We start from the raw sequence: 121,896 nt of genomic DNA, 5'->3' as shown, positions 1-121,896 counted from the left end.
AATCTTTAAGAGACCAAGGTTCATTAGTTCCAGTGCTCACTGGGTGATGTGATTTAATTGCAGCACTACCTAAAGCAATGCTAAGGCAGAACATAGTCTCTGGGCAATTGATGGTCAATAAAAATCCAAAGGGGGCTCAAAAAGCAAGTCAAAACCAGACATTCCTGCACAGCCATATTGTCTCATATATATAAGCAGAAGGGAAGAGGAGAATGAAAATTAGGTTAATTTTTTTTTTTACCTTTATTTTTACTAGTCTCCAAAAGAAGGCCATTGTGAGTACTTTGGCACAGTAAGCACAAGATGGCTTTTGAATTTGTTTCGCTTCCAGAGGTTAAGTGCTCCTTCAGTTGAAAAGGTTGAGAAATGTAGTAGTCTAGAGATCACAGTCAGAGAATCAAGGTTTTGGTTGTTGTAAGAAATCCTATGTCTTTTTTCCTTTATTGCCCTATTTAGGTTCCCTAACTGAAAACTATCAAGTAAATATAATTTGTGTTTGTCCTTTGTCAGAGCATGGCCTAAGTGAACCAGAGTCAGACATCAGTCTGAGCTGCAAATTGTTCTTGTCTTTTGTTAAACCTTCTCTAAGCATTAATCAGAAAATCAAAGAAATTGAAATCTTCATACTTTCTGAGACATAGCCATACATTCTTTCTCTTAACATTACAGTGATTCATATAGTGTTCATGATTTTTTAAGAGCTGAGAGCTCTTCTTTTAATATAGACTCTGTGCTTATTGAATTTCTGTACAGAACTCTTGCTATGACTTTCTTTTATTCTAAGGGAAAGCAAAGATCTTGAACCTCAGCTTTCTCCTCACCTGCCTCTCTGATCTTTCTTGGATTCTTACTTGAAGACCTTTTTTTGTTTCTCAAGCCTTAGTACTTCTTTTATTTCTGAAAATCCCCTCTTCTTTTCCTCAAGCCCTAGAACTCTTTTTGTCTCTGAAAAATCTCTTTTCTTTTTCTCAGCTGGACATAAGAATTAAACCACAGTATTGTATGCATATTAGTAATAAAATAGGCTTATAAATTCATGTATGTGTTTTAACAGCTTGGGAAAGTCCTTTTTTCTTTTTTTTGCCAAGTATTTACAGTACAGTACTGTTTGTTTCTTTATTAATAAATCCCAGTGTTTAATGCAGTTAAATGCATTTCAAGTTTAGGACAATGCCCCTCCTTGATAGAGCATGTCAATATTGGTAAACCATTCCTTCCATGACTTTTTAAACTGGTAATGGGAATAAACTGATAATGGGAAATATTTAACTTTGCCACTTTTGATTTCCCTATTATTCTCTCTCAGCTATGACACAATATCCCCATATTGCTATTAAAATTTCCCTAGCAATTTGTGTATGTGATGTGTTTTAAAATGAGATATAATATTTGTACTTATGTAAATGTAATTTGTTATTTAAAATCTTGTAGGCATAGATGGGAGTAATGTTATTTTTAAAAGGTTGTTTTTAGAACTTCATTTTTCCTATGACTTATACAGGAGAGTTTTAACCAATTAAATATTAATATAGAATGTTTCAATGCTTACTATAGAAATCAGTGTACTGCTGCTCTTAAAAAGCCTTTAAAAATGCATTGCATTTTTCTTCTACATCCTGCACATTCACACTTAAAATTGTTAGCACAAATCTGATGGAGTGACAAAAGACATGTTTGAAGTAGAGATGCTTTTGTGCGCTTTTTTGTCTACTGCCTTCAATTAGATGACATCTGTTGCTTTGGTAGACCACTTTGTAACATGGTCACTAAAATATTGGCAATAACACAAGTAATGCAGCTAAGTCTAAATCTGTTTTTCCTGCTCAGCTGTTTGAGGTATAGCAGAGGGAAATGAGCTTCTGCCATGAGTAAATTTTAGAATTTTAGTTTAGAAAACACAAGGTTTTCTATAGTTATTTATCTGACTGATGTAAGACCTTGAAGAGGCTTAGTTCTGAATTTCCACATGCAGAGATTCCTACAGGCATACGTTTGTGCAAGATATATGTGGGTATGTGGAAGGTATATGTGGGTATCTGCGAGATATATGTGGGTATGTGGAAGATGTATGTGGGAGGTATGCCCAAATAGATCAGTTGTGTTTTTAAAGGGTGAGTCCTATCTTGCACATCTCTCTGTGTGAACTGTAGGACCCTCCTTTGGTTTTGCACCAAGTACTGAGTGAATTACAGAACTGACTGTGCACAAAACATGAATAGGACCTCCAGAATGCTTCTTATTTTCAGAAAATAGTACTATACATAAGTTTTCTTACTTTCAGTGGATTGTAGGTGAGAGAAAAATGAAAGCAGGGTTGAAAGGAGAAAGATGATGGAGAACAGAATTTTTTGAATGACAGAAATCGGAGTATTAATGTATTATAAATTGTTATTGTTACAACCATTATATTTATAATTGTCGCTATTATTCCTGCTGACAATTCTAGCTATTCCTGAGGGAGAAACAATATGTAACATACAACAATGACATATACATCAGCATAGTTCTTTTTCAGGTGTGTTATTTTTCCTGTTGAGAATTTAAAGAAAATACTGCTTTGGTATTCAGGAATAAATTAACTAGATGGAGTAATATTTGCATGGAATTTATTAAATTTAAAAACAGCTTTACCTACAAAAAATAAAGCTTTTTGAACCCCAAAAACATGACTCATTTTCTTCCCCAAAAGAAATTACTGGGAAAGAAAGGTGTATTGACTGATGTAGTTCTTTTCACACAGTTGATTATTCTATTTAAGTCAGCACAATACTATAAAATGGGTTTCCAGCAATATCCAGTGAAGTTTCTGGATACTTACTTTAAGTAAAATAACAGTTTATTTGAAAGTGCTAAAACATTTTAACTTGCTCTAAATGTTTATAATAATATGAAAATGTGAGTTAGCAAGTTCCTAATGATAAAGATTTTATTATGAATTAAATTAAAAACTACATTTAGGAGGAGAGAGTTAACTTGAGAATGAACTCAAATAGTTAATTTTCTCCCCTCTTTCTCGAGATGTAGCACACTAATTTTGTTAAGGAACATGCTAGTCTTGCCATATTGAAGAATGTCACAGACTAATTTTGTAGATTTTTTTTGTTATACATGTTTATTTTCGTATTTATTTTATGAAAGAAAATGCAAAGAAAGTTAGCTAACAAAAGCCATCAAAAGTGGAACTCAATTAAATGGGAGGGATAAAATATTAATATAGCAACAAAGTGAGCACTCAAATGATTTTGGGTATGTAATTTTTTTAATAGTAAGTCACCTTGAATCTGACTGATTTTATACACTCCTGAAGGTTTGAGATCAGACACTATTTGAAAGAGAAATGGTAAAAGAAGCAGAAGAAAGTGTATATATTTCTGCATAAATAATATTTCTTTTGAGGCAGAGATAATTCAGAAATTATTCTGAAATAGTTCACTTATACCAAACAACTGTTTGGGCTTTCTGCAAAGATATGGAAATCTATCCTTGTTCCATTACATTACCCTCTGGGTAAGAACTGAGTTGGATTTTTTTTCCTAAAATGTTATGCATAAGAGCGATCCACATACTTAGCCTTTGCTGTTTCCAAGGTATTGCTTTTATTATTCAGCAGCTGCGCCTGCTGCACTGACAGTGGCCAAACAGCAAACACAAGACTTGGACAACAGCTAAGACTTTGTAATTACATTTTCAGTCAATCTGAATTACACTCTAACAGGAATGAGAAGGCATTTTCAAATGCTTTCTTTCAAAAAGCAAAGCTTGAGCATACAGGTCTAGCATAAATTTTATACATACATGTTTCACTGTCATTTTTAATATACTGAAATACTTGCAGACAAACAATTGGTAACAAAACTGGGTTGCAGCCAATGTGATTTATTTTTTTTTTTAATGGCAACAAACATAACTGACAAAGCTGGACAGGTTTCAATCAGAAAACTCAAGTCAAATGATCTTTGTGAAAGAGCTTAATTTTTTCATAATTAGATAGTGGAATTGACTCTTTGTCCCATGATGGTAATTTATTAAAATCTCTTCTGGCCTTTAGCATTGTCAGTATTTTGATTGTGAAAGGGCTGTTTCCCTGTGCTGCAAATAGAAATGTCTACTTGAGTTTAATATATTGTTTTTCTGTGTGGTTTAATGCAAAATCTGCCATATAAAATTATAAAATTGTTATTATTGTTTCTTTCCTCATAATTAAAAACAAAACAAAGCAAAACAAAACAAAATAAACCACCAACTTCTGAAAATTCCTGTTAGGAGATTGTAGTACAAGTATAAAGGGGACCAGGCAAAGTCAGTGTGTTGGGAGTTTTTCCACTGAGTTCAGTCCTTTACATATTGAGGAAAAAAACTGACTTAAACCTGGCCAGTAAAGTGACTGGTTGTAGTTTCACTGATGTATGTAATCCACTTGATGGCATGAAATGTTGACAATTTTATGAAGGCTTCTATAAGTAATTACCAAGATGTGCAGCAATAGTGTCTAGGGTTGTTTTTAATTATACTTTTAACAAAAAACAGTTTATTCCATTTCTTTTCTTTCTGTGCTTTTACCAGAGTGCTTTTTCTTGCTAATGTAGTTCTCTCTGACAAGGTAGTATAATTCCTGAGCATCTGGCTTTCAAAAGCCAGAAAGAGTAATTAAGTTTAAATACATCAAGTATTGTACCTTCCATGAGTTGCATACATTTTAAAGTTTACTTTTACCCAGTGCTCTCTTTGAGACAGAAAGGGCACAAATTATGATAAATTTAATTTTCCATTGCTTTTCCACTTACAGCTTGGAAACAGGTCATTAATTAACTTCATGTGGCTTACAGGCTGAAAGAAAGTGGGAACACATTATTGTATTAGTGTGACAAAAAACAACACCAATTGTATTTGTTCTTATTGGTAATGATAACTCAACTTTGTGTAGGCCATGGATATCTGAATATCTTATGTAGGGAGGAGGTAAACAATCTTTGCTATTGCTTAAAGAAGACAAATAGTGTCTTGGCTTTTGCTTCACAACTTAAGTTTCATCTTGACAGAAAATTGTATTTGCCACAGAACAGGGTATTTTTCAGCTTAGCAATAACTTTATTGATGTCTTGTCTTGTTTCTGAGATACAATCCCTTCAACAGTCAAAAAACTGTTGAGTTTTTTTTAATCTTAAGAATAGAAGACAGTGCCAGGCAAGAGTGCAACTGTATCCTGCACCATGAGCATGTAAATTTGTATACATGACCATTTCAAACTATCAAAATTTGCATTAACTTGGTGGATCCTATTAAAAGGGAACTGGTAGATTATTTTTCCTAAATTTTGGGGTTAGTTACATTAGGATTCCTAAACTACTATGTTAGAGATAGTCAGTCATTGGTCTGAGTGTGAGGATATTTTTTCTTAGCCAAGGACAAACTGCACCCAAATACATTTGGACAAAATATGACTCGGTCTGCACTACTCCTTATCTTGTAAAAATCGCCCTGTTGCAGCTAGCATTACCCTTGTATGTGGTAGCAGATTCCTCCTGAAAAACAGCTTCTTTTTTTTACTCAAATTACTCAAATACTTTACTTGAGATAAATACAATATTGTCTTCAAGCAATACTGGCATAAAGTTAGACATTTTAGAACTGGTGTCACAATACCATTAGATTAGGTAATTTTAATTTTTCAGGTTTAAGACAGGGCTCAGTATCAGTCTATATATTTCTGAATTTCTAATTCTGTAGAGACAAACTGTCTGATTTTCTATCAGTGGAATTAGATTGTTGTCCCCATTCTGGTTGCTGTGGGTCTTTGCCAAAATATGTCAGTTATTTGTTCTTTCTGTAACTTCAAATACTGAGTAATGATCTGACCTTGTTTACCAGCATCCTTGAGTAGGTGATAGAACTCTTTAGGGAGAATTAACGTTCCAAAAGGTTTTATTTATTTTTCCTTCTGCTTGTTTGTGTATGTTGTAAGTGCACAAACTGAAATGTTTTTAGAGAGTTTTTAATAATCATCATTCTCATTAATGTGCCTGGTGCTGTGCCCAAAACTGATCTTAATTGGTGCACTTCAGAAGATGTGTACTAATTGGAAAGAGTCCAGGGCAAACAAACAGATTTTATCAGATATCTAGAAAATGTGATCTACAAGGAGAGGCTCAGCTTGTTTAGGTAGTTGAGCACAACGAAAAAGAAAACAGAGTCTGTTCAGGGTAGTTATCTTTGATGGTAATTTGACCTACCCTCAGTGTGTAATTGAACTAAAAGAACCTTATGATGGAAATGCTGAGCTAAGACTTGAGAAATGTCCACTCAGTTCTTGTCTCTTCCAAAAGTAGCCTAGGGAAATCTGTCTGTTCTTTGATCCACCAGCACTAATGTGTTAATATTTTTCCACTCTGTTTTGTTTATAAGGCTTAAGCCAATTAGGAATTTGGCACTGAAAACATAGCTTTGTCATGCTTGCAGCGTCTGAATTTAAAGTTGCTCCAAACAAGCCTTGTTCTGCCTCTGACTCTTCAAAATACCCAAACTCACCTGTCATTTTCACTTTAAAATTTTCCAATTGGCTTGCAGGATTTCTGCCTGTCTTTTGCCTGTCTCAGTCTGAACAAATTAGTGAATCAGTTGCTTAAACTCACTTAAAAGCAGGAACTGGTGCAACTTTGAGTTGTTTCCTGTCATGCAGGGTCACTGTGTACATTTGCAAAAAGTCTGGAGACCTAAACTGAGTTGGTTTCAGGGCTCACTTTCATCTGGTTTCCAATGTCTCAGACTTGCAAGTTCATGCCTCTAAGTTATGCTGGTTAGGACATTTCATTGAGCTTGGGTTGTTCATCAGACTGCCAAAACTATTTCAGCTCTTTAGCTGTTGGCTATAGATTAATAAGTGCTTCTGGCAGCATAGACCAATCCCAAGATCTCCCTGCTGCGGGATGTAATTGATAAGTTAATGTAGTTGTTGGCATCTACACCTAGGAGCAGCCTTCTGTTCCAGGATTGGATAGCCCACTTATGCTCCTGAGATGTACAGTAACTGTGCTCTGAGATATGCTCTGCTGTTGATCAATGATATATCTCTTTGCTCAGCTGAGTGCAGGATACATTTTGATCTGCTTAAGCTGTCCAGACAGCACCTATTAATGTATTGGCACCCTGTGAAGTGTACCTGACAGTTTTTAGCTCTTAGTTTGCATGCTCTGACAGTGGGTGAAGGGACTTCATGTCTTGATTATGACCTATAGGCATTGTGATACAAATTAAAACATACCTACATACTTTCGTATCTCAACTATTTTGTAGGTGAAATAGAAGAATAGAACATATTTGAAAGTGTCTACATTCCAATTCCTATCACTTCATTTGAATACAGGTGAATATTATTTGGTAAATAACTTTTGTCTGCCGCATTTCAGAGGCTCATTGTTTATGAGGAGCTGGATTATAGCTTTTATTCCCTAAGAGCTCACAGCTAAGTAGAAGAAACAATCTTGCAATAGCTTAAACCTAAAAGAAGGCAGAGATCTGGGTCGGCTTTGTCCTCTATCATTCTGCTCAGATGGCTCATTCCCCATATTACCAATCTCAACATTTGAACAAAAGCAGCAGCCAGCTAAAGCTAATCTAACCATGATTAAGGTAATGCTGATTAAGATTGTACATATATTGATCCTGTACCTTTGTGGTTGCTATCACTACTTTAAACTTCTGTTCCCACCCTTTCCAGAGTGTACAGCCATAGTTACACCTAATTGCAGTAAACTCTTCAGCATTAGGCATTTGGCTCAGAAATACTTCGGGATATTAAACCAGATCTGCGTATTTCACTGAAAAATGAGGCAGCTGCATGGTTCTGAGCTGCCATTAAAAAAAAAGTAGTCTATTATTCTTCATAAAATGGCAATTCACTCCCTGCACTGCCATAGAACTATAGATTGCCAGGAGATGTGTGCTGTGTAAGTCCCCTGTAGGAACAAATAATCTCTGATTCCATTCTTTGGGTGATATTTAGGAACAATATGGAATTTCTCATAGCAGTGATTTTCTTTTGGAGTTGAAAGTCCTAGGGACTTCTAAAGGAGCTTCTGAGGTTAATCCTGTATGCAGTCCCTAAGAAGTTAGCAGACATATAACTATCCTACCCCTAAAAATGCATATGCCATCCATAAAGTAGTTCAGTGGATATGAAATACAGCAACTTGCATCCTAAGCAATAAGGATAAGAAAGAACTTTCTAGTTTCTTGATTTCCAGTTCACTCTCCTGTTTTTCCTGCCAGGTCTCAAATCTAATTCAGGGCTCCAGATTTCACGTTATTTGAACTGTGGAGTTTTTTTAGTAAATGTCTATGATCTGGTTTAGTAAATTTTTTTTATTATTATTTTTTTTTTTTAGTTAATTCCAAGAAATGTGGCACTGCCCACTTCAAGAATAAGACTGGACATCTAGATGGAATGTTTGTTCAAGGTCTGGCCCACACTTCTCAAAGCCTTGTGCAATGAAACACTTGATTTGCAAGATACTTAGATAAAATAACATGTAGGGCACATGGGATTAGAACAAGTAAGACTGATTGGAAAGGCTGGCATTTTGATTTGTGAGCTAATACTTTTGGCACGGGTTTGTTTTAATGCAAGACTTGGCTTCTGCTTTGGTGAGGGTAAAATCCTGAGAGATGAAATTACAAACTATATCATTTGTCATGATTCAATAGCAAGGACTGATCTAAAAACCATAAAAGAACAAAGTTATAGTGCTATGATGACATTCAGAGTGACAGCCTTGCTGCCATGGTGGAGGTTGTAAACTGTTACTGCTGATTTTAAGAGAAAAATATTAAAGCTTACACCTTTAAATGACAAGTTCTTTGCTTTGGAATGACAGAAATAAGACTTTGATATGGAAGTCATGACATTATTTAAGGCAGTCACTTTTAGTAGCACTTTAAAAGCAGTGGCTTTCCCTCCTTTCAGTGGCTTTTCCCATTTGGTTCTGCATGTTTGTTTGAGCAAATTGAGCTGGATCCCATATACTAAATTTAAAAACTCTGTTTAATTAGTCAGATGACCAAACCTCTGGATCTGAACTGAAGTGCACCCCCTCAGCTCTCTATTGTAGACCATGGACACCAGAGAGGCAAGTGATAATAATGTTTGCAAAACTTCTCAGCTATCATCTCCTGCCAAAGAGGAGTCATCAACATGACTCATCCAAGAGTTCTAAGAAAATGTTATCTTTTTCAGTCAGCTGTTCAGTCTGCTGTGACCTGTGCTGGGCACAGGGACCATGCTGGTTACTACCTGGCATAATATTTGTCACAATATCCCGGCTGCTGCAGGGCACTGGGCAGCACACGGCCACACTGAGCAGTTTGAAGGGCAGATTCAGGTTTTTCACATAAACCTTGTGAATGCAGCCAGCACAAACACAGCCGTTTACTCACCCAGAGGCTCTAACCCTGCTCCCACTGAATTCAGTTGGAGCATTGTCATTTATTCCCATAGGAATATTACCTACAGTAGCTTTTGCTGTATGTAGTTATAGGCTTTTGTTAAGTCCTTTAGGGGTTTTTTGAGGCATAGAAAAATTTATATATATTTTTTTTATATATGTTTTACAACATATTGTTTAGACTAATTTGGAATTTTTTATGGTTTTCCTACATCCATGAAAGTCCTAATATTTGCTATAAATAAGCTTCATCTGTTTTATTTTGGTTTCTTTGGCTTCTGCATATTTCCAACAGTGTTAGTACTCCCTCTTCATGAAACATATGATAGACAAAACACCCTGGTTTTGGTTTCGTAATAGTTATAATGGTTCCATCTTGTCTTTTGGTAAAATATATGTGTATATATACATATATATATATACACACACACATACATACACCATTAAGCCATTTCTGTCAAAGGTTTGGCTGAGGGGGAAGATTTTTTGAAGGATGATTTCACCTTTTTGAATTTTTTAATTTTCCTACTGAGGACAGAGAATATGTGACCTCCTTTTTTTGTTTCTTGGTTTGTCCAGATAAGAGACAGCTTTTGTCCTCAAATTCTGTCTTTCTCAAGCTTGTTTGGGTTTTTTGGCTAATAGTCAGCAGTTGTAAGCAACACTGTTATGGGATTCTATTGAACTTGGCTGAAGCATTGTTGTAGGTATAAAGAATTTTTATGATCCTAAATTCTTAGGTCTAGTAGGCTTGTAATTATTTGAGTGCTCTCATTTGCCTCTTGTGCTGTGTGATATGGAGAAAATGGGTTAAATCAGATTAGACGAAAATGCAAAAGGTTTGCTTTATATGACTTCAATGAATTTATAACAAATCCTCCAAATATTTTAGGTGTTTTTCATATTTTCACTGGTAAACAAAGGTGTTGTGAAGGAACAACTTTTAAATTGTTCTAGATTGATTTACCCAATAGTTGCTCTCTCAGTTTCCAGCAGGTATGTGACTCAATAAAAAATTATATAGTTGACACACACATGTATGTGTGTGCGTGTGTGTGGGTATGTGCATGGTTATATATCAAAGCAGAAGTTTCAGAAAGCAATGAGACACAACAAGAAAGGGTATATACATTTTCAATATAATATTAATTACATAAGAATGTGTACTTTTTTCTGGATTGGAAAAAAAATACAGCTATTATCTTATCAAGGACCTTGGAAGTTCTATCTGTTCCATTTCAGTCAGTCTGATTAGCTGTTACATGTTATAAGTAGCAAGTTAGAACATGCAATTAATTTCCAGAGAATACATTTTTCTTAAGTAATGCTTAAAATAAGTGTGGAATATGGATTCCAAATAGTCAAATATTTCTCACAGTGTGTCATCAACATATTTTTTTTTCCTTTGAGAGCTTTGTCTTTTTATTTCTTGAATCACATTTTTTAATTTTTTCTTTGTCATTTGGGAGACTTTCCAACATATTGAATGATTTTCTGTTTGAGAAGACTTTTTGTGTCATGTAAACTGTTTTAACTGCCTGGTAGATATTATTGCCATTTATCACTTATTTTTTTCCATGATTTATATTACAATTTTTCTCCACATTCCTCAGTAAATCAATCTAGCTGTCCAGCAAATCAATGGATTTTGTCTTATTTCTTGTTTAAACTATTATGGTAATATTCATCGTAACAGCTTTATAAATCTGATGCAAATCCAAACACTGGCCAGCTGTCTCTGGATTGGTTTTGGTATTTCCTGAAATTCATGCTGGAATTGACAGAACCAGAAGAAGAGATTCTACCATTGTCAGCTGACTGTGAGTCCAGAGAAAGTCTTATGACCACATGCTGATATGATTCATCCTATGAATCTTCAGTTCTTAACAAACTACTGCACCTAGTGCAGTAATTCATGCAGGAAAGAGGGTTTGGGCATGGGGAGTGCTTCAAACACTGCAGCCTGGTCCATCCACAATTCCCTGCTGCCTAGTGGTTTGTGAGCAGATGACAAGCACATCAAGATGGAAAAGAAAGATTCACAGCTCTCAAGGCCCACCAGGAACTCATTCCTGGTCCTGCTGACCATCTCTCATTAAAAATGCAGCCCAAGGGGCGTAGTCATCCTAATTATACTGGACAAATTTCTCTGGAAAGGCTTAGCCATTAAAGGGTGTGAACACAAGTTCTTACTGAGAGGTGAAAGGAAGAAGCTGAAAGCTGGCTGCTTCCTGTTCTGCTATGTTATAGGTTGACATTACCATCAAGAAGCTAATAATGCCCTTGGTGGTGATTCTGTGATCTGAACTTGCACTATAAGATCTTGTTAGAGATGATATATGGCCTTTATATCCCCTTTATACTGGGTTCCTTCCAACTCAGCAAACTCTATGATTCTACTTTATATATCTATATTTATAGGTTTATAGATCTATAGTTTATATTTATATATACACCACCTTGAAGACTATTGTACTAACAAGGGAGTAATATAAATTATATCATTTATAGAAAAAGATAGATTTTGAGGTGTTATAAGTTTAAAGTCCTAGCTTGCTTGTCCTTGAATTGAATATGATTGAGGTCTATTACATCCTGTTCTCATTTGGCAAATATCTACACATTTGTTTTGAAAAGAACTTCAGTCAAAACTGATGTTGTCCTTTCCATAGTCTAAAGACCAGTTCTGCTGACAACACAGTCATGAAAGCTGCAATTCCTGCTCACTTCTTTCTGAGCCAACATTATCCAGACTGTAGCAACAGCAGCTGCATATCTTCCCTGGCACAGAATGATTTAGGGTGGAGAGCAGATTCTTTCCCCTTCAAATCACTTCAGAAAATTCTTGGCAGAAAGTCAGCTCATTTGTTTTGTTCGAGTAAGGAGGCCTTATTTATCAGTACAGAAAAAGTATTCATGCACTGTGCTGAATTGTATTAATTAAGTTTCTGTGTCCCAGACCAGTTGACTTTGCTATTCTTCTGCTCCCAACATTTTTTAAATGCAAATATAGAATTTCGTGTAATTTTAATGCAAATGTAGAAAAATCTACATATTTGTGGCAATGTTTTTTATTGCTTTCTCCATTGCAGTTTGTGAAATAGTTTGTGATACAGTTTGTGGTATAGGAAAGCACTGATCACAGATTAGACTTGGAAATAGAGTATTTTTTGTTTCTTTTTATTTTTTCTGAATTGCTGGATCTGCTAAAGATATATATTCCTTGATAGAGAAATAAGACTTTTATTCTTGTCTTATACACTTATTAATTTTTAGTCATTTTTTCTAAATTCCTACTATATTATTTCTAAAATAAATTAGGATTTTTTTAAAGTAATAAGATAAGGTTGTCTGGCATTCACAATAAAGCAAAGTATTAAAATCATCTCAATTCTGCATTAAATAAGTATAGGATGTTCTGGTATACAGCCCTTTGGTGTTATTTGCTGTTCAAGAAGTGTGGTTTTATAAAAAACCCCAAAATTTTATTACTTTTTATGAATTATGAATTATGAATTCATGTTCACATTTACATATTATAGAGAGAGCTATATTATCTCTCAGTTTTTAAAAGCAGGATGCATGAATGTTTCCCATAATTCTGAGGTGTTGACATCAGATTTTTTTTTTTTTTTTTTGTCTACTCAGCAGGAAATGGATTGTATTTCTGTATCATATTTACTGGAGGAACAGTCAGCTGAAGGGTGAGATTTGCTGTTGTGCAGCCTGAAACTGAGAAGTCATGCAGAAAATCAAGGTATGACCCACTGAAAGATAAAAGGGCAAATTCTTTGAATAGAGTAGGAAGACAGAATGTTGATAAAGCTTTCAAAATCCCCCCATTTTCTTCAGCAGGATTAATCTTGTCCTGCTACAATCTGGCTTCAACTGTTCCCTCTATTTTTAGCTACTGATCCTAGCCAGGTCCTCAAATAGCTCAGAGCTGGTGTTGTTTGTGTCTGATGTAAAACTGATACAGACTTGGTTGGCATTTTCATTCATGTTTCATAATCTTCCCTAGTGCATACATAAAGACAATTCTTTGGTGTGCAGGGAGGGGATATTTTTTTTGCTGTGGACTAGATCAGACCCCCACTGTTTGACATGTAGGGAGCTCCTAATTTGACCATAAAAGAAGAAACAAAAACATTTTAGTGACATCGAAGTTACTCATTTACATTTAGTTGCAGAGAGGAGTCACAATTAAGTTCAGGAAGCTCCTCCTTCAGATATGTTAAGGGCAATCTCAGAGTTTCTCTCTTATTTTGTATTAAGTCCTTCATAAAATCTGTATGCCATGAGAAAGACCCTATGAGATAGAAGTAGTGGTTTAGTTGACCCTTGGAGAATAACATTAATTAAAAAAAAAAAAAAAAGCCATTAAAGAGCTTTTCAAATGTCATTGATACAAATCTTGGTTGCACAGAAGAGAAAGGATGTATTTGTAAGACCTTGCAGGAGGTTTTTATTGATCAATTAAATTAAAATAGGCACAGTGGGGAACAAATATACCAGTAAATTTGTGAATAAACCCATTAGTATTTCCTTATGAAGTACTCATATCTCTAATTGCATTACTTTTTTTTTCCTACACTGATATATGTAAGGAGGGACATTAATGCAATTTAAAACATCTGATAAGAGTTAGTTTTTGAAATAAGATTTTTCTTCTTTTCTATGAAATGATGCATCTTTTTAAGCATGATAGATTCTCAGATTTAGAAAATTGGGATGTAGTTGTTAATTTTGGTTCTGTGTCTCTGAGAAATGCATTCAGCAATCCATACAATATTCCTGCATTCTTGTTCCTTTAACTTCACGTAGGCATAAAATACTCCAAAATGAAACTGGTTGTTGAATGCAAGCACATTCAGCTTTACCTGTAGAAAAGATGAAACAAGGAAGGTGAATGGGATTTTTATGGTAGCTTTTATGTTTAAGATTTCTTGCAGCTTTGCAACCATGATTATATTTAGCAATCTCTTGAGGATCAATGTAATTGAAATGTCATCTGTGGATTAATTTTGGTAATAGACTACAGCAATATTACAGGAAATAAAGGACAGTGGTGAAATATCTTCTCTAGTAAATTACTCAAAAGAAATTTCATTAAGTGGTGTTTATGAGATGTCTTTTGGATAGGCTATCAGGACTGATAGCTCTGTAAAGAGTCTTCAGAAGAATGTTATAGGATTAATTTTACTTTAAAAGGTAAATCCTTCTATTTTAATTCAGCCAAATGTTGACAGCCATAGAAAATCCATGTTCTTGAATAGAAAGCAGTATAGTAGAATCAAAAGCCTGGTGCCTCATTCTTGTTTTAATTATTATTCCATGTGAATAACATTCATTTTTGCATTTTAAGGGTAGAAGTTTTACCTCATGTTCAAAAAATGCGTCTTCCAGTGTCTTTTCTCCAGTACCACTCCCTACACCTTCAAACACAGCCTTGTATTCCTGAAAGCACAGACAATCACTCCATGGAAATAAGATAGTTTTGCATTCTGTACAGCACAGACACTTTACATTACTTTATAAATTAATCTTTGTTAAGTAATCTTTCCGTATTGAAGACCTCCTGTATAGATTACACTTCTACTACATAAATCAAAAGTTAAAAGCATATCATCAGCAAAAGAAAGAAAAATCACATTTGTTCCTGTATTTCTTATCATCATTTCCAACAATTTAAAGTAATTTACTGAAGGCACTAACAGAGACTTATTGTAGAATGACATGTGACCTTTCACTCCTTGGGACAGAGAGCACTGAACTTCTTGTACAAATAGTATCCATCAGAGCCAGAGCTCTAAAGGGAGCCAAAACACTGAACTCTGATCATCACATGGCTGCTCCATTTATTTCCAGAAGTCAGCTGGATTTGCTTTACCTGCATTAATATTTTATCCAAATCCATTAGTCTGATTTGTCATCCTGGAATATTCTGTGCAGATACATTTGACTTGATTTCTTAGGTGTTAGTTTCTGTGTAATTTCCTTCTCTGTGTGTTTGGTTTGGTTTTCCCTTAAAGTGTAGTAAAGATCTACTACAATGGTCCCAAATTCATCCAAATAACCCACAACTCATGAACAGTCTTGCTCTATATCTCACTGACATGACTTATGACCAAAATGTTCTGCTTATGCATAGGAGCAGATGCACAGCTCCACCTTTGTGGGGTTTTTTTTTGTGGAAAAAGCAATAGACTAAACATTTTTTATATACCTATTTTGAGGTACTGTAAATATTATAGAGTACAACAATTAATTATAGAATATATCAACTGTTGCAGGTTAACTAATTAATAATAACACTGTTTGCATCAATATAAACATTTTCATCTACTTCTTTGAATAATTTAGTGATTTGGAGAAAACTTTTTTGAAGGGAATTTTTATGACATACTGGCAATAAATCAGGTTTGACTAATCTGTGACATTAATTGTTTGGTCAGCTCAGTTTCACATGCTCTATGGCTCCTCCCCAAAATCTTGGAGGGAGCAGCAATGAAGTGAAACTCAATTTGGGGAGAGTTAATGGAGTAAAAGAGTTTGATTTACTAGGATGTAATTTGGTCTTACTTTAACTTCCTTGTAGGAGGAACTTTGTACTGCACTAATGTAATAGTCTTATCTTATCTTATCTTATCTCTTCATATCAAGTCTTTGATCCCATACACATTTTTATGGGAACTTTAGTACTTCTGCTGATTTTTTCCCTCTCTCGAAAATTCTTTTAACTTATGTGTACACTCTTCAAAATTTTGCTGATATCAGGAGATATTAATTAAGTAAATGTATTTTGGCTTTTCTTGTTTTAATAAATTAGTTTACGTACTGCATAGTATTCTGCAACACACTTCACTTGCTCGTAGTCATCTGCATTGGCCAGCAGGTGTAAGCCTTCTGGATAAAGTTTTCCACAGGTTGGATACAGCTTCTCTCGGTCATCTTTACTCAGCTCGGTGCCAAATGAGTTAATGGTGATGATAAAGGCACGTCTATCTGCCTCAAACTTAACATGAAAAACAAAGAAGGTGTTATTAGACATCTCATTCTAAATTAGGGTGGGCATATTTTGTTTTTTTTTTTTTGTAAGTCAAACTATGGAAATTTAATAAAAAAAAAAAAAAAAGTCGACTTGAGAGCATTGGAAGCATACCTTGTTTTTGAAATTGTAAATCCTTTGCAAACATGCATGAAATTTTAACTAGAAAATAAAACAAGATTTTGCAACCACAGCTTTTATTCTGTGATTTTTGTTCTAAAAATTTCGTTTCTGCTGCTTCCTCATTTCCCTGCTTAGTTACCCAGATGTTGACAAGAAAAAATATCTTCACACCCTCACATGTGAGATTATGAAATAATGATCTTATAAATAAAACTAATAAAGGAAAGGACCAAGAACCAATAGTACTGCCAGTAAACAAAGTGCTGTTGATAGTAAAGGTTGAATGAAAATCCTAAAAAAAGTAGTTTCTCAATGTACATATTTAAAATGATAATTTGATAAGGAGGAGGGGACAGTTTACTTGCCAAGTTAAAGTTTTAAGTATTTCAAATAACAGTTAATTTTAATACATAGAATCATAGGCTATATTTCTTCTGTCAGGTTTAGATGCCTGTAGTATTTGTATTTTCACTGCAGCAGCAGACTGAAAGGCAATCCAATGTCTAGATCTTGGGTTCTTATTTTGTACAAGGCAAAATTTCATTTACCATCCTTACAGTATGAATTAAAAATGCAGTAGTAAATAAAAGCAATATTTTCTTCTGTCTTGAGATCTAAATTGACTATGGTTTAATTATTTTCTTTATTTCTTACTTTCATGTTTTAAGAACAGCAGAGCCCTGGCTAGTTGCAGGTATTATGCAGGGAAAATCTTCCCAAGTGAAGAATATACAGTATACACACATTTTAGGCAGCTTACAAAATTTCTTATGCTGTGAATATTTCAGTTGATTTAAGCAGAGAGGTGCTCTTTTCATTTGAATAATAAGGCTGCATTTGCAACACAAATCTGCTACTTTAGCCAGTAAACACATATTCACATCTACTCTTGTGTACAGGAACACACAATAACACAACAACAGGATCTTGCTAGCTGCTGGCACTGACTTCCAAGTGAGGAAAAGGAGTAAACAGTAAAGAAGTAATGAGAAGACAATAAACATGCTTGAAAAGATTTCTAGCTAATGAATAACAGGGCCAAATTTCACTTCCCTTATTAATAAAAATCGGCCTATTAGACCGACTGAAACTGTTTTTGAAGGACAAATGCTTTTTTTTTTCAACTTGTTACAGTTATGTAGAATTTAGCTGTTAGATGTTTAATATTTTGTTGGTAAAAAACATTAGAGGCAATTGCAACTAATGGCAGGTAGCAGGTGTGGGTTCTGCTTCTGGTGGCTTCCAGTTTTAGAAAATTTGCAGGATAATTCCCACCCATACAGACCTCTCAATTCATCAAATTATTGGCACATGAGGTTCTCTATAGAGAGCAAGATCATGAGGCAATTTCTTGGCAACAGTTCACCTGATTGCTGCAGGAAGAGGTGGAGTCAGAGGATGAGCATTCCCTTAGTGTGTGTTTCCATGTGGGAGACTGCTGGTTCAGAATTTAGCATGGGGCTGTGCTAACTGACGCAGCTCTGGCTGCAGTGCAGTGCAGTCCTGCAGTTTCTTGCCAGATTCAGGGCTAAACATGCAGTGTGTGCTGTCCACAGTGGAAAAGAGATCATCACTACCCTTAATATGGAAGTTTGGCACCACATGTGGTGGCCAAGGAGTTGGGGAGCTGAATATCTCAGCCTCATTCTGTAGGGTCAGGTTGGTAGTCTTACATATCAGATTACAAAATAAATAGCAAGTATTCTTTTGAATAATTAAACTTGGGTTTGGTGGGTTTTTTGTGAATCCAACCATTAGCAGTCGGTTCCATGTGTCTCTACAGGTTAATAAAATGTTATAGAAAAGGAAATCTTCTGTAGAAAAGTTTATCCTCCTGGCTGTTTGACATTAGATAGGGATTTTAGAGAAGCTTATCATAGGCTAAATTGTTACCACTAATATGAAGGGAGTTTTATAACGTGCTTAAACTAATGTTAGTAACTAATCTGCTCTGAGCATGAATTTCTATTTAAAAATGAACTTACTGAAAAATCTGAATCAACTATGGAAAATGTCTTTATCTCTGCCAGGCAATCTCCTGATTTTTATTTTTAAGAAAAGTCAAAATACTTAATTTCTATTCGATTTAACTTGATTAGGAGAATTTTATTTAGAGCATAAATTGAAACATTGTGACCTCCTTAATTAAAATAGGAAATTGCAATTCCTTTAAGACATTGTTTTGTAAAATGTAATTCAGACACATTCTTCCCTCAGGGATGAGCTCCCAGGGTCATTATCTCTCTTCTAAATGCACACTTTCAGTATGATGTCATCAGAACTCAGTGAATTTTTTTGGTTTCCAGGGTGTAAAATTGCTTATCCAGAAAAAAAAGACTCCTGGAGGCAAGTGGGGTGGTCTGGCTGTCAGCCTCTGCAAAGAATTGTGATAGACTAAGTGAGAAAAAAAGAAAAGGGGACCTGAATGTTGGGAATTAAATTTTAAAAATTTCTACATCTTTTATTAAAATAACAGAGACAAAAATATCATTTGCTAGAAGCATGTATGCTTTGAGGGGAAGGCATTAGGAACTTTGTATATCACAGAAAAAATATCAAACTTTTCTGAGTTGAGACAAAAATATAAACCAGAATGTTCTACTTTTTTATATGACACTAATTCCAAAGGTCACTCAACTCTAACCATAACCACTAATTTTAATAGGAGAGTAAACAAATGTAGCAGTGCCATGAAGCTTGAAGATTATTGATAAGACAGTAATGCCAGGCTTTAGCTATCCCAAACTCAGTAATCAACATTTTTGGTTTCTCTAGATAATGGAGAGAAATGTTAAAGGACAACAGGCTGAGATTAGTCAACCATTTATTCTGTTCTGCTCTCTGTTACAGAAAAATATTAACTGAGACTGGCTCCTCCCTAGCAATGTTCTAGCTGCTTCCCTAGTCAAAAAGTAAAAGTCATCCTTGAGTACAATATTCATTACATTTTAGAAAAACAGGTATATTTAGAGGAGAAGCAAACATTTGACTGATACCTTTGCAAATGGAGAGAGATTGAACAGGAAAAACAAAGTGAGATAATTATGACAACATTTTGGAGTAGTTTAATGTATACAGACTGAATGTTTCTTACCTCAAGAATAGGTCTCATTATTTCTGCTGTAGTACCACCTTGTTTTTCACAAAACTTATAAAATGCCTCAAGGTAAGACTACATGAAAAAAGTAGAGAAATATTTTAGATGTTGCTTAAGACCTGGACGAGGATTGCATGTAGTCATAAACCTAATTTTTAAATACTTCCATTAACTTTGATAATTTCACCTATGAATTTAAATTTAAGTATGTGCTTAATTACTTAGTTTAAATGGAAGCTGAAATATTTGAATGCAAATGTCTTATTATGACAATTTGGTATCAAATGTTTTCAGAAATAATAAGACAAATATTATGTTTTACTTGCTTTCTAAAGAAGGAACTTTTTGAGCTCCATTGAGCTTCCACTGCATAATAAGGAGATGGCTGAAGGAAACTCTTCATTTATAGTGTGTGGAGGAGGGGATTTGGGCATATGCCACGGCTGTTGGGCCAGCAGGATGAGGATACACAAACTAATCCCTGCTGCTCTACCCTAAACCCTGGATTAGAATAGAACAGCAGACAAAGCTTCTGTAATACTGGTCTGCAGAGCCCTCTGGTCTATTAAGGATTCTGGCATCTGCACCCATTTCAAAATACCTGTGCAGGAAGGATACTGAATATCTCAGAGGTGCTGTTCTCCCTGCCTCTCAATCTTCCAAAATACTGTGTTAGAGAAGATCTATGTTAAAATGCATTTGCTACAACGTCCCACAATCTTGTTAGGAGCTGTCACTAACTATGCAATTAAGTGAATTTTAAGTAGAGACATCTCAAGGGGGATCTACTACGTAGAATTATGCATTAGATTCTGTATACTGCTATCTGATAGTAGAGCAGAAGCAATTGATCACATTGACAGCTGGAGTAAAGGAGAAATTATCTGTTAATAATTTAATAGAATGATCCCCCAGTACTCAGATGAGCAAGAATTAAAAAAAAAATAGGTTTGATAAGTGTTAATATATGGTCATCCACACAGGATATAAGAATCAAATATGTATGTTATCAAATTGGAAAAAGTGCCTAGTATAGTAGTACCATGAAATAATTAAAATACATGAAAAAATTAAAATACATAGGCAAAATTGATGTTGTATTGAATGACAGAATTATTAAATGTTTTAAGAATTAAAACTTTGCTTTGAAATTTATAAATATCATTTGTGAGACAAGCAGAATTTTCTTTTCTTTCCCCCTACTGCAATCAGATTACTGTAAAAATGCTTCCTGCAACCTGGGGAACCCACTGTAAAAGAAAGATGATAAAGATTTTGAAGAGATTGTGCCAGGAGGAACTATTAGTGGATTGGAGTATGTATAGCCTTTAAAGAGACCATTGTAAGGGTAGTGACCTGCATGCAAGATTTGTAAAGTACTTTGAAAATACAAGGCACATATTAGATGCATATCTTTGCAGCGCTGTGTTGTAACAATGATAAAAAATATTTTAAAAGGAAGAAAATGTTACAAAATCCTTAAGTAAAAATCATGTTAACTAGACTCAAAACCATTGGACCTTTTCAAATCTCATCTTCTTTATATAAATAAAGATAAATGTTAGCCAAAAGCCTGCCTAGGCTCATCAGGAGCTAAGAGTTCTCTGGCATTTGGTGGATAACTGAGTTATTCATTAAAAAATCTGGATCTGGATATTAGCCTGACATCTAGAACATTCATTAATAAGATATTAAATTAGAATTTGGATGCAGACCTAAAATTTGAAAACTCCCCATAGAGTGGAGTAGAAATGGAAGCAGCTGGGTTTCATTCCTGGACTTGAAATCAACTAGATGACCTCAGACAGCTTGCTTTATCTCACCATACTTCTGTTTCCCCATCCATAAAACAGGGTTAATGATACTGACCTGCTTGGCTGAGACATTTGATAAACCCCAAATATTATCATTTTGTTGCAAAAACTTGCCTTGTACAGTTTGTTGCGCATTATTTCAATGTTCATTTCATCCAGGTCGTTTTCAGACAGGCAGTCTTGAAAAAAAGCAGCTGAAAGCAGAGGTTATAATATAGCAGTATAAATCTGCATGCTAATAATATGCATCTTCCTTTCTATTGCTCACCAGTGAGTGAACAAGAATCTGAGGGTTCTGTTGTACAAGAAAGGGTGACATAATAGAAAGGAAGAAAAATCCGCTTGATTTTCCCCTTATCCTCCTATCCCCTCCTTTTTAATGAGAAACTGCAGTGAGGGGAATCAATCAGTGCTGTAGCCACAGTCCATGTCTCCAGAGAGAATCAGATGGGAATGCTGATGAAAGCCCTAATCTTCTCTGATGTATATAGTTTGGTTATTATGGAGATTTTCTACTGAGGGACATGAAAAATAATTTTTGTCTGAAATCATGCAGCTATTCTGCAATTGTTAAGGAGAATCCTCTTTCCTATTTTCCCTTTTCTTCTCTGTGTATATCATGTGGGAAAGGCAACAGGTTGCAGCTGATCAAGGGCACATGCTTTGACCTTGACCATCTGTGCTTATGGGTCCTCTGCAGAACTGACTAAAGAGCAAGCATTTGAGCAGGGAGGCAGCAGATGAATTTCACTTGTGCAGCTGGACCATTTAAAATTATGATATTCATAATCAACATGTGCCTGAGCTATTCCCAGTGTGGCAGAGCAGTACTGTATGAGAGAGTGTTTTCCCAACCAGTGGAAATGGAAGATGATATTTACACAGAGGATGTGAGCCTGGCTATGTTTTGTGGTCTTATCCCTTCCCACTTTTCCAGCATCCAGGATTTTGAATGGAGAGTATCAGAAAGTGTAGCCCTGAGAATTCCCTTCAGTGTCTCCTTATAGATCTATTGCCCACAAATTTGTCCCATGACTTTAAAGAGTTGATACCACTCTTTTCTTTTACAAAGTAATTTAGGAAAAAAAAAATTCAGAAATTTACTAGCAGCTGTGTGAAAGCAGTGGTTTAGTTTACCTTTTGAAAACTAGTTTCTGCTGGGATTTGGTCTTCTGAAGGATTTGGTAGCAGCAGTTCATAAATCACTGTGAACAAACCACAGCTCTCAGGAATCTGTAAACAGTGTCCATACCTCCCATCAGCTTTGTTCACTCCAAACTGCAGTCTGGGCTTTGTAGTCTGTCTACATGGCAGCACTGTTCATTTTAGCTGTCCTGCTCTGTCCCTTCTCTGATTTCACTGCACAGTGTGTCAGTGCCCAGGAACTGGTGGGAGTGTCCTGCAGGGTGGCCTCTGTGAGGGACAGGCAGGACTTTTCTGTGCTGGACACAGCCAACTCCAGCTGGCACCCACCACAGGGCACAGCCAAGCCCCTCAGTTGAGCAGGTGTATCTGAAGGGGGCCTACCTGAAAACCAAACTGGGAATTGGGACTTTTTACCAGGGTGTGTAATGATAGGACAAGGACAAACTGAAAGAGGGTAAGTTTAGATTAGGTATTAGAAAGCAATTCATTACTGTGAGGGTGGTGAGGCACTGGAACAGGTTGCCCAGGGAAGTCATGGATGGCCCATCCCTGGAATTGTCCAAGGTCCAGTTGAATGGGGCTCTGAGCAACCTGGTCTAGTGGAAGGTATCCTTGCCCATGGCAGGAAGGTTGGAACTAGATGATCTTTTAGCTCACTTTCTACCCAAACCATTCTATGATTCTATGGCTCTAAACTCCCCCGGCTCCTTGTGACACACCCTGCCTGTCTGGAGGGATGCAAAATAATCTACAGGGATAACAGTGGGGCAGGGAAGAGGAGCCTGGTGTGAAGGAGCAGCAAAGGCTGGAGGAAAGGCTTTTCTCCCAAGTGTCTAAATGTTTCATTATTTTCTGTTTGTTTCCTTATGTCTGGATCAGTAATTTATTATGTCATACCTATATTAATCAGTAATAAATCAAGTTAATTTCTCCACAGATGGAGTCTGGTTTGCCTGCAATGGTAGCTTGTGTGTGATCTCAACCCACAATCTCTTTTTTTCCACCTTTTTTCTCCCTCTCATTGTGCTGAGAGTAAGTGACAAAGTGGCTGAGTGGGAATTATTTTTTTCTGTCTGGGGCCAATCTACAGCACCTTCTTGAGAAGCAGAACCCAGAACCTCTCACAGTACTGAAGATGAGGGCACATAATGGTTTCATATACATTCAAATCCATCCAGTTCTGTCTTATACTCAGTGCCCTTCACAGCCTATTAGGTTTTGCTTGTATTGGCTGCTGCACCACATTGAGCAGAATTTCATCTTAATTTCATAATGTGACATTACCAAACTTTACCCTGATTTTCTCTTAGATTTAATTCTTCAAAACAGGACTTTTCTTTATAATTGAACCATGCCTAAATCTCTCTAGGTTCTACCGTGGCATCTAATATTTATTAGTAGCTGTCTGCTTGATCTCTAGTGAAAATACATTTTTAATATATTATAGGTGTTGAAATAAAAATAGAGATGTTTTAAATCAGTGACTACTTTGAATATAAAAGATACATATTACACTTCTTGAGTAGCATGTTTTCTCTGTGTCTGCTACCCAAGGTGGATATTTAAGCTCTTAATAAATGTTAATAGAATATGTCCTGAACACCACTTCAGAAGTGCTTGATCCACACTTCAAGATTTGTGTTACCAAAACACAGCATATTCAGTGGGAAACATCCTGTTCTGAGGAATACAGGATTAGTAGTTTTGCGGAAAAAAATAAATTATTTAAAAATATTTTACCTAATGGTGTGTCAACCAAAATTGCATTGAAGAGTTCAGTGGGGTTTGAGGCAATGCTGACTGCTTCCATTTGCTCAAAGCTCCCCAGTGGATGGCACTTGGGAACAAGTTCAGCTATGGGTCGCTGATGTAATGTGCCAGTTATTAAAAGAATTATGTTGTCAATCATATAATTGTATCTGTATTGGAAAGAAAAAGTAAAAAGAAATTGTTTTTATAATCAAATTTCACTTGAAAAAACAACAGAAAAAAATTTTGAAAATTCGCCATAATGCCAAAGTATTATCAGAATGTATGTTAATTATGTATCAATAGCTCATCAAAAATAAACAGAGGCTTTAAAATAGCAAGTAGATAAACAGCACTAGTTTTAAACCACATGACTGATTTAGAAAATGTACACTTTTAAAGAAGATGTTTTTTTAAGTCATCTTGACATATGACTGTAATAAATATAACAGCTGAGAGATGTAGATTCACTGTAACAAGTGACAATGAGTGGTATCCAAAGCAAATCACCTGAGCTAGCAACTTTTCTAGTTTGGGACTTTTTTTTTATTTCATATACGCCTTCTGGACAAAGGAATACTTGGGAAACTCAGCGCTAAAGCTGCAGAGTTTGTGCAGATGGTCCAATCTTAGAGTTTTCTTCTCACTCAGCTTTAAACATCCTCCCATGACAGAGCTAAGAACAGGCTCTTAAATATTTCTTCTCTATTACTTAAAGGGTTTTTTTGAGTAGAAGTTTTCTATCAGCTTCGTATTAGTTTTAGTGTCAAAGAGGCTGATAAGGCTCTTGCCAGTGACTCGGAAATGGGAACACTATTCCCTTGAATGCCAGTCTTGAGTTTGCACTGTTGACTAAGAACGCAGCTAGAAACATACAGGGATATGTTCTCACCCAAAATCTGTGTAGAGGGCTTGAGGATCTGGTGGAATGTAGTTCAATGATTTGTGTGAAATATCTTTAACAGTGTATCCATTATTTTAAAAAACAACAGTGTGCAAAGGTTGTGCATAAACATCTATACATTTATGTCAATGAGTGCGAGAAAAGAGCTGCCATAACTTTCATGCTTTCGTTTTTATTTCCCTGAAACAAAATATAAACATTATATGCCTACAGGTCACAGGCATCCTAGGACAACTTTTGAGATCCTATTAGCATATTAGCCCTAAGAGCAGTCAGCTACACACAACCAGAAAAAAAACCACTGACGATACTTCCTTTTTTACTGTTATAATAAAAATGCTCCTTGTTAGTTGAACAGTTAACAGTCCTTGTTAAAGTATATTAAAAGTACAAGATCAAGGAGAGTAAATAGTTAGGTAAAATACATGCTGGTATTCTGCTTATCCATGTTGTTATAAAGCAGATCCCTGTTCTTAAAGTTGTTTAAGCCATTCATTTCAAGTTTCTTCTATTTATGATGGTGTTGAGTTCAGAGTTTTCTCTTCATCCAGCATCAAACAGCAGCTGAACTTTCAAAAAAAGCTACTCAGATCTAAGTACCTTGCAGTATACCATATAAAGTCGTCCTGGTTTTTATTTATTTGGTTCAAATAGTACAAAAATTATGGTGGGTGTAGGATGTGTTGTTTTTCCCCTATTAAAAAAGGTCTACAACTTGCCACATGCCTAGGAATTAAATTACTTCCCTGTACATCATGAAATTGTTCATCTTGCATGAATCACACCCCTCCCTCCACATGTAGGTTTTCAATTTCTTTGACTTAAACAGTGTTTGAACATTTTAACCATTTTTAATTAATTAATGTCTACCACTTCTTCGGCCACTGTTCACGTAAAAAAAATCTGCTTCTGTTCTTTAAAATAATCAGTTGCAAAGACAACAGCTCTTCATATACACATACAGTTTCAGAATTTATATTAGCAAATAAAGTGTGTAAATGTCACAGTATCAAAGTAATTTTGCTGGTTTTAACACTTAATAGAAATTCCAATATATTGCATTTATGCTATTTTAACTGCTTTTTCTACTACTGTGTGGTAAGCAATGTGGTAATATTACTTACGTGACAAAATTCAGAAAAGTGGCAAGTGGTTCAAAAGCATGGTTTCTAAAGTAATGAAATTCTGTGAGTAGTTTTGTTTTCAGTTTTTCGTCAATGGTGGAAACAGTGAGAGGGCCAGTTTCATTAGCCAAGAAGTTGCCGTAGTCTGTAGTCTGTAGATGTAACTTCAGATCTGGAATTAAATTCAGGAAAGATCATGAGAATAAACTGTCATATTATCTGCAACCAAGTTTTTTTAAGTTAACTTCTAATACATTTTTATCTTAAGAAACTGATCATACCCTATTGAAAAGTTTTTTGCATAGATTTAATGTAGCATAACAGCAAATTTGATGCAAATTCGTACTGCTTTCTATCAGTAATACTTTCTGCATGCTGTAGGAAAGAACAAATAATTTATGCCTTTGTCAGAAGTTTTACCATCATCTTTCAGTTTCAGACATACCAGATAAACAGTTGTTACTGTCTCTAGTCCCTCCCTCATCAAATTTGTTCAATGTTTCGATTTCACTGATTTGCACCCTTATAATATGTGTCAGTTGTTTTGTCTGGTGCACTCTCATGGACTGTTTTGCATTAATAGGAATCATCATTCAACTTTGGTAAGATCTTAAATACTCCCATGAAACATCTAAATCTCAAGTAAGATTATAATCTTCTGTTATCAGTCTGCCTGAAGAAGAGAACACATCTTGCTGGCACACATTCTGGACTCCAAATGGATTCTATAGTGGAGCACTTGAAAGGGGAGAGTTTACACTCTCTTAGCGTTTCTGGTTTGGCTTTCTCTGATTTATAGCTGCCAGTAGCAAATCCTAAGAAACTGTTCCAGAAACTTGGGTCATTGTGACATTTTCTGTTTGAGCTCTCAACCCTGGTGACTGAGGAAAATTAGTTATTTCAACCACAAAGTTAAAAGAAACTTTACAATAATGTACAATTTTCTCTGCTAGCCATTTTTTAGCATGAGGCATAAGCAAACATTTGAATCAGTTCTTGCTGTTCAAAGCAGTTTAACATTTTCTTTTAGAAAAGGCCCCACTGTAATGCATAATTGTGTTCAAATGCTATATTAAAACTATTTCAAATTATAGATTGGGATACTGTTATATGATTTGGGCATTTATATTAATTAGATTTCTATGTGAAATCTGTACTGATAATTAGGGAAAAGGACAGTAACACTCCCACTGACAGAAATTAGGATGTACCTGTAAGGAAGTTAATTTGCAGTTAGCAAGGCAAGCATTTATCAGTACAGTAGCTACTTTTGCCTATTTCCCTCTGTGTATACTTCCTTAGTATGCAATAAAGCTGCCTACACTGATACTAAAAGCAAAAGAACTAGTACAATGTGAATCAGACTCCTATGTTTAGCACTGTAGCTTACTGAGATAAACTTCATGGAGTTTTCTGTGCAATTTGGCTGCCACTCAAAGTTGCTCAGAGTCCTATCCCATCTGGCCATGAATGTTTCCAACCTCTCTAGGCAACCTCTTCCAGTGTTTTACCACTCTCCTTTTAAAAAAATTCTTCCTTATATTTAGTCTGAATCTATTCTCTTTTTGTTTAAAACCATTGCTCCTTGTCCTATTGCTACAGTATTGCTACTGGCCCTATTAAAAAGTTTGTCTTTATCTTTCTTGTAACTCCCCTCAGGTACTGAAAGTTGGCAATAAGGACTTCCTAGAATCTTCTCCAGGCTCAACAGTCCCAACTGTCTCAGTTTTTTCCCACAAGAGAGATGTCCCAGCCCTAGTTCCAGATCATCTCTGTGGCCCTACTCTGGACTCACTCCAAGAGGTCCAAATCCTTCCTAGCTGGAGACTCTAGAGCTGGACAAAATACTCCAGGTGGGGTCTCACGAGGGTAGAGTAGAGGGGGAGATCAATTTCTCTCCCTTGCTTTAGATGCAGCCCAGGCTAGGGTTGGTTTTCTGGGCTGTGAGCACGTATTTTCAGCTCGTGTCTGATTTTTGTCCAAGAGTAGTAGACATACAAGTCCTTTCTTCCACAGGTCTGCTCTCAATTCCTTCCTGCCCCAGCCTGTGTTGATACCAGGCATTTCCCAGCCCAGATGCAGGACTTTACACTTGGCCTCTCCTGAGATTCCCATGGGCTCATTTCTCCAGCTTTGCTGGGTCCCTCTAAATGACGTCCCGTCCCTCAGTTGTGTCAACTGCGCTACCCAGTTTGGTGTCACCTGCAAACTTGTTGACAGTGCACTCCATCCCACTGTCTGTGTCCCTGATGAGGATATCAAACAGTGCTGGGTCCAGTAAGGACCCTTCAGGGGCACCGCTCATCATTGAGCTCCCTCTAGACTTTGAAACATTACCCACAACCCTATGGATGCAAACAATCAGCCAGTTCCTTATCCACTAGATGTACTCGATTCATCAAATCCATATTCAAATCACAAAACGTCCTTAGAAGAATCATAGTTTCAGTACAGACTTCCATGTAGGAAAAGAAGAAAGAGAATCCAAATATGAAAAAAGAAACACAAATGAAGCGGGAAAGGTAAGGAAGACTAAGAGATAAATAAAATACAGTTATACCCAGAAATTAGTTGAACTATGTAAGACCAAGTTTTTAAAAATCACTAATATTTTGATTTTACACCTACCCTTTCTGTGAAAACTGTTCATTCCTACTTTTTCTCTTTTTTGTTGCAGAGTGCAAAAATACTTGGCATATGCTGAGATTAGATAATACTACTTTATTAGATGCAGAGCTGAATTCCAACTTTTCTCAATTCCTTTACAGATGAACCACAGATATTTACCTCTAGTCACACTCTGTAAATGCCTTTCAAACACAGTCGTTTTCAGGGGTTAGCAACTTAAAGCAGACTCTAAAACACAAATATCAGCCCCAGTATGGTATTGAGCATTCTGAACTGTGATTAAAATCATCATGAGATGATGAGCAGAAACAAAAACCTGCTGATTGAGAGCATTTTCACAGGACTTTGTTACTGTTTCTCAGTTCTCTGATTGATTGAGTGGCTTCATAAACCATGGCTTAATATAAGGCACAAAAATTATATTGCTATAATTCGTTAAATAGCCTTACCCATCTCCCAAAAACTATGGAGGAAATGTTATACTCAGGAATGTTGGGTTTATAACCCTGTCGATTACACAGCCAACAATCATCCACAAACTCCAATACTGTATAATATCAATCAGGAATGTCATAAACAGAGTTCACAGTCTCTGCAGCTCAGAGACTGAACTGGTGGTCCTAAATTACAGTTCTCTCCTTGCTGCTGGCATAATTATGGCCTGGGAACTGTTGCAGTGAAACACTTGCACTAGTGACATGACTTGGTGACTCAGGAGGAGTAGATGGCTGAGCATTACAGGGGCCTCAGACATTCCTGTTCACCAAAACTTTTTATTGATGGTAGCTGGAAACCTACACAAGACTCTGGCCTTTGTCCTAAAGATCCCTAGGAAATAAAATTCCTCTATTTCAGCTGTCATCCATTAATTTCAATTGTCATCCATCTGCATTGCCTATTTCCTCATAAGGAAACATGTAGGGAAACAACTTATAGGAAAAGTATGACCTTAAATAATTACATGGGTTTACTCACAACCAAACAGCAAACAAACACAATTAACTGACCTATGACTAAAAGGAATTAATGCACAGAGGCAGAGTAGTTTAAGATGAATGCAGTTAAGACAGGAAGGATCCTGATTAGAAAGAAAGAGTATTGTGAAAACTTTAATAAAGTGTTAACCTGGTCTCTTGGCATCGAGTTCATGGTAATTTGTTTGACTCCTCACTTTGATAGCAATAACCAACTAGCTGCAGTCTTCTTTCAATTAACATTGTTATTTCAGCCATATGCTGGCAGGCCTTGGCTCTGGAAAGTTAACTTATTTCTGTGATTCTGTGGGGAGCAGAGTTGTGATGCTTGTCCTTCTGTGACCTAGCCTCCTTTCTACAGAGCAGAAGTCTTTCTATCACACAAAAAAGCAAGAGAAGAATAAAACACTGCATTTGGACACCTCCACACTCTCACACCCCCATAATTCTACTTCAAAAACTGACAGCGAGTTTGCTCTGGGAACCTCATTCCCTTGAAACAGATGATGCCGTAGGGCCAAACCAGTACCATGCAGCCCATGGGTAGCGCCATGAAAATCAGAGTAGTTCAGCTAAGACCAAAAGGATGTCTAAATGGAGCTGAAAGCCTCTCCTCCTGTCTGTATGGCCCTGAATTGAGAGGACACAGTGGTATCATTAGTCTGTTAGCAGCCTTTTCTTTCTGTCTCTCTTTTACACTTGCTCTGTGATTATGAAGCAGATGTAAAGCACTAATCTACAGTTTTTCTTGTGGTTCTTCAGTACTGACATTATGGTTTCCTCTCTAGAGATACCAAAACCACTTTTGAAATTAAAAGATCTTTTTGTTTCTATTTATGGGTTACTTTGAGTGGTTTTGGTTTTTATTTTCTGCTTGTTTGTTTTAGCATATTTATAGTGTTTTTAACTTAGGCCATTTTTTGTGGTGTTGTGCTAAGCCACAGAATGCAGAATAGGATAAATTTATTGCCTTTTAATGTGAAGACATGATGGCACTACTGAGCAAACATCATAGTTCTACAGCACAAATCTTCTTGCTGAATATTTCAAATTTAAATAAAATAAAATATATGAAATTTACTTTAGAGGTAGGGGTCTGTGGGTTTAGTGCACTGTACACTCACAGTGAAAGTTCAATATTACAGCATCCTACATGTGCAAAGAGGTAAGTGTGTTTATCATCATGCAGAAATCCATTATTTCTCTTATTTTCATTTGGTAGGTAAATGGTGGGAATTAGTTAGCTGTCTATAATAAGTAGAAAAAAGTCACAATGGTGAAAGAGATGTAGCTGAATGGAGAAAAAGGGGAAGTGATAGTGGGTAGTAGAGATGTGCTTGTAGGAGGGATAATGAAGGCTGCTGCTTCTATTGATAAAATAATTTGCATTCTAAAGTTGAATGAACACTAGAAAAAATAAGTTTCAAGAACAAAACTAATTGTTCTTTCTATTATAAATTTTAATTAGAAATGATTTTTTATCTCTCTGTTGTTACCTGTCCATCTGCTGCATGCTCTTAAAAATATTGAAACTTTATATATCTTAGAAATATTTGAAAACTACTTCATGGTGGTAAATAACTTCCTTATAGCATGACTTAAAATTTAGGGGGTTTTTAGCTTTCTAAACTAAACATGAACAAGTATTCTTTTGTAAAGGGTGCAAATAATCCCTTTTTCTTTGAACTCCATATATTTTCTTCTTATTCAGAAGCAACCAGAATTTTTTTCCTTCACAAAGTTTTGGATGACATCATTTATTGAATTTGTCTGCAGGGAAAAGTGGAGTGACAACACAGTTTAATTATTCTACCAATCTGTCCTTTGTGTCTTTTATGGATGTTTGAATCTGTTACCTTTTTCTGAAGTCTGTATACTTATGCAGCAGGACTTTTTACTGAAACAATTAAATACGGTATCAAAAGTTTCTGTATAGTCTTTAAGTTGCATAGATCACAAATGCTGGAACAAATAGGGTGAAGAAATGGTTGATTTTGTCCAGCTGACATAAGGAATAGATTTCATTTCTCAGAGTGATTGTATACATCTATTCTGTGTGTCTAAACTGCCACTGTATTAAATGGAGAGCTGATACAGCTCTCCAGGTTATCAGCAGCAGTAGACACATGCACTTGGTCAGTTCAATAGTGTCTAGATTCCATTGACTGTATTATAATCTCTTCTTTAACCATAAGAGGAAAATTATTTTAGGGATAGGTAAATATCTATGTGCATTTCTTTAAATGTAGTTGTTTTAATCTGAGAGATGAATGTCAAGCAACCTTTGCAGGCTTATGTTATTATTTATATTAATGTTTTAGACACCCTCAAAACTCTTTGAGATGGGAATCATCATTCTTCACTTTTTCTTACCCCAAACCCAGTACTGCATGCATAAACCAACCAAAGCTTAAAATAGAGTGAGCTTATTCATTCTCTTTCTTCCTTTTCCAAATGGATCTAATAGACTGCAAGTTATAGAAATTGAGTGTATATTTATAGCTTTCATTTTGCAGTCAGGAAAATTAACTTTATGTTCCTTTAGAAGGGTGATTTCTTTCTGTTGCATTTTTTTTCCTGCCAAGTGTCTAAAGGTACGTCATATGATTCTTTGGTACAAGTTTGTCTTCATCAGGCTGTGACCAGTCTTGGCCACAGAAAGCTGTTTTGAAAACTACTGTGTGTTCTCTTTATTACTATGGCAAAGTCACCTTGAAAAGAGCTTTTATTATTTATTTTTTTTCTATTTCCCTGACTTTTATCTTTTGTGGAGTCTAGTTTTCTGTTCCTGGTAAGTTGAGTTTCCACCACTGCCCTAAAACTCAGGAAGCAATAAATCACTAAAATAATATATTTTACATAGAAACTCAGAGCCAGATTGTAAGCTTTTAATAAGATTTTGGAAACTATATTAATACAGCTGAAATGGTATGAAAGTTCCAAACCTGACCTGTTCTATAGCATGGTTAAAATCTGTGAGAAGGTTGCCAATCTTCACAAAAATGCTGTGGATGAGATTTCTAAACTTTATCAGTAAACCAGAAAGTCCCATCATCTCTATTGCTTAGCAAATCACAGCCTGCACACAAACCACAGTCTATGGAAAGCTATTAACTTAAATATGAGAACAGTTCTTCAAAGGACATTGAGGTTATCTCTGGGTTTAAGACAAACTGCCAGTAGTTCAGTCTTTTACCCTCCCTTCTTCAAACACCTAAGCAACAGTGTTTCTTCCCAAATAAAATAAACCAGCAGACTTACCTTCTAGTGTCTCACACTGTGCTAAATTGACATAGTCTGCACTTGTCAAGATCCCAGCTTTGAACCCTCGGACCAGACCCTCCAAGTAGCCATGGTCCACATTGAAGTAAAACTCTGAGTATCCTGGCATGGAGGAAAAGATATTTAATCTCTCTTCTGGGTACTTGATGGTACTGAATATCTGCCACCCACTGTTTTTTCCCCTCTTTGGAAGGAGTGACAAATAGTCACGGAATTCCTGCCAGCCTATGATTGTGTTTTACCAACTGGTTTCTTCCTGTTTCTTGCTCCTGCAAGAAACTGTAGTTGCAGTACAGTTGATGCTTACACAACTGCCAGCCAGTAAATCCAACTCTCGCCTGTCAAAGCCAGAAAATGATTCTATTATTGTTGGAAGAGAAGCCAAAAAGGAAGTACAGGATTTAACCCCTTCTTGCAAGGATGCTCTGCACTGCTTGGACAATGAGAAAGCCCATTACAAAGCTTGAATAAAATTTTTGCTTTTCTTAACTGTATTATAAACAGGAAGTTATCTGAGAATGTCTATAGAGAAAATATTTCTGCAGTACAATAGTAGTCTGTGGCAGAACATAGCCTATTCAAGGAGCTTAGATTGTTTGATAGTGTCTCTGTATTGCTTTTTAAAAAAAATATTTTCACTTGCTAGAAATTTTCTGCTGCAAGAAATCTCTATCATTTAATATGTATACGAATTATAAGACCCTTCTAATAATCAGTGTGAACATTAGATGATGTGTAAAGGTGAAATGTTTTTGAAGGGTTTGACTTTCATTGTCCTTCAAAGCCAGTATACCGAACTAGCCTCAAAACCATAGTTTGTCCCAGTGTCCCACATCTAAAAACACAGATTCATTTTTCAGAGCTTTGAACGTGTTTGGTGTATTGTGTTGACTGAAGGCATGCACCATGGCTGATCTATTGACCCTTGTGCTAAAATGGGCCAGCAGCAAGAGTTGTGAGTTGGCAGCTAATGGGACAAGGCTGTGACTATGAGACCTTCTCCTCTGTCCTGGGAGGGGAGAAACTGGTAAGACCTTGGTACTCACCAGATGATTCCTGTCTATACCACACTTCTCCTGGCACAGCAAGGCTTGGAAGGCTACACAATGAGGCACAAGATGCCTGCATATTTGCTGCCAAAACAGCCACCCCCTACCTCCTCTAGGAAGGTCACTAGCTGGCTGGTTTCTTGTCTGGCTGGCTGGGAGCCTCCAATGGGTAAGAACTGGCCACAAGCCACTGGGCAGCTATGCTGAGCCAGGGGAGCAATACAGCTACACCTTGAGGGTCAAATTAAAATTATGTCAGGCTGGATATTAACCCACCTGTAACCCACGGCAGGGGAAAAAATGGCAGCATTTAGACACGTTGAAAACTCACATGCTCAGGCATGAAAGCTGTATTTAGTTGGAAATTCAGTGGGGCCAAGAGTATTGTAGTTTGCTCTTCATACATTTGGTTTACAGTTTTGAGTCAGTTCTCAGCACTGCAGAGTCAACCCAGCTAAAAAAGAATGAGACAGTTTAAGCCTGTTGGACAACAGAAATAAAACATTTCCCTCCCCCACACAAACAATTTGGTTTTGTCTCCCAAGTCTGCATGCCAGCAGTGCTCAGAACCTCCTAATGCAAGAATTCTTCAGGAGAATTTTGTCAATGATGTTTCAAAAGTCAGAGAAAATTTTCAGGATACGTGACCACCATCAGTGCTTCCTTACTGACATGTGATGATAACCACATTTTAACTTAAACCTGCTTTTTTCTGGTTGCCATCGCTTTGCTCCAGTGTGTTTTGCTCAACGGCCTCTGTTTTCCACCTTATCAAAGAAAAGAAACAGGGAGAGGCAGCAATAATTTCCGTGTACACTAAGAGCAGCATATAGGTTTAACCTACAGCTCTCCAAAGCATAAAGAAATGTGTTGCATAAAGACGTAAGGTCTCAGAGCAGCTGAGTTCAGGCCTCCCCCAGCTGCAATCACAGCATACCAGAATGGGGGCAATCCAAGGTTGTGCTCCCAATGAGCTTCCAAAGCTTCAGGCAGCAGAGCCAGTGCAGAAGTGGCTTTGCAATGCATCCTAAATTTAGTAAGGTCATGTAAATACTGCCTGGCAGGTGTAAATACCACCACTGGTGATCCTCCAGTGGGAAAGTACTACCACAGATCTATAAATATTGATGGGGCCATCACTTGAAGTGTAATCACTCAGCCAAGTGGTCTAATGAAATCAGTGTAACTTTGAATGATTTCAGGAAACTGGAAAATCAGGAAAAATTCTTGAGCAATTTTATCTATTAGGGGATAAGATGTCAGATAATTTGATCCAGATTGATAGACTGCATTTGGCAGCATCAGAAAATCCTCAGTTCTCTGATTTTTGTTGAAAGAAAAGGTGAGGAAAAGAGACAGCTTTAACAACAATTTAAACATGATGCATATTGTTAATGCACTAAAATTTTATGGAAAAATATATATATTCAATATCTACTGTTGCAATCTATCAATATAATCTTATTTTTTTATAATGAGTGGCTAGTACTAGATGGTTTCTTTCACACTTGTAGTGGGGACAGTTTTATTAAATATTATTGGGTTTTATATTAATCATGCTCTCTAGGTAGAGCTGTGAATGTGCTTTAACAAATTACCATGTGAGAAAACACGATACTCTCACCTGTTACGTTTGTGGAGTGCAAAGGTTGAGATATTTTTAAAAGAATCTTTTAGCAGTGAGCTAAACAAATATTGATAGTGTGCTTGGGAGGAGGAGTTATTTCAGGTTAAGCAACATTAACAACACAAAACTCTTCGGATCTAAGCACGGAATTTAACCTTTGATACTGCAAGTTTTCAAGAGACTTTGAACCAAAATGCATTTATTACTTAACCACAAGAGGTCATCATAACACTGCTCTAAGACACCTCACTCCAGTTTTTTTTTTTTTCACCTGCACTGAGAGAACTTGGAAAGAAACATGAAAAAAAAGGTATAATTTTCAGCTAATCTAAAATTAGTGATAAATCTGCCATATACTGATTATTTACTCAGAAGTGACAAACAAAATCCTTCTGTGTTACCAATGTTTTGGCCATATCCACACTTTTTTCTCTGAACTTCCTCTATTTTTTTTTCTTTTTTTATCACAGTAAACAGCTCTTAGCCACGAGGTTAATACTGAAGAACAAGTGACAAAGAATCAGCAGAAGAGTGAGTAAGTGGTGTTATATCATTGGACCTTTGGCTAAATCACATGAATTCAAGGTTACTATTTTTTTCATTAGAAGTATGTAGATACATTATTTTTTTCATATTGGAATCTCATTTAGACGTCTATATCAGCCTTAGGTAGGCAGATCTCTGTTTAAATGTTGCTTTCGCTTATACAGAAACAAAATTCACTCAAGTCTTGCCTCTTCAATTATTTACAAGATAATTAGCATTATGAGTGACAGATTCATTCTTACCAGTATACAATGGTGTGTCAATGTATGGGTGAAACAGATTTCTTCATCTGTGTGTATATTGACTCTTCGTTTGACTGTGGGAGATTTTTTGACCAAATTTCCTATCCTGTCAGTGGAAAATGCTCCTCCCTTACTTGATAATCAGAACTGGTTTTAAAAGCATAACCTGTTTTTCCAAATGTTGCACATCCCTACCCCCCAAAAATGGATAATTTTTTTGGATTGGTTAAGTAAAAATTATAAGATGTGCATTACTCAGATTAAAACTATTTTAATTTTCTAACACAATTTAATAGCATCTAAACAGATTTAAATACTTTTGGAATGAAGTGTTTATTTTGATTTTTTTTGTTGTATATCTTTTTGCTTGAAAGACAATTACATCAAAACTCCCTAACCTCTGTAAATTCTGTAATGTTCTAGTGTAAATTTCTGATGGGTGTGACCCATTTCTAAAAATCTTTCCAAGATGTGACCTGTTGAAATACCTTATTTTCTGAAAAAATAGTAACAAAACAATTCTGACTGCAATATGTAAACTGAGATTCAGCTTTTCTGGGGTGCTGAGTACCTGCAACCCTTGTAAAATGAGTATCACAAACAATTGGATACTGCATGGACCCTGGTACTCCATGGAGTGATACAAGTATGTTGACACAGGTAGCAGAAGTGTAGCTCAACCATAGAGAACACAATTATTTTTATCTAAGTCTCTGAGCTTTGTTCAACTGCTCTTATCTATGAAGAAACAGTTCAAATGCAGTTAAATCTGTGACTGCTTAGAAGTAAAAATGTATTAAATAAATATCTCCTATTTTCATAAAATATGTGAATATTGAGAATGATAGACTATATGTGTACAGACATAATCCAGCAACCACGCTTTGTAGCTATTTTTAAATCGTGAAAATGATGCATTTCCACACAGATCATCTTGATAGCTAAGCCCTCTTGTGCCAAAAAAATGTACCCAGCTGACACACCCAGTGTTAACCTGCAGCCTGGCCAATTTACTCTATCTTTGATGAGAGAATTCACAGCGAATATGCACCCCTAACTTTCCTATCACCTGATTCAGTTTTGATTGAATTTACATAAAATGCATCTTTTACAACTGTTTCTTGTTAGAAGTGTTATTTTGATATTGGATTCACCAATGTCACTCATTGATGTTATGAAATGTCAAAGAGCTCCCTTTCCCCCCTCCTTTGCTTTCAAAAGATAATCTAGCAGCTTTTTAGGTCAGCAAGCCTTTTAGTTTTTTGCTCTTTGTTCAAGGAATTACATGCCAGTGTAATAAAAAGATCTTTATCTGACACTTAGAGTGGTAAGTCTGTGGAGGGAAACTGGGAGAAAATCATTATCAGTAGGTATAAATATAGAGAAAAGCAGATTTGAGCAAACTAACACTGCTCTGTAACGTTTTCAGAAGTGAAGATGGAAATTTACAAAGTTTGTACACTCTTAAAAATTGGGCAACTTTGGTCTGAAAAATTTGTACTTTTGGGCACTGATAGTCACACAAACTCAGCAGCCTCCTGTTTAGACTCATGTTCTGGCTTATTCTACTGAGGATGGCAAGACTCAGATCCTGTGTTAACCTTAAGTCTTTCTCTGCACAACGTCAGTACTTTTTTCCAGTTATCTTGATTTTCTATGCTCTTCATGAAAAGATTTTGTGCAGATGAGCACCCTTTTCTCTTGATCAGTTATTCCTTAACTGTCACAAAATTCACCATCAATAGGTAACATCTTTAGATTTCTTCAGGGTTTTAAGCTTGACACAACCTGGAAACAAAATAAAGATGATAAAACTTTGAGATAAAAAGTACTGACAAATCAATATGAAGTGCAAGTGGTCCATTAATTCCCCACACTTACAGCCCTCTGAGGACCACCACTCAAAGGTTTTCTTCATCATCTTACTAACTTCAAACACGGATGCAAATTCTGACAGCTTTTTTCTCAGATCAATAGGCAATTAATATTTTTGACCACCAATTTAGTCTGCTTCAGAAAATAGCCAGAAGATGTACATGACTTCAAAATGCAGCATTCTGCTGGCATGACACTGACATGATTTTAGATTATATTGCCTACATCCCATTCCTTGTCATCTTCATTACAGTACCATTTCCCAATTATGACTTCCATCTCAAAAGGTTATGAATAAAGTCTTAAAACTGCAATGTACTGCAAAATCAAAACTCTGTTTCAGCAGGGAGATGAATAGAATCGAAGTCGATGATTAATATATTTTATTTAGCCCCATGAATTGGATAGATTCAAAAAGTATGTTCAGCTTCAGACTTAAGCCTGATGTGTTACAGAATTTTCACTAGGTGGTGCAATAGTATCTTTGTGAACATGCTATTCCTATTCTGAACTCCTGTGCCAGGAGCTTGGCGTATGCAAGGATGTTCTGAACTAAAACTATATATATTGTAAATGGGGCATTTAATTTGGGAATATATTTTTCGTCAATTTCAACCTTTTTAAATTTCTGACAAGGGTTTTGCTAGGTCTGATACCTCATAAGAAAATATTAAAATATGGAATTATTAATTTCATTTCTTTTTTTTTTAGCCTCAGATTCATGAATGCTTTATAGTTGATGGAAAATAGTAACACAGAAAACAGCCCAGATAAAAACTTGGTACTTCTGGTTGTTGCTGTTGTTTGTTTAATGCATGCAGTAAGGAAGAAAACCAAACTCTAGTTCACAATTTACATAAATATTTGGCCAACTGAAATTCTCAAAAATGTAATTTTATATGAATACACACTTTTCAATTACTTCTTTGCATTTTAAATGTTAAAATCTCTTTTCAAGGCATATTGCTTTATAATATAAAGATATTTACATTAAGAAATATATTAAGAAGACTTTCAATCATATTCTAGCTTCTCAAGGTTATTAATTTGAGAAATATTGGTGGTAAGGTTTAGAATTTTTCAAGATATTATATTTTTGTTAGAGACCCTTCTCTTGATATCTGCATGAATAATTATTCTTTATCAAAAGATTAATTTGATATCAATCAAAATTTTGACTATCAAAAGATTAGTTTTCTATGAGATTGTGTTTTCAGAAGAAAGATTACATTGTTTTACAATAAAATGTCAAGGTGATAGATTTAAAATTATTATTCACATATAACTATTTTAATCCATTTAATACATTTTAATCCATACATTTTAGTTCATGGCTTGATTTGCTCTTATTATGTTATACCAGTTCTTTGGCTTCAGGCCAGGAATGCAATACCTGGACATTGATTATTCTGATGATTTATGAAATGGCTGTTAGTAATGTTCACAATTAATGTATGAAAATAAAACAAGAGATCAGATATTGATTCACATTGAGGAAGGAATAAAGTCTGATAATATGTTTATTTACCTTATTTCCTCCACACTTAACAGAATCAGAATCAAAATAGAGTTTAATTATATAAAATGATTTAAAAATAAATAACCATCAGATACAGTGGAGACTGCTTAGGACTGCTGCTGGCAATGCTGATAAAATCTAATTTTAGAAAGAAACAAAGCACATAGAAATTATGTTATGTTACATTATTAATAAGTGCCTTACTAACCATTTAAGCACTTGTGTTGATAGATTGCTCCCTCTATGACACACTGCAACCTCATTCATAAATTAACCTCAGTCTTTAGTAAAACAGCAGAGTTGGTTTTAAACCTTAATTGTGATTTTTGAGATTTAGATATAGAGTTCTTTGAGCTCCTTTTTTAATTCCTGATTAAACAAACCCACACACCAGCACTGCAGCACCATGGGTGACTGAGCTGCCGTAGCACACCATCATAAGGACTTAAACACTAGAAGAAATTCTCTTGTGGATAATATTCAGGAATTCAAGTATCTAAGGTATTCAGGTATTCAAGCACTATTCAGTTGTTCTAAAATTCTGGGTAGATTATGCTGCAGGACTTAGATTTTTAGATCAGATTTATCAGGGGAAGACTCTTAAAAAATTACACTTTTCTCCTGCAAGTTTTTTATGAATGACAGCTCTCAAGAAATGCACAACTAAATTGTTCAGGGAAGCATGATATTAGATAGATAAAACAACACCTTTTCTTAAAGAGAGTTTTAGCATAACTATATTTAGTTATACCCTTCTGTAATGGTGCAGCAGAGCTGAAAGGAACCTGAAAGATCATCTGGAACCCTCCTTGTCTGGGGTACCTTTGTGACTTCTTGTGGTTTGTGACTTCTGACATACACTTATCTGCTGTATTCCTAAATATTTTATAAGCAGTTTGCTGCTGTGTTTCACAGTTCTTTGTGGAACTGTCCATAGAAATTTTGTCTTAATATATGATATGAATTCTGTTTTTGCAATTTGAATTCATTGCTTAGAGATGCAGAATAAATATTAGCAATAATATGATGCAATTATTTATATTTTATTGTAATACTTTTTTTTTTATTATTTTTTATTTTTTATTTTTTTTTTTTATTTTTTTAATTCCTTACCATTCCTTTTGCTCTTCTTTGGTTTCTTTACAGTTGGTTCACATTTCATATTTATGTATTTCCTTTGAAGTGCAACTTAAGTAAATGCTTTGCCTGTTCAGATCCCTCTACAGAGCCTCTCCCAGCCTCCAGCAGACCAATATTCCCATCCATCTTAATGTCACCTGTAAACTGAATGAGGGGACACCTCATCCAGATCATCAATAAAGATATTAAACAGGACTAACCCTAGCCCTGAGCCCAGGGGAGCACCACTTGTGACTGGACACCAACTGGATTTAATTCCATTCACCGTAACTCTTTGGGCTCATGACATCTGCATGGGTGAGCTGAGGCCAGCAAAATGAGGTTCAACACAGCAAAGTGCTGGGTCCAGCCCTTGGGTCACAACAAGTCCATGCAGTGTCACAGGCTGGGGAAGAAGGTACTGAAAAGCTGTGGGATGGGAAAGCACCTGGGGGTGCTGATCCACAGCCAGCTGGACATGAGCCAGCTGTGCCCAGGTGGCCAAGGATGGCATTCCTGGCCCGTACCAGCAATAGAGTGGCCAGCAGGACCAGGGCAGGGATTGTCCCCCATGTACTCAGCACTCAGGACAAACCTCAAATCCTGTGTCTGGTTTTTGGCCTTTCACTACAGGAATGACATTGAGGTGCTGAAGAGAGTACAGAGAAATGCACCAGAGCTGGTGAAAGGTCTGGAGCACAAGTCTGATAAGGAGTTGCTGAGGGAGCTGGGGGTGTTTAACCTGGAGAAAACAAGGCTTGAAGGGATCTTACTGCTCTCTACAACTATCTGAAAGGAGGTTGTACAAGATGGGGTTGGTCTCTTCTCCCAAACAAGTGACAGGAGGAGAGAAAAGAGTCTCAAGTTCCATCAGGGAAGGTTTAGATTGGATATTAGGAAAAAATTCTTCACCAAAGGGTTGTGAAGCACCAGAACAGTTTGCCTAGGAAGTGATGGAGCCACTGTCCTTGGAGATATTTAAAAGACTTGTGGATATCGCATTTAGGGACATGGTTCTGAATTTTATAAATTATAACTGAATGATAAGACAGTTTTATGGTACTTTTATACAGTGTTCTTGTCTCCAGACATTTATTGTCTCAAGTCTTTGGAGAATATTCAGGCTGCAAAAACTTTGGCTAGTTACAATATTCACAAGATGGATTAATGTTTTCTCTGCTTCTCTGTTCCAGAGCTGTGCTATGTTCACATAGGCACAAATAAACTCAGTTACCAAGTACCTTCAGTGAAGCTCGAGCAGCAAGGGCTCCAGCTGCATCGAAACTCCATGTCCTCAAAGCTCCTTTGCTTTTAATACTCGATTTAAACATTTGTTCATCCTCCTTGTATTGTGTTTTAATGTCAGGTTTCAAGGCAACTAAAAAGATATCCAACACATCAGGACAGGACTCTACAGCTGACTGCAAATTTTTTTTATGATTTGGGATTTTTTTATTATAATCAATGGCAATGGTGAGAGGCATATAGAAATCTATACAAGCATTTATGTGATTGTGCATGCATGGTATGATTATTCTTTTTAGTAATGATTATATTACCATTTACACTAAATAATACCTATATAAAGCAAATTTTGATGAGCATCTTAAGTCTTCTTTTCTACCTTCTAAATGTTGATTGTTCTTTGGGATATCTATTTTCTGTTATTTAAACAAGTGAATGACTGAAGTTTCAGTTTGCTGTATGAGTGAAATGAATCCTGTTTTAGGCTGCTTACATCACAAAGTAAAAGAAGAAACTATTTGTTATAAGAATTGAAAATAAATCAAAATTAAATCAAAATCTATATGCCTTGCTTCAGACTACAAGTTACAGACAAACAGTCTGATGCTATCTTCTGTGGAAAGGATATATTAGAAATATATTTCATAGTCAGATTCTGGCACTGCTGGAGGACTAGGGAGAACATAGATCTCATTAAGTTACAGTGTTCCTGGAGAGATAAAAATAATTCTCTGAAATGTTATCTTTCCATTCCCAGAATGTGAATAGATTGTATTTCAGATTAATTCAAATGTATTTCAAATTAGCCTCTTAACTATCTCCATGTAATTATGGTCCTAATCATTGTTCACAGTCAATCATGCATTACAGTATAAGTTCATTAAAAATAATTAACTTTATTGCTTTAATTCATTGTAGTTACCAAATATGTTGATTCAAGACATAGCTGCTTAGGTACAACTCTTTTGATCCAAGGTAAAACTTTTCTAGAGAAGAATCTTTTTCCATATTCTTCTTACGGAGATCCTGTGATTTTTTTGTGACTTGTCTTCAGAACTGTCTTTCCAGGTTAACTTGACACATAAACTTGGCTTTATTAACTCAAGCAAAAGAAAACTTTATTATTTCTTGCTGTCAGCCATAAGGCTTAATGACAAAGATGGGGAAATATGAGGGTAATTTCCCTATACATTTACACTTAGTCCTTAAATGGCAACTTTTGTTTTCAAAACTAGTAAATGAACTTTAGTTATTTATTTCTCACAGTGCTACAATAAAGTAACTATTAGCAACCCTTTTTAATAATGAGATAAAATACTTTGTAGGAAGCTAAAAGAGTTTGATGAAGTCATATGGGAATAATTATCAAATTTGCCGTATATGCGAGTCTTTCCCACCTGTAACCAATTACCTGTTTTACCACCATCACTGGAGATATGCATTAGCAACCTGGTTAATTTCCATTAAGCAGTAAATTTTGAAAACATCTGAAAAACATGAGGGTTGCAGTATTCTAATGTTTCTGGCTCTAATTGACTGTTTCAGGCAGATGTGCCTGGGTTAATAATGCTTTCTTTTGAAATTTCACTTCTTTGCTTTACAGCAGCTGTAGAGAAACCAGATCCAGACTCTTCTTAGAGGTGGACAATAAAAGACAAGAAACAATGCTACAAATTACAAAAGAAATTTTGTCTGGATATAAAGAGAAAAAAAAAAGCCAACAATTTAAAAGTGTAACAAAAATCACTGCAAAAGGGACCTTGACTGCAGCTGCTCAGCTCTGACTGTGTTAGTTCAGTATGATCTGGAAAACAAAGAAGTACAGATGAACCTTCTTATGTAACTGCTGCTTAGCTTCCCACTTTCTGTAACATTTGGTGGCAGGAAACCAGAAGGTGACAGAGGCCCTGGGGACAATTAGTAATTGGTCTTAGCTAAGCAGAAAGTCGAGGAGGTTCGCCTGGGGCTATGTGATTAGCAAGGCCATTGACAGTTTATGTTTGCAATCTGAATTAGAAAGCAATAAATAATTAAGGCAGTAGTCCCTACTGGGTGGGTAGAGGGAAACAGCAGGACAGGATGTCCCAGCATGGCAAAGGCAGAGCCTGCAGGGGAAGAGTTATGGCCAAGCTACCAGCCAGGACCCCAATACTGAGTGGGCAGTGATTGCCTGTACCCCCTCATTTGTGACACAGGTCTGTGCTGCTGGCCTGGAGGAACTGGGACCTGGTTTGAGAGTGTGTGGTGAATGTGTGTGACAGAACAGATATCTTGGAACAGAAATCATTCATCAAATGCTACATCCCTCCTGTCAATAGTAACGTCAGAAATATATGTTTTTGTGTCCATCCCAGCAAATTGACAGGTAACACTATCTTTGGTGATCTTAAAAACTCAACAACTTGATCTAATGTTGCATTTGGTTCTGCTTTCAGCAAGGTTTCAGAATAGATAGCCCCCAGGACTTCAAACCTAAAGAATTCTATGACACCATGAGTATAACTTATGGCTAAAATTTTAAGAAAAAATCATAAGACTTTATTTATTAAATTATTTGGCTTTATTTGTCAAATGTCAAATTTTAAATGTCAAAATCCTCTGATATACAAGTAAATTATGACTGTGTATTGTCACATTCTGACTGTCATATCCTATGATGTATGTGGTTAAAAGTATAAAAAATTAATAGTTTCTGTAAGAGTTGAAATGTTCCTCACTGAGCAAGATAGTGAAATACTAAAATTAATATAATTTATATTCAGTCATTTTATTCTTCAAAAGAATATTTTTAATGCCTTTGGTTTCAGGCTACTAGATAAATAAGAATTAAAAAAAAAAGAAGCACCAGAAAATGGCCAAATTCCTCTCCCAGACTAATATGTCAATTAGCACAATTCAATGCAGGATTAGAGATCAGTGTTCAAAGAGTGCTTTTCAAGAGAATGGAGTACTGTTAATATTTTCCCACAATACCTTTGGCTTTTAGAAAGCCTAAAGATTTGCTGCCTTACATAAATAAGGTTGTTTACACAGTGACTTCTGTTAAGTTTCTTCCTCTGATCATCTCTCTGGGCTCTTTGATCTCTCTGATCATCCCCTCTGGGCTCTTTCACACTGGATGGAAGTGAGGGTACACACACTATGTACACACCCATGGAGGGTGGATCCAGCACGTCTTGTACATGTCAGAGAGCTGCACATACACTTCCAGCAGAATCAGATATGTTCTCTGTGTGTCAGACCTAGTGCTTAAAAACAAGTGACAGATGCTCTGTGAGTCCAGAGAAATCTGAGCCTGGGATGCAAAGCCACCACAGGCCTATCGCTGTTCATCTAAGATTTTCAGCAAGTTTGTAGCACCATCAGAGAAACTGCTTCCAATCTGTAGTGCTTGGCTTTCCCAACAAACAAAGCCCTCTTTTTGTTATGCTCAGACAAAATTATCAGATGGAACAAAATGAACCACCTGAAGAAAACTGGTTGCACATCCCTAATCTGCTTTTTTAAAATTATGGGAGTGAGTAAAGGTTCAGTGTTTATATTCCCAATGAAGACTCAAAGCTAACATTGTTCTTGGGACACACTGACCAAATGAGTACTGGTTCAGGCACCATCGTATGATCTGTACCAGAGCTTCCAGTAGCACATGAATTTTCTGATTTCTGACACAGAGCTTGGATGAAGGCCTGTGCATCCCTAACATAACCTTTGAAGTCCTTTATCAATGAATCCTTGAGATTATTTTTATACAAATTTCTACTTAGTTGGTAGATCATCTAGAATAACTTCTCCAGTGGAAGGATCTCTAAGGAAAGGATGAAACACAACATTTGTGTTGTTATGTTTCATGCTTTGTTTTTCCTTCAGCTAAACTTGCTATCATGCTCCTCACTTTGCTCCAGAACATAAGAAGTAATCCTCTTTGCTTTATTTATATGCAACTGTGAGCTAAAAGACTGTACATATCTGGTAAGGAAAAAGAACTAGAAAAGGAAAAAAAAATAGGTGATTTCAGATATTTTTGGCTTATTGCTGATAAAGCAAGACATATAAACTAGGAAATGGGGGTAATATGAATGATACAATTCTATTGTTAGGCCAACCTCTCTCTGTGTGAGATCAGGAAACTCCAGAAGGAGCTGTCCAGAAACCTGCCTGAATAACAATAAAAAAGAATGTGAAAGATCACCTCTTCGGTGCAAGGTTTAAGCTCACAATAACCCTATGTTCTTTTAGTATCATGGTTTCCTAGGTCCCAAGTAGCTATTAATGACCTGTGACATTTTTTAGTAACTGTTTGCCACATTTCACCTCCTGCAGTAACATTATGTTGCAAAAAAGAAAAAAAGTCTCATGTTAATGTAATAATATTTCTAAATAGCCTATGAACCACAAGATAAACATAATACCTTTAATGGAGCCATGACGAGGGAAGGGATTAAAAGGAAATTCCAAATCCAATGCTTGCTTCATCTTGAAGAGAAAGAGCTTAAGGACATGCTGACTGTCATAATTTCAAATTGTAACATTTCAGAGTGTTTCAGACACTCTGAAGTGACTTACTTTCAGATGTTGATCTTAACTTTGACATTTCTATCACTTAATATTGCTTTTTATATGTTTTGTTCACATTCCCATGGGCTTCTTATGGTACCCAGTTATTTACTAAAGATGCTTCCCGTACTACCCTCCCCTATAGTTTAATTTACAATAAGATTGTGTTTTAGGGATTCTTTTAAAGCAACTTTTCTAAAATCCCAGAAGATAAATCCACTTCCACCACCATTCAACTAAGAGAGTATGAATGACTAGGGCAAGTGACTGGTTAGGAAACGAGACTCACCTTAGACCCTGTGCCCATTAATATTTAGCAAAGCAAAATGTCACGTAGCTGCTGAAAATTTTCAAGTAAACAGCCTGAGTCAATATTAAGTCTATTTTAAAAGTCTCTATTGTTGGGTTAGCTGCTTTATAGCAAAGTCACCAATTTCTGGTCCCAATTATGCACAAGTACTGACAACAGTGCTGCCTGTGAGATTAAAGGGTCTTGTTATTAGAAGATCTATTCACTGTGAATGATTTAATTTTCTGCCCCTGAAATCATCTTAAATTAAGTCATTCATAAGAAAGTGACTGCAGACAGAGGGTTATTATTTGCACAAGCCTCTATGAATGAAAATTCAATAGCCAGACTCTCATTTGTCTGCCTAAAGAGGTTGTTATATTTTAGGTTCATTTCATTTTGAAAAGTTTGATGGTAACAGAGAAGGACAGACTTCACTGGAGCTTGTCTTCTGTAGGGAGGTCCAATGTCCATCTCCTTCATCTAGCCCAGCAGAGAAAAATGTTAAATCCTACTGAACAATGGCAATATTGAGCTTCCATGCAGAGAGACTTTAAATAGGGCCTTCACAAAATTTTAATGGAAGTGCCTTATGCCTGACCGGTGTTCAACTGCTTTTCAAGAGCTTCACCAACACATATCTGATTTTGGTTCCTACATGTTCTTTTTCTATTGGGTCAAGAAAACCTTTAGGATGGGTGCAGATGGTTCTGCAGAGGCAAGTACTGAACTCAGTTTTTCAGAAATGGACATCCCTGGAAACAGAAAGGGTGCTTTCAAAGAGACTTTTCTAGGTTGGACGTGAAGTAGTGGCAGAAAACTTTTATCTGCTGGTGAAAACCATCTGAAAAAGGGATAGTTTTGGGAAAATAAAGTTGAGACTGGTGCTGTGCAGGCAGTTCTACAATCACATCACTGTATGAGGAAGCCTGAATTTTATTCATTTTGTTGTATAAAGCAACCATACAAAGTTTTGAGTTACTTGAAACTAATAGCTGAAGGCTAATTCTTCCCAGGTTCACTGTGTGTGCTTGGTCTATTTGTGATGAAATATTATTTTTCTGCTAAAGGAGAAGGAAAAAAGATAACAAATGCCACAGAACAGTTTCAAATGTCATTTATTAGAGAACATTAAGAAATGAGGAAATTATAACCCACATTTCATATCTTGTACAAAAAATATAGTTTGGAAAGCCTGGATGAAAATAATACTTATGACGTACATTATGTAGCAGAATGTATTTAGGCAGAGGAGACACATGTAGAACAGCAATAACCTTTGGCTGTTTTTAGCACACTCAATCAGTTAAACATTGTAGAACTTATTAATAATAACACTTCAATATTTAGGCATCTTCCAGCAACAGACTTCTTGTTCTAAGTTTCTAGAATTCTACAAAAGGTAGGTTTCTGCCTGACTCAGAACAGTAGGAAATTAATATTAACACTGTATAGTTTGCTGCTGAAAACAGAGGAAGGGGTCAATGTCATTGAAAATTTGTCATCCGTTTGAGTTTGTGTTAAAACCTATGGCACTGATTTTTTTTTTTTTTTTTTTTTTTTTTTTACAAATAATTCGAGTAATTCAAAATATTCTGCCCCAGAAACACTGCTCTTCCTACATAAAGCCGTTAGCAAATTTATGTTGTCTGGTATTAGGATGTTGATGCACCTTTATCATGGTAAAGAATGTGTGGCTATGTTTTTTCCATATTTGAGATAGTCAATTTACATCTACTTAATGGCAATGCTACATTTCCTATTACTTCTTTTAAGAGGCTTTTTGAATCTCTCTTTTGAATGTCGTTCTATTAATCTATTTCTAGTAAACATTACTGAGACATCATCAGTTTGTTGGGTTTTTTAATTGAACAGAAGCTTGAAAACAAGTCATATATTGTTTAAAACAAAAAACAAGAACATTCATTCTTAGCGTGGCGTCAGTTTAGGAAGTTTCATCAGATTTCCTTCATTCATCTGCTCTGGCAGTCCCAAGCAGATCCTGAGTGGGTTTGTACGTGCTGCTCATCACACAGCGTGATGCAGTCACAGTATCTGGGTCTCCTGGACATGTGACTGCAGCAAGCCCTGCACGGGTCAGCTGCTATTTCATTTCTGTTCCACTAATAATCATAAAGAATGCCATAGGCGCTTTTAACAGGCAGCAGCAAAGCAGGGGCTTTTGAAGTATCCCTCTCAAATCTGAATGAAAATGTCTGATAAATGAATTTAGCTATCTCAAATCTTGGCTTGGGTTTCCTGCGTTTTCCTAGTGGCATTCCTCCATGCTTCCAATAACATGGCACTTTCTATAGAGTGTGTTTGTGTGTGCAGGCAGACAGCTCTTGATGACACTTCTCTTTTGTCCCTTGAACACAAAGAGGGATGTGTTACTCTACTGAACACAAAGGACTAATTCTACTAAATCAGCTTGTGTGCTCATTAGTGGACATAGCAGTTTGCAAAACTTAATCAACAAAGATTTGTAATCACCTTTATTAAATAGTAGCAATTCTTGATTTTCTTTATTATAATCCATTTTAGATCTGTCTAACTGCTACAAATGTGGTTTATAGAATAGATGGTTTTCTTTGTGATTAATATGAAGGACACAGTGATAGCTCTTTTGAGTAACTTTTCAAAATAATTTCCTTGCATTTGAGTGAATAAAGTTTTTTATCACAATTCATTGGCATTCCTTTTGCAAGCATAATACATGGGTTTAGGGATATGAAAATACACACAATTTTGATACATTATCTTCATGTAAAATATTAATGCTAATATTAACAACTGACTTACTAAGTGTGAAGAGAAAGCAGACATGACAATAAAATAATTACAAAATCTCTAGTCCAACTCGCTAATTGGTAAGCTATTTAGGATTCATGACATACTGATTCCACTAAATGCTTGATGTACAAACTAAATTTTATAGAAGGGCACTTCTATCAAAAGTGAGATAAAACTACTAAATACATTGCTATGCATAACACAAGTGATCCCAGCTCTGTAAAAAACAAAGTACTTGTGATATTTGGAATATTTGAAAAAAATCCAGATTGTAAGTGTTTAAAAACTGCACCTGAGACATGGTGCATTAGATAAGCGAGGCAGAGTATCACTTGGGATGGAGAAAAGTTGAAAACAGCTGTACGTACAGTACATTTTTAAATTAAAGATTTTTTAAGTTTATGAATTTCAAAGTCATCAAGGAGAGTTATCTAACTGCACTGTACATATACCATTTAGGAAAAAAAACTGGTTGCTTGAACCAGAACTGGAGCTTTTAAATAAGTTTTAGAATAGAAGCCCAGACACACTGCAGAATACAAGATCCTCACCAAGTTGTTTGACAGATTTCCCTGTCTATAGCATGGTGTTGCACTCATGCTGTCCTGTGAGTGTCTGGCTTTGCAAAATTATGCCTATACTTATGCACATATTTAATATTTCTTGTTTTTCACTACTAATGTGAGTGTTGTGTGAGTTTAGAGTAAATACTTTTGAAACTGCAATGACTGATGAGAAAATTTTTGACTGACTTTTGAATATGTGATGTTTTTAATATATTCTGTTATCTGTCAGCCTTTCTTATAATTTAATACTCCATGTAAAGTCATATTTCCTAAACTACTTTCCATTAAGATGGATGTCCTTACTTACCTGATCATGCAGTTCCAAATAAAAATAAATCACTTTCATTAAAACATGGCCCCCAATGTAGGCAGTAGGTTTAGTAATTGTACCTAAGGGTTCAGTGGTACAATTTATGCCTCAAAGCAGAAGCAAAGATGTGCAGAATCACTGAAGCTTACACCTAGACACTGTCAGTTCCCAAATGTACATGAAAAGTAAAATCTATATCCAAATCATTTTGATAAAAATAATTTTATCAGAATTCCTTCACCTCCTGCATTGTTTACATTAACTGTGATAAAAGCCCTTCATTTACAGAATAGGGTTTAGGGCATACTGATATTACTGCAACAAAATAACTTGGCATAATCCCAGCTCCAGTTTCTTCCTGCTGATTATTTCCTATACTGCTCTGAACATAGCAGGCTATATTTTTCTATTCTGGAAATGTTACTGCAACTTCCTGATTTTCTTCAGAAAATCCTTTGTGGTTAAATTTGTATAAGAGTTGAAGACCACCTCTGTGGCCTTTCCTTGATAGGAAACATTATTTCACCATAGAAATATATATTTACCATAAGAATTTTCAGTGTTCATAATATTTGTATTGATTTATTCATTACTTGTTATTCAGTAATTATTTTATTTCCTTTTAGAATATTGTATGTTCACATATGCTCAGCATTTGATTTAGTGTCCTTTTCACAATGAAACAAATCAACTAAGCATGAATTAAAAGTGAAATAAAATAAGACTTCTGCTGAAAGTATTTTCAAACCTCAGTTACAATGTCTGAACACTTACTGTTCGAATTTGAGTAACTGGATCAACTGACAGAAATTACAAAAGTAGGAGTGAGCAGCCAAAGAGTATTTTTTAAGCCTAAATTAATTTAAATTTCTCCTGTTTAGGTGTAAACAGCCTAAGGATTCCTAAAGCATTTGTGGGGTTTGGATCAGTGGTTTTATTTAGTGATTCTGGATTTTGGGGTAAATCTGTTTCTCTCCTCTTTCTGGACTAGAAACTCTGATCATATTCATGGTACAAAGCCAGCACCAAGTTTTGCTGCTTTGGGAAGGGCAGCATGAAGATCCTGGGAGTACTTTAAACTCAAATTTATTTAGTGAATCTAAAGAATAAAGTATATGGGGAAGAAAGAAAAAAACTGAGAATTTTCCTGAACCTCCCCTCCTACACAAGTCCTACCAGATACTTGTGGTTAGTATGAAATTGTGGAGTGTGCAGTGCCACTTCTCTTTTTTATTTTTAGCTATTGGAAATTATATGCATTTAAATAAAATGCATTTCCAGGCTTGCTAATACATCTGCTACAAACAAATTTTATTCAATAAGTATACATCTTCACACTGTTAGGCAAAGGATCAAATAGAAGGGATCCAGTAAGATGGGAAGATGTGGGAATGTAAGTTTATCCTGTGGTTTTATGTTTCACTGTATTAAAAAAAAAAGGTGAGCAAGTCATTGAAGTTTTTGCATGTAGTCCTAATATTTTAATGTGTAATTCCCACTAATTACAATGTGCTTTATAAAGTAGCAAATTAAACATACATTGCTTCCTGTGAGAATTATTTTACACATATAATATGGAGTCCTTATAATGTGAATGAGAACATGTAGTCTGTGTTCCTATTTATTCAACAGAGAAAGGAAGCACCTTATTTAACTATCATGAGAATGCCCAATATGTCATATTAAGTACTTAAAATTTCACAATAACGTACATTTACACTTCTCATTCATAGATAATTATACAGTCACACACCAGAAGAAATTACATTTTTAGAAAGGGAAAAATTTTAATGGAATATTTCAAAATGTACACTTCTTAAGACCAGGACTCCCTCAGAATTTTGGAAGAATTCACGGAGAGTTGAAAGGGGATCATGTCAGATTTTAACTTTTTTGGTAGAAAAGAATATGAAGAATCAAGTGTAAGGAAGAGTATGATTTTTTAATATAATATTGTGATTGTTTTGATGTATTATATGAGTTACTATCCTTTCTTCTGTATGCTTTATTGAAAAATTTTGCCCAAATCATGAGTGCTCCATCATGAATGGAAAATTAATGAAAATTCAATTACCTAGAGTTCCAAGTCTTGTTGATCTATCTTTGGAAGTGTTCAATACCAGGCTGGATGGGGCTTAGAGAAATTTACTCTAGTGGAAAATGTCCCTGCCATGGTGTGTGTGGGGGGATGGAACTAGGTTATCTCTCAGGTCCCTTCCAACCCAAACCATCCTGTGACTCTATTGCTCAAGGAGGAGGAACCTGCATAGAGGTGCACATGCACAAATCCCCCTGGATGCTGGACAATTCTGCTGTCACTGCTGCTGCCCCTGTGTCTGTTTGTAAGGAGCCACACTGAGAGCACCTGGGAGAAATGGGGAAACTTTTTCCTCACAGGGGAAAGCTGCTCCTGCCTGGGTGGGACTGCAGGCAGCAGAAGACACAGCCTCTCATGAGCACTTTCTGCTGCTCTGCATTTTTGCTCATATTTCAAACTTAGGTAGAATGCTTTTGCTTTGACTGAATGGTACTGAAAAATGGTCAAAAGATATTTAAATTACAGTATTTAATAAAATATTTTAATAATCACAGGCATTCTGCAGAATAGCTTTTGTCCAGATAATGTTTTGTTCAAAGGAAATAATTCATCTGAACCAAATTTTTAACTTGGAGCTCTGTTTTTGATCAGTAGCACACCATCTCAGTGTGAGCTTTTATCACAATGAAGGCACAATGAAGTCATAAAACCCTGAATAAAAGTTCTTGAGTATCATTCATGATGGCAGTAGGTAGTATGAGCCAAGTTGCAGAATATGATGCTGAGGACTTCTGTCCACATTGGGCAACAACTTCAGTGGTGGAACTGGTGACAATTTTTTTTTGTTTTCTTTTTGATTTCTTTTTCGTTGCTATTTTATTGTTGATATTGGGATTTTTATGTCATTCATTTTCTTCATCACTCTAAAAAAGACATCATTCTGATGGCATACTTTTTTTAATATAGTTCTAGTGCCCTATTAATAGTATGTTTTGTGTACCTTCTGGTTTTTATATGTCAGTCATGAGTTCCTGAAAAAGTAAAAGAAGAAATCAGAATGCCATGTGAAGCATCTAACAAGGTGCTCAGGAACATGGATTCTGCATTTGCTGCTGAAACAGGGGCTGTTCAGACCAGTCACAATAGGCCTGTTGTGCTGTGAAATTCTCTCACACTGTATTTGTATTTTGAATCAATAGCTCCCCTGTAGCCAAGGTTACTGTGACACAGCACCAAAGCCCATGGAGAGGCAAAAACTCATGACTGAAGTTAGTTAGAAACTGGATGGATTTGTGGTTCATCACCTGCCATGGGATATAGTCAACATGATATATGTGTCTATAAAAGAAAATAGGGATGAAAATGTGAGGTGTAAGATTCAGGCATGGATATGAAAGGATAGGACTCATCATATTGCTAGATTTGATTTGTTTTTTGGGTTTTTTTTGCTTTCAGAATTTTCTTTCTTTCTACTAATATTTTTTCCCTTCCATTCTGTTCATCTTCTGTTCTTGGTACTTTTTTCCTAGGAGACTCCCAAAACTACCTGAGGCCTTACTGCTGTCTGTGTGCCATTGCTGGACCTCTCAGGATACCTCCTTTAGCAACAGCAACAAGGGTCTGTGTTCAGATTAACAGCTCCTTCTTGTTATCACTGTGATGTTGCACAACCTGTTTGACTGCCAGACTTCCAGGGTGAGCCCTAAGCAATCCTATTGTTCTTCCAGTCTTGGGACCATGAGACCCAACGTAATTTTGTTCCAAAAAGTTCCCTACCACAAATTCTTGAAAACTTTTTACTTATGTTCCTGCCTTCTAAGGAGATAGAGCTGCAGTTTTTAGTGTGACCATTGAAATATGTTTTCAACAGGTTTCCTTTTATATTGAACATGGACACAATAAATGCTGTATTGCTTTCCATGCTGGGATGTTCAAAATAATCCTCAGTAACTTTTCAATGTGACATTTCAATTCAGGACTTATAATTTTTGGAATGCAGAAGCAGATTTGTCTGAGGGTAGAGCGTTACATGTTAGAAGAGTTTGGAAGAGATATTTTTTTATACTCACAGAACATGTGGTGCAAAACCGTTCAGTAGCTTTTCAGAAATATGAAAATAATTTTCCTCCTTTTTTCATAGGAGTTGTTGGAAGAACATCTTGTTCACTATGAGATCACTTCTACAGTAATTTCATACCAATTTTTCCTAATCATTGATGTTTTCTTTCATTTACTATGTTTTTTAATCTATTTTTTACCTGTTTTTTACCTGAGGATGCAGATGGAAGAATTATGTAAAAAGATTATTCTTAATTGTTTACCTCAATAGTGTGTGAGGCAGAAAGCAGGAATATGTTAAATCTTTATGTCTTTGAGCATGACTTAATGAAGACTGTCACTCAAACTGTTCTAAAGAATTGTTTTAACACTAGGTGTGGGTTAAAAATGACCAGTCTTTGGCCAGATAGGTCTCTGACTTTGAAATATAGTTTTCAGCTATAATAATTTCTTTTAGGCTTTTAAAAAATCCCAAGGAATAATGTTAGGGACTTTAATCTGATTTTTATTTCTCAATATTCTTTTAGCTGTTGAAAAGCAATGGGATTCTGTATAATATGGGGAATACCGTTGGCTTGACCTTTTTGGTTTTTTGTGAGGGGTGTCTTTTTTTTAATTTAATGTCTTCATTTTATTCAAGAAGTTAGACACATGGATAGGAAGCATGTATCTTTATCTGAAACCAGGAGAACAAAGTTCCATCCCAAATACTTCCAAAAGGCTTTAGGATTCAAGCAGCTGTAAAACTTTTGAGATACTCAGAGAAAAAACCTGACAAAGGGTGGTATGTTTTTGACCATGGGAAGGGAATGACAGTGACATTAGTTCACATGTTAATGACATGTTTTTAGAAATGCTTATTTGTTATTGTCCTGAGTTTTCAATATGTGGGCTATATTATGTGTAACTTTGTTGGTCTATGGTGTTTGAAGACACATGTTGAAATAGGCCAGATATTTTTGTCCTTTTGAATAAAGGGAATATGTAGCTTTTCAAAGATTAATTTTGGTCTTGCATAAGCTAGGCCTGGAAACTTGCAGAAGGACAGTCATTAAGAACATTGTTCTCCAAGATCTAATAATATATTTTTGTTCCTGTCTACTGTGACACAGTTGTTCCCATCCCTAGGTTGTGTGATTCCAGAACAACCCACTGTGGCACTGTGGAAAGTGCAGTGAGTATTCCTTCCCTCAAGAGTGAGAAAAGACATTTGTAAACAAAAAGAAAGATTTATTTTTTAAAAACTCTCATTCTCCTTAATATTTTATGAACTTCTTTCCGAATCTTTCCCAGTCAGCATTTTCAGTGATCACATTCTCAAATCCAAACAGTGAAATGGTATAATTAATAATAATAATAATAATAACAATAATGATATGGGAATGTGTTTCCAAATACCTTTTTTTAATATAAGTATCTTCTTTTTTGTTTCATTTGTAGTCCATTTTCAATTTTGAGAAAATAATCACTTTTTTTGGTGCCCACAAATGATGTAATGAGCAATTTCCTATCTCCATCAACATACTAGGAACTTTCATGCAAAGGTTTGCAGAGATAAGTGATTTGACTTATCAGGTATTAGGAGAAAGTTCTTCACATGTTGAGAGCTGCCAAGTGTTTTACAGCTGTAACAAACACCCTGCAGATAAGAGATGGAAATGGCCTTACACTTCACTAAGATTTGAAATTCATGTTGTGACTTCAGTGACTTCTTTAAATTAAAAATGTCTTTTCTTTTGCTACAAAGCAAATAAAAATTATCTGTCAGTTGAAATCATTATTGGTTTAGTTACTTGAGAAAAGAAAAAAGGTCTCCAACTTGTTTTCAGATTAAACTGTATACTTAAAAATATTTTTTTTTCCTTTACTCCCTGTTGTAAAATTTTATCACATTAAATTTAATTTTCAAGCTAGGCAATTGAGAGAAATGCTGACTAATAAAACCATTAAAAAACATGGAGGGAGTGGTGGTGAAATCAATACAGTTTACCTTCTAAGAGGACATAGACTGAATTTTATGTACTGTAAGATCTCCTTCAGTAGTGGGTGTCAGACAGATAATGCTGTAATTCTGTAATTTGTTGTAGCCATCACCTAAATTTCGGACCTTTTTTCACAGGGCTTAGCTATTTTATGTGCTGTTCCATTTAGTTGAAAGTGTGATTACAAGTTAAACTAGACAAATTGCCTAAAGGTATTGTATCCTGACTTGGAATCTCCAGCCCCTTCAGTGAGCAAATACTGAAATTCAGCTAAAAGACAGTAAATGACTGAGCATCTGCCTCCAAAATGAGACAGATCAAGTTGACTTCAAACAGTGTGGGAAAAATAAGCTGAACTGACTGACACTGGTGACTGAAGTACAAGTAGGGTCTTTAACAGGATGTGAAGTCTTGATTGAATTCATCTGGGATGCCCAAAGACAACAGATGTAATTTGGAGAACATCATTATTTTAGTTTCTGTGTCTGGCCCATTTTCAAGAAAGTATGCAGTGTGTGAATTATGTAAAATATCATATACTGGGGTAAAATGAGAAAAAGATTTTTTTCTCCTTTTTTTTTCTCATTATATCTTTTTTGGAACTGCCTGTCCAATGTATTCAAGACTTCAAAGTTTTATTATGTAGGCCATCCTATGTTCCTTCTAACTGAGTATACATATGTTCCTATAGGAAAAGTTCCTATAGGAAAAGTAATCCACTACTTTTGAATTTCACCAAATTTTGTAACAAGACCTAAGCTCTTAACTAATCAGAACTCCAGTTGATTTTTCCCTGCATATGAGAAAATAAAAAATCTTATTATTTTGTTCCATCCAGACAGTCCTTTCCAGACCCTTTATGTCCCATAATAAATAAATACATTCCTTTTAGCAGCTAATTGTCAATTGGATCTATTTGAGACTTAGTATGTTTAAAGCCAGTAAAAATAAATCTTTGATAAAGCAGAAGTACATATTATTTTTATTTTTTTTTAGTCTGTTTCAACACTTTCATATCTAATTTGGAGTCTTAAGATTCCTTTATTAGGTTCTGAAGCAATACCACACCCAGAACATTTCCTCTGTTTCTACTTTTACATCCCTCTCTTCTCATTTTCAACCTTAGGAATTGGAATGACCAGCTTCCCAAGAGCTGGAAAAGACCAGTGTAAATGCAGTGATTTAGTGCACTGCCACCCAGTCCTCATAAAATCTGCAGGCAATACATTTTCTATTTTAGGAGATACCAGTTCATCCTGGATTAAGACAAAAAGCATTTTTAGACAGATTTAGGATGTCAGTACAGTAGCAGAAATAGAAGAACAAAACCAACTGCAGATAGAGCTACTCTCTGAAGGAACTGGGACAGCCGTACCAGGATAACTCCTCTGGAGTTCAAGGGGATGCAAGCTCAGGTTTTGTGTCTTCTGTGTAGAAATGGGATCTGAAAGTTATTAGAGGTAAGGAGTTTGAGAGCAAAAAGAATAAGGAAACAGATATAGAAACCAGCTGATTAAAATTGAACCGTGCTAAGGAAGTGCAAATGAAATTATTTCCAGTGTGCCAAGGCCAAAAAAGAAACTCCATGGATGATCTAGGTATGTATGCACATACAAAATAGCACAAAATATATCCATTATGTGGATACATAGTTTTTCAAATCAAAGGCACAATGTACTGGATAATGAAAAAGGTCAGTGCTGCTGAAGAGCATTTCTCCAAAGGCAAAATATGTTATTGCTTCTACAAAGACAGGGTTGGCATTAAGACTGATCACATTTAATGTCTCTATCAATGATCTGGATGAGACAATGAAGAGCAAGTGCCCTTGGTCAGTTTGCAGATGACACCAAGCTGAGTGAGAGTGTTGATCTGCTGGAGGGCAGGAAGGCTCTGCAGAGGGGTTTGGACAGGCTGGATCAATGGGCCAAGGCCAGTTGTATGAGGATCGATAAGACAAAGTACCAGATCTTGCACTTGGGTAACAACAACCCCAGGCAGTGCCACAGGCTGAGGCAGAGTGGCTGGAAAGTAGCCCAGCAGAAAAGGACCTGGGAGGTGATGGTCAATAGCTGCTGAACATGAGTCAGTGTGTGTCCAGGTGGCCAAGAAGGCCACTGGCATCCTCTCCTATGTCAAAAAATATGTGGTCAGCAGGACCAAGGCAGTGATTGTCCTCATGTACTTGACACTGATGAGGTCACACCTTGAATCCTGTGCTCGGTTCTGGGCCCCTCACTTCAGGAAGGACATTTGAGGTGCTGGAGCAAGTCCAGAGAAGGCCAGCAGAGCTGGTGAAGGTCCTTAGCACAAGTTATATGAAGAATGGCTGAGGGAGCTGTAGGTGTTTAGCCCAGAAAAGAAGAGTCTCAGGGGGACCTTATCATTCTCTACAAGCACCAGAAAGGTGGCTGTTGCCAGGCAGGGTTCAGTGTCTTCTCCCAGATAAATAGCAATGGGACAACAGGACATGGCCAGACTGGGCCAGGGGAGGTTCAAGCTGGACACCAGGAAGAATTTCTTCATGCAAAATGTTGTCAGGCATTGAAACAGGCTGCCCAGAGAGGTGAACGAGTAACCAGCCCTGGAAGTGTTCAGGAAAAGATTAGACATGGCAGTTAGTGCTATGTTTTAGTTGGCATGGTAATGTTTAGTCAAATGTTGGACTTGATGACCTTGCAGGCCTTTTCCAACCTCAATGAGTCTATGATTCTAACAATTAAGGGAGAAAATGTTATTTTCTTCCCCCAAGATACTGGTGTTTCCTATAGTTGCCTGAAAAGGAAGATGCAGGACTTTCACTCCTCCAGTCATGGTGTATTTGCTCAGGTTCAGTTATTTCCTCTGGAGGCAGCAGATGGCACTTTTCAGCCACTTGGCTGCTTCTCAGAGCAGACATCATGTCAGAAAAAAACCCACATTTCTTAGAGAAAACAAGAGTTAATATAATTATGAAAGTTCTTGACAAACAGGAGTTTTAGAAGAAAATTCCTCTGCGCTTTACTTTCAAATTAACACCATGACAACAGACTGAGACCTGGAAAGAATACAATAGCTTTATTTCATGATAGTTTTTTCTCACAGAAAAATTTCTACACAAATGAAAGCTGAAAAAGGTTCCCCAAAACACAAATAAAATATCCACTTAATCTGCTTTCATTAAGAAAATTTTATTATTTAAATCTCACCAGTTTAATTGTATTTTATGTATGACAGTGTTTCCATAAAGGAAACTGCTGATTTGTTACCAAGGCACTCATCTAGAAAATCACTTTAAAATATGGGATAGCAGAGCAAGTATTTATGTGATGAAAAGAATAAGTGGCATGTTACTAGCTATTTGAAAACAATTTTTGGGATAAAGAAAAAGAAAGGGAGAGAAAAGTACATTTTGTTCCTAGTTTTAATTACCAGTGTGTGGAGATTTTGAGTCTATAACAAACTCCCGGAGGGAAAAAAAAAAAAAAAAAAAGGAGAGAATGTTAAATGTCAGTTTTTATTTTTAGGATGTCAAGAATACCATGTTTTCAGATTATTCAGTTGCTGAAAGTAAATAGCTTGGATCCAAATGTGTTCTATTTATGTATGCATGTTTAAATACCTGTTAAAAATACACTCTTTGTGAAAGTGATGGTAAGTAGCATTGGCTTTCAAATCCTTTCTGTTACAATGGAAGAAGTATTCTCTATTATATTCAGGTTAATTAGATCGTTCCCAAAATACTATTCTGTAGAGAACTGGTTGTTCCTGTGAGCACATTAGAAACATTCTCTGAGCTCCAGTATTTTATAAAGGATAACTCCAAGGTGAAGTCAAACAGACTTAAGGTTTTCTCTGTTTCTTTCAGGCTCATCCTGCTTCCACAGGATATCTTTGTATAGAATATCCGGCACTCTATTGGGAAACTGACTTTGTAGTTCAACCAGTGATGGTGTTTCATCTCAGAGAGTGGTTATTTCCTGAATGGAACTTGCAAAACTATTGAGAGAGGTACCACTCCATGCTTGCCTGCACAGCCAGATTGTTATCACTGTCACACTTCTGCCTGACTTCCCTGTGACTCAAGAGCCAGCAGCTAAATATGGCCTCCATTATTTGGCCACAGGGTCACTGAGGACTGTCTCTCACAAGCTACTTTTGGAAACCATGTTCTTTGTTAACATTACTTTAAGAGAGGAAAAGGTTCTCCACCCAAATGTGTACTAAGCAAGGCAATGCTTCACAGGTTTTAAAGCAATGTCAGGGTAAAGTAACTGTGGTCAGTTCAGCCTGGTGCTGCCATGCCTAGACTCAGTTCTAACCAGCTGAGTTTGGTACTCACTGTGAGTTCTGTGCCAGTAATTACCTGATAGAGAGTATTGTGTAGACAGAGATAGCACATCACTGAGATACCATGAAATAACCACCCACCTGTAACACAGTAAACCATTTGCATTGATGGATCAATCCCCAGGATCACACAGTTTCATGTTGGTTTTGATATTTGACTCATTTCAGTATTTTTAAAACAAATAGAGCATTTATCAGTGACTTTGATTTTATTTGATGAGGCTTTTCTCCAGCAGGAAAAGCTGAGATAACTAGTGCATTAAAAAACACTGTGACATAAAATCTTGCATTTTTCATTGAGAAAACACAGCATATCTGAAGTGCTTCTTGTCCTAGTAGGAGACAACTTCCATAGATGAATCTAGGAAGAAATAAATCATTATTGTGATCAAATTTAAAATCCCAGAGAAATGTTATTCCTCCAATGGTACATGTTAGCCTTCCCATCTCCTGTCTGTCAACCACACTTCAAGGTTCCACTGAAGATCATTATTTTTTCCTCTTTCTCCTCTTGGATCTTCTCTTAAACTCCATTGTTCTCTACAGATTTCTATATCTTCTCTTTCAGATTGTCTTGGTCATAACATAAACCCATACAATTTTTTCGGTCTGTGCTAAACTGAATGTTGCAGTTTTGTTCTGAAGTATACCTGTTTGTTTGGTTGGGGTTTTTTTCTGCCAACTACATCAATTGTCTAAAAGAAAGATATTTCTCTTCAAATCATGCTTTGCTAATGTAGTGACAACAATCTGTTGTCTTCTAGTAGAATAGCAGAGTTACTAATGAAAATGTTTTCATTATTCTTAGCATGCCAGTCTTTATTAATGCTATACCTTTTATTCTTGAGGCTTTACTGGGTTGCCACAAGTTATTTAAAGGGAATAGTTAAAGTTATTTATTGAGAAAAAAAACTTTCTTGAGAAATGTTTTCTACATACATAATTTCAGTTAAAGTTGCAAAATTGTGTGAAATAGAAGATAATTTGGTTCTGTAGACATGATCAAATTTAATATACCAAAGAAATAGTAATTATCTGCCCCTTTAAGCTGTCTTAGTTTGCATCTCTCTGTAAGTTGTAGCTACCTATATTCAAACATCATCAACATCCCCTCCTTAAGCATAGAGAAAATTGAGGTTAAATTCATTTTTCTTAAAGCAGAATGTTGGTGTGGATCTCAGGTTTTGCGGGATTTTTTACTCGTCTTTAGGAACAATAAATATAAAATGGTACACATCTGTGTTCTCTGCAGATTCAGCTGTAGTTCTTCCTGCTGAAAGAAGAGACTTTGGAAAGGACTGCAGGTCAGCAGACTGGAGATCTCTGTTATTAGGATGCACTTTAATATGAGATATAAAAATGTTTTCCAGCAGAAGTTTCTCTATTCAGGGCTAGCAACCAGCTGCTGCTCACCCAGCCAGCCCTTCCTGATCCCACTGCAAAGCTGCGCTATGTCAGCTATCTGCAAAATTCATCAAGCTAATTTGTAGCATTGTATGAATGCTTTGTGTTTGCCACAACCTTTCCTAGGTTTCAGCTTTTCTCTCTTCATAGCTGAGGGAATATCTCAAGTTAGTTCTTTTCATCCTCACACTGGATCACTGAACACATTTCACTATGCTTACTGGAGCATTTCCAGAGAAGAAGGAGGAAAAAGTGAGATGAGCGAATGTGAAAGTAAAGCATGGCCCAAGGAACAGGTTATTACTGTCACCCTTTACCAAAGTTCACTGTAGCCAAAACAGGGTATGTAATAAACTTTTATGGGAATTTTGTTTGTTGTTCTGCTCTTACCACACTCTTGAGCATATGTGAGGCTAAGCCAATGGACTTTGGAAGAAGAACTGAGCACCCCTTACTGCACACACTACTGAGCACCCCTTACTGGCACACGTGGCTCCACTACCTAATTTGAGGTAGTGGATTCAAATATCTTCCTTGGCATGTACCAAAAGAGTTTATAACCTGTTTCTTAATTATTCAAATCCATCACCTATGAGTTAACGAATATGTTTGAGCTAAGCCTCTGATGCTTGATAAGGGGAAATTTTAAATTTTCTTTCGTGGAAATATTCCCAGTCATCTGTAATTACTTGTCAGTAGGAAGACTTAACACAGGTATTATTCTATTCTGATCCACTGTACAGTTCTGACTTCCTCCTTCCCCCTTTTCCTCCCTATGCCTCTTGCCATTTTTCTTTATTTTTAAGCAGCAGAAACCTGCCAATAAGCTGTTTTAATACTTTTAATACTTATAATACTTTTGAATTTTTAATACAACTAACAAAAAGGTATCAGCAAAATTTGAGCTCTGGACACACAGTAGGCTTTCACCACTCTTTTTAACTCTCTTCTATCTAGATACATGAATATACATAAAGCAGGAAAAAATGATGTTCAATACCTTCTGGACTGCAGTATTGAAGAGTGTGTCTGTGGGAATATATCTGAAGTATAGTAAGCAATCTGAATTTTAGTTTTCCAAAGCTAATGGTGAGCATTAGCATTCAAGGTAACAAAATTAACTTTTACTGGACACGAGACATGAGAGAAGTTGACGTATTTCTTCAAAGGCTTCAAGTTTTTTACTAATATTTCACTTCTTCCAGAGAAATTGTGTATCGATTGAACTGATTTAAACTGAACTTTAGTAACCACATGCAATGTTTCAATTATTCAGGCACTAAATTTTGTGGGACACTGTGCAATAATGTAGATTTTATATATAAATATATAGATGTAGGTGTAAGAGTTGTGCTGCTGAATATCTACAGCATTCTGCTGGGAGGTGGTTACTGTCAACGCATTGTAGCAAGAAGGAAGGGAGTAAATAATAGAAATGCATATTAAGTAGTATCTATTAAGTTCCAGAGACTAATGCATAATTAATTTAAGCCATAAAAATCTCTTTATTTCTAAGAGAGCATTTGGTATGCTTTCACTAGAAAAAATAAAATTTAAAAAAAAAAGCTGGGCTGGACTCTTGCAGTTTAGAAGATTATCTGAGTATACATTTGGTATCCAACACTCCTTGGGTTTGGCTGGGCAAAGCTGCTGATTTCACCATGAGGCAGACTGGAGAACACGGGAATAAAGCACAGCCCCAGCTAGATCAGCTGTTAGGGCAGCCAACAAATTACAAGCCCTTTAGATAAGGATTTAAAAAACAAACCTGATGTTCCAAGTGACCTTCAGATTGTACCTATGAGTGTGAATATGGCTGATGGTGTGCATGTGTTGCCTGTTAATGTTTTTTAAAACCTTATTGAATAATATTTACAGCCATCATAAAGGAGAGCTGTTCAAGGTCACTTGGAACTGTAATTGTAATTAGAAGACCACACGCAAATCTTTTTGATAATTATGTCTGGTTTCTGTCATTTAAGTGACAACTGGTTTTGCCAATTACAATTTAACCAGATTAATATTCCATTAGAGAGAAAGCCACACAGCTTAGCCAAGTGATAGAAAGATTAGAAGGTGACCTGCATTTGTAGTAATGTAGTGAAACTAGTTATTTTTGTTCTACTGAGTTTGACATCTGTCTTTGGCTTTGTGTTTCAACCTAGACCCATATTGTCACTAAATTTTCACTCTTTATCACATACTCTCAAATCTTCTCCCCTGCTCTGGATAACACTAGTGTGTTTCTTTCTCACTGAGGCTGGAGTTTTTGCAACTGAGACGATTTTGCTTAATAAATATATCAAAAATAATTTCAACTTGATGAAGAGAGTGTTAGAGCAAGGAATGGGCGCATTAACTGATAAATCATTCTATTGCAACTCTACAGTATAGTGAAATTTACAATTGAATTGGAGAAGAATGAGACTGTTAGAAAGATTCAATATTAGATTATTCTATAAAGGACTTTCTGGACTTAAAATTTTTAGGTTGCTCTTTCAGCATTTTTTTAAACTTTTTGAGAGAAGACTTCTTGGAGGAAATATGTTGGAAGGCCTCTGAAAATAAAGATCAAGAAAAGTGCAAAGTCCAAACAAATGAAAGTGTAAAGTTGTCTTCTGAAATGACAAATAAAATATGTTGGTTGTGGCTGGATGTGCTAATTTCCCTTTTGTTGAACATTAGAAAATATTTGTCCCAGTATGTGGTTTCTTCCGTCAATTGTCAGCGATAAAGAGGAAAAAGTTATGCCCAGACCCTGTAATATCGACTATGAGACACTATGGAATTCCATCTTAGAACTGTACATTTGATAATCACTGTATTTGAACAGGATGGAGTCCTTTACATAATGATAAATCAAAATAGCAGATTTTCATCTGTGAAAGCAGCCTGTTTTACAAAGTCATAGATTTTTGTCAGTGATCTCTGTGAGATTATTATTACGATATTTCCAAATTTTCTGCTGTGCCTTAAAGACCCATATAAGAACAAAAAGAACCTTATTTTTTGTGGGATTGTTGTTGTTTTGGGTTGCTGGGTTTTTTTAAACAGTCTTTCTCTTTTCTCTCAGACACACCAGTTTTAGTTTTGTCCTTAACCCTGCAGTTTATATATGTTCTGAAGTATTTTATATCCTTCCCCCTCCTCTTCATGCACACATACACACCTACTCCTGGTAATTCATTGTGGTATTTTCGAACTTTTACAGCCCTTTATAGATAAATAAATAAATAAGAGGCCATAGAAGTCTAGTAATTCAACAAGGCAGGTCAAGAATCCATTGCATCCTGCTGCCTTCTAGCAAATTGAGCCCACTGAAAGTTCAGTTGCAAATAGAAACTTCTTAGCTCGCAAAAAATTTACAATGTCAATATTGCAAATGCAAGTACAAAGTGATACCCACTGCAGGCCAGAGGCTGAGTCTTTTAAGATTGTAGGTGGACCCCAGAGATTGTAAGACTTTGGTAGCCTTTTAGAGTTTCCTTCCCTAACCACAGGCTTTGGAGTTGCAGATGGGCTTTGGCAGAAGGAATTAAGACTGAGCTTTCAAGAGCAGGAAAAAATGGCGGGACACAGCCATGTCATCTCGTATTGCTTATAATTCATTAACAAAGCTTTTGAACAGTAATGGGATCCTTTCCTAGCACTGGTTTTGATGAGAATCTGATAGGACACAAAGCTATCAAAGTCAGGCTTCTTTAAAGATCACAGTTCATTGAGCAACTTAAAAGCTTTAGTAAAACAAAGCACATGCAGCTCTCTGTTCTGGTGCTCTGCACAAGATAAATTTCTAATAATCTCTGCAGGAATAATGGCTTATTATAACAGCCATTCACATCTAGTCACTGGGCAATACTGTAGCTAAAGTAAAATGCAAAATGTTTTATTCGTGGAGAGGAAACTTAACAATTAGCTTTGTCAAGTCAGCTGGTTCAGAGCCTTATTAAGGGGAAGAGTGTGTTCAACAAAAGTTTGATCCCGAGGACACGTATATATTTGTCCTGACAGAAAGCTGAAAGTCTAGGAACCATGGTGAAGCATGTGAATCCTAACATGACATTGCTTTTACTTAAGTGGATGAACATACAATTTAAAAGTAAACAATTTCCAGAACACAAAGCAGATGTTTGAATTCAGACCACAACATGGTACATGCAGATTGTAGTTAATTGGCAAACACTTAAAGGGCCAAACACCTTCTAAAAATATGTTTTGTTGTTTCATAATTAAGCCGGAGGAAAAATGCAATGTACATTAATGGATGTGACATATCTGTGTTGTGACATATGAGAAGTCACCTAAGAAACTGGGAGTTAGTCATCTGCACTGTCTGCTGTGGTGGCTCACAGCTGCAGGGGTCTTATCAAGGTCAGGCTGAGAAAATCAATCCACATGATTAAAAGGGCAAGTGGCCAAATGGATGTGTTTGGTGCTTTGTAACTTTCAGACCTGTAGAGATTTCCAACCGACAGCACCAGGTGGGTAATGAGGTGAGAAAGGGTGAACAGAAGTGCATGCAAAGGTGACCTGCATGTGCAGGTATTGAGCTAGAACAGCACTGAATAATGTTAAGTTTAGGAGGATCATGCAACAGTTTGAGGATATCCAGAATAGATAAATAGGCATTGCAATACAGAGGAGCTAGGGAGCACCTTGTGCTTTCACTGTTTAGGAAACTGCACAGAAAGAAGATCAGAGTTCTAATTCAGAGTTGGTTTGCACAGTGTGGGTTGGATCCTGTAGGCCTTTCCTTAGGTTCTGTTACTGATATCCTGTGTGACCATATAACCTATTGCCTTCTGTGTTCCTATTGAAACTCTACTTTTTTTGCCTACTTGTAACCACAGTAGGAATCAAAAGTAAATTATAAAAAAAGAGTAAAACCATCCTTTTGGTGAATGAAATCTGGAAAAACTTAAATGTGGTGTTCCAGGAAAGTGAAAAAACTGCATACAGTTTTGCTCTACCTGTTAGGATTCAGTATCATTTCTCTTTAAATCCCACAATGCTTATTTAGAAGTCATTCAGAAAAAGTCTATTTTTTCTGTCTTATATACAATTGGAATCCAAAGAGTCCAGACATCTTTAAAGACTTTAATTACATTAAAGACATTAACAACATTAAAGAATGTTAGTTTTTTTAAATTGATTTACTTTTGTGCTACTCTATTATGGTTTTGTGCAGGTTTGGGCAAAAGTGTTACATCAAAGTATTTGCCACGCTGGTGGTAACTACAATCCTTTCATCTGGTACCTCTGAACATCAAAGTATGTGCCAGTGTAGCCAGAAGGGAATAACTGGTGTTTGAATGGATGGTAATATTAAGCATAAGATGAAGAAATAAAAGGCTTTTTATTATCTACACCATATCTAAGCAATTTTGTTGTGTTTAAAGTCCTCAGTCATTCTGGCATCTTTTGACTAAGTGTGTTCAAAATCTACAGTAGTTGTTTTGCCATCAGCTTAACAAATTATATAGATTCCACAACAGCTGATTATCTTCTAGTTTCATATCTTCAGTTATAATCCAATAATAGTGTTTCACATTCCAGAAGGTATTGTTTTACATACTCTTCTTTTGGAGGAAAGAACAAATATCAATTACAGAAGAGTCACCAAAATAGTAGCAGACAACATCTTCTGGTAATCCACCTGAAAGTCTGAGAAGAAAAGATTAGATCAAAAGCACCGGGAGACCAAATTACCCTTTCCCCTTTCTCTGGGGTGAACTAATCTCTGCAGGTCAAGGTTCACCAAAGTGGTTCAGCAGGAAGGAGTTGGTGATGGAGTGATAAGACAGGCAGTCAAAGAGTGAGAGCCTGCTAAGAAATGTGTGGTAGTAAATGCAAACATCTAACAGAAAGAAAATAAATTATCTATGTGCTCTTCAACATCAACAACACAAAGCACTACTAAAGGTCCTTCCTGCACTTCTCCCTCATCCAGGTCTGATTCTGCCTTACTTTTTTGTGAATATACTGAGAGAAATTAACCATTTGTAATGAATATACTACCAGAAAAAAAAGCTCAGTCTGTGGAAATCATTGGGTCAATTACAATTTTCAGCAAAGGAAGGAGCATACTTTATAGAGAATAATAGAGAAATATATTATATATAGAGAATAATAGAGAAAAATATTTGTCAAATTATATTATCTTATTGTTATTAACAGATATTATTGATTTAGTGTTAATAGAGATAGGCATAACAGAGAGAAACCTTAAATGCAGCATTTTAAACACAGGTCCTTAAGCCAGAGAAAGCCTATAACTTCTATATGTCTCAAAGGAGACCCTGAAATTTTGGACATCATCAGTTACATTAAACTATAAAACTTAACAGACTAGAAAATTAAGAGTAACAGCTGTACTGTGTGATGTATCTAAAGAAGGCCTCCTGTTCAGGTATACACTGATTTTATCTAATAAACACCCTTGCCTCCTGTCTGCCCTCCTCAGCTTCCTCATTCTCTTAGAGGTACCTGAGCAAAGCTGGGACTATGCCATGGGGTGACATGATGAACCCAACAATCCCTGGTCACACAAGAAAACACAGAGACTTTAATAAACAGAAAATAAACGTCATGAAATTCCACATTTTTCTAGTTCCTTCTGATTTCCCTTTAAAAGCATGAGAAGATGTCAGAAAAATAATATATTTTTATTTGATGTATGAGAAGACAAATCTGGAATTAAGAAGTCAGTCTATGGTGAACATCACAGAGATAATATTTGAACTAATTTTTTGAATGAGATGAACAAAAATTAGGTGGATGCAAGTGATTAATATTGGAGCCCCTTCAAAGAAGGGCGGAGGTGGTGGAAACTTTTTTGGAGTAGAAGGGAGAAATGTGTCATTGAGAGTGAGGGAAGACTTGATGCCATAAAACATGTTTGTCACTCTAGCTCTCATGCTGCTATGGACAGAGTTGACTTCTGACCTTGCTGCAAAACTACCTGTAGAGATTCTGATCAGAGTGGTTTCAGTGGGCTATGAGAGACAACTTTCTGCTTTTGCAGAGGAGTTCAGGAACTGCTCAAAACACAGTACTGAGAGAAGTACTCACCAATGGTACCCAACAACTTCACTAAATTCTAAATATAAATGTATTTGTGCTTTTGCTTCATGTTTTAAAAGAGCAATACATAATTTTCTACAGAAACGAGTAGTCTAAAGCTATTTCATACTCCTCCAGAAACACTCCATAGACAAAGTCTCTCCTCCTCAGCATGACTTTATTCCAGTACTACCATATAACTACCATTTGCCAAGAAGTTAATTCCTTTCTAGTCCAGAGCTAACCTCATTGGCAGGTCAGAACAGAAACCACTTCAAACAGTACAGAGGTTTAAAGAACAGCAAAAACATTCTTGGATTTTGGATTAGCAATCACATGAGCAAGAGAACAGGAATTTGCAAGAAGGGTTGGGATTTTTCAGGATTCTATTGGATTAGTATAAAGCAGGTTGCAGGGTACATTTGGGCTGTAGCATACGGCAGTAGAGTTCAATGGACCTTTTACCTTTAGGATAAGAACAGACTGAGGTTAGCTTTGACTGTCAGGGAAGAGGTAGTGCTCAGATCTCAGCTGTGATGAGACTAGGTTTGAGAGGAGTTGTGGGATGAAGTAAATGGAAAGAGGCAGGCACAGACAAAAAATCATGAGCATAGGACTCAAAGTCAGGGTGTCACATTTGCTCTGACACAGTTCACTGACTTTGTGCATGTTTTCTTCTGTGATCTTCACTTATCTTGCTGAGGTATCATACAAGCCTTAGTGCTCCCCTGTACTTCCTCTTCTAACAGTGCTTCAAGAAGGTGGATGAATTAAAGCCCTTGTTACTACAAAAGGCATGACGTTTTTCTGTTAGACTTTATAGACCTAAAACTGGTGACGGGGATGAACATCTGCAAAAGATTCAGGAAAATCCTTGTCACATATTGCAAAATATTTTATGTCTTTCTGATTTATTTGCAATCTGAGTACTAGGTTAAGGTCTTTGAAAAGTGTGATTTTTGGTTCTCTGTTTTCATTAGAATATATTCACTGAATGATTTTAAAAGGCAAAGAACTTATTAAATGAATATTTGGTTGTTACTTTCCCATAATTTGTCAGTCTCGAAAACCTTTCTTCGTATTGAAGAATGAACATAATTTATTACCTTGATTGCACTGTATGAGTTGTTAATACTTATCTTTTTTCTCTATGTAGACTTCTATGTTTTCACCACTGTCACATGCTTCCTACACTATTTCAGCAGTACAAAATGTATAATTAACTGTAAGGATGAGACCTCACTGATTTGGCAATATGTTGTTCTTGCAGATCAAGATTGGGACCTTAAAAGCCTAAACAAGGCAAATAAATGAAAATGAAGATTTGAGGGGGAGCAAAGCTCTGTAAACAGAGACTGGTACAGATACTCTTGTAAATACTGTGACATTTATTCTGTATTGAATGACTTGTTTATTTTACGAAGTCCAGTTTCAGAGCTTCATTGGAAGATTATCATGATGGGCAAAAGTGAGAAGATTATAAACTGTGTGAAAGAAGGGGAATTAAAAAAGGTGTTGTAATACCTGTAAAAGTGAATTACTTATTTTGCATGTATCTGATGGGATATATTTGATAGAAACATCACCAATAGGCAGAAACTGATAATATGAGTTTGAATGTGAAAATATGTCATAATATATTCATGAAGGTGAAACACCTCCCACACATTTGGAGTAGGATTAATTATGCCTTCCAAAGCAGAACAATCCCTTATGGGCTGCCAGACATTTAACAGATCATTGTCAGAGTCAGTTCTACAACTGCGTACTTTTGCTGAGGTATTACAAAATAAGACATCAGCTTGGCTACAGATGTCTGCAGTGCCAAGTCTAGAAAGGACAATACTAAGCAGAGGTATGACAGAGAAGCACAACTGTGACTCCCAGAATTAAAAGAGTGGAAGAACTGAGTCTCACATTCCCAAGCAAGAACATCTTATGGAGTAGCTATAATATAACTCCCTTCCCTTAGCTCTCAGCCCTATCCCTTTCCTGCATTTTTTAAACCCCTTCTACATGGATGGCTAAGATGCTTGTGCAAAATAATTTATCTAAAAAAATTGATAGTTTTGTTTCCTTAGATATCCAGAAATTTATTCCAGGGTACCATTATGAACCCATCTGCAAAAGGCAGTGGCGATGAAGCAGAACTTTACTTAACCTAGGGAAAGGACTAATTGTGAGAGGATCAGGAGTAAGGTGCTCCAAGCACCCCAAAGCAAGCTAGTCCTTCTCCAGAGAGTTTTCAAGACTTGTTGAGCAGGTCAATGTCAAGGGAAAAAATGGCATGGAGGAAAAATTTAACATCTTGCTTTACAAAGAATTGAAAGATTCAAAATTAGAACTAAAGTCAACTCCCACTGAAAATCTCTGACTACTTTAACCACTGATTAAGTTCTAGATAGGAGAAACATATTTCTACCATCTTAAAAATGGTCCCAGTAAATGACTCATATCTGTTTAGAATTTTTCAATGTCTGAACTGTCTAGAGTGTTCCATGAGTGCCTGAACTGCACAGCTGATTTCCATGGGTTTACTATTCTTCGCCAGGTTAAAAAAGAAACAACAAAAGAAACCTCCCACTATTCAGTGCAATGCCCAGACATTTCTTTATCTGTCATTTGGAGGTGAATAAACTTCTCCTTCAGAGAGCTTGTGCCCTCATTGCCTTGATCTGGGAGTGCTGGGGTGGGAAGGGCATGGCTGGCAGTGTGTTATTTTCAAACACAGAATAGGCAAACTCCTGGTTCATGAATCAGCTGGAGACAGGTGGTTGCAGGAAGCTGGTGAGTTCTCCCAGCCTGGGAGAGACTGAGTGCCATGTTATAGCTCAGTCTCTACCACCCCACTGCTCCTGAGAAGAGGTCTGAGAAATGTATTTTGGAAGCCTGGTGGTGTGGATTATCTCCTTGAAGAGGCATGAATATTCATGAGTCAGGTCACATGGTCAGGACCATGCTGAAGGCAAACCTTCAGAATAATATATGGCATGGACATCTCCTAATGTGGGTCTACTATGAAGAAAACATCCATGCAAAACAACATATTTCTAATTTGAAATCTCAGGGACTTGGATGTCACCTCAAGAAAATTTTCCCCCAAGTTTTGTGGTGCCCCATACCATAGGAGTTGCATGGATGGTAAAACAGTTGTGCTTTCTGAAGAAAGCATGTGTACTTTCTGGTGCTTCAGTTTTTGTACATCTTGTTCATGTTCTTCCTTGTTAAAATAGACTAAAATACTTCAAACACTTTCTTTTACAGAAGAATTTGCTGAAAAAATGTGGTGAAAATACAGTAATATCCAATCTCAGTAGTTAATAGGCTTGGGAATCACAAGACACAGTGAAAGATGGGAGTTGAAGAAAGGAAGTGAGAAAATAATGAAACAATAGAATTGTGAGGTTTTACTTAGTGAGTAGCTCCCTTGGCTTGCTACCAAAGCTGTTATTTCTGTGTCTCTGCAGATGGAGGTGACATATACACTGTGGAACTTGCATGTCATCCTGCCGAGACTTCAGAGGAGGCTCTGTACTGATTCATGCCTGTGAGAGATTAGATCTATTTTTATTTCCTTTGGACAAAATGTGGAGAAAATAATGTGTTTGTGAGAGTCATAGAAGTCATGTAGCAAATAAGAAACATGATGCAGTTATTAGTTTGTGTTTTTTTTAGTGGAAATGTACATCTTCACAGAATATGTACATGTGGAACTTAAATTTCATGGTTACTGGGAATTCAAATTTAGAAATCAGTGGAAAATTCAAAGGAAATGCTCCCACTGAGAACTTATTTTATCAATGAATTAAACCTAAATGGTTCTGTTCAGTTTTAAAATTCAAGTTGCAGGAGAATCCTTCCTAGGAGTAAAGCATCATGAACAGAACACCTGTAAGTTTCCTTAAGAGAGTGCATTAGCTGTTTTGAAAGGTAAATAAAATGTTCTTTCCTTGACAGCACCAACCCTCATTTGTGCCATGTCTTGCAACACACAGTGTGATGGAGGTCTGTATCTCAAGCTGTAGTGCACCTAAAAAAATGGAGCATATGCCTGCAAAACCAATGAAATACGTCAAATTGATGTAATTATACCTTTTCCAGACCTCAAAAACTGTTGGGTGGGAAATGCTGTGCCTAGAAGAAAAGGTTGGGTGTTTTCTTAGCTTAACCTAAAGTCCTTGATCTGTTTTGAGACATGGAACAAGACTTGGGGTGATTAGCTAGAGGATATATTTAAAGAACAGTGCTAACAGTCTTAACAATGCCAGGTTAGTGGAGCTGGGTGACATTTATAGCTCTACCCATGCTGTATCTATCTATGCAGCAAGTTCTCTCTTTAGGCAGTTATGAAAGGACATGCATCAGATGATGGTTCTTACTCTTCTAGAAATGCATACAGATGACAGTTCACGGAAGTTACAGTAGAATGGAAGAATGATTTCACAGATTAACAGGCATCATACAATGTAAATATTCTGTTTTAAAAGAATCAGCAACGTGATTAGGCAGAAAGAGAGCTCTGTGGTATTTGAGTCTGTAAAGAAGGGCAGAGAGATTTTATTAGCTCTTTGATGCAAAATTATCAAGGAGAGAGATGAGACTGAAGGATGAATTATAAGAGCCACCTTTTGCTTATGTTGGAATCCCTCACCATAAACAAGTGGTGTATAGGTGACAGATTTATAATGCAAAATTATTTTTAGAAAAGGAAATTTAATAAATAAAATACGCTAATTGAGTTGCTTGAAAAGTGTGCAATGGCTCATTTAGCAATATAAAAATCTTGAGTGCATACATATGCATGCAATTTTATTTGTCCACATGAAGAATGAATTGCCTTCCTTATGAAGAAAAATAATATTCCAGAGGGTAAAGTAAAATATGAAGCATAGAATGAAGCAAAAGCTGATAGATGACTGATTGAATGAAAAGTATTTTTATATCCTTTATAGGACTTCACAGCAGTACCTTTTTTCAATGTAATGTCACAACAAGTCATAAGGATGATGGCCTGGGTAGTAGGTGGTTTAAAATTTTTACTTAGCATTTTTTTATCCCACGGACAAATTCTGAGTGGATTCTTTCAGACTCTAAATGAAGGACAAAATCTAACCTTGAGCAATCCCCATTCCTTATCCTTTTGTTCTGTCTTTCATTCTATTTGATACTCAACAACAAAGGTAGAGTTTTGTTTGTTTTGTTTTGTGTTAGTTTTGAGTGTTGTAGGGCTTTTGTTTGTTGGTTTTTGTAAGGGTTTTTGAAGTTGTTTTTTTTTTTATCTGGGGATAAAGACTATCCCTAGGAAACAGATGTCTCTCCCTTCTATGAGATGGAAGTAAAAGTGACTATATGATTATGTAACCCCTTTCAGTTTGTTTGAGTTAAAAGCCAGTAGAGGGGAGCTGTCTTTCTGTGTTCCCCTTTGCTCCCTGCTATGGAAGGACAGTAGGAGACATTGTAAGTCAAGAATTGCTGACACTTTAGGCCTTCAACAGTCTATAACATACACTGAATAGCATCATGCAGCACTCTTTTCTCAAAAAACAGCTGTACACATTGCTTCAAGGAGAGGGTAAAACTGCAAGACTGTGTTTTCAGTGACCTAAGATATCTCCTGCCTTAACAATATAGCCAGTGTATTGAAATTTCCTCATGCTACTTGCAAGGAATTGCAACAGCATGGAATCCACTATGCTAGAGCATGTTATGTGCCTGTGTCGATTTATGTGTCTTCTCTGCCAAAAACTTTGGAGGAAGTTCTTCAGGGAAAATCTGAGGGGGAATAAATATTTCTATCTACCTTTAGCCAACATGGCTCATTTTTACAACTGATTCATGTGGACTAAAGAAAAACGTGGTTTTTTTTTTTTTGTTTTTTTGTTTTTTTTTTTTTTTTTTTTTGTTTGTTTTTTTTTTTTTGTTTTTTTTTTGTTTTTTTTTTTTTTGTTTTTGTTTTTGTTTTTGTTTTTTTTTAATAAAGCAGCTGTGTTTATCTTTTCTAATAATGTAATAGATTATATTTCCTAATTTAACAGAGTGAACTCATTAGCTACAAAAATGTCTATTGCTTTAGAATTTGCTTTCATGTCTTTTCCCATTTGTTTTATGCAGACATGAACATGTAACACCTCTCATTCAAATAAATTTAATGTTGTGACATAAAGTGGCAGAAGTATATGAGTCCCAAGGTAGTGCTCTTCTCAGCCTCCTCTTTCATATTGCCAAGATATGAAATAAAAGAAGATTCCCTACTCACAGTGTTTAGAAGCATCAAAGATTAACATAGAGAAGTCAAAAGAGTTTTGATACTTTTATTCTTATTTTTCACCCTGGAACTGCATGAATAATCCTAGAACACTGTTACAGGATACTTAGAGGGACAGAAATTATTAAGATGGAGGAGTAGATTCTTAAGTGCTGCTTGGAGAAAGGCCTCTGACAGAGGTGTCATTTTAAAATGGTGGCAAAGTAGCCAAACAATAAAAAACACACCACAACCAGAAAGAGAGCAGAAGAAATCCAGGCCTTTTTAATATCTTCAGTTACATTTTATGTTGTTAGTATCAAGACATGGATCGTTTTTATTATATTTAAAATGTACTTTTAAAACTCTGTAAGCAGATTTCTGTTTCTAACATTAGCACAGAGAAGACCATGCTATTGTGCATCCTATTGTAAGAGAAATGCAGAGATGAACAGCAGAAATAAATCGCTACTTAAGAAGAAAAAAAAATTATAGACCCCGAGTGTATCCAGAAATACCGTTTCCCAAAAGAATGCTCTATTCTCAAACATGTCACGGAAGGAAAAAAGTACATTTGTGTAGAGGCTGGGCTGTGATATTTACCCATGACATTTCCCTGGTAAATTGAGTTGGAATATATTTCCAAGGCAAGGTAGCATTTCAGTTTTGTTTGATGTGTAAACATATTGACATAAAACATATCCACTTCAGTTTTAAGCAAACTCCACATCCTAGAGTCTGTCTGAGACTGCAGGAAATGAGTTGTACAGAAATTCACAGCTCCTAAATACAGTGTATGTGCAGAGTTTGGGACTAGTCAAGGAGATTACAAATGATGGTGAATAGTAAAGGGGAAGGAAGTTTTTATCCTCTTGGGATCTAAAATCAAGCTATATCTACACTGGAATTTAGGGGGACACTTTTCAAAGTTGAAAACTAAAGGAAAACCTAGATGTTTTAGTCACTGATTGATGCTAGGTCTTTGTAATTTATTTTTATCACAGGAAAAATCAGCATAAGACACTGTAGAGGAAAGGTCCTTGGAAGGATTTGGAATGAGATATCCAGCAAAACTCTGGTCCCAGCTACAAACAGACAACTTGCTTATCTCAGCTTTGCAGATCTTCACAAGTTTAAAGCTAATTATAACCTTGTCAAAATGCAAGAAATTAAATTAAGACTTTAGATTGACTGCCAGAGCAGGCAAATAATTCCCTGAAAATGCTTATGGCAGCAGTTTTTCTCAAACTCATCTTCCCAGCAGACATTATCAAAGAGAGATAGTTTTTCCAAGTTCATTTAAAAAAAAGACTGGTTATAAGACACATAATGACACAACATACACAAGCAGTTAAAAATTTAGAATGTTTGTCTCCAGGGAAAAGGTACCTACCACCTCTCTCATTCCTCTTTAATAAGTTCCCTTTAGTCTGAATAATATCAAGTCTGACCTTTTGTCCTTTTCTTCTGAAATATTTGATATTCCCTGGATTTGTACTGGGAGTCTCAGTATTTTTGGTTGCTCTGCCAAGTGTCTGGAAAAGTAGAAATGAGGTAGGACAAAGCCTCACACAGTTTGAAATGCTAGAAGTCTTCATTCAGTCCCAGTTCAGGACAGGAAAGTTTTAGAGGATTGAAGCTGATCCTTGACCTGAGTTCAGCATGTTAGTCCCCAACAAAGGAATGTCCCTTTCTTTCCCCATTCTCAGCAGAGTTCCCCATGGAGCTGCTCTACCCCAGATTATCCTAAGCTAGCAGGGTCTGTGTGAGCTGGTCTGTGCTGCTGCAGCTTCACCTAAACATAGTAAATATGTTTTGTGATGAGACTGTAAAAAATATGTGGTTCTATAGTATGGCCATGTCTAAGGAGAGAGTAGAGGTGGTTGCTCAGGCTGTCTGTCCCTGTTCATCAGTACTGAGGCCTTGTTAGGATACTTCAGCATGACTGTGCAAGGTGGTAGCCTACATTTAAGAGCAAGAGGTGTCTTTTTTGCATCTCCCTCCTCTTATGGCATTTGCAGATGCCTATTCCTAATAGAAGGATCAGTCTTGAGTGAATGGAAGTGACTTATGGCAGTTCTGGGGAAGCTGCTCTGGCTGGAGAGGAGAAAGGAAGGCTGAGGACATGAGTTTGCACTCACTCTACTGACCATCTCAAAGTGGGTCTCGCCAGGCTAGACACCCAATCCCATCCAGGGCCACCAGATGCAGCACAGCGAGCGGCAGCTCCGACTGGGCCAGAGCTGTTCATCATAACTCTATTCACAAACTCATTTCAGAGTTCTGTGTTCGTGATATTAAAAAAAAACAAACACCAAAAAACAATAGCTTAAAGGAGTAGTTCAATACACAGAGCAAACACAAGGTAGCAGTGGCACCATGTCTTGCTGGGATGACCCCTCTCTGTGGAGGAGGAATCCACAAGGAGGCACTGGAACATCACTTTCCTGTGGGGAGCTGTGAAGTTGCTAATGGGGCCAAAAACTCCTAATGGCTTTCCCACTATGTCATGAGCAAGTTTTTGCAGTTGAGGTGGAATCTGTATGCACTGGTATTATTATGGTTCTTCACTAGTCATAAAAATGAGGCAAACCCCACTGAGCACTTGAAGTGACGTGGCTTTCAGTGGGTTTTTCTTTTTTTAATGATTGCAAATGTTTCTGCCTGATGGAACCCTTGGCAGCCCCAAGGAAAGTTAGAGATCCTTCCAACTAGGCTGCAACCAGAAACTCCAGGATATGTTTTGAGCGTGCCTGTTCCTATGCATCCTCAACTCAAATCCCACAACCAACATGTTCATGTAAGTTTGTAAAAGCTTTGCACTGACTCATCAGCATTTTCTGTGCCCAGCAGGATAGAAATCAGATCCTTCAGAGGATTTTCTTTACAAGGTTTATGAAAAATATGGAGAAGAGTAAACACCTCTGTCCTACATTTGTTGGTGGAGCATTGTTCTCCTACTGACTGGGGCTTAAAAGAAAAAAGACATAAACATGGAACACCCTTCATTCACCTGCACTTGATTACTGAACTAAATGTGCATTTTGTATTTGTCAGTTTTTTATAATGTATGTCTTCATGTTAAATATCCGAATATTAAAACAAATGGGATAAATTCACCATGGTGAAAATTCAAGCCTTTATTTGAAAACAACAAAGATCAAATATTCCAAAGGGTGGACTCCAAATGAGAAAAGAATGAAGACATACTTCATAAGGAGAAGATAGAATAACAGTCCTTCTGTACTAAACTAACCACAAGATTTTTTTATTTAAATTGAAGTTATGAAGAACAACTTATCTTAATTTCTTGAATTGTTTAACTCATCATATAAAATAATAATCAAATAAAAAAAATTCCAGCAACTGGACTGCTAAGAAAAAAAAAAGAAGGAAAGAAAGAAAGAAAGAAGGAAAGAAAGAAAGAAAGAAAGAAAGAAAGAAAGAAAGAAAGAAAGAAAGAAAGAAAGAAAGAAAGAAAGAAAGAAAGAAAGAGAAAGAAAGAAAGAAAAGAAAGAAAGTTAGTTTTGCAAGTAAGAGTATCTTTGGCACATATTGGAGCTGAATTTGTAGGTTGCAAACAAATCAAAAAGTTAAAGAACTGATATACCCCAAACAAACGTTTGAAAATCATTGGAAAATGGAGCATAAGGATTACCCACATGTTGAAGCCTGAGCAGCCATGCACATAACCTCTGCAGTGCCTGTGCTTTCAGGGGCCTCAAAAGGCAGCAAGTCCTAGTAAATCCACAATAACAGGTCTTAGTGATTTGTCATTCTGATGCTTCAAAGAACAGAGAATACCTTTATCAACTTTCTTTGGCATCACTTAATGTTTCTGAGCAAATTCTCTCTTTTCTCTTTCCCTTTCTATTTATTTTCTTTCCCTTTCTTTCCTTCTTTCTTTCTTTCTTTCTTTCTGACAGGTTGATATGGAGTGGTAAGCAGCCCTCTACTTTGAGAGTGGAGAGAGTGACATTCAGAGCAGCACTTCCTTTGGGTTAATGCCTAATTTCAGCTAATGAAACTATATTTTTGAAAAAAAAAGATTGCCTGACAGCTAACACTCATATTTTTAAATATAATGCATGCTAGAAATCAGGTTTTCTTCATGTTCCCTCCAATTTTAAAAGCAGCTATTAAGTCTGTCAGTCCTGGAACAAGGGATTAAAGAGAAATTGTGTGGGCAGAAAGGGCCTATGAAATGTGTTGATTAACAATCTTGGTGAGTTAATCCCCCCATGGAACAGGGACAACAACATGGCCTACCATTGTCACATCAGGATAACATACAGACAGTTCAGTCATCAGCCATTAACTGTGACTACTGATATTTTAATCATTGCTGCTAATTATGGCTTTGCATTATGTTTATCAGCCCATGATAAGTGGAATAAACAGGCCACATTCCCTTTCATGAGCCCTCATAGAGCCATCAGAAGTAACTTTCGATTACCAGTGATGGATCTGAAAAAGATCAAAGCAAAGTCCTAGAAGCAAAAGAAGGTAAGTCTTGTGATCCTTTCTCAAACACAGCCCCTTTGTATGGGTTTGAGATTCCTACAGTCAACTCTACTTTTTCCAGATGTCGACTGGGCCTGGACATTCTGGATTCCTTCCAGAGCAAAGACTGAAATCCAAAGCCAACACACTGGTGCTCTGCTTGCAAGCACAGATCTAGGTCAGTGGGGAAAAAACACCACTTTTACATGTATACATATTTTTCAGTCCAACAAGAATCTTCAAAGAGCTGTGAAAGGCAGAAAAAGAAGTGCAGAGATCATGAAAAAGGAGATTATAAATCTTTCTTTGGATCTACATCTGACTTGCTCTGAGGGAAGCAGTAATGTGGCTGGTTTTGTTTCACACAGAAGTTCTCAGCCTCTTTTGTACCTGGAGCCGCTTCTCCTGCCTAGCCAGGTTAAATACCAACATGACCACAAAGGTATAATTATAATCAAGCTTCTTCTAATCTAGGGAACAATGATTTTCATCTTGAATCAGTTTTCCTTATTATTTATAACACTTCTGTTTTGTACAATATTGTGGATCTGAATGACTCCTTACGAGGTCATATAAGAAATTCCTCTGTTACACATTATTTGTCTGGCAAAGAGCCAAATTGTGGAAAAAAGACTTGTAGAAGGGCTGTCAGTTTGCTGCTCACAGGATTGCTGTGAATTCTTATCTGAAAGCTTTCCTTGCTCCCCTTTGTAAACTCAGGCTCTTGACAAGCAAGTAAGTAAACTGCAGGTAAGGGAGTAGTCACATTTAACCAGGAGGTTCTTGGTGATTCCCAACAGAAACAGTTCTGTGCTGCAGCTACAGTACTGACAGCAGTAAATAATGTCCATTTTATCTTATTAGAATGGGATTATTATACAAGACCAGGTTGTGAGAAAAATAGAGCTAGTAGATGTCAAGGAGTACTCTCCCAAGAAAAGTCTTTGAACACACAGAAGAAATGGCTGAGGTCTACAGAAAGCCAAGGACAGACAGTGAGGCCAAATACGTCGTCTGAGAGATCAGAGTCTGGATTAGAAATGTCTTATGGAGCTGTAACACCTGGGAGAATAAAAACTGAGTGAGGGTGTTGCTGTCAGCTATGTGTCGCTTCCTGCAGAGAGCAAAACCCCTGAGCTGCTTCTGGGGAGGAACTGAGCAGCAGTCTGTGCACAGAGTGGGATGGGAAAACACAGAGAGAAACGCTGGATCATTGATTTGAACTGTAAATGGCCAAAATGGATTAATAGAGTGCTGAATTTTCCACAGGCCCTGGACTGACAATTTCAAGAGCTAATGCAAAACCAGTGAGTGCTGACCCTTCAGGCTGGGTGTGAAGGAGGCTGCCTGTACCATAACCAAGGGCACCCTCCAAGGCACTGGGGACTCTGTGGCATTCAATGACAGAGCAAGCTGCTGTAGAAGTAGTTATCAGTGCTGGGATGGATGGTAGGACAGTACAAGTTTTCATTGCAAAGGCACTACTCTAAGTGTTGATGGAATATTCTTTGTTTCTCAGATTTTTCTGTCATCCCATCACAACCATGTGTTACGTGCATTCTTAGTCAAGGGACAGCTTTTTATATGTGATAATTTTAAATGAAATTGAAAATGTTAAGCACTACAAACTAGTGTATAGGATATCAAAGCCTAGAGTTCAGCACGCACATGTTAATGCCTAATTTAGGCAGTGAAGTACTAAGGATTTCATTTCACTTCCAAAAAAAGCGGTTAGAACAAGAATCTGTGGGCTTAGCAGTAAGGTAAGAATCAGTATTAGAAATACATCAATTCTACATGGTAATGAAAATGGGGCATAATTAAAACCCACTCTGAATGCTTGGTTTGTTTTTGTTTGGTTTGGGGCATTGATTTCTTTATTACATTGTCATCTCTGCTCTTTTACAGTAGCCCTTAGGTTAAGTTACTTCTCTATTATTTCTGGAAAGTTTCAGTCAATAACAATACATTACTAGAAGCCTTTAAATTGTACTTTCCCCTGCACGCCATAAAGGGCAAAATTTTATCCACAGGGGAATATTCCAGCTTTGTCAAGCTAAATCACGATTTCTGAATCATGGTGAACCACACACAACATATGTCACTTGTTTTGGAGTGAAATGCCACTACACAGAACTTTGCACTTTACTTAACTCTCTTCAGCAGTAGCAGTAGATGGCAAGGTTTATTTTAGGTGAATGCTGAAAAATGAAGGAGATGCCTCACAAGCTTAAGAGTGCAAAGGAAGGCTTGGCACAGTCCTCACAGAAGGACCAGCTGTTCATAAAATATTTTATCCTTAGATGACTTATGGAAGTCTGTTTACCTACAGATGGATTTGTGCTGTCTCATATTTTGACAGATGATCAATAATGGATTTTGTAGCAATAAATACAGACTGATTATTCCAGTGTCAGCTGAGATGTATTAGGACATTTGGAACATCAACAGTACTAGCTGTGTCCCGCAAGACTTTCAGAAAACTCATGCACTTCTGGAAGAATAGCTGAAGACCAGATGGGAAATCCTAGGGATCTTTAATGATAAAATACTCTCTTTGGGCAAATTAATTGTGCCAGAGGTATCATTATTAACAATATTGTGTATTTTTTTTCTGCAGGAAGGCATTATATCTGCAACAATATTCTGTTGAGTGTAAAGAAGATGGCGCAACATTAAATTCTTATATGTTAGGTAACTCTGAATAGAGGTTGAAATCTAGAGATAATGACTCAAAAATCTATGTTGCAAATAGAAATCTGCATTTTATTTGGCTATAGCAGAGGAGGAAATCCCAAATTTACAATGCAACACATGCTGTTGTCTCTCTGCTTGGGTTCTTCTCTGCATACAGTAAGTCCCAATGTCTCTCGGCTTTTTAATATTTCATCATACTGAGTTCAAGCAGACTCAAGTGAATGGCTGTGCAAGCTCTGGAGTGCTGCTCCTTCCAGGATGACATTTACTGGCACAGCAGGTCTCCAAGGCTGCTCTCTGAGTAACGTGGAGAACAGTTGCTGTGTAACCTGAATTGGTTTAGCTGTAGTAAAAGCATTCATATCAAAGAGCAAACATTGCTGAAAATCTATATTCTGGTTTACCTACTAGATGACTTGTTCAAAGGCTGTATTGTGAAGCACCTGTTCTTTGAGCACATCCCAGAATTAAAACCCTCTGAGTACTCTGACAGTAATGATAGTCAGTCCTGCTGTATATATTAGGACTTTTTCTAGGTGGTTCTAAAGTGCTCATTCCTATGTATCTTCACCAGTGTATTTAACATTGTAGGGTATCTAACTGAACACAAGTGGAAAAGGCAAAATGGTCTCTAGAAACTATTAAGGCCAGGTAAAATATCAGCAGGAGATGCTTTGGCAATCTAATCCTCATTTACTTGCAAGGAAAAACTCAGAGAAGCAAAAAGTTTGATAAGTTTGGCTAGCCAGCCTTGAGACAGCTGCTGTCCTATTTGGGACATGAGGTCTCCAGAGCAAGGTCATACTTTCTCCAGCTGTGTTTTGTTTATCCACAGAAAAGAAATACAGATTTTTTTACACAAATAAGAACTAAACATAATTTTTAGGGTCAGTGAAAAAACATGCCAGCTCAGTAGACAGAGCAATAGTTGATCTTCTGGATATTTTGCAACCTGTCTCTAGCTAGTCTTTGGATGGCTGTTTCACCTCTTTAATCTTGTGTATAACAAATGAAGACACAAAGAAATATATTTTGAGAACATTAATATATCAGAATGAGGTATTACAGATGTAGAATTTAAGAAACTTGTATGTTATTATAAAACAAACTAAATGGAAATACTATACGCTATCTTGAGGTTTCCAGACTCAAGTGTTTTTGGTGGCATTGCTTGTTTGGATGCCAGCTCTGCTCATCAGGAATTATTGTGCCCAGCAGTGCAGTTGATAAACTGAGTAATGCATCTGAAGGAAGACCAGATGGCTAAATTTTGCCCTTGATTTCTTTCTGAAGGAATATGTAGCCTACAAATAGATTAGAAACTGTGGTAGAGGTGTAAATAAGTTTGTCTTTGGCATAAACTACCTTAGCCACGTCACTTTTCCAGCCTTTTGTACTATTCTTTGTCCTTTGTCTGTGTTTCTGTCAAAATAAAATGTGAGGTATGGGGAAATGATCTATGATTGTGCTAGTCAACTAACAAAGAAGAAGAAAATGAACTGCTTCTTTTGTGACATTAATGGAGAAATTAAATGTAGCCCTAAAAAAGTCCTTAGATTTAAAGACTGTGTTCAAGGCAGCGTTCAAGGTCAGGTTGGATGGGGCTTTGAGCAATCTAATATAGTGGAGGATATCCCTGTCATGCCAGAGGAGGGACTAGAGATCTTTGAAGGTCCCTTCTGACCCGAATCATTCTATGATCCTATGATTCATGTGTAAATCTATAGCTTGGGGCTGGTACTCAAAATTTTCAGTCTTCGTTGTCATGAAACTAATATTGTAATCAGTGGGACAAATCCTTTTGTGCACTCACAGATTGTAGATCCAGAGCAGTTACATTGCTTTTCACAGAGGAAGAATAGCAGTACAATTTGTGGCAATCAGTTATTAGGATTTGGGACTGCCCTTTAAGCACAGTTTAATGATTAAGAAAGCTATTTCTGTACCACTTGCTTTATGCATTTGAAAAATTAAAATTAGGTTGAAAAAATCAATGCAATTTATTTTCTGCTTCCTAAGGATTGATGGTCAGGATTTAATTTGACAGTAATCTACATTAGTATAAGATTTTACTATAAGATTAGTTCTACTGAGCCCTTTTACTATTGTGGTTACTTTAATTAAATATCAGGAAATCTCCTGTGAAAAAATGCTGCATTGCAACTAAGCCCTATTGTCATTGCTGCTATTAATTAAATTGTGTCTTAGTTTTTAATAACTCATTACAGATTAACAAAAATCCATACAAATCTTAAAGGAGATGCTAGTTCTGCTATTGCTTTTGCCGGAAATTTTTAGATAGAATAACAAAACAGTGCATGTACTATTACAGTTTAGTAGGTCATTCCTCTCCTTTTGATGCCTACATTATATTTTACACAGCCTGGTTTCAGAATATTTATTATATAGGCAAAGTAGACCTAATTTTACAGACCTCTATATTGTTTATTTTTAAACCCTCCCTTTGGAAATTCTCAGGATTTAGCCAGTCTATGAGTTTCCAGGGCATTTTAGCAGAATTCAGTAACTCTTCACTTTCTGGCAACACAATGAACATCAATTGAACTATCCATATTTTTCCATTCTGAGTAGCAATCACCAGCATATTACACATTCTTATATAAATATTTCTTTTAGTTCTGTTGATAAGAAGCATAAAATGAAAGAACAAAACTGTTTCCATTGCAGTCTCTCCCTGTAAGTGCAACTATAAGATTTCCCTGCAATCATGGTGATTTTTACAGTGATCTAGAGAACTGATCATATGAATCTCTTAGAAGTTCTATTTCTTCCAAAGAGCTCTGAAGGATGATATGGTAAATGTCTTTTTAGAAATCTTTCAGACCTGACTTCTCTTTGTGCTTCAGAATCAAGAAGAATTGTGGACACCCCCCAGCCAAAATTGAAGTAAAGTGTCCACAAGCACAAAAAAAATCTTAGACTGTAAAATCTAAAAAGTTCAGTCCTTTCAATACTGTTCCATGTCAAGCTTACATTAGGCCAACAGTGAGATAGAATGAGTAAATAGAGAATTGTTCAAATAACCCAACTACTTTGAAAACTTAGCTTTTCCAGTCAGTGGAGATTTTTATATGACATAGACTCTTTTCTGATTCAATAACTTACAGTAAATTTTGCTTGGATTCCAGAGACTCATGCAAACTATATCATTGATCCTACAATTAGATTAAGTGCTGACTCTTGAACTGACAGGAAGCCCCATATTTTTAAACTAAATTCTGAGTTTAGACTGTTCTGATACACGAATAACCTCTAACCAATCCAGAACTGGAATTGTATCACTCACTAGAAATGCTATCCTTCAATTTAAAGAGCCTAAATTTATGCTTTCAGCTACTGTTTTCCTCTAATTGTTTGGGATCAAGTGCTCAAGGCCTCCCTGCTGTCTCGGTGCTTGACTGGTCTATTTGATGTCTGCTTGCCTACTAGCCAGGGAGAATCTGCAGCTTTCAAAGTGAACAATTCACTGTGGTATACACATTGCACAGAATCCTAGGGTGCCAGTGATGCTCAAAAATACCTCTGATTTGTATGGTGATGGCAAACTGGTGAAGATTAAAATAGATATAAAAATATTTCAATAGTATTCATATTTTAACTATTCTAAGAAAAAATCATAGTAATTTTTTGGGTCTTTTTAAGATTAATATACTACAGAAAGAGGTGTCACCGGAGACAACATGAAATTCTATGGTTAGAAACAGTGTTTAGTCACTCAGATGCCTAACAAAAAATATATTGGAATACAGTTTGAAAAGTTGCAAGGTCTTCTGGGTCATTCTGAATAGAAATATGTTGCAAATGAAGCCATCTCTGAGCTTTGATTTTTTTTTTTTTTTTTTTTTTTAATATGATATGAAATAGTTGCCTGGAAAAAAAAAAAAAGTTATGGGACTGTGAAACCTGAAAGGATGTAGATTCTGAATTTTGGAAGAAGGTTTACAAACATACGAGTTTACTTGCAATATGCCTCCTGAATCAAAACATTTCTTGGTTTTAAAATGGAAAAAATATTCAATTCCTGGATTAAAAAGTTGTTTCCTAACCTTCATTTCAAATAATACTAGCATGAAATACAGGTTTCATCTTCACAGTGTCCATGGATAAAGATAGGCTAAACTATCCCCTAAGCACTCCAGTCTCTCTCCAGGGATTATAGATGGATTCCCTATGTCCATTTAGATTTTTTTGTAGATGGTTAAGTTAGCTTATTCCTGTTTGACCCAGAGCATATATTTTAAAATCTATTCAATTAGATTTTAAAATTGCGCAGAGGGAGAGCCAACCACATTCTTTAATAGTTTTGTTGTTTTCCATTTAATTCCATCATTTTGAGTTTTTTGTTTGATTTACAGTTCAGTACCAGCTTCCAGTATTTTGACCTTGCATTCATATATAAATTGAAGAGCCATTGATATCAAATGTATCTTCTCTAGGAATATAGTCACAGATTCATCTCCTTACCTTCTCCTTATTCACACTCCTTCATGGTGTGTAGTAGGAACTTGAGATTTCCTGGTTGAATCCAAAGAATTTTGATTGCTGAAGCTCTAAAATATTTGGTATTTTACTATTTCAGAGGACTCCCTTGTCCTGCATCTATCACTCCCTGACGCACTCACAACAGAGGTCAGGGAGGGAAGGATTCCATAATTTATACAAGCTTTACCTCTGATCCAAGTCAGGTGTAGAGCCCTTCAGATCAAGCTGTCAGAGTCCTCTCTTTACTTGAGCACATGCAGAGAAGAGCCTGTGACAAGGTCCTTGGTATGTGAGGAAAGGGGTATTTGACACTCCATAGTTTGTTTAAGTGGAGTTCAAATTTCTATTTTAGGAATCCTGGAGACTTAAACTCTGTGTGTGTGTTTATGTATGTTTATGTGTGCATGCAATTCCTCTGATAAATAATAACCTTCTCTAATACAGGGATCACAGGCACATAACATCCTTTATGTATCCTCAGTGAGAACTCACAAAGAACAGTGAAATTTTTTTCAAGCTAAGGGCTTCATCTTCAGATGTAAGCCTACTGTTCACAAGTTTTCTGCGTTTCTAATGATTTTAAAACATAGCTTGATTATAACATTTTTGTTTGCACTTTTCCTCAACATTTGCTATATTTTCATGTGAAAAATCCAAACCATAACCAACTGCAAAAAAATCTGTCAAGTTTACTTTAGGTTCCAGTGTCCTCGTTTGCTCGTACTGCCATAAAAATCATGAGGGATTTTCTGTTGCTATATTGGTCCAGGTGTCATCAAAGTTTCATTATGTTTCCTTTCCCTGCCAAGTTTAAAGGAATTTCCTTGAACGGAAGTCATCCTTGGTGAAAAAAATTGCCAGACATACATAGAAAAACACACCTCAAACGTTTTGCGTTAAACAAGTTTTATTTGTACTTTCTGTCTGCATATTAGTCTCTCTGTGTGTATGTAAACTTTAAATATGTACACAAACTCTGGAGACACAATGGTTCTTTGCTGAGGATTTAGCTAACTGGGTGGACAGTGTGTACTCAAATCCTGCATTAAAATGCAGCAAAACTCTGCAAATCTGAACAGAACCTTGGAGAAGTTTGAATTCATGTCTTAACTTCTTGCTGGCTTAGGTACATTGATTATAACAAGCTAAGGATGCATTAATTGATCTTTAGTGCTGGCATAGAATAGCTTTAGTCATACCCGTAGTCAATAAGTAGTGTAGCTTAATGTCAATAGCCAATTAAAAATCCTTTTGGCCTACGCTAATTCCTGAAGTGTCACCCGAAGGACTCTGGGAGATTGTAAACTGGACTGACTAAAACACACCAAGATAAGTATACAAAATCAAGTGCCCAGAATTGTTTCCCCCAATGTTTACTTTACTTTTACACAGAGAGCATAAGATGATTAAAGTTTTGAATTATTAATTCCCTTCTTGTGATTTTTTAACTAGTGTGTGCTCTCTTCCTTTTTATGGTGTTTAAATTCCTTGTGATGGATCTGACTTGACTGCTATGCAGTGAGCCCTCAAATTCACCAGATTCTTTTGAAAATATCAAAGATATAGTCCAATGTTATTCACGAAACAACAAAAATGTTCAAAAACTGTTTCTATTGCTTTGGAGTCATAATGAGTATATTTTCAGTAATGGTTACCATGTTTCCTTGGTTTTGGCCATAAATGATTTATTAAAAAATATTTGTTTGATAACAAGATGTTGGGGATTAGGCTTCTTTCCTTTTGTTCCTTTTTACTTATACAATTTTTCCCATAACTTGCTAGGAAACACTAGAGACTGGGCACTTAAAAAAACAAAAGTGGCCACATTCAGGGGAGGAGGGCATCTGATTGTATTCTCTTCAGGAACTAGTCCCCACAGTGCCCGTACCACTAGCAAGGAAGGCACACATCAAAGGGTACATAAAGGACAAGTATTTTAACCATTTTTTAAGAGAAGAGAAAAAGTGTTCCAGGGAAGAATCTATAACAAATTGCTAAATGGTATAATTGCAAGCTCTCCGGGGAAAGGGTAATGCTAAGCAACAAGCTGTCAAGAACAAAACTTATCAAACTAATCCTTTGTGCTCCTCAAGTGAGATTGAGCCAGCATTATTATGATTTTCAAGACAAACCAACAACAAAGGCTAATTTTAGCTCTTAGTTAATTAGTTAGTCTTGTGTGTTATATCTGAGGAAAAACTATTGCAGTCTGTTTGACATTGTTAAGGCCAAGCTCTTAATTTAAGAATCACATTGGCTTTTATCTACCATGTTTTGAAAGTGTCTGAGGGGAATAAATGGAAAAGAACTCAGAGAAAATTTGTGAAAACTAAAGTGTGAAGACTTGTAAAAATAAGACTTGCTAAGCCTAGAAATAAAACTATGGAGTGAGTGGGATCTTTTTTATATGTAAAAGATTGTTTATAGAGTGGATGGTATCAATATTTCCAATATCAAAACCAAGTGCTGGTTGAGGAAGAAATAAATGAAATTACCAGTAGGCAGTTTAGATAGTTATTTTAAATATTAGTTATTAAATATGAGAACTTTGAAGTACTAGAATTGGAATCTCAAAATACTTTAAATAAAAGCTGAGACAAGAATCTGTCTGGACTAATACCTGAGCTGGTATTTTAGGAATGCAAGCACCTTAGAGTGCTCTAGAAGAGGAGCTGATGTCTGACTCCCAGCAGCAACAAGCAATGAAATCCATCCTTCTTTGAAGTGACAGCTTCTCTAATAAATCTGTTTTGGAGAGAGTTTGTTAATCAAATATGAAGGGATTCTGGGAGCAAACAAGCAATTTAATAGGAGAAGCAACACATTGGTGTGGAACTTCCACTTCCCAGAGCAACACAAGCACAGTCTTCCAAGCCTTCATTTTCTTACTCATTACGCAGTCAGAAAAGGATTGTTATTTATCTAACACTGATAAAGCATTGAACCTATTTCCAGTTTGATCAATTTTTTGAGGAATAGGAAAATATTTATGAATATTTTTGTAATGATTAAACTATTAATAATGTTTTATGGCATGTAATTACTATATCCAGAATTAGTCTTAGGTCTATTGGTATAGAAGTTAGTTCCCTCTCCATAACTGAAATTTGAAGAAAGCAAATTTGAAGAAAGGTATGATTCAGAATGTGAGTCCATGAAGAACTGCCATAACTGATAGAATTATATCAACATACATATACAGAGAAGGTACTGTACAATAGCTGACAGAAATCTTCTATCTGAATGTTGTTTAAGTTAGCTTTCTGAAAACTGTTTGAATCATGTATTGTACGTTCATTGCAGCCAGCTTTCTAGGGAACTGAGCATAGAAAGCAAAAATGAGGAAACACTGCTGTTTCTAAGAACAGGTTTCACAGCCTATTTTGTCTTGTAAATTTTGCCTCTGATTCCAATGACTAGTAAAAAATGTAGCAATGCAGAGCTTGCAGGTTTGGGGTCATTCTTTGTCTGTTTTTAAAATGGAAATCTACAATTCAAAATTTAAATATATCTACCTTTCCAATCTCTGCAGTAACTGAGTAGGAAATTGCACACACAGCTTACCCATAAAATAGCCAAATTGTCATTGAAATAAAAGACCATTCAAATGGATTTGCTTAAATGGAAGAATATCTATGTCAAAGTCTTTACATGAGATGGCAGCCAGCTACCCCACACCATACTTTGGCTGACCATTCCCAGCCATCAGTTCTGTTTCTGGATGGAGTCCTTCATTTGCAATTGGTGAACTGCAATTCACTATCACAGCAATGAAAACATCCCACACAATGATCCCACTCTCAGCCTGCTTAACTGCTGTCTTACCATCACCCACATGTCAGAGAAACACATTGGCTGGGCTTGTTGGGCAGAATTCACTACACTGGTCTTGAGTTTCCACTTGAATTATTCTGATGTCTGCTCATTTTGACATGTGCAGCAGCATGAACTCATTGAGGCACAAAATGTCCCTTCCAGTTCCTTCCCTCTCCTTACAAACTAAACCTAGCCTATTTAATCCCATACCTCCTGGGGCAAAATTACTTTGGTGACCTTTGGGGTGAAAAATGACATGGTTAAGAATTAAACAAGAAAAAATGCATAGCCTGGTTCAAGTGCAACTTAAAATAATTGCATACAAAAATAAAGTAAAAGTTTAATTTCTTTCTATCAGAGCTTATGCCTGTTTAATACTATTTATCAATTTACAGCCAAAAAGAAAGGTGAGAAAACTTCGTATTGTGAGCCATGGTTACTTTGACAGAAATTTGATCACGGATTTATTCCTGATCTAGAGCAACTTTGTACTGGCAGGTGGTTTGCTAAATCACAAGTCCAATATTAATGAGTGTTGAAGTAGCGCTGCAGAGTTCATGACTACCTGCTGCCTGCTTTATTGGTCAGTCCCTGAAATATAGAGGTCAGCCTGATTAGATTACTAGTTAATTGAAGCTGATGACTGGAAGAATCAGCTCATTAACTGTTATGTGTAATGTTAAGCATGCATTCCAATGACATAATTAAGCTAAGTACTAAGGAGTTTAGTAATGGGAGCAATGGGAGATTGCTCGTTAAATAATAACTGTGTTTACTCTCAAGCTTCTTGCCAGTTTATTTTTTTTTCATCTGTGTCATTAACAGGTGTACTATGATGGTGTATTCTTTTTCAAAGACAAAATATCAATTATTGATAATAAATGAAAATATACTCTAGAAAGCAAAATTACAGAGCACCATAATCCAATGTCTAATTAAAGATTTTTTGTATCTAGAACTCACCTTCTTAAATTGATTCAGTTGACATTTGTTGAAATCAGTTGTGTTCCAAGCAAAGTAATGTTTATCTCTCCAAAATATTTTCAGTACAAACATACTTAAATAGATTGCAGAAGTCTACTTAGTACTAATTGTCTTATGAATATTTATTTTTAATAAACATCAGTTAATTAAAAATACACATAAAAAAAACCAAATTAAGATCCCTGAATATGTGTTTAAATGTAGTACAGTGGATCATAAGAACCATTTTAAAGAACATATTATAGCATATGACACTGAGGTATTTAATTGAGATATATATGCTTGAAAGAAAAATACTTGCTATTCTAGCAGGAAATTTTAAGGAATAGCTTCATTAAAATAAAGCATTCTTCCTTGTTTATGACCTCGCTGCTTTTAATTTACATTCAGCCATGTTTCTTGCCCCTGCCACAGCAATGCAATAGCATTGCATTAAGCAGGACACCCAAGTCCTGTTTAAGCACCTGACCAAGATTACTGTATATATCTTGATAAAATTAGAACATTTATAATCATTCCTTAGTGACTTTGTCTCAGGAAAATGGACCTATTCCATTTCCTAGAATGGAAGTATCCCATGAAGGCAAAGGGAAGGAAACATGTCATCTACCAGTCCTCATTTCTGTCCCAATATTTGCATCTTGCTCTGGGCTCAGCTATTCACCAGGCTCACAACTACTGTCACCCACCTCCACCACCAGAGACTGTGCTCAGCCTCTCAAAGAATCAACCTTCCTCTGGGCTGTTTTCAAGTAAATGACATTTTTTGTGAAGGCAGAAAACCTGTGAGGAATCCTGACTGGATTTCACTTCTGGGTGAAGTTCTTCTAGGAATGAAAGAGATACAGCTCCTTGGATGAGGATAAACTGTGCTGGCTATGACCCAGAGAAGAGCCTTCCTGCCGCTCTTGTGGCCAGAGCTGACACACATCTGCCAGCTCTGAGTTCATTCTAACTTTTCAGGCTCCATGAATAAAAGCTTCGGGTACCAAACAATAGGAACAAAGAATTTAGAAAAGTAGGCCAAGAGACATACAACAAACACGAGGGTGGTAACTGCACAGAAACACTTAGAACGGTGTTTACACTTCTCTTGTCACAAGTAGACTGCTCAGAATTACAAGGCTGACCTACTTTAGAGTTTGACATTCTTGCTAAATGCTGGAGGGCAGGTACCTTTTAAAGCAAGATATTTCTCTTCTGCCAAGGTACATCTACAACACATCAGCTGCCAGTACTAACATTTCCTTTTAAAAGATATTTGAAGGACAGTTTGTATGCACTGTTGGAACAAAAAAACATGAAGAAAAATGTGTATAAGGTTGAGGGAGAGGAATTGTATACCCACCATATAAAATTAATAATGAATATTTGTGACATTTATTGGCATAGCTTTTGTATAGCATCAGCTCTCTTAACTGAAATTTGGTAACTGAAAAGGAATTAAAGGTCTTTGTCAGATGTTTGTCTTTAGAAACCACAGGTTTCCAAAAAGATTCATTAAAATCAACATCACTAAAAGTCAGGAAATTAATCTAACCCATATTGGTTTTTTCTTTCAACTTACATTAATAATTATTTTCAATAAAATTATTAGAATATTAAAATAAAATTTTAAAATACAATGTGTTTCCCCTTACCTGTACTGTTCCCATTAGGTACTGGCTTATATTTATGAGAGGCAACTGTGCACATGAATGTATGTATTTATGTGTTTCATTTTGAATAATAGTGTACACAGGAATAGCTGTGGGAAAACACAGATCAAGCAATAGTGAGCCAGTCATTGTCACACAACTTCTCACTTACTCTGTCAATTTTTCACTAAAGAGGGAGTTGAAAAAGCACAAGACTAAACATGATAAATTTCAGCTTTAACTCAGAATTCTCTTCCTGTTGGATCTGATGAATTTTTATCCAAAATCACTGTAAATTTTGCATCGATTTCTCTGAGAGCTAAATCAGACATTCTCAGAGCTTCCAGTTAAATCCCCTGAGACAAATTCATTGTCCTGCTGGATCTCTGTAGTCTCATGGAACTAATGAATTAAACAGCTGTAGCTAAAGGATGAAGTTTACTTTATGTTATTTTCTTGATATAGGTTTTTAGGGTTGTAATATCCATCGTCCTTGTGTGAAGGGAAAGAGAGAAAATCATAAAAGGGAGAGGTTATAGTTCACTTTTGTTATGAGGTAAACAAAAGAAAGGAACATTTCAGATCTAAAGCTCATATCTTGACCTTGAGAACTCAAACACTACAGTCTGTACTTTTTAAAATTAATTCAGCAGGGGTTCATTTGTTTCTCACTTCTGACCTTAATTTAACTGTAAATACTTTGTTCATAATTTTGATGTCTGAATTAGTAAATTTGCCTTTACAATATGTTCCCAGCATGTAACTTTATACTCAGACATAGCTGAGATCCACCCTGGTAAGTAAAGCCTGTTCTGACATCTGATGAACTGTGTCATGCTGCCCATATGTTCCTTACTGCTAAGGAGGTCACCCTGCTTTATGCAAAATTTAAAGGGTCCATTAGAAATTGAATTTGAGTACTTTTAATAAACAGTTTGTTATAAAGAAAAACTCCTTTCAAAAATTAAAATTATATACTGCATCACCATTTCTATGGTTTGAAATGTTCACTGTATTTTCACCAAATTATTCCCTTTTTAACCTTCACTTTTCTCTGTAATAGTCTAAAAAAACTTTTTATCTCTTTTCAAAGATACTCTACCAGTTGCTAAATAAGTACAAGTCTCCTATATTAGGCTATATTAGTATGAGCTGTTCCTTCCACAACCAATAAAAATGAAATGGTGAAAATTAGCTTTTTTTTTGAATTTTCATTTTTTTTTTTTTCGTGATGACCTGTGCTCATCATAGAGGAAAATACACTAGCTGAAGTCAATGCAGAAAGCTGATGTGACTAAATGGTGTGAGATCTGGTGCTGTCACAGCAGATTATTGCAGACTGGAACACTAAAATCCATTTCAGAACTCTGTAGACCTTCCCATTATCTCTGTAATTCCTGCTGATGTTAATGAAAACTGTTGTCCCATTTGAAAACTACTTAATACCATTTTGATTACCATTCATTTTATCTAGCCCTTGCTGTCTGTTTTATGGTTGTCTCATAGCCAAAGTAATATCTTAACTGTTATTTGTATAGTGTTCATTTTGACCAGAATACAAACACATAATAATATTTTACTACATTTATAGTATGTTAATATGTAATTAATTTCTGTGAAGCTACATCAGAGTTTTTAAGTGCTTTTTGGTGCTGGAAAAGATAGAAAAGTGTTTTCCTAAAACAACAGGCTTTAACCCCATGGGTATTCTACCAAGTTGAACTTTTTCATCTCAAAGGCCAGTTCCTGACACTGACTTTGCATGTCAGGAGTATAGTGTGAGTACATTTATCTGCCTATAGAGAAACTCATAAAGGCAAAGATTGAATCTTGGAAAGAAAAAATTGATAAATTCTATTTGCAGCACTACTGAGATCAAAGGGACCAAGCTACTCCATTGGCTAATGCTATGAAGCTATAGCCACTTATTTTTTCATTATTATACTGTTACATTATGCCTTTGAGTGGAAGTCTCTAGACATTTAGGTCAAATTACTGCTAAAGGAACTCACCCAACTCTTCTTTCTCCTCCAGCTTTCCAATCTGTTAGTTTAATAGAGAAGCCCCATAGAGATGATCAGAGCACACACTGAGGAAAGGTAAAAGTGTGGAGATGCAGAAAATATGAGCAGTTCTATCACAAAGGCAGTAAGTGTAACATTTAATTCAACCTTTTTTAAACAAAGGCCTCAGCCACAGAAGATAGTACAAAAATGCTTTGGCAGTAAAAGAATTAGAATATGACTGCTTGGAAGGCCCTTCAGTAGAAGTAATAAAGACAGAAGGCCTTGTTGTTCAATATTTTGTCTTTAAGTCAATGCTGACACTTTTAAGAAGGTAAGACCAAATCTCAGCCATGGAACAGTTAGTTTAATAAACATCAGTAGGTAGCTCTGGGACAATTAGCCTTCAAAAATGTTCTGGATCAGCTTAGTGAGCTCCTCACTAGTATTTGTAAAATACAAAATTATTCTATTGTTTGGCTGAGCTCATTAAAGATGATAAAAATTTCAATACTGCACAAATGAAGTGTCCAAAGCACAGGTTTGTGAAAATGCCAAGGAAAATGAAAATGAGTGAATAAAAATTTTGCTATTCTGAGGAGCCTGTTGTATTATAAAAAAAGGAAGCATTACCCTTTGCTTTACACAAAACCATGGGGTGCCCATCAGTTAGCTAACTACAAGCAACAAAACATGCAGTCATTCCCTGCCACAGATTTAAATCATAAGGAATAACTGCATTTCTACCTGCTGTGGAAATGTGCTTGGAAAAACAATGTGGTCCATGTTCCTCTTTGTTGTTAGATCTGCTTTTTTGAGATTTTGCTTTCTATTTAGGTGCTGGCTCCTCTAACTTGTAGCCAGCCAACAACAGGCTCGCTCTTCCCTCCCACGTACATAAGACTAAAAACTGTGCAAATTTGTCCTCTTCCTCTTGAAAATGTAATCATCAAGGTGCAAACCCTTGCCACTGTGGGCTAACACATAGCCAAGTAACTAAATAGCTCACAAAAAAATATATTTTTATAATTAGAAGTCCCATTGTTTGGTTCTAGTTTCAAAGGCTGATGTAGTATCTGGAAGCATCCCTTACTGAATCCCAGGAGGCAGAGTTTATAAGTCATGCTCCATAAAAGCTTTTGTTCTTGTAAACTAAGTTCTGCCAACAGGCCTATAAAGTCTCTCTTGCATGTACTGACCTTTGTCTTGACAAACCACTGCACCTCCCACCCATTTCTCATCATTCCAAAACAAACACAATTGGACTTGAGGATCTTAAAGGTCTCTTCCAACCTTGATGATTCCATGATTCTAAACTGTACAGCTGAACTGGCTCCTGCTCCCACCCAAGACAACACTGAATGACCTCTCTCTCCTCCTTATTCCAGGTAGTGGCTTGTTGAGCTTCCTTATTTATACTGTCTGAGGAATGAGGAAAGAGAGAATGTTGCTTTTGATGGCAGATTACCAGATAAATTAAAAATAAGCAAAGTTGGGCAGGCTTGCTAATGGTTGTAATTTCAAAGATATTTTGTATGCCCTGGGACTCAGTAGAGAGTATCTTTGTTTGTATAGTGCTCATGATGTGCATGACCCTCATCCTGATGCTCATAACCTTCACCCTGGTGAGCATGACTCTCACCATTTTAAGATCTCTGTTGTCTGGACTTGAGAAGGGACTCTGGGGAGTAATTTTCCATTGCCACTTAAACATATCCATGTTGCTGGAAAGGAAGGAGTAAGCCAGTGTTTGTATTCTTCCATTTCCCTAATAGTAAAAAAATTAAAGGTATCAGAGCTAGTCAGCAAAAGCAGATTGGGGGACTATAATTGGGAGGAGGATATGCTGTCATCCAAATATAACAGACAACAAATTCCTATTGAATGCTGAGCCTTGGAAAATGAACTGCAGAAAAGAGTTTGCAAATATGCTGGCTTCTGAATGCTGCAAGGTTAGTGTTAGTGTCAGCTTTAGTGCCCTGGCCACCTTCCAGTCTGGGTAATTACATGCAGCTTATTCAAACAAGCCTACAGTTTCACTTGCACATGGCATTCCTCTCTTCCTAGCCTGAAAGGCAGAGCTGCTGTGAGTTCATTTATAATAGAACACTTCAAGAGTAGGCAATCCTCCATTCTGTCACACTGTTTGCAAATTTTCTTAGAGCAATGTAGGTGTATATAAAATGAACAGCCAGGCACAGGTAGACCCTGGCATTAGTGAACTATTTCAGTGCCAGTGACTGTAAGCAAGGTTACTTTCATTCTTTATACTCTAGAAAGTCACTGATTTTGCTTGTCTTGTTCTGAATTCTCATTTGTAATCCTTTTTAGGGGTAAGCCAATAATAATCCTGTTCACATGTCTGTGGGGTTTTGTGCTGTAGCTTTAGGAGTTTTGAATTTCCTCTGTTAAGTAGAGAACTAGAGATCAAGACTTTGAGATAGAGACTAAAGCAGCTACATGTTCCTGTTCACACAACCTGAAGGAAGTGAAACTCCTATTTTAGTCAAAAGGTAACACAGTGTTTCACACTAAAGACTATTTTTTTTTTAGGTGGTAAGGCAGCTACAGTTGCACCTTATGACCACAGACTGCATCTGTGGGGTCAGAAAAACAGTCTGAAAACTCCATCTGAAAACAAGTCCAGGTTATTTATTGCTCTTTAATGTCCCCTGCATTATTCACTGCTGAGCCTGATCTCAGACCTCCTGTGCACATACAGCTGTATTCCTGCACTTGTGGATATTGTACTAGAACAACCCTATAATATCCTATGATTCCACCTCAGAGGTCACCTACAAGCCAAGCCTATAGAGCAGTAGATGTGGACAGGACTGCAGGTTCAAGTGGCCACTGACAAGTCTCAGTGTCTCTCCTTTGCTCATAGAGAATTCCATAAAGTTCTGCCACCTCTATCAGCACCTGTGCATTGTTTTGGTTTGATATGCATGAGGAAGAAACAAAAAAGTAGTAGAGATTAGAGAGTGGACAGCAAATAGAGAAATAGCAGAAAGTAAAAAGCAAATAGCAAAATAGTGGTGGTCATAATCATTATTCTTGACATCACAAGTAGGAACAGGAACAGCATGGGCAGAGTGTGACTGCAGAGACTATTAAGCAAAAATCAAGCTCTTCTTAGATGAAATGAAAGGGGACCACCTGTCTGCTAAGGTCACCCTTGTTGGCTGTGCTGAATATGCCAAGGACTATTCCAGGGACTCTTCTAATGCTGGAGGGCAGCAAGGAAGTGCCCTGCATTGATACACACAGCAAATCCTGTAACTTCCCCGTTCAATCTCTGCCAGTGGCAATCATGCCACTGCCCTCAGTGCTGGCTTGTGGTTTTGATGGTGACAAAACCATCGGTCAAGGTGGACACTTTATTTTTCCATTCCTCTGGTGATTTCCACCAGCAAGGATAACTCCCTTCTCATGGACTGAAGGTTTGTCATTAAAACCATCACATTTTTTGTTTTGTAGAACTGCTGTGCCTCAAGCCTCTGTGATCACTACATTTAGGGCTGAAGTTCTGGTCTCTCTAGAACATAGGGGAAAAGGGCAATGAACAAAAATAGGCACATAAATCATGGCACCTGACAAATCAACATTAACATCCTGGCCAGTATTTTGAATGTGCAGAGTGCCCCAAGGGGCAGTGGTACCAGAAGGCAGCCTCTGTAAGATATTTCCATCTTCAATTTCTGTGACACTGGATACTTTTGCATGTATAAAATGTTCTCCAATCTCATTTCCTCTTTTCCACAATGCAAAGAATAAAATCTCTTTAGATCTGTTAGAATAATTTAATCACTTGGTGATAAAATGTAGTTTTCTTCCTATATTTCATAAGGTATTTAACTTATTAATGGGATTGGGGGTAAATATCTGTACCGATATGGCTGCATTGCATTGCTTCTCTTAAAATTCAGTTTTGCTAGAGTTTTCATGTTTATGCAAGTACAAACAAAGTAGTTCCTCTTGAGGAAAACTTTGAGTTATAGAAACAATTTGTTGTACTGTTAATTCTCTGTCAACACAGTGGAGGGAAGCCCAGGAAGTTTTGTATTTGTCAAGCTCTGGGCATAAAAAAAAAGCTAGCATCACTCAAAGGCAATTAAGAAGACAACACAGTTTATCTGACTGTGTGATAAACTCAGAGTTTTGTTTCACTTCTTCTTAACAGTCTGGTCCTACAGGCTCCCAAATGGAGGAACGAAAAATTACATCCAAGAATTCAGTATCTGGCCTCCAAAGAGAAGTTATGTGTGTCTCTGGAATATGATCAGCATTTGGTATGATTAGAGCTTTGGTTGCTTTCTTTCATCCTGGAAATTGTAAGCCAAGTGGAGAGACATGAATTCAAGTTCTAGATATGATCAGTAAAATTACATTCTTTCAAGGAAATTGCCTGTTTTCCTGTGTCAGTCTGGATTCAGATCTAGTCTGAATGGGCAGGCATAAAAGCCTGCATTTCAAGCCAATTTTTATTATAATGAACCAGATTCTTTACCAGAGATTCACAAACACTGCCTCTGGTTTGTAGAGAATTGTGGTAATCAAGATTCAAAATCCACCTTTTGCAGCTGAAACAGACACTTCTGAATCCAGGGCATTCTAGGTTACCTGGCTTATTGTACACCTTCCTCTGAAGTGTGGCAGAAAATAGCCTGTTTGAAATGAGAGGAGTCCCCCAAGTCGTTCCATGGAACAGCTCTTTGTTCCTTTCTTGCTGATGCAACTACAAGTTCACTGTAAATTGCTTTTGAACTACCAGGTTGTGTGAATGGAAGTTAGATGGATATAAAGGTATATGTTAGATGTAAAGGTATCATTTGGCTTTGTACCATTGTGTTAGATTAATGCTTTTTAAAAACTTGTGTGGCTCTCAGTAAAAAGCAGGATATCTGTATCATTAAAAATAACCAATAAAAGCATGAGGAGGACATTTTCCAGCAGATACTAGGAGAAAAAAACTCAGTTGTTTGCCTTTTCCTCCATCAGTGTGGCAATAAAAGGCATTTAAAGGCCAGGATTCAGTGCTGTCCTCTTCCTGGGAGCTGTTTAACTTTGATGATAAATGCCTTATGAAGTTGTATAACAGAATTCTAATATTTATATATATATTCTTTCTTTCCTTTTAATCTCCTGCAGCTAATCCTCCTGTCTTCAGCTGATTGAAGTCTTTAAAAGGGAGACTAATTATTTAAAGTTAACTTGTTCCCTGAGACACTTTTTGTCACTGCCTGTGATTCATGGATCTTATGTCTGAGCACTGAAGCTGGAGCATGTCAAGCAACACGTGCTCTGGGTATACACATCATCTTCCCACTCCAATTAAACTTCAGCAAAGTAGGAATTGTTTACTTCATTGCTTTAGATTTGAGTAATAACCCAACCCTCCTGACCTGCAAAAGTATGAAATCACTGTACAGGCCACAACTCTAACACAGCTGCACAGAGGGACAGAAGTGGACAAATGTCAGACAAGCTGGTGTTCTCCCTCTGAAAAAAATGTATCTCTGCTGAAAATATGTCCTGAGGCCTGTAAAGGAGGGTGACTACAGACTAACAGAAAAAAAGGGTGAGATCATGGTCTGAAGAAAGTACAAGCATCAGTCTCTGCAGACTGCAATTTTAAAATAAAACTTAAAAATTGCAAAATAAAGCTTTACTGCTTGAAGATACAAGATAAAAATATTTTACAATGTTTTGTGATTTTTTTTTGTTGGAAATGATGCCATATTCCAGCAGCCACGGCAATGTATGTATATGAGTTATTTTCTGTTTATCTGAGGCACACATTTACCAGGGGAGGCTTTCTCTTTGCTTAGTCATTATGATAATGAAGTTTACCTTTCTCAGGCTCAAACTGACACACATCCAGAAGTTGTGCAATGACAGGTGATTACAGTAACCTCCTTGGCACTATGTCATGGTGGGGCGGTCTGCACCAGATAGACCTGGGACTGGGGACTGTCCCTTGACCTCTTTCATCCATCCTACCCAGGCTCCTCATCCCTTTCATTGTCCTACCTCAGGCTCTGCTGAATGGCACAGAATTGATTTTGAACTGCCTCTACATGTACAGACTTGGATTTAATTATTAAACACTTGGATGTCACAGACCCTCAGAGTGACAATTCCATTGTAATTTCTTATGGAAGATGTCAAAACACTGTATCTATGCAGATGCCAGCTTTCTGTCTGCAGTGGTAAAAGGTTAATCACTACAATTATCTCTGGAAATTTTCTGGAAGTCCAGATAGCAAGTCCCAAATTCAATTCTCGTTGGAACCAGTGAGTATTTTCAGATTCTCTCAAGCACACTTCAGTTTTCACCCATACCTGCAATGTCTTCAGCTCTTGAAAAGAAATAGGAGTGAACTTGAGTACAGTTACCCCACCCCTGCATGTAGAAGCACTACTGCACTGAGAAAATCCATATATTGTAATGTTTCAAGCAATATCCATGGTCTTTTTTTGGGAAAGGCTAAATGTTTTCATTTTTATGAACTTCTGATTGCATTTCTGAGAGCAGAGAAAATGCAAATGCATTCCCCTTTTTTTGGCTTGTTTTTGGGAGTGCCCTGTGGATAGAAGCAGAAGTAGATCTGAGCCAACAACACAGATGAAGCAAGCCAAACCCTCACCACTTGATAGCTGTTTAGCCAGACATATCTTTTTTGAGCAGGAATTGGTCTTTATTCATGAGGAAATTTAAGCATGCCAGCCCTGTAATTTTGCTCAAAAATCTGTTGGCAGAACAAAGGACAAGAAAGAACTCTAAACAGGGGTGTGGGTCTTAACCATCCAGTTATAGCAATATAGAGACCAGAAGATAAAATTAGCTTTAATTATGGAGACATCTTGAGAAATAGATATGTTTGCTTGGACTTCTGTTTCATTTGTTGCTGTATTTTTTAACTATAATGTGGTGTGTTTTGAATTCATGTTTATCCCTGTTTTTTGGGTAAATCCCTAAAAGAGGATTTACCTCCTTAAAAGACAGTTTTGATACTGATGCCTCTCATTGCACCTAAAGTTGAATAAAGCTTTGCGTCTAAGGTGATACAGAAGAGAGATCCTTTTGAGGTTCCAGTAAAGTAAAAGTTCCAGAGTAAAGTAATTTTCACCCTGAATGATGTTAAAAATAAGGTTTTCTTAGCTATGAACCTCCAGGTATTTCTGTAACTCTCATCAGGCCATAGATTTTTGCCTAATCAACACAAAAAATTTTGGAGGTTTTTGCATAGGTGGTTCATAACATATTACTATGAATATAATAATTGTTTCATTACTGCAACAAATTTTTATTGGAGTAAATTTGTATTTCAGTCATTCTGGTGCAACAATGTTTAAATCAAATAATGTAACTGAAAAGGGGGTAGCAAAATCCACACATCTCTAATTGGGCTAAGGAAACTCATCCAGCTGAGAGTGATAAAAAGGCAGGTCTTACCCAGAGCAATTCCCCAAAGGGTAAAATCCTAACACACAGATTTAACATTCTCAACATGTTTACAGCATTTTAGCCTGTGTTTCATCAATCTAGTGCCTCTGCTTTTTAATTACCCTTCCCAAAGACTGCACAGAAGTGTAGGAGGTGGCAGAGACTGGGATATATCAACATGGGTTAGGGAATCAGCTGGATGACAAATTTCACTTAGTGTTCTAAAGTAATAAATCATTTACTTAATGTCAGTACTTGGATCTCAAATGCACTACATTTTAATGTTCTCTAAGTGAGAAGCAGAGGAGATTTCAAACACACATTCAAGTCTGAGATATAGATATAGATAGATTTATATAGATATAGATATAGATGATATAGATATAGATTATATAGATAGATATAGATATGTATTGCATGCCTACGGAAATGTAAGAAGCTATGAATTTAATCTGCATGAGCACTGACTGAAATTCTTTATGGACACAGTGTCATACCTAACTGTGTATCAGCAGGTAAAATCATTAAATGTACTCACTGTCTGGCAGCCATACACTTTAGGCACATATTTCATATGCTTAACCTCGAAATTGAGTATCAGTCACAGCCATTTGTTTCCTAGAAAAAGCCAGCTATGCCCAGCCTTAAACTAGGTACATACAAACTCCGCCCTTAGACCCCCTCCACCCCAAAAAAAAAACCCTCAAAAAAATCCCAAACCAAAACAACAAAAAAACCCCAAAAAGAAAACTCACCTAAATATTCTATGTTGTTTTAAATCTCATTCCTGGTCTCCATCCAGGTACTTAGCTAGCAAGTGAAGGCAAATTCCAGCTGGCTCAGGCTTCCTGATCAGTGCAGGACTGGACACTCGTTGTGATATGACCACTTTGAAGGTGATGGCCAAACTCTAGTATTCTAAGACATTATATTTAAATTCTGAGACATTATATTTAAATTATATTAAATATTTATATATAAATATTCTGAGACATTATATTTAAAGACAAAATATAATGGGTGAAGTTCTGCCAAAATGATTGGTAATTTTGCTTTTGACCTAGGTGATGTTAGAATTTCCCTTGGGCTCTCATAGTACCAGTGGGAAGCAAGATCTGGATGTGTTGGTTTGGCTCTTTGCCATGCACATCTATATGTGTGGGCAGTCTGCTTCTGACAGTTGCCAACACAGGATCACAGGAAAACGCATGTGGGAAGGGAGATCAGGAGGTTTCCAGCTCCTCTTTAGGCAGGACCAGCTCTGAGCTCACACCAGGCTGCTCAAGTCTATGCCTTGTCAGGATCTGGAAACTTTCAAAGATGGAACTAGCATGACCTCCCAGGGCAAGCCACATCCCTGCTCATCTGTCCCATGGAAAAAAGGGTCTTGTCCCCAGTCAGAATCTCTGTTCTTTCAACTTCTGCCCATAGTTTCATTTCCTCTCACCACACTCTGCTGTGAAGAGCCTGACTTCAACTCCTTGGAATCTTCCCTTCAAGTGTTAAGGGCTGCTGGTGCAGGTGAGCCCACATCCAAACCATCTCTATTCCAGGCTGAATAAGCCCAGCTCCTGCAGGCTCTCCTCAAAGGGCAAGTGCTCCAGCCCCAAACGGATTGGGATCATCTGCTCATTTCCTGTCTTGGAGTCTAGCATAAGTAAAGGATTACATTTCTGTCTGATCCACTATGTTGATAAATTCACATTCAAAATCACCTCTTGAGTTTCAAATTCATCTTGACAAAAATATCTTAAATGTATCAGGCTGACAGTCTACACAGTATTACATCATAACCATCAATAGCTGTATTCTTAAACAGTCAGCATTTTTTGCATTACTGCAAAACAGAATATTCCATGAAAAAGTCTTGGTAGATTTTGTCTAGGTAAATATTATGTAGTGATTTATAAATAATATACATATGCTTTCTACTTTGAAATCTTAAACTTGCTGCACCGGGAAATCTTGAAAGTTTTGCTCTACTGTGACCGTAAATCAGTTATTTGTCAGCACAAGAAGCAACCTCTGCTTCTAACAAAAAAACTTTTTGAGCATACTTCTGTCAAACAATCAAAAATACACCATTCTTGAACTAGTACCAACCACTGTGGGTACTGGTACATGGTTTCAGTTTAATGCATCTACAGTTTCAGCCTCACAATCTGTAACTGAGACAGGCAGAATTATTCCATTTTAAGAATGACAAAGATAAAAGGCATTATTTCACTGATTGTATGCCTGGAATAGCTGCAACTAAATCTCTGAGTAAAATAGGATTCCATTATAGAAAGGGATTCTTGAAATTTTTTTGTCCATTAAATAAACAGAATTGAGAAGCAGCAAGTCCTGACCTATTCCATACCTGCAAAAGCAATTGTCTTTTACTTCCTGTCATTTCATTTGGATTATTCTCTCACAGAAGAACTCCAGTTCACAGTTTATAGCATGAATATGTAGTGGCAAACTAGTTAGATTTGATGAAGAAGAAGTGTGAACATTTTGTCATGATCTGCCCACTCACACTTAGCATTGTTTGAAGATTTGTAAATCCTCTTTTACTGGGAGTGCTTCTTGTCTGTTCGTTGCTTTATGTGTTTACCCTGCAAGGCATAAAGAATAATCCTGGGGATGGCAAACTAAAAATGCATTGATTTTTTTTTTAACTTTTCAACTCTATTTCTCAGAATGTCAAAGATGCTGATATATGGGCAGATAGAGATGGCTTTTTTTTTTTTTTTCATCTGTCCATTTCAGTATATTGCCACATCTGTATATTTCTGTGGTTTGGTTTTTATTCAGCAAAAGGACATACTGATAAGAACTAGGTTAAGAGATCAGGAGACAAAAGTCTCTGCACAGAGTATGGAAAGAGTGAGGATAGTTGCTTCTTTTTGACTGTTGTTTAATCCTGGATTGAGAGAATATTAGGTGGCAGTTCTGCACCTTTTCCTCTTTTTGCTCTTGAAGCTCCTGAGAGACTTCTTGCTGGCTTTTAACTGTTGTTACTGCCTTCAGATCCCTCAATCAGCACAGATGGGGAGCTATGAAGCAAAAATCCAATATATTCAAGACTGAGTCCCACTGGTGGAAACGGAAAACTGCTTCTGTCCATCCTGTTCACTTAATCACCAGATGCATATGATCACCAGTAGCCCTCAATGTTTGCCATCTTTGTAAATTAACGTCATCAGTGGTGCAGCACAAATGTCTGTGATGTGAACCAAGAATGAAATCCACAGATTTCTCTAAAGACAGCAGAAACCAGATTTTTATAGCCTCTAGTATTTGCAGGCACAGGACAGAAATAGATGTGAGGACTGGGAGAGACAAAATTATTAATAGAAAGGGTCTGCTCTGGTCACAGATGACCAATTACATTCTACAGATCCTTTTAACACCTGTTGCTCATGGGCCACAAAATCATCTTAAAATCTTTTCATAAGCTTTTTACTTACAGTTCAAACCCCTGAAGTGCCAGTTGTATTGGGAAGAGGCAAGTGAGATCTTGGGCATGGTGAAAAGGCCTAAAACATGAATTACTCATATGTTACAAAGAGAAGCTTCATTTACTGTCCCCCAAAAGGAACATAGAGGAAAAAAAGTTCCTGTCATGTTGATTTGATGTCTTGAGAAGGCTGACCTGACGCAGAGACTGGACAGAGCTAGAAAATAAAGCAGATTATTTATTGAAAGGCCTTTAGGGTACACCTTGGGCAGGACAAGAGCCTGACTAGGGCTACACCCAAGGTAGACTTAGAATGGACACAAAAATGTGTCACAAAATAAGACCTCAGTCATGAGGTCTTATACTTTTATAAGTTTTGGTCCACTTGCACATTGGGGTTTAATTGTCCAATTACAACTTCAGGTTGTTAAATCCCATCCTTCTTGTTCCTCCCTTCAGTCCATCATTGTTTATGCTTTTGGGCTAAAAATTATCCTTGGTCTTCAGCAGGAAAAGGATTTGTTTTTTCTACCTACTCTGTGAAGAGAGATTACTAACATTAATATGAGGCTCAGAACTACAACCCTAGGCAGCACAGAATCTGGAAAACATGAAAGCTGAAACTTAATGCATCATTACCCCCTTTAGAGGCCTGACAAGGCCTTTTGCTTGTTGAGTCTCTATTCTAAATATCTACTAATAATAGGTATTCAATAACAAATAAGTATCTAACAATAGTAAACAAATAACGATAAGAAAGATTTATAGATTGTTTAATACTAGACGTGTGGAAAATCATCACCAGAACATCATATCTCACTACTAATTCCACAGATCCAAAAGAAATTCTATTTTGGATGGGATTGCTTTTGTCTGCAAATTCTGCACCACTCATCTCCAGGACCAGATTTGAAACAGCTGTTATTCATTTAGGTCCTATATGCCCATACAGTTACTTTACACCACTGAAGTACTCTACATTACTTGTAAAATGAATTTATGATTCCTCAGCCATATGGATTACCAGCATGAATATAGATGTTGGAGAAATGAAATTTACAATCTATCAGAGAATTCCTTCTTCTCTCCAGCACCTGCCTTGTCTTAGTTCTGATTTTCCTTTTTTTTTTGTACCCCAGTTTGGAAGGTTAAGGCTTATTTTCAAAAACATATTTTTTTGTAAATTTGAGTGGGTCCCCTAAGACACAGATAGATATATCAAAAATTAGTAAATGCGATAGAACCCAGAAATTAACATGATGAAGATTAAATTTAGTATTACTTTTCCATGAGAAGTAGTGAAATTTACAATCATTCATTATTCAGATAAATGTAAAAAAATATAAATGAAGAAATGGCTAATTGTGCAGCAGCTCTGAATTTTCCTTTTCTAAGCTTATGATTTTCTATTCCTACATCATATGATATGAGGCTGATCTTACTATTCAGATTGTTGAAAAGTTGTTTCAAAGTTTTCCATGAAAACAGCATGGCCTGGTTACATAGACTCCTTGAACAAAATACCAGTTTGAATATAGTACCTTTAAAATCCCCAATACTACCAGCAGTTCATTTTCCATTTCTCATCTGCATTGCTCCTTTAACTGAAGAGTTCAACCTTTCTTATAGAGTTTTTTAAAAATCCCAGAAAATATGGATGATACCTCTTGATTTGAATATAGTTTTCATTCAGTCCAGTTAGTGGATCAGAATTTCTGTCACTATCTGTGGCAGTGCCTGGTCATGTAGAGATTTTTCTGATGGGACAGATGTAATTATGCAAAATTTTAATAGGTGTAGTAGAAGCACGTTTTTAGTAAGATCATTAAGAAACATAACAGGTACATATGAATGCAATTAACAATCTCTGCCAAATTTTGATTACTTAAGAAAAGAATGTTCAAGGCCATGGAAAAACAATATGAATATGAATTCAACTACTACTAAATTCTCTTCTCATTTGTTGTATATATCTTCCATGTCAGTAATTGTTCAGCCTATAATCCCTAAAAAACCATCTGCGTTGGACTTTATCTTAGCCAACACTATGCTGACCCTCATAATCAAGTCTTCATTTCCTCTCAGCTCTATTGTTTCAGCCTCACATTTGTTAATTAAATTAATTAATTTACTTAAGTTAAAAACATCTATTCCAGCCTCAGGCTGCTAGTGGTTTCCTTTGAATTAATACATTGCATAAAGCAAGAATATCACCAGCCTTCCAGATATCACTTCACTGAAACTGGATTTGTTCCAAATTCAAAACACTGCTGCTCACTTCTTTATTTCCTGCTGAACTCCTCCCATGTCCTCAGTCATGAAATATAGCAATTTCCTTTCATCCTCTACTAGGGCAGTTTATCTGTTGGAAAACGTTAAACCAACCTGAGGAACTGCTGGATAGTTGACATTGCACAGTCAAGAAGCAGCATTGTGCCATCACAAGTCTTTCCCCACTCTTTTTGCTGGCTGAGAAACAGCACTGTCTGTTTTTTAAACTTTATAACTTAGACGTGACAGAACCAACCTATCCTGACAGGTTTCCATGCTTTCTTTGCTGGAGCAGAGCCACAGAGACACAACAGGGCTTTTAGCAGCAAACTAATGCGTTCATACTTATTCATTTCAGCATCCAGCTCAAAAGCTCAAACTTGACAGTTCCATGGAGACCATCTCCTCCCTCTTTGAATCTGCTCTTTTCAGCTGCCTAGCTCCTCTTTAAAGTTGTTTCCCCAGCTCTAATAAGTGGATTTATTCTCACATTTTCCTGCCTCCAGAAAACTCTTAGCACACAAATGGCTAAAAGAAAATTTGTGTCTCTCAAAAAGCAGTTCTCTCCCTAGCCTGTGACTGTCACAGGAGCGTACACATGCTCTTGAATAAAACAGCATCCCACTCTCTGAGTCACAAAACTTCCCTGAACTCAATCATTCTTTCTGAAAGCTATTCCGTATCCTTCTGCCCTCTGACCCCCCACACAGGCCTTATTTGTATGTATCAATTGTATTAAGGATATGTAGGTTTCCAAGTTCTATTTTTATGAAGGATGCAATGATTCATGGTCCACAGACCATGAACAATTCACAGTTTAGTCAGCACATACAGTGTTCCATAGAAAATTGTCAGTTGGATTGCCTTGTCCTAAGTATTATTGCCTGGTTTTATATTATTCTAAAAGAGATCAAAGAAAAGATATCAAAACTCCTTATAAAAACTGCTGTTGTTGGGTTGTTATTTGTCCCATAGTACTTGAAACTCAAAAGGAGTCCCTCTGTTTGATTGTGATCCACACTGAGGAAATGGAAAACTCCTGTTTTGTACAAAACTGGCTTGGATGTATTATATATAGTTACCCCCAAGAGCAACTACTGAAAAACTCTGCAACCAATAAGAAAGGATCTTGCAATTTATTTGAACATACAGTGTACCAAAGCTTTGCTGGTTTTTGAAGCTGCAGGTTAAAGGACATGGTCCTTATGCTGTGAGTATGTGAACAGATAGGAGAGCAAGGACAGTTAATGCCCAAAAAGCTTTTCCAAGCGGCATCACTATGCAGTCTTGATATAGGCATGGACTGAACATTTTTCAGAGCCTGCTGGAGTACAAAGTTCCTTCCTCTGAAGCTCATTACAAAAGAAGAACCACAGGAAACTTCTGCACTTGTAGCCTCCTACTTTTTTCCTTTGTGGTCTGGCAAATGCAGATATTCAAATTCAAATCACTCATAAATGTCAAATGAGCTTTCCTGAGCTATTGTGTTTTTCTTTTTCCTTCCAGTCTTTTAGTTTTTCAGATAGAGCATTTTACTACTCTTTTTTAATATTAAATTATAAACTCACAAAGAAATGTAGCAAAGTGAAACATGAAAATAATGTGTATGAACTTAAATAAATAGAGATTGATTCTCAAATAACCTATGACCCAGTGTTTGAGCCAGGTTTGTGAAACGCTTTCCCTGACAAGAACTTACTGATGTGAATAAGTATGGGATTCTGATCTGAAAATGAGATCTTGCACAAACTTGCTCTTCATCATTTTCATCATTTTTATCATAGACTTCAAAATCAAGGCATTTATAATTCATTCTCCTTATTTATTTGATTGTGTGAAATTAGGAACATAGTCTGACAACCATGACAGGGTTTATTTCATACCATGAATATTCATGATGAGTCACTGGAATTTTTTTCCAGAGTAGAGTACTGAATGATAGATAATACATCTACTTCAGTGTGAACCTTCCCAGAATGAACCCATGAAATTCGACTTCCATAGCTGTTGTTTTTTTTTTTTTCTTATTAGATCGCATTTTTTGGAAGAACATACAAAAGTGGTGGAAATTTGCAATAAAAATCCTTCAGAATTAAAATGAATGTTCATAACATCTTCTTTACAATATCTGTTCCACAGAGGATATTTAAGACTTTTTTTTCCCTCCTTTTTTAACATCACATTATCCTAAAAAGATGCAGATACAGAATTAGAATTCCGTATGATAGGAACAGACATAGCACCATTGTTAGAGAACCTGTGTTGCAGTAACAGGTATATTCATATGGAGTCTGGGGGTAAGTGAAGGTGTAGTTGTAAATAGATAACCAAACTTTTCACATGGATTATATGGCAGTAACAGAATAGAATCTTTTAATGGAACACAGAAAATAGAAGTAAATGTCTGGGGAAAATATAGGAATAAAAATAAAAATAATTGATCTCCAGTCATTGTACAAGCACTACCTTTATTTTACTTTGCTCTTCAGGCCTTTTCATTATTGTGTATGTATGAGTTTTTTATTAGCAAACCCTAGAAACTTCACAGCTGCTACAAACCAATGTTGCTCCAACAACAAAAACCTAGCAAGTAACACAGAAGAATTCCCAAATATTTTACTAACCCTCAAACACACAATACATTACCACTGGAATGTAGCTGCTTATGGACAAGGAACCTGGCAAATTTTTGTTAACATTTAACAATACACAATGGTTTAAGATGGGACATTAAAGATTTTTTTCAGCAGGCAGAAATTCTGTAGAAAGTTTAAATTCCAAAGGTCAAATTTCATTTTTTTTTTTTAAAGATTATTCTTATGTAGAGAACAATGGGATTTTTAAGATGCTCAAGTTTCAGAGCATCATTGTATATTCAGTAAGCAAATATTCTTCGTTACTGCTGACTGAAGTGGGATGACACTGTGTGGTCAACTCCTACCACATCCTGAGAAGTCTTCCATCCAACTATTGCTTAGCTGGTGGAATCCAGCTTAGGGTATTGCACCCTTTTTGAGCAATAAAAGGAGCTGAAATGCTGAATGCAATTTCCTGTCATGGAAAGTATATTTTATCTGGAAAAATAAATATTATTACTAATCTTCCCTGGTTTAGGTTAGAAATTCCACTCTGCAGTGAGAAAATAATTCTTCCAAGATAATCTCACACAAACTTAGTGTTGTTGAGAGTAAACCCCTCTAGTCTACAGAGATCATTAAGAGCAATGAGACAGGTTTGGTAGATAGAAGTCCCTGAAACAATCAATATGTAAGGAAATAAATCAACAGGAACTTTAGAAGGCACTTCAATGGACACTTTTGTCTAAATCAGTGTGATTTATGAATCGACTTTCAAACTCAGAAAAACATAGAGATTTCCCACTACCAGTCAGTCATATCATGTTTTTCCAGAAAAACAAGAAGAACATGTGCTTATTTTCATCCCCTGTAGGAAAGAAAACTGGAGTTGTTTGAGAAATTTTTTTTGTCATGGGCTTCAAGGGCAAAACATAGTTCAGAGAGAACACACAAATAAGCACATAGTGGGAAATTGAGGATATTCACATAGTACAGCTTTTCAAAGAGAAGTAAATTACTCTGGCTCATGACCACAATGAGAGTTCTTGAATATCTCCAGTGAGGGAGACTCCACAACCCCTCTGGGCAATGTGCTCCAGTGCATGCTCACTCGGACAGTAAAGAAGTTCTTCCTCATATTCAGGTGGAATTTCCTGTACATCAGTTTCTGCCCATTGCCTCTTGTCCTATTGCTTCATGCCACTAAGAAGAGCCTGGGAACATTGACTGACCCCTTGACTCCTACCCTTCAGATACTTACAGACATGGATGAGGCACCTCTTGGTTGTCTCTTCTCAAGGTTGAACAGGCTCAACTCCCTAGGCCTCTCCTAATAAGAGAGATGCTCCAGTCCCCTCATCACCTTTGTAGCCCTCCACTGGATCCATTCCAGGAGCTCCATGTATCTCTTGTACTGGGGAGCCCAGAACTGGACACAGCACTGCAGGTGTGGCCTCACCAGATCTGAGTAAAGGGGCAGGATCACCTCTCTCAACCTCCTGGAAATGATTTTTTTAATTCTGGTACACCAGGATACCTTTGCCTTTCTTGGCCACGAGAAAGGCTCCTGGAGAGCTTGTTATCCATCAGGACCCCCAGGTCCTTCTCTAGAGAGCTGTTTTTCAGCAGGTTGGTGTAGCAGTGTGCTTTTTAGATGTTGGAGCTGCTACCTATATCCCCATAAGCATCTCCAGCGGAAAAGCCACTGGGAAGGATTCAGGCAAAGCAGCCAAGCTCACACATCACACACACCACAGCTAGGCTCAGCAAGGAGAGGCAAGAAGGGCCTTTTAAGGATTCAGTTCCAGCAAGAGTTTATTCCAGCAGTCCAAAAGGAATTGGGGACAAAAGACCTTACCCTCGGCTGTGCACTGGCCTAAATAGGGGTCAGGAACCAATGGTCTGAGGGCATGGCGGCAGTACAAGGGGCAAGGCAAAGGTCAGTGACCTATAGGGAAGACAGGGCCAGCCACCCAGGAAGCCACCACCAACAGGGAAACAGAGAAAGGAGAAACCACGAGAACCAGGGGCATGGGGAGAAGAGAGACTAGGGCAGACCACAGACCATGGGGGAAATCCTTTCTTTCAGCCTGGGCAGGGAAAACCCTATGGTCCATCCTTCCAAAGCAGGACCCTGGGAATTCCCCTGAGGGGATCCAGGTATTCCACAGGTTGGCCCACAGCCCGTGCTGGTCCATGGTTCCTCCCCAGGTACAGGACCCTGCACTTGCCATTGTAGAATTTCAGATGGTTCTTCTCTGCCCATCTCTCCAGCCTGTCAGGGTCCTTCTGAAGGGCTGCACAGCACTCTGAGGTATCAGCCACTGCTCCCAGCTTTGTGTTGTCAGGGAACTTGCTGAGGAGCCTCTGCCCCCTCACCCAAAGTTAAAGAATACTGGGCCCAGTACTGAACCTGGGAGACACCACCAGTGACAGGCCTCCCCTAGACCCTGTGCCACTGATTACAACCCTCTGGGATCTGCTGTTCGGCCAGTTGTAAAATCACCTCTCTGTCCACTCACCCAATCCACACTTCTGGAGTTTGCCTGTGAGGATGTTGTGAGAGACAGTGTCAAAAGTTATGAAGTTGAGGTAGAAAATATCCACTGCTCTCCTCTCATCCATCCTGGTAGTTGCTTCATCATAGAAGGCAATCAGGCCAGCCAAGTATGATTTACCCATAGTAAATCCATGCTGACTACTCCTGGTCACATTCTTGTAATCCATGTGGATACATATTGCCTCCAGAAAGAGACATTGCATCATGTTTCCAGGGGTTGAGGTGAGGTGACTGACCAGTAGTTTCCCTGCTCCTCCTTCTTGCCCCTTTTGAAGACTGAGCTGACATTTGCTTTCTTCCACCCCTCAGGCATCTCTCTTGATTTCAGAGATGATTGTGAGCAATTTTGCTGTGGGTGTCCACCAGCACTCGTGAATGGATCCCATCAGGGACCATGGACTTGTGGATTTCAATCTTGCCTAAGTGCTCTCCAACCCAATCCTCTCTGACCAAGGTCTTTCTTCCAACATCCCTTTACCCTGATCTCTTGGATCAGAAATTCCTGAGGGCTGGTCTTGCCAGTGAAGACCAATGCAAAAAAAGTCATTTAGTAACTCTGTCTTCTCTGCGCTCTGTTACCAGGGCTCTCTCCTCCATTTAGTAATGGGCCCACATTATCCTTACTTTTCCTTTTGCTACTGATGTGTTTGAGAAAGCCCTCCTTGTTGTCCTTGTCCAGGTTCAATTCCAGATGGGTCTTGGCCTTCTTTGTCTCATTTCTATTTACTCTGACAACCTCTTTATATTCATTCTAAATTGCCTGACCTGCTTCCACTCCTGTGTATTTCCTGTTCATGCTTGAACAATGACAGAAGATCTTTATTCATCTACACAGGTGTCTTTCCTCCTTTACCAATTTCTTGCTCATCGGGATGCATCTTTTTTGAGCCTGGAGGAAGTGATCCTTAAAAATCATCCAACTCTCTTGGATCTCTCCCCTGCAGAGCCTGTTGCCATGGTATTTTTCCAAGAGGATGCCTGAAGAGGATAGAGTTAGTTCACCTGAAGTCCATGGCTGCAATCTCTATGTGCTGTCCTGCTTCCTCCTTGCCTGATACTGAACCCCACAATCTTATAAATTGTTTCAGCCAAGGCTGTTCCCCAACCTTCACATTTCCAATGAGGCCTTTCCCATTTGTTAGTATGATGTTGAGCAGCAAACCATTCTTTCTGGGATCCTGGACTACCTGTGACAGGAATTTGTCATCAGTGGTTTCCAGGAACCTCCTGGACTATTTGTGTTTTGCTGTGCTGCTTCTCCAGCAGATGTCAGGGTAGTTAAAGTCCCCCACGAGAACTGGCTCCTGTGACTTTGAGGCTGCTTCAAGCTGCCTCCAGAAGGGCTCATTCACCTCCTCTCCCTGATCAGGCAACACCCACACCAGCATCACCATGACAACAGCACAAGGCACAGCAGGGTCAGTGTGACCATTTGGGAAAATCATTAGTTATAGCAATCTTTTTATAGCAATAATAATGCAGGTAGTCTGAACCTACATATTTTGAAAGATTTTTTTCTTATATTTAACAAGTCTCAAGATGACAGGGATGCAGGCTGAAGAGTTAGATCAATGCTTTTCCTCTCATGGTACCAGAATTCACCCAGTTTGAAATCTGTTACTTTTAAGTACATTTATTCCTACTGCTCCCCTCCTCAGCAAAGGAGTGCTTACAAACCTCACCAAGGCACAGGTAGCCTGAAAGCTGCATCTCTGGCACCTCTGATACATCAGGGACTGGGAGAGGGAATTTTGAGCAATGACTGCAAGGGCAAATTTGAAAGGGAAGGAAAAAGAAAAATAGTGTTCTGTTTGGATTGAATTATCAAAATTTGCTTTGTAGATCCAAGGTAACAAAAGTAAACACATGCTTATGTGTCTAGCCAGAGCTTTAGTTCATTCACAATCAGATCTGCAGCATTTTTCCTTATCAGAAATATATTTTCTTTTTAACAGTTTCCTAATGTCAGTTGGGTGGAAAAATTTTGAATCAACAAGTAGGTCACCACCACATGTACAACTATCTCAGGATTCCCCTTCTGAGCATTTGGGCTGCAATAAGGGCATTTCATGTAGTTGTTAGAAACTGTTTAAAGGAAATGCAAAATAATTTGGGGTACAAAATTGCTGCAAACAAAATTAGGTCTCAAATAATGGCTCACAGTAGATATGATTCGCATAAGTTAGGCTTTGCATAGTCTTTTTCTTCTCTGGGTAAGGAGTTGGTGTGGGGTTTTTTGCATGCTGTCAATGTAAAATTTTATTTCTGAAATGAAAGACAGATTTTCAGTAATCTCCCAGAATTTTTAAATTCTTTTTTTCTTATTGATTGTTATTCTGCATCCTCAGTGGATTTAATAAATGTTTCTTTGTTGAATTCATTCGTGTTCTCTCTCTTAAACTTGCATGCCTATGATACCATTGTATTATTTGTGAATGCTGCTGGCCTTGGGCAGCTGCAGTTTCATTACAGGCTTATAGAAACTCCAAGAAAATGCATTGAAAAGTAATTTTCTTTAGAGCTCCTTTTCTCAGTCATTGTCTTTTAAAAAACAGCCTTCATTTAGGAAGCTGTAATAATCACAAAGGGCTATTTTACCTCCACTCTCTGTGTCAGACTCCTGAAAGGTGTGGAGTTGGCAAACACTGCATGACTCAGCCTGATATCTCAATCACACTCCAGAATAACAATAGATTGACCTTAAGGAAACGGCATTACAGAGAACAAAGAAAATCACACAGAACAATAGGAAGAAGGAGATGAAAATAATAGAAAATCCTTTGAAATAGAGAACACCTTCCCTGCCTCAATTCCAGATAAATGTTGTTTGTCCAGAGGACTGTGTAAGTAGTGGTCTAAGGGCTGATGCTTTCCTATGGGGGACCTTTTCCATGGGAAAAAAAAATACAGGAAGTTTTTCTTTAAAAAATACAATTATTGTGGATCTTTAAAAGAATCTCTAAAAATTAATACTGTATTAATAATTAATTAATACAAGGACAGATTCAATTTGAAGTCTGAATGCAGTTCAGATCAAACCTGTTTAATATTATAATCAAACTGAAGTTTAGATAACTTCTCACTTGTTTTGGTGGTAGGGAGGGAAAGAACTGATACTGCTGAGCCCACAGAAACAAGAAGATATCTAAAAAAAAAATCTCATTTTGAAGCAAAGCCCTATAAAAGACACTTGGATTTACAGCTATTCTCCCTTCAGCACGTGCCTTCTCAGTATTCCCCAGGACAGTCTCTATCTCCAAAAGAGCTGTGAGACCTGCCCAGGAGATGGAGCCAATCCCACTACTCAACCTCATAGTCTTACAGGGTTTGCAAAGAAATTTTACAGGGAGACTGAGAAGCTACAATTTTTCTGATTAAACACTGAGTTGTGATGGCTTTGAGCACAGGGTCAAATAACGTGAACACTGTGCAGTTCCCCTCTTCTCACTCATACCCCTGAAAGAGGAAGAGCAGAGCGATGCATTGGAGGGGTTATAATAATGCATGTTTTCGTCTATTAATCTATTTTTATTATTATGTTATTATATTTATTATTTATCGTTTATACATTTTTATTATTATGCACATAGCAATACATACTGTCCCTCTATGGCCTGATGTTTGGTTTTGATAATACCTTTTGCCTCACTGCGGCCTGAAGCTTGAACAGAACCTCATGAGGTCTTCTGTTTCCAAAGTCCCCACTCTGCTTAACTTCAATCTTTCCAAATGGTACCTGCTGGATTTGAAACCCAAAGGTATTTAGTTTCAGTCTCAAGGGTATTAATGTGGATTATCACATTTACTATTTCAAATATCTAAAGGAGATTATGCAGCTGATACTGAAGAATGATCTTTCACATGGCTTTTGGGTCTTTAAACACAGGATCTTACTGAGATTTTGTAGAAGATTGCACCTTCTGTTCCTGAGAACAGCCCATAAAATTAATATGTTTCAAAGGAAGGAGCATTACATGGTTATGTAGCTTTTTAAAGCTGGAAAGGACTCTTAGATATAATAATATTATAATACCATCCGCAGCTTTTTACTCAGCAGGTACCACACTGAGCTCAACTTCTACTTGATTTAAACTTCACTGGAAAGATCTTCCTCTGAGGAAGAGGGTATTTCTTTCCCAGCTTTTCTAGAGGTAATTCTCTGGAATTCACCTAGTCCTTTTAAAATGGACACACAGGAAACTTTCTAACCAAACTGCCAGTAGGAGTTAAGAGTGACAAAATGCAAGAGAGTAAATGTAGTATACATTCACATAAGAAGAAAATATGAGTATCACAGCAACAACTATTCCAATCAGCTGTACTGGGGCAATTAGAAAAAAAAAAAAAAAGAAAAAAAACCCCATCCAACCAAATGTATTAGTCTTTCATATTACTGGAGACAATTTATTTAAAATTATTTTATTTCTAAAGAACGGCTAAATATAATGTAGGCACAAACCTTAAGCCCTGCTTAGTCATCTCAGAAGGTAACAAGGTTTTGCTTCTCAGAAGGACTTCACTGAGGTTCTACAAGGAGAGAAAGCATCAGTTCATCTCTACAGGTATTAGTGTATTATTTTCTTGTAATTTTAAATCCCTAGTCTGAGTAAAGCATGACTCTGAGAGTAAGATATTCTCATTTTATGCAAGACTATACATGTTAAAGTGATTTTTTCACTTACCCTTTCATGTATCCTTCTGTTTGCAGAGTGAGTGATAAGAATACACTTAGCTTTTGCTTTGAAATAGATGACAAGGAAAGCAAAGAGAGCTTATGTTTGTGAGCATGATAACTGATTTGCCAACTTGTAGGGATGTGGAAAATTCCAAGGGCTATTAATTACCATGTATAATTCATTTAATTAATCCTAAGTTTCCTGTGTAAAATGGAAAAAGGGGATCTACCCTTCCCTTAATAGGAAGCAGCTGTTTGTTAAACAAGCCCACAGAAAAGCACCTTTTTAGTATATTCTAGCAGCTCAATTAATTTCATTTTAGACTCCACCAAAGAATACATCAGTTTTTTTCCTTAAAGCTGGATGAGTTAACACAGCCCTGTATTTGTGATACAAACACAAACCTATAGGCACACACACAGGGCGTCTACAGAGGCAGCGCAGGCAGTTGGAGGAAGCAACACGAGTGAGCAACACTCTGGGTACAAACAGCCAACACTGATGCTGGAGACAGAGGATCGCATTTAAAGGGGATAGAGGGTAGACTGTACTTAGCTTGTATTTAGTCTTGCAGCCTTTAGTCAGTCTTACTACTCATCATATATTTCACATGCAGTCCTTACATCCAGCATAAATTAATGAGATCTTAGACCATGATCTATGTGAGTGTGTATATTTCTTGCTTTCTTTACCAATATCCATAACTCTGTTGATGATAGTGGCAGTTTTCTGTTACAGAAGTGCTGACATAAATCAAACACAATTGCTGCTTTCCTTAATCCTTATGTGAGTTCTTTTAGTGTCATGAACCAGTTAATTAATTTTCCTAATATTTCTATGAAAACTGGTGATAATCTGATAAATTTTATGACAAATTTTGTTTCAAAAGTGCAATTAATTAACAGCAAACTTTTAAAGGTCACAAGAAATTTTGTGTAGAAACAAATTTCACTGTTGACCATAGGATAGAACAAGTTTAAACCAGTTTGCTTAAATTTATTTTAGTGGGTCCCACAAGGCAACTTTAAGTAAAAAAAATGAGGGGATAGACTTGAGCCACTTTTTTGTTTTTTATTGGAACGAGTTTTTGCAGTTGAGCGGTATTAAATTTAACAGATCCAGAACTTAACTCTTTGGAATTCTAATTTTCATGAAGCAGAAGACCCTTTCTCTAGGAAGTTTCCATTTCTGCTTGTTAGACGTTCAGTAGATATACAGAAGACCACACATAAGAAACTCTTTACAGCTCAGACTTTTACTTTTGAAATGTAAGGTGTGTCTATCATTCACTGATCTTTGCTCTCCTCCATAGTACTGCAAATGCAATTTTAGCTACAAAAGCAGTTCTACTGAGAGCAAAGGAGAAACACAGATACATAAAAGCAATGTATGCCTATGTGATTGGTATTCCTACTGCCACAACTGAAGCCTTGCAAAAATATTTAATTTCAGGAAAATTACCATGTGGAAAGGCTTTCAGAAGGTAGAGTTTCAGAACAGACATTGAGAATTATTACACTAATAAATCCAGGAAAAAAGCAACTTTTTAATACCTTCCAAGATCCAAATTAAAAACAACAAAAAAATTGTCTTATGAAAACTGTAATGTCAGATTTATATCAAAAGGTGTTTTTGAGTGTAAAAAGAGGTATATATCAGTTTCTCCAAAATCTGGAAAACAACACCTTGTGCAAAGATATGTTAGAAGGGACTGGCAAGTGCTTCACCTATTCTTTGGAGACCTTAAATCAGACATAAGATGTGGGTTGCACCTTTCTAAGAATTTTGAATTCTTTTGGGTAATTGATTCTGAAATGCTTAAATGCAGTTTCAGAACTATTACTCTAGCACATTAACAGTGGTTACACAACAATGTAGCTTCATTATGGCCTACAAGGTATTTTTCCAAATACCCATTAGGATGCAAATCCAGTCTTTGTGTGTTTGAACCCATTGATGTGCAGGCATTTGGGGTCATTACACCTATGGTCACTTATGGATCACTGAACTCTGTGTCTGCTGCGTATGCTATCAGTGAAATGTGATGGGAACAGTAGGTTTTATTATGACACTAGGTTTTAAACATAAACACAAGAAATTTGTATTGGAGGAAATAAAAATTTATCAGGAAGTACAAATGTTTCGATGAAAAAGTACGAACCAGAAGAAGACTGGTATTAGAAAATAGAAATTCAGCTTATTAATTCTGAATAGAAATTCAGACCCTCAGGAGAGCTTCTATAACTTGTGGTCTCAAAAAAGATCTATCTTTTGATTTGGAAGTTATTTGAAAACATGTCTGTCAAAAGCAAAGCTGTCAAAAGCAGCTACTGACATAATGGAAGGAGGAGAGAAGGCATTAGGAAAATGTTACATTGCTTACAGTGATTGTTTAAAGATACTAACAGGTTAATTTAGTCAAATAAGTTCAGTCTCCTTTTCACTTCAACATTATCTTCCTGAGGCAGGCACTCCTGCACCTTTCTCCTGCTGTGAGAATTAAATGCAGCTCCCAAGCTGATGTGCAGGTTGCTAGTATGATCCTTAGCATAGTGTGCCCTTGCCCCACAAGGGGTACATGGTGGAAAGCAGTGCTTC

At 36.8% G+C, this 121,896-nt stretch overlaps 1 protein-coding gene and 1 long non-coding RNA gene across 10 annotated transcripts; one reads left to right on the top strand and one right to left on the bottom strand.

The window, feature by feature from the left end:
- Positions 1 to 10,830: 10,830 nt before the first annotated feature.
- On the bottom strand, positions 10,831 to 33,613 carry ATP6V0D2 (ATPase H+ transporting V0 subunit d2). The gene is made up of 8 exons (XM_083867537.1): positions 33,306 to 33,613; positions 26,443 to 26,614; positions 24,406 to 24,584; positions 21,634 to 21,713; positions 19,703 to 19,780; positions 16,276 to 16,452; positions 14,817 to 14,894; positions 10,831 to 14,317 (listed from the first exon to the last, which is right to left on the bottom strand). Exons 1-8 carry the CDS (start codon positions 33,433 to 33,435, stop codon positions 14,156 to 14,158), a joined length of 1,056 nt encoding a protein of 351 aa, XP_083723663.1. The 5' UTR covers positions 33,436 to 33,613; the 3' UTR covers positions 10,831 to 14,155.
- Positions 33,614 to 36,094: 2,481 nt separating this feature from the next.
- On the top strand, positions 36,095 to 102,017 carry LOC310912756. Of its 9 annotated transcripts, none has more exons than XR_014590711.1 (8): positions 36,095 to 36,312; positions 36,473 to 36,537; positions 54,628 to 54,716; positions 60,986 to 61,128; positions 62,720 to 62,771; positions 73,401 to 73,480; positions 100,517 to 100,612; positions 101,472 to 102,017. It is a non-coding gene; the product is annotated as an uncharacterized lncRNA (long non-coding RNA). The 9 variants fall into 9 exon arrangements; XR_014590712.1 differs by having other exon boundaries at positions 100,504 to 100,612; XR_014590709.1 differs by lacking the exon at positions 62,720 to 62,771.
- Positions 102,018 to 121,896: the final 19,879 nt, after the last annotated feature.

Source organism: Zosterops lateralis, assembly GCF_965231275.1.
Source record: "Zosterops lateralis genome assembly, chromosome: 1".
NCBI classification, from domain to species: Eukaryota; Metazoa; Chordata; class Aves; order Passeriformes; family Zosteropidae; genus Zosterops; species Zosterops lateralis.
This window is presented reverse-complemented; position numbering and strand designations above follow the sequence as displayed.

What these genes read in the sequence shown, in the direction of transcription:
- ATP6V0D2 (XM_083867537.1), bottom strand. Translation starts at nt 33,435, where the DNA reads ATGCCAGGATACTCAGAGTTTTACTTCAATGTGGACCATGGCTACTTG. An exon ending in TGCGCAACAAACTGTACAAG is followed by an intron (nt 19,781 to 21,633) that starts GCAAGTTTTTGC and finishes TTTTTCATGTAG; the next exon opens with TCTTACCTTGAGGCATTTTA. An exon ending in GTGTTGCAGAATACTATGCA is followed by an intron (nt 14,895 to 16,275) that starts GTACGTAAACTA and finishes CTGTGCTTTCAG; the next exon opens with GAATACAAGGCTGTGTTTGA.